The sequence below is a fragment of the Pongo pygmaeus genome, chromosome X, assembly GCF_028885625.2.
Source record: "Pongo pygmaeus isolate AG05252 chromosome X, NHGRI_mPonPyg2-v2.0_pri, whole genome shotgun sequence".
NCBI lineage: Eukaryota > Metazoa > Chordata > Mammalia > Primates > Hominidae > Pongo > Pongo pygmaeus.
In genome coordinates, this window is record NC_072396.2 from 48191653 (window position 1) to 48327353 (window position 135701).

Below are 135701 nucleotides of genomic sequence, written 5' to 3' on the forward strand. Positions count from 1 at the left end.
GTTGTATAGGGTTGTGCTGGAGGGACTATGTGAGGAATGAGTTTGTGCTGCTGGGGCTTTGCACAGTGCAAGGTATTTGGGAACAGTTGTTGTGCCAGCAGCTTGTTTGTGATTAGTCGTCTCTCAGAACAATGGTTCTTCCCCACCTTCTTGCTTATTATCTTATCGGGACTCCACGCCTTTTTTTTTTTTACAAGTAAAAGTGAATCCTTTACCTTAAATATTTGGTAGCACTATGTCACAGTAAATTGATAAAAAATTAAGTACTTGACTGGGCACAGTGGCTCACACCTGTAATCCCAGCACTTTGGGAGGCCAAGACGGGTGGATCACTTGAGGTCAGGAGTTTGAGACCAGCCTGGCCACCATGGTAAAACCCCGTCTCTAGTAAAAATTAGCTGGGTTTGGTGGTGCGTGCCTGTAATCCCAGCTACTCGGGAGGCTGAGGCAGGAGAATCACTTGAACCTGGGAGGCGGAGGTTGCAGTGAGCTGAGATGGTGCCATTGCACTCCAACCTGGGTGACAGAGCAAGACTCCATCTCAAAAAAAATTTAAAAATTAAGTACTTTTTAACTTTTTTCCTGAGTGTCCTTCAATGATTATTGTGATCCAAGGTATTTGAATTACTCATCAGCTACCCCACAATACAGCATATATTTGAATATATATAAAATACACTTTTTGTGTTTTCTGTGCAGTATGCCCTCACTCTATTAAGTATTAATTATGTATATCAAGATGCCATTTCATCAATACTTCCGATCTGTAGCTCACCACCCCCCCTTTTTTTTTTCTTTTTGAGATGGAGTTTTGCTCTTGTTGCCCTGGTTGGAGTGCAATGGCACGATCCCTGCTCACTGCAACCTCTGCCTCTCAGGTTCAGGTGATTCTCCTGTCTCAGCCTCCTGAGTAGCTGGGATTACAGGCGTGTGCTGCCACACCCAGCTAATGTTTTGTCTTTTAAGTAGAGACAGAGTTTCACCATGTTGGTCAGGCTGGTCTCGAACTCCTGACCTCAGATGATCCGCCTGCGTCAGCCTCCCAAAGTGCCGGGATCACAGGCGTGAGCCACCGCGCCCGGCTGATGTTTTTAAATTTTTATTATGGAATATGCCAAACATAAATAAGATAATTTATAGTGACACAAAACAGAATAGTTGTTGCCTCTGGGGTGAAAATTGACTTGTAAGGGGTAGGAGGGAACTTACTGGGGCGATGGAAATACTCCATATCTTCATTGGAGTGTGACTACAATAGTCATCAAGTGGGTAAACTTAAGGTTTATTTGTTTTGTTGTATATAAATTATATCTCAATTGAAATGTGAAAACAAAGCAATAAAACATCCCCTGTTCCCATTTCAGGAGTCATGTCTGGGCTGCCTGGGAGGAAAACAGGAATACTGATCACTAGAGCAAATAACAGACCCTTGGCAGTGGGCAACTTGGTCCTCCTAAGGCTTTAGAAATTGTCTTGCCCCATGAAAATGACATGTTCTAAGGCCCCAGTCTGGGGTATACTGACTTTCATTAGCTACCGTCACCATCCGTGGTGCTCCCTCACTTGCCAACACTGCACTGTAGATTTGACTCCCAAGAGCCTAAGGATAGTCTCTGCCAATCCTCCAGTAGCCACCATCATAGTAGTTTTTACCCCCATGAGTCAGCAGTCCAGTGTCTACTAACCCCTCCATTAATTCACAGCAGTTCTTACCACCCCTTTAAGCCAGAGCACAATGTGTGATCACCCATTAGCTCACATCATGTCTTATCACCCACCTTCAACCCCAGCTTAGTGTCTGATGATCTTCCATTAAGTCAGTATCATGTCTTACTTCCCTCCTTTAGACTTCGCATGGTGACAGCTGACTCCATTAGCTCACAGCCCTGTGTTTTGTCTTCCTGTTAACCTAATGTAGTGTCTGTTGACTCCATGTTAGCTTCACCATTTTGTTTGCTAATTCCCCATTGGCTACCGCCTCCCAAGTAGCTGGGACTACAGGCATGCGCCACCATGCCTGGCTAATTTTTAAGTTTCTTTGTGGAGACAGGATCTTGCTGTGTTGCCCAGGCTGGTCTCAAACTCCTGGACTCGAGATCCTCCTGCCTCAGCCACCCAAAGTGTTGGGATTACAAGTGTGAACCACCATGCTGGGCCTGTCTGCTGATTTTTTATTAGCTGTGGGTACAGTGTCTTTGCCACATGAGCCCACAGCACAGTGGGCTCAGCACAGCACAATGGCACCCAATGGCTGTTCCCCAATTAGCTACCAATATGATGACTTTGGTCCTCTTGGGCCTCAGCACAATGTCTCCAGAACTCACATGACCATGTCACTGTCTTTTGATCCCCCCTTACCAGGTTGCAAGATTTTTAAGCTTGAGGACCCAGTGGTGTCTGCTTCCCCTAAAATAGCCCCTAATGGTGTGTCAACTGCCCATGTATTACAGCCCATGAGTATATCTGCTGACCATACATGAATGTCTTCTGATTTACTTGCCACCAGCACAGAGAATGTCTTCTGATTTACTTGCCACCAGCACAGATGCCCTGCTTTTGGGCCCATCACCATATTTTTGTCCTTACCATAGTTCAATCATTGTGTCTGCTGAATCCCCCCATTAGCCACTAGTATTGTGTCATTGGCCCATCGAGGCCTCAGTGGAGTCTGCTGACCCCAGATTAGCCCTTATCACTGTTTGTTGCTCCTCCATTAGCCAACAGTACAGTTTCCTCAGCACCCATGAGGCCCCAGCAATGTCTTTGCTGACCCAACTTTGGCAACTATCACTCTGCTGATCCCCACTTAGTCACAAGAACAGAGACTTTAACCTCCGTGAACTCCCAGTACAGTATCTGCCGATTCCACATTAGCTTTGGCTTTCTGGTCACCCATTGGCCATGAATACAGTGGTTTTGGCTCTCATAAGACCCAATCCCAGTGTTTGCTGACCCTGTATTGACTGCCATCACTGCCTGGTGATCCTCCATCAACCATGCATAGAATGTCTTTGAATGCAATGATGCCCCATCACAGCACACGCTGCCCTGCATTGGAGCCCATCACTATGTCTGCTAATCTGATTATATGAGCCTCAACACTGTGTCTGCCAACTACTAGACACCACTATGGAGTGTGCCTCATGTTTCTCAATCACAGTATCTGCCAACCCTATATTAGTGTCACCACTGTGTCTGCTAATCTTTTTTTTTTTTTAGATGGAATTTCGCTCTTGTTGCCCAGGCTAGAGTGCAATGGTGCAATCTCGGCTCACTCCAACCTCCACCTCCCGGATTCAAGCAGTTTTCCTGCCTCAGCCTCCCCAGTAGCTGGGACTACAGGCACCTGCCATCATGCCCAGCTATGTGTCTGCTAATCTTGGTCACAAGTATAGTGTCTTCAATCTTCATAAAAAATCAGCCTGTCTGCTCTCCCCACATTAGCCCTTAGTCACTCTTTGCTAATTAGCCACCACTAAAGTGGTTTTGTCTCCATTACAGTATCAGCCCCATCCCTTCCACACTGATGTGTCATTGTCCCTTAGTACAGTGTGCTGACCTCATGAGCCCTGGCATAATGCCTGGGGTTCATTAGAGCCTACCCTTCATGAAAGTACATCATGGTTTCAGATGATCCTGTATTAGCTACCGGTACAGTGTCTTTAACCTTCTTGAGTTCCCACAGCCATGTCTGCTGATGCTATAGTAGCTCCCAACACTGTGTCTGTTGAATCCTCGTTGGTCATCAGTATAGTGGCTTTGATCTCTCTGATGACACCGTACAGTTTCTGATGACCCTCTATGAGGTGCAGTTATCGTTCCCTGATCTCTGTACACTGGTTTGTTGACTGTTCTTTCAATCTCAGCAATGTTTCCTTCAACTCTGGCAGTTCCCCAGGTCTTCAGGCTGTTTTCTTATATTTCTGACTGTTTATTGAGTGTCAGGGATTGTCCCTTGGTCTTTTTGGCTGTGGAGTCTTATCCCCTTTTCCTCTGTCTTCCAAATGCAAGGACTGTTTGTGGTCTCCAGATGTTCAACAATCCTGCTGTTCCTCAAGGCCAGACACTTTTCCTTTAAGCCTCCGGCTGTTTGTTTGTTTCTCTGGCTGTTTCCAAGGTAGTTCTCACTGTTGCATGACATGTGGTGACAATTTCCTCTTCTGTTTGACTATTGTAGAGTCTTTGCCTGTCCCAACTACAAGGACTGTACTCTGGCTGTTCATGTCACTGCAGGACTCTGTCTCAGTCCCTGTGGCTGTTTTCTAGTGTCCTAGCATGTTCGCTCAGCCCTTGGCTATTGTCTGGAACCAGACTGTTCGAGCTGCTTCTAGTGACTCCCCAATGCCTGGAATAGGCTACCTTACCCTCCCTCTTGCTACCTCAATCCTGAGTATGTTCGGGCTTCCTCTTGCCTCTTTTCTGGTCTCCTACTGTTTCTCCATCCCAAGGACTGTTGCATACCCTGGATGCAGCTGGGGGGCATTAAACAGCAAGTGGGAATGGCAGGCTGCAGGGGGAGCACCTTCCTTCCAGGTAGACCTCTAGCTGTGGCTGCCCTGGGGAAACAGTCCCTGCAGAGACGCTGCCTGCTTCAGAGCCCTGGTGTGGCCTCCTGGCAGGATATCTATAGCCCTAGAGTCACTAGATTTGCTTCCATCACCCTGCTAGAAAGTTCATTAAAGTGAACACCTCCCAGCATTAGGGGTGTCTGTGTGTGAATCTCTGTTTGGGAGAGACCGTGATGGCCGAGAGGAAGCACATGGAGATCACAGTGGTGTGTGGTGTGCAGCATGGGGACCAGTCCTGCTCTTGCCCGAGCCTCATTCCTTCTCCCTAATACATGGCATCACAGTTCCAGCCCAGAATCCTTCAGAAGTCCGTGCTGATGTTGGAGGATGAATATAGGGTGTCTGCCCCATGGGTGTTTTTTAGCTCACAACATGAAACCCTTATAATAACTTAATGTGCAATATTACTAACAGCCATTTAGTTTCTAGACAGGCAGTGTAGTGTAATGGCTAAGAACATGAATGCTGGAGCCAGATATGCATTCAAGTCCTGCACCTTAATGGTTTCTTAGATATGGGACAAAAAGCACACATAAAGAACACTTAAACTTTGCTAAAAAAAAAAAAAACATAAATAACCCAACTAAAAAATGGGCAAAGGCTGGGCGGAGTGGTTTATGCCTGTAATCCCAGCACTTTGGGAGGCCAAGGTGGGTGGATCACTTGAGGTCAGGAGTTCGAGACCAGACTGGCCAACATGGTGAAACCCCGTCTCTATTAAAAATACAAAAATTAGACAGGCGTGATGGCGTGGACCTATAATCCCAGCTACTCGGGAGGCTGAGGCAGGAGAATCTATTGAACCCAGGAGACAGAGGTTGCAGTGAGCTGAGATCATGCCACTGCACTCCAGCCTGGCTGACAGAGCGAGACTCCATCTCGAATAAATAAATAAAAAATGGACAAAGGACTCGAATAGACATTTCTCCACGGATGATAAACAAATGCCCAATAAGCATATGAAAAACTGCTCAATGTAATTAGCTATCAGGGAAATGGAAATCGAAACCACAATAACACTACACACCATAGGATGGTTAGAATCTGAAAGACAGATAACAACAAGTGTTGGAGAGGATGTGGACAAATTGGAACTTCTACATTGCTGGTAGGATGTAAAATAGTGCAGCTGTTTTGTAAAATAGCTTGACAATTTCTGAAAATGTTAAAAATAAATGTACCATGTGATCCAGCAATTCCATTCTTAGGTATCTATGTGGGAGAAACGCCAACATATGTCCACACAAAAACCTGAACACAGATGTTCACAGCAGTGCTATTCCTACTTGCCAAAAAGTGGAAACAACCCAAATGTCCATCAACTGATGAAATGATACACAAAATGTGGTATGTTCATAAAATGAAATATTAATCAGTAATAAAAAGAAACGAGGTGCTGATACATTCTGCCAATGTGGGTGAATTTTGAAAACATGCTAAATGAAGAAGTCAGTTGGGAAAGACCACATAGTGTATAATTCCATTTATATGAAATGTCCAGAGTAGGCAAAACTGGGGAAACAAAAAATAGATTAGTGGTTGTCTAGAACTCGGGTAGGGGTAGGTGGTAGAAATGTAGTGACTACTCACAGGTACTGGGTTTCTCTTGGGGGTGATGAAAATATTCTAAAATTCTGTTGTGATGGTTGCACAACTCTGAATGTACTAAAGCTAATTTAATTGTGATGTTAAATGGATGAATTGTATTGTACGTGTGTGAATTACATCTCAATAAAGTTTAAAAAATAGGAAATTATAAAAATAAAGATTTGAACTAGGTCAGTATTTTTTAAAGTTGAGTCTTTGTAATATTATCTTTAAAAAAATTTATTTATTTGTTTACTTTTATTTTTAATTTTTGGGATGAAGTCTTGCTCTGTCGCTGAGGCTGGAGTGCAGTGGCGCGATCTCGGCCCACTGCAACCTCCTCCTCCTGGGTTCAAGTGATTCTGTCTCAGCCTCCCTAGTACCTGGGATTACAGGCACGCACCACCACTCCTTGCTAATTTTTGTATTTTTTTAGTAGAGACGGGGTTTCGCCATGTTGGCTAGGCTGGTCTCCAACTCCTGACCTCAGTTGATCCATCTGCCTCGGCCTCCCAAAGTGCTGGGATTACAGGTGTGAGCCACCACACCCCACCTCATTAAGAAAAAAATTTAGGGCGTGGTGGCTCATGCCTGTAATCCCAGCACTTTGGGAGGCCAAGGTGGGCGGATCACGAGGTCAAGAGATCGAGACCATCCTGGCTAACATGGTGCAACCCCGTCTCTACTAAAAGTACATAATTAGCCGGGTGAAACTCCATCTCAAAAAAAAAAAAAAAAACAATAATTAGCCGGGCATGGTGGTGGCATATGCCTGTAATCCCAGGTACTCAAGAGGCTGAGGCAGGAGAATTGCTTGAACCTGGGAGGCGGAGGTTGCAGTGAGCCGAGATCGCACCACTGTACTCCAGCCTGGTGACAGAGCAAGACTCCGTCTCAAAAAAAAAAAAAAAAGAAAAGAAAAAATTTAATTAGTGCCTGCATAAAACTTTAGGGAAAAACATTTCTGTTTCTGCCTTGTCTTAGCTATGTGTCCCTGGGGAAATCGTATTTACCTCTCTATGCCTCAGTTTCTGCATCTGTAAAATGGGGATAAAAATAATGCCTAAATCTGAGGGACAATGAAGTCATAAATGTACAGTGCTTAGAATAATGCTAGGCACATATCCAGCTCTCTGTAAGTATTAGTTATATTGTAGTAGCAATGGCAAATATAATTTAATTTATAACTTAGTGATACATTTTAGTAATGGCAACTTACGATATTTGTAGCAATAATTTTATTCACACTGACAACTTTAACTCAATGATTTTGACAATCTCTCCCAAAGATGTCACAAATATAATATGTTCATTTGTAATGTTTGCTTTTTTTAAATTTTTTTTATTATTTTTATTTATTTATTTTAATTTTATTATTATTATACTTTAAGTTTTAGGGTACATGTGCACAATGTGCAGGTTTGTTACATATGTATACATGTGCCATGTTGGTGTGCTGCACCCATTAACTCTTCATTTAGCATTAGATGTATCTCCTAATGCTATCCCTCCCCCCCTCCCACCCCACAACAGTCCCCGGAGTGTGATGTTCCCCTTTCTGTGTCCATGTGTTCTCATTGTTCAATTCCCACCTATGAGTGAGAACGTGCAGTGTTTGGTTTTTTGTCCTTGTGATAGTTTGCTGAGAATGATGGTTTCCAGTTTTATCCATGTCCCTACAAAGGACATGAACTCATCATTTTTTTTTGAGACAGAGTCTGGCTCTGTCGTCCAGGCTGGAGTGCAGTAGCGCGATCTTGGCTCACTGCAACCTTCACCTCCTGAGTAGCTGGGATTACAGGCATACACCACCATGCCCGGCTAATTATTGTATTTTTTTTTTTTATTTTTTGAGATGGAGTTTTGCTCTTGTTGCCTAGGCTGGAGTGCAATGGCGCAATCTCGGCTCACCGCAACTCAGCCTCCTGGGTTCAAGTGATTCTCCTGCCTCAGCCTCCCGAATAGCTGGGATTACAGGCATGCACCACCATGCCTGGCTAATTTTGTATTTTTAGTAGAGACGGGGTTTCTCCATGTTGGTCAGGCTGGTCTCGAACTCCTGACCTCAGGTGACCCGCCCACCTCAGCCTCCCAAAGTGTTGGGATTACAGGCGTGAGCCACCACGCCTGGCCTAATTTTTGTATTTTTAGTAGAGATGGGGTTTTGCCATGTTGTCCAGGTTGGTGTCGGACTCCTGGCCTCAAGTGATCTGCCCGCCTTGGCCTCCCAAAATTCTGGGATTACAGGCGTGAGCCACCGGGCCCGGCCTGTAATGTTTTCATTCTTATTATGATGCTTGTACACTAATTTTTAGTATGAACATCTCCCCACTGACAAGTGGTGACATTTCAAAGACTTCTGAGCACAGTTATTCTCCCGATGATAATGTGCCTGTTTTCACATTCTAAAGTATTGGGGGTTAGGACTTCAATGCATCTTTTGGGGAGACACAATTCAACCCGTAACAGTTCCTCACTATGCAGTCCTCACTTGATAAATCTCCAGGTTTAAAAATCTCTACTGGGCTGGGCACAGTCTAATCCCACCACTTTGGGAGGCTAAGGTGGGAGGATTGCTTGAGGTGAGGAGTTGGAAACCAGCCTGGGCAATAGGGAGATCCCCATCTCTACAAAAAGTAAATAAATAAAGATCTGTACTATTGCCAACTATTGCCAAGACGATAACTTGCAAATCCCTAAGCCCTTGGTAAACAATTCTCTTAAAGAGCCCCCTCTCCTCAGTGTGACATATGTCCTCTTTTACAAATACCCAACTGGCAAATACTAACTGTATTAGTTTTCTTTATCTTTTCTTCTTCTTTTCTTTTCTTCCTTTCTTTATCTCTTTCTTTCTTTCTCTCTTTCCTTCTTTCTTTCTTTCTCTTTCTTTCTTTCCCTTTCTTTCTTTCCTTCCTTCTTTTCTTTTTTTTTTTTTTGAGACAGAGTCTCATTCTGTCACCCAGGCTGGAGTGCGGTGGCACAATCTCAGCTCACTGCCACCTCTGCCTCCCAGGTTCAAGCGATTCTCATGTCTCAGCCTCCCGAGTAGCTGGGATTACAGGTGCACGCCACCACTCCTGGCTAATTTTTGTATTTTTAGTGGATACGGGGTTTTGCCATGTTGACCAGGCTGGTCTCAAACTCCTGGCCTCAAGTGATCTGCCCTCCTTGGCCTCCCAAAGTGCTAGGATTACAGGCATAAGCCACCTTGCCTGACCAACTGTATTAGTTTTCTATTGATGTATAACAAATTACCACAAATTTAGCAGCTTAAAACAATACCCATTTATTATCTCACAGTTCTGTAGGTCAGAAGTCCTGGCAGGTTGTATTGGGTTCTCTCCCTCATGGTCTCACAAGGCCAAGGTCAAAGTATTTGCTATGCTGGACTCTTATCTGGAGGTTCTCAGAAAGGACCCACTTTTAACCTTGTTCAGGTTATTGGCAGACTTCAGCTCCTTGCAGTATGTAGGACTGATGTCCCCATTTCCTCGCTGGCTGTTTTCTGCTCCTACAGGCTGACTGAATTTCTCACCATGTGGGCGTCTTCATCTTCAAAGCCAGCTAGGACATGTCAAATGTTTCTCATGTTTCCAGTCTCTCTGATTTCCTCTTCTGCCACCAGCAGGAGAAAATTCTGCTTTTATGATGGGCTAATGTGCTTAGATTAGGCTCATCTGAATAATCTCCCTATTTTAAGGTCAACTGATCAACAACCTTAGTTATATCTGCAAGATCCCTTTTTTATATAATGTAATATAACCACAAGTGAGATCTCATCATATTCACAGATTCTACCTACAATCAAGGAGTTTATACAGGGGTGAAGGATATGGGGGCACATTCTTAGAATTCTGCCTACTGTGGCCACTTCTGAGCCTTTCCTTTTCATGAATATCCCACCGACATATCCCCATTGATGACCCCCTGACTGGCAAATCTCCCCTTTCAGAGATATCTACCCATTGGCAAATCTTTCATTCATGAACCTGTTGCGGAAAAAAAATCACCCCATTCAAAAACATCTATCAAAATATCCCATTCATGATCCCTCCTAACAAATCTCCCCATTTAGAAATAAACACATTGACATATTGCTCATAGATGACTTCCACTGAAAACTGTTGTTAATAAACGCCCATTGGCATATTTCTTATTTGTAATTTCTTTTTCTTTCTCTCTCTCTCTCTCTACCCCCCCTCCCCCTCCCTCCCCCCCCTCCCCTTCTTCCCTTCCTTTGAGATGCAGTCTCAGTCTGTCACACAGGCTGGAGTGCAGAGGTGTAATCACAGCTCACTGCAGCCTTGACCTCCCGAACTCAAGTGATCCTCCCGCCTCAGCCTCCCAAGTAGAAAACAGGACACAATTGAGAATAACCTATCAATCAATAAACTGACCCAGAGCTGACACAAATGTTAAAATTAGCAGACAAGGATATTAAAAGTTATTGTAACTATTGCATATGCTCACAAAGTTAGTAGAGACATGGGAAATGTTTGTAAAAGACCCAAATCAACTTTATAAGACTTCTACTTCTGGGAAAATGAGGTAGATGCATTTTTCCCCATTCCTCCCACTAACTACAACTAAAAATCCTGGATTGATGTTTCTAAAACAAACATAAGAAGATTCTGGGCTGAGCGCAGTGGCTCATGCCTGTAATCCCTGCACTTTGGGAGGCTGAGGCAGGTGGATCACCTGGGGTCAGGAGTTCGAGACCAGCCTGGCCAACATGGCAAAACCCCGTCTCTACTAAATATACAAAAATTAGCCAGGCGTGGTGGCAGGTGCCTGTAATCCCAGATACTTAGCAGGTTGAGACAGGGAGAATCGCTTGAACCCAGGTGGTGGAGGTTGCAGTGAGCCAAGATCATACCACTGCACTCCAGCTTGGGCAATGGAGCGAGACTCCATCTCAAAAAGAATAAAGTAAAATAAAAATAAAAGTGTGGCATTTCCCCCTACCTGGCTCCTGCTCTGCCTCTGTGTTGCACCTGCTCCCCCTTCACCTTCCGGCATGATTGTAAGTTTCCTGAGGCCTCCCCAGAAGCTGAGCAGATGCCAGCACCATGCTTCCTGTACAGCTTGCAGAACTGTGAGCCAATTAAACTTCTTTTCTTTTTTTTTTAGACAGGGTCTTGCTCTGTCACCCAGGCTGGAGTGCTGTGGTATGGGCACAGCTTACTCCAGCCTCAATCTCTTGGGCTCAAGGAATCCTCCTGCCTCAGCCTCTCAAGTAGCTGGGATTACAGGCATGCACCAGCACGACCTGGCTAATGTTTGTGTTTTTTTGTAGAGACAGGGTTTTGTCATGTTGCCCAGGCTTGTCTCGAACTCCTGAGCTCAAGCAATCTGCCAGCCTTGGCCTCCCAAAGTGCTGGGATTACAGGCATGAGCCACCATGCCCAGCTTAAACTTCTTTTCTTTATAAATTACCCAGTCTCAGGTGTTTCCTTATAGCGATGCAAGAATGGCCTAACACACAGACTCTTGGGGGTGGTCTCTTCCTCTTCTTTTTTTTTTTTTGAGACGGAGTTTCGCTCTTGTTGCCCAGGCTGGAGTGCAATGGCACAATCTCGGCTCACTGCAACCTCCACTCCCTAGGTTCAAGCGATTCTCCTGCGTCAGCCTCCTGAGTAGCTGGGACTACAGGTATGTGCCACCACATCCAGCTAATTCTGTATTATTATTATTATTATTATTATTATTATTATTTTTGAGATGGAGTCTTGCTCTCTTGCCCAGGCTGGAGTGCAGTGGCATGACCTCAGCTCACTGCAACCTCTGCTTCCTGGGTTCAAGCAATTCTCTGCCTCAGCCTCCCGAGTAGCTGGGATTACAGGCACCTGCCACCATGCCCAGCTAATTTTTGTGGTTTTAGTACAGACGGGGTTTCACCATCTTGGCCAGGCTGGTCTTAAACTCCTGACCTCATGATCCACCCACCTCGGCCTCCCAAAGTGCTGGGATTACAGGCATGAGCCACCGCACCTGGTGCTAATTTTGTATTTTTAGTGGAGACTGGGTTTCACCATGTTTGTCAGGCTGGTCTCGAACTCCTGACCTCAAGTGATCCACCCACCTTGGTCTCCCAAAGTGTTGGGATTACAGGCGTGAGACACTGCACCTGGCCTTCCTCTTCTATCTTTTAAAAAAAAATATATATGTGTATGTATATATGCATGTATATGTATATGTATATATGCATGCATATGTATATATGTATATAGACATGCATATATGTATATATGTATATAGACATGCATATATGTATATATGCATATATGTATATACGTATATAGACATGCATATGTATATACGTATATAGACATGCATATGTATATACCTATATAGACATGCATATGTATATACGTATATAGACATGCATATGTATATACGTATATAGACATACATATATGTATATACGTATATAGACATACATATATGTATATACGTATATAGACATGCATATGTATATATGTATATATACATGCATATAGGTATATATACATGCATATAGATATATACATGCATATATGTATATATGTATGTAGACATGCATATATGTACATAGACATGCATATGTATATATGTACATAGACATGCATATGTATATATGTATATAGACATGCATATGTATATATGTGTATATATACGTATATGTGTATACGTATATATATACACATATATACGTATATACATATATGTGTATATACGTATATATGTATATATGTATGTACGTATATACGTATATATACCTATATGTATATACGTAGATACGTATATATACGTATAGATGTACATATACATCTATACGTATATAGGTATATATGTATATATGTATGTATACACATATATATATGTTTAATTAACTGAATGCTTGCCACAATCTTCCTCTTATAAGGACATCAGTCCTATTGGATTAGGGCCCCACCCTTTTAACCTAATTTAACCCTAATTATCTCCTTAAAGACCCTATCTATTTCAGTCACATTGAGGGTTAGGGCTTCAACATATGAATTTGGGAGGGCACAATTCAGTCTGTATCAACAACCCTCGGCTGGGTGTGATGGCTCACGCCTGTAATCGCAGAACTTTGGGAGGCCAAGGCAGGTGGATTGCTTGATGTCAGGAGCTGAAGACTAGCATGGCCAACAGGGTGAAACCCCATCTCTACTAAAAATACAAAAATTAGCCAATCGTGGTGGCACATGCCTGTACCCCCAGCTACTTGGGAGGCTGAGAAGGGAGAATCGCTTGAACCTGGGAGGCAGAGTTTGCAGTAAGCCAGTATCATGCTGTTGCACTCCAGCCTGGGTGACAGAGCCAAACTCCGTCTCAAAAACAAAACAAAACAAAACAAAACAACACAAAACAAAACAACAACAAAAAAAACAAAGGAAAAACACAAACAAAAAAACTGGGGGCAATAAAGGTATGAAGGGCTAACATACACGCCTTCACAATTGTGTGCTCACCATCAAAATGAGGAGGGCTAAGGGAGGGTCTCCACCAGATGGATTCATTCACTTTATAGAAGGATCTGGGGAAGAGGAAGTCAGAGTGGATGCTGGTACAACATACAGTTTCCTCCCACACCACCTCATCTTTCTGTTTTTCCCTACCTGACGCAGTAGTCTCAGGACCAGAACTGCAACTGTAGCTTCCAGAAGCAGGGATGAGCCCTAAGCAAGAAACTTTAACTGTACTTTTACATGTTTATGTCAGAATTCCTAAGGGCTTGATATAGTTTGAATATTTGTCCCTGCCCAAATCTGTTTTTTGTTTTGTTTTGTTTTGTTTTTCAGTAGAGACGGGGTTTCGCTATGTTGGCCAGGCTGGTCTGGAACTCTTGGGCTTCAGTGATCCACCCGCCTCGGCCTCCCAAAGTGCTGGGATTACAGGCATGAGCCACCACACCAGGCCTCAAATCTCATGTTGAAATGTAATTGCCGGTATTGGAGGTGGGGCCTGGTGGGGGGTGTTTGGACCATGGAGGTGGATTCCTTGTGGCTTGGTGCTGTCCTCACCATAGTGAGTGAGTTCCCCTGAGACTTGGTTGGTAAGTGTGTGGCACCTCCCCCTGCCATGCTGTCTCTTGCTCTCCTGCTCCCACCAGATGAGACACCTGCTCCCGCTTTGCCTTCCGCCATGATTGGAAGCTTCCTGAGGCCTCCCCAGAAGCTGAGCAGACATCAACACCATGCTTCCTGTAAAGCCTGTAGAACTAGACCGGGCGCGGTGGCACACATCTGTAATTCCAGTACTTTGGGAAGCCAAGGTTGGGCAGATTCCCTGAGCTCAGGAGTTCGCAACCAGCCTGGACAACATGGTGAGATCCCATCTGTATTAAAAATACAAAAGAATAGCCAGGTGTGGTGGTGTGCGTCTGGGTCCCAGGTATTTGAGAAGCTGAGGTGGGAGGATCGCTTGAACCCAGGGATTGGAGGTTGCAGTGAGCCGAGATTTCACCACTGCCCTCCAGCCTGGGTGACAGAGTGAGACCTTGTGTCAAAACAAAACAAAAGCCCGCAGAATTGTGAGCCAATTAAACCTCCCTTCTTTATAAATTACCCAGTCTCATGTATTTCTTTATAGCAATGCAAGAGCAGCCTAACACAGGGCCTAACATGATAGACTACGCCTTCACCTCATCTGGCAAATTAGGGTCGACAGTGAATGCATGCAGCTGTGTTACCTAGTGATTGAGGTAGCCCACTGGTTCCACATCTATGTAACTATACCCTGCATGGATGGGGGTAGACCAAGGCGGAAGCATTTGCTAGACTGGTATTGCTATTGATAATCTAGACTAGCACAGAGGCTGAACCTAATGTCCCTTCCAAAGGTGGAAAAGTTGGGTCAAATTCAACCATAAATGGAGAGAAAGAGGAATGATACCTGAGAGTAAAAGAATGAAGAAATGTGTTGTGCAATAAGGAAAAGTCATTACACTGATGCCCTGAAAGAGGCCGAGAACAAGAGGTGACTTTATTTATTGGCTCAATTATATCAGATATCTGAAAGAATGAAGTGGCCAGGCATGGTGGCTCAAGCCTGTACTCCCAGCACTTTGGGAGGCTGAGGCGGGAGGATCACTTGAGGTCAGGAGTTCAAGACCAGCCTGGGAAACCTGGCAAAACCCCATCACTTACAAAAATTACGAAAATTAGCCAAGCATGGTGGTGCATGCCTGTAGTCCCAGTTACTCAGGAGGCTGAGGTGGGAGGATTGCTTGAGCCCAGAAGGTCGAGGCTGCAGTGAGCTGAGATTGAGTCCACTGCACTCCAGCCTGGGCAACAGAGCAAAACTCCATCTCAAAAAAGAAAAAAAAAAAGGCCTGGTGCGGTGGCTTACGCCTGTAATCCCAGCACTTTGGGAGGCCGAGGTGGGCGGATCACGAGGTCAGGAGATCAAGATCATCCTGGTTAACACAGTGAAACCCCGTCTCTACTAAAAATACAAAAAATTAGCTGGGCGTGGTGGTGGACACCTGCAGTCCCAGCTACTTGGGAGGCTGAGGCAGGAGAATGGCGTGAACCCAGGAGGCGGAGCTTGCAGTGAGCCGAGATTGAGCCACTGCACTCCAGCCTGGGCGACAGAGCAAGACTCCGTCTCAAAAAAAAAAAAAAAAGAAAAGAAAAGAAAGAAAAAAGAATGAAACCATAATGAAACCGTATGTTGCGAAAACTAACCTCAACATTTAGAACCTAACAAGGTTGATGCCTGTAAACCTCAGTGGCATTGCTCTGGGAGATGAACTGGACCAATTGTTAACAGAACTCCAGTAATGTGCCAGTATCTTTTGACTCTTACTCTGCAGGTTACATTTACTACCATAGCATGATATAATGTAACACTGGCATTGTTGCTAAGATTATAATATCTATATTGATGGTCAAACATATTGGTAAATTGAGTTAAAGCCTTTTCAAGATATAATACTAATAGAAAATGACTGCCTTGTGGAAAAACTGGTTTTGGCTAACCATCAGCTAATTTCTATGCTAAATAGTTTTTTTTTTTTTTTTTTTTTCAAAGAGAGTCTTGCTCTGTCGCACAGCCTGGAGTGCAACGGCATGATCTCGGCTCACTGTAACCTCCACCTTCCAGGTTCAAGCGATTCTCAAACCTCAGGCTCCCAAGTAGCTGGGATTACAGGCGCATGCCACCATGCCCGGCTAATTTTGTGTTTTAGTAGAATTTCACCATGTTGGCCAGGCTGGTCTCAAACTCCTGATCTCGGGTAATCTGCCCGCCTCGGCCTCCCAAAGTGCTGAGATTACAGGCGTGAGCCACCACACGCAGCCTGCTAAATAGTTTTGTGCAAGTTTACGTAAGATACAAATGGAGATCAAAGAGGAAGAATAATCAAATTAGTTCAAAAAGCCGGGCTTGGTGGCTCACACCTGTAATCCCAGCACTTTGGAAGGCTGAGGTGGGCAGATTGCTTGAATCCAAGAGTTTGAGGCCAGCCTGGGCAACATGGCACAACCCTGTCTCTACTAAAAATACAAAGAATTAGCTGGGTGTGGTAGCATGCACCTGTAGTCCCAGCTACTCTGGAGGCTGAAATGGGAGGATTACTTGAGCCCAGGAGACGGAGGTTGCAGTGAGCCATGGCTGCACCACTGCACTCCAGCCTGGGTGACAGAGACTCTGTCTCAAAAAAAAAAAAAAAGAAATTAAAAAAAAACAAAAACAAAAAATAAAATTAGTACAAAAATATGAAGATGTATATAATGGCTTGATAGGATGAATTAGTTTTTTACTATTATTATATGTCATATAAATGCTATACTAAAAGTAGATGCCCAGACAAATACGATCATTTTGCTGTGAATGAGTCTTGGCCAAAGGCCAGGGGTCACCTGTGTATTAAGGAATTTAACTTTATCCGAAGAGAGGTCTGGCTTTTGCCATCAGATTCCAGTTGGTAATCTCTAAGCCCCTGGACTGTTGTGTTTGATAGGAGTCTGTCTCTTTGTTTGCTTGGGGGTCTTGGGCCAGATTGAAGCAATGTGATTTAGGGTAGGGGATTTAGCCCAGCCAGATAATAGCTATGTGATTTAGGGTAGGGGCTTGATCTTCTGAGGGCTGGAAACTGAAATCAACCATGTGGACAGTCAATTTTTCCTACATGATTGAGCCATGGACACCAAGGCTTGGGTGAGTTTCCCTGATTGGTAACACTCCATGCTATTGTCACACAACAATGCTGGGACGGTATTGCTGTTCTGATTCTGTGGAAGAGGACAGCCGGAGGCTCTGCATTTATTACCTTCTTGGACTCTGCCCTGTGTGTTTCACCACTTGGCTGATTTTAATCTGTATCTTTTCACTGTAATAAAATGAAACCATGGGTATAATGGCTTTCAGTGAGTTCTGTGAGTCCTTCTAGTGAATCATTTTTTTTTGTTTTAGAGAGAGAGTCTCCCCTCTGTCGCTCAGGCGGGAGTGCAGTGGCACAATCTCAGCTCATCGCACCTCTGCCTCCTGGGCTCAAGCAATTCTTGTGCCCCAGCCTCCCGAGTAGCTGGGATTACAGGCGCCTGCCACCACGCCAGCTAATTTTTGTATTTTTAGTAGAGATGGAGTTTTACCATGTTGGCCAGGCTGGTCTCGAACTCCTGACCTCAGGTGATTCACCTGCCTCGGCCTCCCAAAGTGCTGGGATTACAGGCATGAGCCACCGGCCTAGCCTCTATTGAACTGTTGAATCTGAGGGTCTTGTAGACCTTTGAGTTTGCAACTGGTGTCAGAAGTGGATACAGTCTGGTATGGTGATTATTCCCTCTAACTTTTGCACAAGATAAACATACAAACATCCATTTATTGTCCATAGACTAGCAATTAACAATAAGAAATTGAACTTAAAAATGAATACCACACAATAAAGTGGAAATAGAACAATACCAAGTAAAACAGCATAAAAAATATGAAATATTTAGGGGATAATTTGTCAAAATATGTGAAAGATCTGTACACTGAAAAATACAAAATATTACTGAGAGAAATTAAAGAAATGGAGAGGGGGCTGGGCACAGTGGCTCTCACCTGTAAGCCCAGTGCTTTGGAAGGCTGAGGTGGGAGGATTGCTTGAGGCCAGGATTTTGAGACCAGCCTGGGCAATATAGCGAGATGTCTGTCTCCACAAAAAATAATTTTTAAAAAATTAGCCAGGTGTAGTGGCACACGCCTGTAGTCCCAGCTACTCTCAAGGCTGAGGCAGGAGAATTGCTTGAGCCCAGGAGTTGGAGGCTGCAGTGAGCTATGATCATGCCACTGTACTCCAGCCTGAATGACAGAGTGAAACTGTCTCAAAAACAAACAAACAAACAAACCAAAAAACCAAAAAACCAAAAACCAGAAAGAGAAAAGAAAGACATGGAGAGGTATCCTGATTTATGAGTCAGAAAACTCAATATTGGCCAGGTGCAGTAGCTCACGCCTGTAATCCCAGCACTTTGGGAGGCCGAGGTGGGTGGATCACCTGAGGTCAGGAGTTCGAAACCAGCCTGGCCAACGTAGTGAAACCCCATCTCTACTAAAAATTAAAAAAAAAATTAGCTGGATATGGTCATGCGCGCCTGTAATCCCAGCTACTCGGGAGGCCGAGGCATGAGAATTGCTCCATCCCGGGAGGCAGAGGTTGCAGTGAGCCGAGATCGCACCATTGCACTCCAGGCTGGGCAACAAGAGTGAAACTCCGTCTCAAAAAAATAAAACAAGCAAACAAAAGAACAAAATAAAAAAAAGAAAACTCAATATTGTTAAGATTTCAATTCTGGTCAGGTGCGGTGGCCTGTAATCCTAGCATTTTGGAAGGCCGAGGTGGGTGAATCACTTGAACCCAGGAGTTTGAGACCAACCTGGGCAACATGGCGAAACCCCATCTCTACAAAAAATACAAAAGTTAGCTGGGCATGGTGGTTCACGCCTATAATCCCAGCTACTCAGGAGGCTGCGGTGGGAAGATCCTCTGAGCACGGGGAGGTTGAGGCTGCAGTGAGCTGAGATCAAGTCACTGCACTCCAGCCTGGGCGACAGAGCGAGACCCTGTCTCAAAAACAAAAAAAGATTTCAAATCTCTCCAATTGATCTATGGATTCAAACCAATCCCAATAAAAATCACAACAGTCTTTTTTTTTTTTTTTTTTTTTTTTTTTTTTGCAGAATTGGATAAACTTATTTTACAATTCATATGGAAATGTAAAGGACCTACAACAGCCAACACAGCTGCCAACACAGCTCTGACTATTAAATTTACCTACTTGTGCAACCGTCACTACATTCAAGTTCTAAAACGTTTATATAGTCCCAATAAGATCCCTTGTGTTATTATTATTATTATTTTTTTGAGACAGGGTCTTGGTCTCTCACCCAGGCTGGAGTGCAGTGGCACAATCATGATTCACTGCAGCCTCAACCTCCTGGGCTCCAGCAATCCTCCCACCTCAGCCTCCCGAGTAGCCGGGACAGCAGCCGTGTATGTATCACTATGCCCAGCTAATTAAAAAAAATTTTTTTTTTTATAGAGACAGGGTCTTGCTTTGTTCCCAGTCTGGTCTTGAAGACCTGGGCTCCAGTAATCCTCCCACCTCAGCCTCCCAAAACGCTGAGATTTTAGGCGTTAACTACTGTGCCTGGCACCTTGTGCTAATTTACAGTTAATATCCATTAATTGTAATTCCTACCTTCAGACAACCAGTAATCTATAGCTCTCTATAGATTTTTTTTTCTTAGACAGTCTTGCTCTGTCACCCAGGCTGGAGTGCAGTGGCACGATCTCGGCTCACTGCAATCTCCACTTCCCGGGTTGAAGCAATTCTCCTGCCTCAGCCTCCTGAGTAGCTGGGATTACAGGCACACACCACCATGCCCGGCTAATTTTTGTATTTTTAGTTGCTTAGTATGTTTTTGAGGATCATCCCTGTTGTATTTCTCAACATTTTATTCCTTTTTCTTGGTAAATGTACCACATTTTGTTTATCCATTTGCCAGTTGACAGGCTTTTGGATTGTCTCCTTTTAGCTAGTTTGAATAATGCTGTTCCGAAGATTCAAGTGCAAGTGTTTGTGTGAACATTTGTCACATTTCCTTTGGATAGATACCTCGGAGTAGCACTGCTGGGTTGTATATATGGTAAATTTTTGATCAACTTTCTTTGCTTTTTGAGACAGAGTCTCGCTCTGTCACCCAGGCTGGAGTGCAGTGGCATGATCTTGGCTCACTGCAACCTCTGCCTCCTGGGCTCAAGCAATTCTCATGCCTCAGCCTCCCAAGTAGCTGGGATTACAGGCACCTGCCACCACGCTCAGCTAATTTTTGTATTTTTTAGTAGAGATAGGGTTTCAGCATGTTGGTCAGGCTGGTGTTGAACTCCTGACCTCAGGTGATCCACCCGCCTTGGCCTCCCAAAGTGCTGGGATTACAGGTGTGAGCCACTGGGCCCGGTCAAATTTTCGATCAATTTTCTAAGAAGCTGCCAAACTTTTCCAAAGTGGCTATTACATTTTACATTCACAGCAGAAATGTATGAAGATTTCTTATTCTCCACATCCTTGCCAACATTTCTTATAACTGACTTTTTAATTAAAGCTACTTTAGTGTATGTCAAGTGGTACCTCATTGTGGTTTTAATTGGCATTTCCCTAATGACTTATGATGGTATGCATCTTTTCATGTGTTACAGGTTGTTTTTGTTGTTTTGAAACGAGGCCTTGCTCTGTCACCCGGGCTGGAGTGCGGTGGCTCCATCACAGCTCACTGAAGCCTCGATCTGGGCTCAGGGGATCCTTTTGCCTCAGCCTTCCAAGTAGCTGGGACTACAGGCTTGTGCCATCGAGCTCAGCTAATTTTTAAATTAGTTTGTGTAGAGCCAGGGTCTTGCTTTGTTGCCCAGACTGGTCTCGAACTCCTGGGCTTGAGCAATCCTCCTGTGTCAGCCTCCCAAAGTATCATGTGTTTATTTGCATATTTTCTTTGGTGAAATGTCTTTTCAATATTTTTGTCCATTTAAAAACATTTTGGAATTTTCTTAATTTTTTTTTGTTTTAACAATAAAAGTAATACAAACCATTGTAACAAAAAGGGGGATTTAAATAGTATAGAAATTGGCCAAGCGCAGTGGCTCACGTCTGTAATTCCGGCACTTTGGGAGGCTGAGGCAGATGGATCATCTGAGGTCAGGAGTTTGAGACCAGCCTGGCCAACATGGTGAAACCCCGTCTCTACTAAAAATACCAAAATTAGCTGGGCCTTGTCATGCATGCCTGTAATCCCAGCTACTTGGGAGGCTGAAGCAGGAGAATCGCTTGAACCCAGGAGGCGGAGGTTGCAATAAGCCGAGATAACACCACTGCACTCCAACCTGGGTGACAGAGCGAGACTCCGTCTCAAAATAAATAAATAAATAAATAAATAAAAATAAAACAGTATAAAAATATATAAAGAGAAGCACTTCCTTCCTCAGTGCACTTGCATACTCTTCCCATTAACAGTCTGCCATGACCTTCCAGACCTTTCACTGTGCATTTATAGAAACAAACATCAAAAACTGTGTTTGCTGTGTGTTTTTACATAAATGAGGTCTTGCTGTGCATACTATTTTGTAATTTGGTTTTTCCTCCTGGCAATGTTTCTTCATTAGTGTTACCGTGCGCCCCTGCCGTATGGATGTTCCCCAGTTTTTCAACCAATACCCAAATTATGCATTCAGGATGTTTCCGGTTCTTTTCTACTACACACTAAACACTTTATTTTCGTATTCTTCTGGTATAAGGTATGCCACGCCATTCTCATCTTCTAGTGACCAAGGAGGAGTCTCGGCTCAGAGAGGACTAGGACAGACCAGGGTCGCTCAGCAGGACCCTAGCAGGCAGGAACCTGACCCAGCCAGAGACATGCCTGCTTGGAACTGAGCGGGTGGCGAGGCAGGCAGGGGCCCGCAGGAGCATCTGCCTGGGACTGAGTGGGCGTGAGGGGTGCGGGGGCAACCTGGCACTTCCCTACCCTATGCAATCCCTTTGGCTTTAGCATGGGGACACCGACACCTACACCCAAGCTTTTTTGCCCATTTTTAAACTGGGTTGTTTGTCTTCTTTTTGAATTCTTTTAATTAGAGATGAGGTCTCCCTAATGTTGCCCAGGCTGGTCTCGATCTCCTGGGCTCAAGTGATTCTCCTGCCTTGGCCTCCCAAAGTGCTGGGATTACAGCGTGAGCCACGGTGCCCAGGCTGAGTTGTGTTCTTTATAGATTCTGGATACAAGTCCTTTATCAGATACATGATTTGCCAGTGTTTTCTCCCAGTCTCCATTTTTTTTTTTTTTTTTTGAGACAAGGTCTCACTCTGTCATCCAGGCTGGAGTGCACTGGTGTGATCATAGCTCAATGCAGCCTTGAACTCCTGGGCTCGAGCGATCCTCCCGTCTTGGCTTCCCAGAGTGCTGGGATTACAGGTGTGAGCCACCGCACCTGGCCACATTTTTGCTTTAATGTCTTCTATAGAACTAGGTCCTTTCAATGTTGTAGGAGGTTTTTTCCTGTTTTTGAAAGGATTCTTGACTTCTGATCTTGGTGTTGATGATAGTGAGTCATTTTCATCTCGTTTGATTTTTGTGTATTTTTGGCTGGAGTGCCTCGTATAGATTTCTCCACTGGGGCTTTTTCTTCAGTTTCCTCATTATATTCACCATCTTCATCATCTCCCTCATCATATTCATCTTCATCAGTAGCAAGTTTTGGTTTTTTTATGTGGAAACTTGCTGCTGCTTCCAGGGGCAGATTGCTTTCCAGATAGACTTAGGGATTTGGCATCCTCCTCTTCATCTGACTCCTCCACAGCTGCCAAGTGCTACTAATATGCATAGGCCCTAAACCACACTTCAATTGTAAGACAATAGCCAGTGTTATTTCCAAGCCCCCAAGAGAAGCTTTTGGCTGTACAAACATTTGCAAAGTTGCCAGTGTTACTTTTTTGTTTTTTTTTTAGAGACAGTCTTGCTCTGCCGCTCAGACTGGAGTGCAGTGGCGCGACCTTGGCTCACTGCAGTGGCGTGACCTTGGCTGTCTATAACCTCTGACTCCCAGGTTCAAGCGATTCTCCCGCCTCAGCCTCCCGAGTAGCTGGGATTACAGTCACCCGCCACTACGCCTGGCTAATTTTTGTATTATTAGTAGAGATGGGTTTCACTATGTTGGCCAGGCTGGTCTCGAACTCCTCACCTCAGGTGATCCATCCGCCTCGGCCTTCCAAAGTGCTGGGATTACAGGCGTGAGCCATTGCGCCTGGTCAACCGGTGTTACTTTTAACTGGACTGCTTTCATATCCATTGCCTCTGCTTCAGCAACGTGCAATTCACCCTTTGCACCCGCCCCTAAACTGTCGTTTCTGAAAGATAACTGGTGCTCATTTTCATCATTATCCACTTTAAAGTGATCAATCTTTGTCTGCCTTTAGTTTGCAACCAAAAAGATACTTCTGGGAGCTCAGGGGGCTCATATCCATGTCCACTGAATCTTCCATGGGGTGGTGGCATGCACTTAGATGGGAGGAAAGGTGGATGGAGCTAAATGACTACTGTTCCAGAGAACAGCTACACAGAATCACATTGGTGCAAGCTACTTTGATTCAATTTTGAAGGCTGGCCGGGTGCACACACCTGTAATCCCAGCACTTTGGGAGGCTGAGGCAGGTGGATTGCTTGAGCTCAGGAATTCAGACCAGCCTGGACAACATGGTGAAACCCTGTCTCTACAAAACATACAAAAATCAGCTGAGTGTGGTTGCATGTGCCTGTGGTCCCAGCTACTTGGGAGGCTGAGGTGGATTACTTGAACCCAGGAGGTTGAGGCTGCAGTAAGCCTAGTGATCATCCCACTGCACTCCAGCCTGAGTGACAGGAGGAGATCCTGTCTCAAAAAAAAAAAAAAAAAAAAAAAAAAATTCAAACAGCCTTGAATCACTGGAGTAAACCCCACTTGGTCACGATGTATAATTCTTGATAGGTTGCTAAATTTAATTTGCTATATAGTTTTCTCGTGATGTGTTTGTTTGGCTTACATCTCAGAGGTTTCTTAGGTTTCAATACTGGCTTCATAGGGTTGGAGAGTGTTCATGCCTCCTCTATCTTCTGAAAGATTTTGTAGAGTGTTGGTATTATTTCTCCTGTAAATGTTTAATAAAATTAATCAGTTAAACTATCTGGCTTTGGGTTTTTCTTGTGTGAACAGATTTTAACTTACTTATTACAACTCTTTTCATATTTTCTTTCTTTCTGTCTTTTTTTTAATTTTCAGAGATGGAGTCTCGCTCTGTTGCTAGGCTGGTGTGCAGTGGCGAGATCTCGGCTCACTGCAACCTCCGCCTCCCGGGTTCAAGCAATTCTCCTGCCTCAACCTCCCGAGTAGTGGGGATTACAGGCACCCGCCGCCATGCCCAGCTAATTTTTGTATTTTTAGTAGAGACGGGGTTTCACCATGTTGGCCAGGATGGTTTCAATCTCCTGTCCTCGTGATCTGCCCACTTCAGCCTCCCGAAGTACTGGGATTACAGGCATGAGCCACCGTGCCTGGCTCTATTCATATTTTCTATGACTTCTTGAGTCAGTTTGGATAATTGGTGCACTTTTACAAATTTGTCCATTTTGTCCAAGTTGTCTAATTTATTAGCATAAAGTTTTTATAGAAGTATCTTGTCATCCTTTTCCTTTCTGTGGGGTCAGTGGTCTTGCCTCCTAATTTTGGTGATATGTCTTCTCTCTTCTTGGTCCATCTAAATATTTGTCAATTGTGTTGATCTTTTCAAAGAATCAACTTTTGGTTTCACAAATTTTCTTTATTGTTTTTTAAATTTATCCATTGCAATGATTTCCATCCAAATCTTTATCATTTTCTTACCTCTGCTTGCTTTAAGTGTAGATTGCTACATTTCTACATTTTTAAGGTGGGAGCTTAGATTATTGGTTTGAAATCTTTCTCCATTTTTCTTTTCTTTCTATTTGAGATGGAGTTTCGCTCTGTCACCCAGGCTGGAGTGCAGTGGCATAATCTCAGCTCACTGCAACTTCCGCCTCCCGGGCTCTAGCGATCCTCCCGCTTCAGCATCCCAAGTAGCTGGGACTACAGGCACGTGCCACCACACCTGGCTAATTTTTGTAGAGACGGGGTTTTGCCATTCTTGCCAGGCTTATCTCGAACTCCTGAGCAATCTGCCCGCCTTGACCTCCCAAAGTCCTGGGATTACAGGCATGAGCTACCGTGCCACCCTCTCCTTTTCTAATACAGGCATTTAAAGCTATACATTTCCCTTTAAGCACTGCTTTAGTCGCATCCCATAAATTGTGGTATGTTGTGTTTTCATTTTCATGCAGTACTTTCTAATTTCCCATTCATGGCTTATTTAGAAATGTGTTAATTTCTGGCCAGGCCCGGTGGTTGCCTGTAATCCCAGCTACTTGGGAGGCCAAGGCAGGTGGATCACCTGAGATCAGGAGTTTGAGACCAGCCTGGCCAACATGGTGAAACCTCGTCTCTAATAAAAATACAAAAATAAGCTAGGTGTGGTGGCAGGTGCCTGTAATCCCAGTCACTCAGGAGGCTGGGCAGGAGAATTGCTTGAGCCCAGGTGGCGGAGGTTGCAGTGAGCCGGGATCATGCCACTGCACTCCAGCCTCACCAACAGAGCAACACTCTGTCTCAAAAACAAAACACAAAACAAAACAAAACAAAACAAAAAAGAAATGTGTTAATTTCTAAATATTTGTGGGTTTCTCCAATTTCCTTCTCTTATGGATTTCTAGTTGTTATAGTCAGAAAACATATTTCGTAGAATTTAAGCCCTTTAAAATGTTTTGAAACATGTTTTATGGTCTAGCATAGATCTATCCTGGAGTGTGTTCCATATGTATTTGAAAATAATGTGTATTCTGCTGTTGTTGAGTGCAGTGCTCTATTGATGTCAATTAGGTCACATCAGGTTTATAGTGTTGTTCAAGTCTTCCATATCCTTGATGATTTTATTTCTAGTTGTTCTATTAATTCCTGAGAATGGGTTATTGAATTCTCCAACTGCTATGTCTGAATTGTCTATTTTTCCCTTTGTTTCTGTCAGTTTTTTGCTCCGTGTGTTTCGAGGCTCCTTTGTTAGATATATATATATATAGTTTTATAAATATATATTATTAAATATATATTTTTAATAAAATATACATTGATATACAATTTTATAAATGTATATAAAATTAAAAAAATATTTTTCTGATGAATTGACCATAGTATCATTATAAAATGACCCTTTCGTGTTTAGTAACATTTTCCAACTAAATTTCTATTTTGCCAGAAATCAGTATAGCCACTCCAGCTCATTTATGTTACTCTTTGCATGTTAGATATTTTTCCATCATTTTACTTTTAGTGTATTTGTAACTTTGAATCTAAAGTGTGGCTTTTATAGGTAGCATATGGTTGGATCCTGTCTTCATCCTAATCTGACAGTCTCTGCCTTTTGATTGGGGAATTTAGTCCATTTATTTCTAATATAATTATTGATATGGATAGATTTACATCTGCCATTTTGAGATTTGTTTTCCTCAGCTCTCATATCTTTTTTGTTCTTTCTCTCTCTCTCTTTTTTTTTGGTTAACTAGATATTTTATTTTTTTTTATTTTTTATTTTTGAGACAGTGTCTTGCTCTGTAGCCCAGGCTAGAGTGCAGTGACACTATCATGGCTTACTGCAGTCTCCAATTCCTGGGCTCAAGTGATCCTTTTGCTTCAGCCTCCTGATTAGCTGGGACCACAGGCATGTACCACCACACGTGGCTATTTAATATATAAAGACATCAAGTCTTTAACTATTAAATGCAACATGTGGACATCCTCAGAGACAGTTTCTAGTAGACTGGTATTTTTTTTTTTCCCGTGTATGGACCAGAATTCTCCGTGTGTGCAGTTTGTTTGTTTTGCATGTCTCATAATTGTTAAAAAGTTGACACTGTAGATAATATATATTTTAGTAATTCTGGATTATGACCCCACCCTCCACAGTTATTATTGTTGCTGTTGTTTTTTGTTTGTTTAGGGACTCGTGGGGACTAATTCTGTACAGTTTTTCATCCCTCAGTGTGCAGTTACTGATGTTTCTGCTTAGTTTTTTTTTTTTTGAGATGGAGTTTCACTCTTGTTGCCCAGGCTGGAGTGCAGTGGTGTGATTTCAGCTCACTGCAATCTCCACCTCCCAAGTTCAGGCGATTCTCCTGCCTCAGCCTCCCAAGTAGCTAGAATTACAGGCATGCGCCACCACACCTGGCTAATTTTGTATTTTTAGTAGAGATGGGGTTTTACCATGTTGGCCAGGCTGGTCTTGAACTCCTGACCTCAGGTGATCCACCTGCCTCAGCCTCCCAAAGTGCTGGGATTACAGGTGTGAGCTGCCACACCTGGCTGTTTAGTTTTTAAATAATTCTTTCCGTTTTTATACCTGGTTTCCTTGGGGTCACCTGTGGGTCTGCATAGCTTATTTTTATCCAATGATTGCTTAGAAGTTGTGATTATACACCTCAAACCAGTATGGCTTCCGCTAAGGGGATAAATGTGTGAGTTTGAGTACACATATTAAGTTCGGTCTGCTTGTAAGTCTGTGCTGGCATTCATTTAGGCTTGTATAGGGTCTCACATTTATCCAGGTACCTGATATTTTGTGGTCATGTACACAGCCTTCCACATCCTCATGCATATGTGTGGGCTTATCAATTCCCACTACTGCTGTCTTATTTTCCATATCCCTTTAATTTTTTGTCTGGTCTGCTGTTCACTCAAACAATGTTGCAGCCTCAGGCAGCTGTGAGGTTGGCCTTCCCCAATTACTTGCTACCAACATTGCTGTTGTTTTTGACAATACCCCTAGGCATGGAGCTTTTCTCTGGAGCTCAGAGTCAGGTCAGCTCCCTCCATTTACAGTGAGGCTTCCATTCCTCATGGCTACCATGCCCACAGAGCTGTGGATGGGAGCAGCTCCAAGTCTAAATGCCATAGATCCCAGTATTCTTATCAAGGTTTGGTAGTTTTTGACCATTTAAAAAAAGATTTTGGGGGAGGGGTTTTGATGAGCTTCTCACCCTACCATTCCAGAAGCTCCACCTCTGGACAAGTGATTGTTTTTTCTTTTTTAAGAGACTGGGTCTCACTCTGTCACCCAGGCTGGAGTGCAGTGGTGTGGATCATAGCTCCCTGCAGCCTCTAGCTCCTGGGCTCAAGCAATCCTCCCACCCCAGCCTTCTGAGTAACTGGGACTATAGGCATGCACCACTACACCTGGCTAATGTAAAAAAAAATTTTTTTAGAGACAGGATCTTGCCATGTTGCCCAAGCTGGTCTTGAACTCCTGGCCTCAAGTGATCCCCCCACATCAGCCTTGCAAAACACTGGGATTACAGGGCATGAGCCACCATGTCTGGCCTGGACAAGTGACTTTTGACAAAAGTCAAAATATTGAGAAAGGGTAGTATTTTTAAACAAATGGTGTGGAAACATTTGAATATCCATAAGCAAAAACAAAACAAAACAAAACAAAACAAAAACACAAAAGAACTTGGATCCACATTTCACACCATATAACTCAAAATACATGCTAGATCTAGATGTAAAACTTAAACCTTTAGAAGAAAACACAGGAAAAAATCATTGTAATCTTTGGTTAGGCAAGGATTTCTTAGATACAGCACTCAAAGCACAATCCAGAAGTGAATAAATGGAAAGAACGGACTTCATCAAAATAAGCAGTTCTGTTCTTCAAAAGACACTCTTAAGACAATGAAAAGACAATCCAGAGACTGGGAGAAAACCTTTGCAAGGATAATGGACTGATAGTGAAGTTACACCCAGAATATATTTTTAAAAACTCTCAGTGCTCAACAATAAAAAAAAAACAAATAACCCAACTGATAATGGGCAAAAGATTTAAACAGACACTTCATCAAAGATTCTCAATAAAAGATGATCAATATTATTAATCATTAGGGCAATGTAAATTAATATCACAATATCACTTCACATGTACTAGGATAGCTATAATAAAAAAGACTGATAATAATAAGAGTTGGTAAGGATGTGGAGAAACCAGAACCCTCATACACTGATAGAATGTAAAATGGTGCAGTCATGTGAGGAACAGGCCTAGGTCTCAGGTCTCAGCCATCACTCATCTATCCTGGGGAGATACTACAATGGTTTGAAGGACAAGAAAATAAAACCGAAAACTAAAACTGACATATCACTATATGCCCACCACTAATGGCTATAGTAAAAAAGATGGAAAATGCCAAATGTTGGCAAGCATGTAGAGCACTAGAACTCGCATACTGGGTTGGTGGGAGTGTACACTGGTACAACCACTTGAAAACTGGTTTTATAACATATAGCTGAACATATGGATACACTTAGGTACATACCTAACAGGAATACATACAGATGTTCACCAATACACAGCAGCACAATTCCTAATAGCCCAAGCTGCAAACAACCCAAATGTCTACAAACAGTAGAATGGATAAATTATATTGCAGCATATTCACAGAATGGGATACAACATGACAATGAGAATGAATTATCTACAACTATATGCAACATATGGATGACCCTCACATACATAATGTGAATGACAGAAGACAGATGCTAAAGAGTATATGGCTCAATTATATGATATATAATTGACTCAATTTATATAAAATACAAAACAGGCAAAATGAATCTATGCTGTGAGAAGCCAGGATAGTGTATACCCTTGGGGGCTTGCCTGGAAGGGAAAGTGGGGAAGGCTTCTGGGGTGCTGGTCATGTTCTGTTTCTTGATCTGAGTATGTTCAGTTTTTGAGAATGCACTGAGCTGTATGTTTATGATATATGCATTTTCTGTATACATTATAGTTTAATAAAAAGATTTTAAAATAAAATAAAAATACGATTACATCCTAGAAAGAAAGTTCCTTTTTATGAGTATTGTAAAAAATGTTTAAGGGAAAATGAGAACGTGTTTATATATCAGTGTTAAAAAAGAGCAGTGCTCTTTCTTGAGAAGTCTTCCAGTTATTCAACTATGATAAACTGTAATTATGTCTTAGAATAATTGCAATGCAACATGACTTTATCACATAGCAGTCTACACAAAACTACCCTTAAAGTGCATGTAGGAAATGAATATACCTTAACCAAATAGGAAGAAAAACAAAATATTAGGAAGTGAAACTCAATTTTTCAACCATTCTTTTTCAGGAAATCCCAAGGAAAGCAGGGGTGTTGGTGGGTTAGCCTGAAAATCTAGAGTGCCGTGGATCAGTTCCATTGTCGTAGGGTCAGTTACTGAGGGGATCAGGAATCTATGGCCTGCAGCTTATGCAAATGGCAGCTTTGGGGACATAGGTTAGAAGGCATGCATACTTCTTATAGGGTATGACTCACCTGCTCTCCCAGCAGAGAATTAATAATGAGACCACTACTACCTTTATATGTTTGTATCATTCAATGACTATATTTCTGTAACATAGGCTAGAGCTAGGCCTAATTTCTCAATTCATAAAGTTATACCTTTAAATTTAAAAATTCTGTTGCACTTAAAATAGATATACCATGAGGACTTCCTAAGGGAAGAGGAAAGAAAAAACAGTTTTTCATGGGAATCTTTTCTGTGTCTTAAGTGCCAATGATCACAAAAACAGATATCTGCATTCTCAAGTAGGTTTTCTGCCTTGATGTCAGTGCCCTGCCAGTGTTTGGACAATGAAAACTCTTCTCCTCAACCCAGAAATTTGAAAAAGTTTTTCCCAGTAGTGAGTACTTTTATGTCCCAGGATACGCTGAACTAATCAGTACTGAATTTAAAAAGTTCTTTATCCAAAAAGTGAAGCATAAGAGATGACAATCATCTCCTCAGGTCTTAATTCTACTATTTCCAGGAGCTCAAGAGGTCTGTATGAATCATGTCACCAAACATGACTTTCGCTCAAATGCTTTCTCTAAAGGCTCTTCCTATGCATAGAATTGCATATACACTGTGGTGATGCAGGAACTTGTCTTTCCAGTGGACTGAAGGATACTTGGCTCTGTTTGCCTTCAGTTCACTCAAGCCTCAGTCTCTCATACCCATTTGCCCCTGCACAACGATTGCAGCAACAGGCCTTCCTCCTCCCTACTATTAGATACCTGATGCATACCCAGTTGTGATTTCCAGGTGAAGACTTTCTCAGTCACTGGCTTTATAGCATTTTTCTCCACTATGCGTTTTCTGGTGTTTAATGAGATTCGATCTGTCAGTAAAGGCCTTCTGACATTCTGTACAAGCATAAGGTTTCTTTCCTGTATGAATTATCTGATGCATACTTAGTGTGGCTTTCTGGATGAAAGCTTTCCCACATTTACTACATTCATAGTGTCTTTCTCCAGTATGAGACTTCTGATGTATATTAAGGCGTGACTTCCAGGTGAAGGTTTTCCCGCAGTCACCGCATTCATAGGGTTTCTCCCTAGTGTGGATTTTCTGATGCGTTATGAGATTTGATCGGTCAGTGAAGGCCTTTCCACATTCAGCACATATATTGGGCTTCTCACCTGTGTGGATTTTCTGATGCACACGGAGTTGTGACTTCTTAGTGAAGCATTTCCCACAGTCGCTGCATTCATAGGGCTTCTCTCCAGTATGGATTCTATGATGTGCAATGAAGTGCGATTTCTGGATAAAGGCCTTCCCGCATTCAGGACAAACATAGGGTTTCTCTCCTGTATGGATTCTCTGATGCACGCTTAGTGTTGATTTCTGGATGAAGGCTTTCCCGCAATCCTTGCATTCATAGTGTCTCTCTCCAATATGAGATTTCTGATGTATTTTGAGGCGTGACTTCCATATGAAGGCTTTTCCACAGCCGTTGCACTTATAGGGTTTCTCTCCAGTGTGAGTTTTCTGGTGTTTAATGAGATTTGACTGGTCAGTAAAAGCCTTTCCACATTCAGCACACATATAGGGTTTTTCCCCAGTATGAGTTTTCTGATGTGTGGTGAGGTTTGTCCTGTGAGTGAAGACCTTTCCACATTCTGTACATATATAGGGTTTCTCTCCGGTGTGAATTCTTTGATGCACATGGAGTTGTGACTTCTTAGTGAAGGATTTCCCGCAGTCACTGCATTCATACGGCTTTTCTCCAGTATGAATTCTCTGATGTGTGTTGAAATGTGATTTCTGGACGAAGGCCTTCCCACAGTCAGTGCATACATAAGGTTTCTCTCCCGTGTGGATTCTCTGATGCATCCTGAGTGCTGATTTTCTTGTGAAAGCCTTCCCACATTCATTGCATTCATAGTGTTTCTCTCCGGTATGAGTTTTTTGATGTATACTGAGGTCTGAGTTCTGGGAGAAGCCTTTTCCACATTCACTGCATTCATAAGGTTTTTCTCCTGTATGAATTCTCAGATGTCTAAAGAGGTCTGATCTCTGGAAAAAGGCTTTTCCACATTCACTGCATTTGTAGGGTTTCTGCCCGGTATGAATTTTTTGATGTGTAATGAGGTTTGATTTGAGGGTAAAGACTTTCCCACATTGAGTACACAGATAGGGTTTTTCTCCTGTATAAACACTCAGATGTACATCAACCTGGGGTTTCTGGGGGAAGAGTTTGTTGCTTTTGTCACATTCACGGGACTTTTCTCCAACATGAATTCTCTGATGCTCAAACAGATGTGACTTCTGAGTGAAGCCCATTACACATTCAGTACACACATAAAGCTTCTTCTCAGGATGAATTTTCTGATGGTGGGTGGGAGCTTGTTTGTGGCTGAGATGTTTTTCATAGTGATCACGTTCACAGGAATTTGCTCCTGTCTTAGCATTCTCATTCTTAGTAGAGGAAGGGCTATGGGGGAAATTGTTACCATTTCCAAAAATCTTGCCAAGGTTCTTTGTTGCACTGTTTCTATTATGACTATGTGAGTTTAAAGTATGCTTCAAAATTGTGTCACAGTTATGGAGTCTTTTAATTGAAGGAACAAGCTTGGTAGTCACATGAATTATTTTTTCAATGTTTTTATGTTCATAGCCCCTCTCCTTAATCAATACTTTCACATGACTTAAAAGGTTATTCTGGTTTTCCTGACATTGCTCTGGCTGGTCATTATCTTGCCACAGTTCTTCTAAAATAGAACACAATGAATCTTCTCCTATGGGTTGATCAAATCTCTCACACTGGAAGAAAATTCCTCCAGGAATTCCCTGTTGCTGCATTTTCCCAATAGCCTCACCTAAAAAGAAAAAGAAAGAAATGAAAACGACACAAAGAACAATTAGCAGAGGCTAGAGGGGACATGTAGCTCAGACAGGATGAACACAGATAAATGGAAGAGCCCATAGGACAATACAGTAGTAATAATGTAGCAACACAACATTCTTATAGAACACTTAATAAATGCAAAACAACTGTATACCATTTATGATGCACAGAGACTGTTACAAGTGCTTTACATGAAACAGCTCATTTAATCCTCACTAAACCCTATGAGGTAGCTACGATTATCATTTGTTTTACAATTGAGAAAACAGAGGCACAGAGAAGTCATGCAACTTGCTGAATATCAAATAGCTAAATAAGTGGGAGAGATGGGATTTGAACCCTGGGAGTCCAGCTCCACTATGTAAGAGGCCTGGATTGTGAGTAGAGTAACCAGAAGAAACTGCAGCCTGTGAGGGGGAAGCCTGGCATGGAAGAAATATTTCAGAATTTATGTTCTTAATACATATCAGCTCCACCACTTTACTAAGCTCTCTGCTTCTTCTTGCTTTTCCCTCTATACCATTATGAGTGGAGCCCTTCAAATTTAATATTAATTTGCACATTAAATCTATATGCCTCAAACACCAATTCCTTTATATCTATAGGAAAACTAGTTGCAACATGCATCCTGACATAGACAAACAGTAAATAGACATCTGCACTCCAACTTTATAACCAGCTACAAGTTTCTTTCTTTCTTTTTTTTTTTGAAATGGAGTCTTGCTCTGTCACCCAGGCTGGAGTGCGGTGGTGCGATCTCGGCTCACTGCAACCTCTGCCTCCCGGGTTCAAGCGGTTCTCCTGCTTCAGCCTCCCGAGTAGCTGGGATTACAGGCATCACCACCATGCCCAGCTAATTTTTGTATTTTTACTAGAGACGGGGTTTCACCATGTTGACCAGGCTGGTCTTGAACTCCTGACCTCAAGTGATCTGCCCACCTCGGGCTCCCAAAGTGCTGGGATTACAGGTGTGAGCCACTGTGCCGGCCCCACCTGCAGTTTCTATTGGTTCCAGGAATACATGCTTATAACAAGGTGTGTAAAAGAGGAAAGGGAAAGCTATCTGTGGCAGAATCTGCAGGCCCTCCCCTGAGATCTATTCTCCCCTTCTTTCACAGGAATAGAACGTAGCTGGGCCTTACATCCACTGGCCTCACTGTGTTCTCACCAGTGGAATATGAGCAGAAGTGATATATGCTACTTGCAGGCCAGCTTTAAGACAGTGGGCAAATGTCCTCTATTTCCTCTTCCCTCTTCCCACTGGACTCCACAGTGACCCATCATTAACTAGGCAGGTGACAACAATGCCCCAGGAGATGCCAGAGGAGTGACTTAGAACATGGTCCCTGAATGACCCGTCAGGATTAGAGTTGACTTGTTGAACTGGACCCATTCACCTCAGAATTATCATGTAGGGGAAGACATACATCTATATTTAGCCTCTTGTTTTGTTCCTCTGTGCATATCCAAAATGTATTGTCTTTCTAAATATTAGCTCTAATTTTGGTATACCTCTAGGGAGCTTATGTTTGCTATGAATTTGTAAAGCAGACACTGTACCATTCATATTGATACTCAGTTTGGCACAGTTTTATAACAGAAAGGACAAATACACAAAGGGTGAAAGTGTTAACATTTCATGCAGTCATCTTCCCTTTCCAAATATAATGTATGTTCCTTTCAATTCCTCTGAGCAGACACTTGAAAATTTCATCTGAAAGAGGAAAAATCTCCTCCTCTGCCTATATCCCCAAATTCAATAAATTCATTTACTAAATATTTTCTACATGCTCCACTTCAGAAAACTAAAGAATAAATGTGCTGGTTATCAACGTTTTGCCTCTCAGTTCCAAATTCACCCTTCCTTGCCTGCTCAACAAAAACGGATCTGGCCCCAGTTACCCTGATGTGATTATTACACATTATATGCTGTATCAAAATATCCCATGCAGGCTGGGTGCGGTGGCTCATGTCTGTAATCCTAGCACTTTGGGAGGCCGCGGTGGGTGGATCACTTGAGGCCAGGAGTTTGAGACATGGCAAAACCCTGTCTCTACTAAAGATACAAAAATTAGCTGGGCATGGTGGCATGTGCCTGTAATCCCAGCACTTTGGGAGGCCAAGGCAGGCGGATCACCTGAGGTCAGGAGTTAGAGACCAGCCTGGCCAACATGGCAAAACCCCGTCTCTACTAAAAATACAAAAATTAGCCAGGCATGGTGGCATGCACCTGTAATCCCAGCCACTCGGGAGGCTGAGGCAGGAGAATCGCTTGAATCCGGGAGGTGGAGGTTGCAGTGAGCCGAGATTGCACCACTGCACTCCAGCCTAGGTGACAGAGCGAGACTTTGTCTCAAAAATAAAAAACTCTAAAACTCCCAAATATCCCATGTACCCTATAAATATATATACCTATGTACCCATAAAAATTAAAAATTTAAAAAGTGGATCTCGATCTCTTTAAATATTTTTTTCTTCTGCCAGCTGGCACGATGTTAAACTTTGTCAGTGTAAGATGCTAGAGAGACACTGCAGGATGAGGAGGGTTTGCTTCCTGGTTCTAGGGGGCTCACTCAGCAGGCTCATCCAGCAGGGGCAAGCTGTCTAGCACCAGGCTCATGTAGTGTGGGAATCTTTGCCAACATCTGGCTCCTGACGCACATGTAGTGTCCCCAGTACCCAGGTCTCGCGGTCTTCTCTAGAGCTCGGCTCCTGCAGTGTGGGTGACTTCTCCAGCATCCAGCTCCTGCATCTCATATGGCTTCCCAAGCACCTAGTTCCTGCAGGCCCCCACAGTGCTGTACAGTCAGCAGCACCCAACAACCCCCAGTTTACTCTCAGACGATTTGTAGTGGAATAGCTCCAGTGAGTCACCTCCACATCAACAGCTTTCCCTGGAATCCTAGAGGGCAGGTTTCCAGCAAGTTCCACCAGTAAAGGCACCACAGCAAGTATTCTACCTGCCTCGAGCCATGGTTGTGCCCTCCCTACAAGGTCTGAATTTCATCCCTGGGAAGTAGGGAGCCTCTTCCTTGGATGCTCGCTCACAACCCTAGAAGAACCTGCTGTGCTTTCTATCTGCTATTCCTTTATTCTTCAGAGTTTCTTTTTTTGCTAGCAAATCCCTCATTATTCCAGTCCCATGGCTCACTGCAACCTCCTCCTCCTGGGTTCAAGTGATTCTCCTGCTTCAGCCACCCGAGTAACTGGGATTACAGGTGTGGGCCACCACGCCCAGCTAATTTTTGTATTTTTAGTAGAGATGGGGTTTCACCATGTTGGCCAGGCTGGTCTTGAACTCTTGATCTCAGGTGATCCACCTGTCTTGTCCTCCCAAAGTGCTGGGATTATAGGTGTGAGCCACCATGCCCGGCTGCAAAGAATCTTTATGTTAACCATTCTCTGTTCACATTAGTCTGTGGTTTCTCCCTCGGTAAGACTCTGAGTTATACTATAAGAAATAGGCTCTTCATGTATACATATTTCAAAACATCATGTTGTACATGATAAATACATACAATTCTTATTTGTCAAATTAATAGATTTTTCTATAAAAAGAAAGAGGCTCTTTTTTCTTAAATTCTTTTTTTGAAATAGAGATGGAATCTTGTTGTGTTGCCCAGGCTGGTCTTGAACTCCTGGCCTCAAGTGATCCTCCCACCTCGGCCTCCCAAAGTTTACAGACATGAGCTACCACATTCAGCCTGAAACAGGCTCTTAATTCTGGAGACTTTCTAAAAACATAGAGGTAAAAGCCTCAGTTACCCTATATGCTAAAATCCTGTGATTTTCTCAGAATTCTTGTGGGATGGAGGACGAGAAAAAGGAAAGAGCCACACAGGCTGGAATAATTAAGAGCCATTTTGTGAGACAGGTGAGAACTGATCACAAGCTGGAAAATGTCTCATCTGAATAGACAGAGCACAGAATAAACAGTCAGATTCAGGGAGGACTATCAGATATGGTCAACATTAAGAAAATATTAAAAATGGAGTTGAGCAGAGGTTACAGAAAATATACAGATACGAGTTGAATTGGAAATATGTGACCATGTTGTTTATCTCTTTGAAAGAAGAGTTTAATTGTCATATACTAGGTAATGGAGAACAATTGTAGGTTTGTTTCATAATGCTCATGACAAGAGAAATAGAATGTTTTAGGTAAAGATATCTGTCATTAGCATTTAATATGAACTAGTAAAAACAATGGAATCAGCAAATCAAATCAGGAATAGAATAATTACAATTCAGGCAGCAGAAAATATGGAGCTGGCTGGGTGCGGTGGGTCACACCTATAATCCCAGCACTTTGGGAGGCTGAGGCAGGCAGATCACTTGAGGTCAGGAGATCGAGACCAGCCTGGCCAACGTGGCAAAACCCCATCTCTACTAAATATACAAGAATTAGCAGGGTATGGTGGTGCACATCTGTAATCCCAGCTACTCAGGAGACTGAGGCAGGAGAATCGCTTGAACCCAGGAGGCATAGGCTGCAGTAAGCCGATATGGCACCACTGCATTCCAGCCTGGGTGGCAGAGTGAGACTCTGTCTCAAAAAACAAAAAAGGAAAAGAAAAAGGCTGAACAGGAGAAAAGGTCCCTAGGGAAACCTTGCTTATAGGGAAAATGAGGAAGAGAAGGCTGAAAAAGGGGCAAATAATAAATGGGATGCAGATCAGTAAGAAACAGACAATTGAGGAGGCACAATTGAAACCAGGGCAATGTTATGAACAAGGTAATTCATAGGAGGGAAGCTCAAAGAGGTATCAGGTAAATCATGAAATGTCCAAATTAAAAATGAGATACCCTACTGTTGCATCACAAGGTTAAAAAAAAAAAAAAGAGAGAGATACCCCTTTATACCCACTATTGACCAAAAAATGAGAAATACTGGTACTACTAATTGTTAGCAGAAACACTGGGGAAGCCAGAACACTTGTACAGTGCAGCTAATCTGAGAATAATATGGTGGTACTCAGTCCTATTCTGGATGAGATACTCCATGATTAGGCGCAAATCCTCTCTTCTCTACACATCCCTGAGAAATTCTCATACCCTGTAAGGAAACATTTATGTAGAAGTTGATTGCAGAATTGTTTGTATTAGATGGGACTTGGACACAATGCTCAGCGTCCATGACTAGGTGAGTGGTTAAGTATGATGTGGTGCTGGGGACATTGTGAAATACTATGTAGCAATTTGAAGAACAAAGCCAGACAAACACACTAAAATATGGAGAGACCATAGGAATGAGTGAAAAAAAGGAACAGAATTGAGAAACATAGTACGATATGTTTTATATATAATAAAAATACATACTCATAAATCAATACTTCAGGCTTTAAGAGAATATCACACAATTTCAAGGTTCAAACACATTAGATCAGCTGCCCATGGGAGGAGGCATAAAGAATGGATATGGAGAATTGGAATAAAAGAAAAGACCTGGCCAGGCGCGGTGGCTCATGCCTGTAATCCCAGCACTTTGGGAGGCTGAGGCGGGCAGATCACCTGAGGTTGGGAGTTCGAGACCAGCCTGACCAACATGGAGAAACCCCATCTCTACTAAAAATACAAAATTAGCTGGGTGTGGTGGCGCATGCCTGTAATCCCAGCTTCTAGGGAGGCTGAGGCAGGAGAATCGCTTGAACCTGGGAGGCGGAAGTTGCGGTGAAACGAGATCGCACCATTGCACTCCAGCCTGGGCAACAAGAGCGAAACTCCGTCTCAAAAAAAAAAAAATAAGTAAAAATAAAAATAAAATAAAAATAAAAATTAAAATAAAAAAAAAAACACCTGTAATCCCAGCAAAGGCCTGTAATCCCAGCATTCTGGGAGGCCGAGTCAGGCAGATCAGTTGAGCCCAGGAGTTCGAGTCCAGCCTGGCCAACATGGTGAAATCACGTCTCTACAAAAAATACAAAAATTAGCTGGGCATGGTAGCGTGTGCATGTAGTCTCCACTACTTGGGAGGCTGAGGTGGGAGGATCGCTTGAACCTGGGAAGTGGAGGTTGCATTGAGCCAAGATCATGTCACTGCACTCCAGCCTGGGCCACAGAAATTTTAAAACACTTGGATGTACAAGAAAAGACTAAGATCGGGGGCAGGGGTAGAGTAGGAAGAATAAAAAGGTCCTAGATAAGACAGAGTGGTATGTGACACAGAGTACAGAGACTAGAGACAGCTCTCTTGCCAAAAGGCCAATCAAAGAAGACAATAATGTGGCAAGGGTCACACATGGAAATGGCATTTAGGTATTTGAGGGCTATTGTCAACTATCTCCAATTGACTCCAAAAGTTTAGAACTTTCAAGATGGGTTATCTTCAGAGTGTTTCAAAGGCATCAGGCTTTCCTAGGGAAAGTGACACTGACTTCCATGTCCCCATCTGCCTGGATCACGCTCACTCACCTGAACAGCTCTGATGTGGGGCTTCCCCCTCCAGCGTCCATGGCCCCTCTCTTTGCTCCAACTTGAAGGCGGCCTCTGACTTGGGAACTTGGTACCCTGTTAACAGGACATGATACACGATTGGGTCCAGCTGATTGGGTTTCAGGGGCCTTTCAGTGACACTTTCTCTTAGCTTTTCAGAAAAGTAAACATATTTCATTGGGAACAGAGTAATAATCACAGAGGTGAAAAGGAACTGAATCCCAGACAAATCCAGGATGACACCATCACATAGGTTAGGTGTTGGGCAGCACTCAGCAGCCGAGAATGGAAATACCCTCATTAGCAGATGCATAGGGAGGCCGTGCTTACCCACTGAGAGCAGGTGGCTGTAGTTCTCTAGTGTCACATCCCAGTACAGGCGTCTCTGGGCAGGGTCCAAGTGCTGCCACTCCTCCCTGCTGAAGTCCACAGTCACGTCCTCAAATGACACTGAAGCCTGTAACGACACAATCCTGTTCAAGGCAGCATGGTCAGCACTGGGGGATGGAAGAAGGTAGATAGCAAGTTGTTTTTAATGCTTTTTACCATAATGTATCATGTAGGGTTTTCACTAAGTACTTAGTTTTGTATTTTATTTTGTGAGAGCAAAAAAACTTATTAAAGTATCTTGACATTTGTTGTGTACTACATTAATTCATTTATTCATTCATTCTCTTTTCAAAATGAGGATTTTAAATGGGCTCTCTGTAAGTCTTCCAGCTAACTTAAAAACAAGATACTGGCTGATTATGTGTCAGATGATGTGCTAGGCAATGGTGATAAATAAAGAGTTGAGTAAAATATAAGGCAACTTAAAGACTTGGATAAGCAACAGAAGACACAAAGGGAGCTTTAGGAATTTGGAAGAAAAGTATAGGAGGTATAAGGTTAGATTTCATAGAGACAGTGGGGCGAGAGTTATCTAGAAGGGAGAAGCATGAGCAACAGTGTGGAGAAAGGAAAATAGAAAAATACATGGTGGATTCTGGGAACTGCAAGTAGTACCATATAAAGGAAAGGAGTCTGTGTAGTATATTGAGAAGGTGGCTATGAGGAAAATCCAGTAGAGATATACTAGCATCAGAAAAAGGAACAAGCCTTTTTTTCTAACAGAGAATGGACTGCAATTTATATGCAGGAAAAGACATGATTGTAATTGCGTGATTTCAAACAGTATTCAACATACATCAGGCTAGGCATGGTGGCTCACTCCTGTAATCTCAGCCTTTTGGGAGGCTGAGGTGGGTGGATCACCTGAGGTCAGGAGTTCGAGACCAGCCTGACCAATATGGTAAAGCCCTGTCTCTACTAAAAATACAAAAGTTAGCTGGGCGTTGTAGCGCACGCCCGTAATCCCAGCTACTTGAGAGGCTGAGACAGGAGAATTGCTTGAACCCAGGAGGCGGAGGTTGCAGTGAGTCGAGATTGTATCACTGCACTTCAGCCTGGGTGATACAGAGTGAGACTCCGTCTAAAAAAAAAAAAGGATTGATCATGAGGAATGTTTGAAATGGGTGAGTCCAGATCAGTCTGGAGATACACTACAGAGTTTATGTGAGAGAATAAGACAATCTGGACTTAAGGCAGTGGTTGTCATGGGCAAGTAAAAGAAGGTGTGGGCCAGGCGCGGTGGCTCACGCCTGTAATCCCAGCACTTTGGGAGGCTGAGGAAGGCAGATCACCTGAGGTCAGGAGTTTGAGACAAGCCTGGCCAACATGGCAAAAACCCCGTCTCTACCAAAAATACAAAAATTAGCTGGGCATGGCGGGCGTCTGTAATCCCAGCTACTCGGGAGGCTGAGGCAGGAGAATTGCTTGAACTCAGGAGGTGGAGGTTGCAGTGAGCTGAGATCACGCCACTGCACTCCAGCCTGGGCGACAGAATGAGACTCCATCTCAAAAACAAACAAACAAAAAAAAAACATGCTGTGTTTTAAAGAGTCTGAATTATGGGAGTGAGAAAAAGAAAGAATTCTAGGGCAATTCTCAGTTATCGGTTTTGTACAACCATGCAGACTGTGGTGTTATATACTGAGAGGGGCTAGTAGATTAGGAAGGGAGTGGGGAAGAGAATGAAACATAATGTTACATTTTGTCCATGTTGAAATAAAGGTGGTAAAACATTCAAGGAGTTACACAATAAGTTTTTGGGCTATTATAGAGGTAAGATTTGGGAGTTCTCATATAGAGCTGGGAAACGGATGAGACGAACCAGAAAGGGTACACAGATAGAGACGATACAGAAACCATCTCTTACAGACCATCTCTAAACCAAGTGTATTTAAGTCAGAAATCAGTAAGAAGACGAAACTTTTCAGAAATCATCATTTTAAAGTTTAAAAATACAGTTCAAGATAACTGATCGTCTAAGAAGATACACTAAATATCAATGTAATCAGTACATGTAAGAATTTATTGGATTAAGAAATGGTAACTAAAGTGGAAATTAGGGTCTTCAGTGCTCATATTACAAAAGAATAAAGTCCAAAATTCCATGCATTAAGCATCGAAATAAAGACATTATAAAAATAACAATAGAGTAAAGCCCAAGAGAAAAAATCCTTAAAAAGCAGAAATCAATACATTCAATGCCATCCCAATTGAAATCACAACAGGATTTTTGTAAAATCTGACAAACCAATTCTAAAATTTCTGTGGAAGTGCAAATGGCCAGGAATAGCCAAGGCATTTAAAAAAATTATTTTGTATCTTGTTTTCAGAGACATGGTCTCGCTTTGTCACCCAGGCTAGGGTGCAGTGGCGCAACCACAGCCCACTGCAGCCTCAACCACAGGCATACGTCACCACTCGCTGCTTCGTTTTTGTTGTGTTTTTTTTTTGTATTTTGTAGAGACAGGGGTCTCCCTATGTTGCCTAGGCTGGTCTAGAACTCCTGGCCTCGAGTGATCCACCTGCCTCAGCCTCCTAAAGCACTGGGATTGCAGGTGTGAGCCACTGTGCCTGGCCTGCCAAGATGCTCTTGAATAGTTAAAGCAATGTGGGAGGACATGCTTTACAAGACCTCAAGACTTACAAAGCAATGGAAATTTAAGACATTGTTGTCCTGGTGCTAGGATAGACAAATAATCCATTGCAACAGAATGTAGAGTACAGGCCGGGTGCAGTGGATCACGCCTGTAATCCCAGCACTTTGGGAGGCTGAGGCAGGTGGATCACTTGAGGTCAGGAGTTCGTGACCAGCCTGGCCAACATGGAGAAATCTCATCTCTTCTAAAAATACAAAAATTACATGGGCATGGTGGCACGTGACTGTAGTCTCAGCTACTTGGGAGGCTGAAGCAGGAGGATCACTAGAACCCGGAAGGCGGAGGTTGCAGTGAGCCGAGACCAGGCCACTGCACTCCAGCTTGGACAACAGAGTGAGACTCAGTCTCAAAAAAAAAAAAAAATAGGGTACAGAAACAGACCCACATATACATTCACCTGATTTATGCCAAAGGTGTCCAGGCAGACAGTGAGGAAAAATATTTTCAACAAATGTTGCCAGGGCCTGGGCGTGGAGGCTCACACCTGTAACCCCAGCACTTTGGGAGGCTGAGGCAGGTGGATCACTTGAGCTCAGGAATTTGAGACCAGCCTGGACAACATGGCAAAACCCCATCTCTACAAAAAACGCAAAATATTAGCCAGGCATGGTTGCGTGTGCCTGTAGTCCCAGCTACTCAGGAGGCTGAGGTGGGAGAATCACCTGAACCCGGGAAGCTGAGGCTGCAGTGAGCCATGACTGTGCCACCGCACTCCAGCCTGGGTGACAGAGCAAGACCCTATCTAAAAAAAAAAAAAAAGAAAGAAAGAAAGAAAAGAAGACAAGGTTGTGTACAGAAAAAATAAAGTAAAATCTGAGCTCTATTTCACATCACATGCCAAAACAATAACAAATCGTTTGAACCTGGGAGGTGGAGGTTGCAGTAAGCTGAGATCACACCACTGCACTCCAGCCTGGGTGACAAAAGCGAGACTCCATCTCAAAAAAAAAAAAAAAAAAATTCAATTCCAAGGCCAGGTGCAGTGGCTCATGCCTGTAATCCCAGCACTTTGGGAGGCCAAGGCAGGAGGATTGCTTGAGTCCAGGTTTAAAACCAGCCTGGGCAATATGGTGAGATTCCGTCTCTACAAAAAAATAAAATATATAGCACACATATAAAAATTAGCTGAGTGGGGTGGCAAGCGCCTGCAGTCTCAGATACTCAGGAGGCTAGGCTGGAAGATCTCTTGAGCCTGGAAGGTGGAGGCTGCAGTGAACCATGTTTGTGTCACTGTACTCCAGTCTGGGTGACAGAGTGAGATCCCATTTCAAAAGTATATATAAATTCCAGATGTATTATAGACTTAAATGTGAAAGGCAAAAACTATAAAGCCTTTAGAAGATAATACAGATGGCTATCTTCATGACCTTGAATTAGGAAAATAGTTCTCAAACATGAACCATGAAAACTGATAAGTCTTTCTACAACAAAGCTTAGAACTACTATTCATTTAAAACACAGCATTAAAAGAGAACAAAGGGAAAGCCAGAGTAGAAGATATTGCCAACATACATTATCAACAAAGGCTCAGCTAGAAGATGTAGAGAACTTGTACAAACCAATAAGAAAAAAAGAGACCACCTAGTAGAAAAATGGGTAAAGCATTCATTTTACAAAAGAGGAAATCCAAGGCTTTAATAAACATAAAAAAAGGTTTAACCTTCTTAGTAGCCAGGGAATACAAATTAAAACCACAATGGATACCATTACACAACCCCTAGAAAGTCTTAAATGAAAAAGACTGATAATACCAAGTGTTGAAGAGAATATGGTGCAAGAACTCTCATACTGCTGATGGAGGAGGTGGGAATTGCTACAACTGTGCTGGAAAGTATTTTGGCCCTAACTGGTAATGTTGAAGACATGCAGGCAATATGACACAGTGAGTCCACTCATGGAAATATATATGCCCACGTGGACCATGTGCATATGTACAACAGGAGATGCATTCAATAATATTTATAGTGGCATTATTCAAAATATGTATAATATTTCATGATAAAAGGTTTAAAAACAGTGATTTAAAAACAGTGATTCAAAAAAATCAGTATTCAATATATGGACAGTATCAACTGTCTTCGTAAAAAAAATATTAAGGATATTTTCTTTTCTTTTTTTTTTTGAGACAGGATCTTAACTCTGTCGCCCAGGCTGGAGTGCAGTAGCTTGATCTTGGCTCACTGCAACCTCCACCTCCTGGGTTCAAGTGATCCTTCTGCCTCAGCCCCCCTAGTAGCTGGGATTACAGGCACCCACCATCGCGCTTAACCAATTTTTGTATTTTTAGTACAGACAGGGTTTCACCATGTTGGCCAGGCTGGTCTTGAACTCCTGACCTCAGGTGATCCACCCGGCTCGGCCTCCCAAAGCGCTGGGATTACAGGCATGAGCCACCGTGCCTGGCCAGGATATTTTCTTTTTTTCCTTTGTTTTTTTGAGACAGAATCTCACTCTGTCGTCCAGGCTGGAGTGCAGTGGTGCAATCTTGGCTCACTGCAACCTCTGTCTCTGGGGTTCAAGCAATTCTAGTGCCTCAGCCTCCTGAGTAGCTGGGATTATAGACGCCTGCCACAGTGCCTGGCTAATTTTGTATTTTTAGTAGAGATGGGGTTTCACCATGTTGGTCAGGCTCATCTAGAATTCCTGGCCTCAAGTGATCTGCCCACCCGGCCTCCCAAAGTTCTGGGATTACAGGTGTGAGCCACTGTGCCTGGCCTCTTTTTTTACTTTTTTGAGATAGGATCTTGCTCTGTTGCCCAGGCTGGAATGCAGTGGTGCAATCACGGCTCACTGCAGCCTCAAACTCCTGGACTCAAGGGATCCTTCACGCCTCAGCCTCCTTAGTAGCTGAGACTACAGGTGCACACCACCATGCCCAGCTAATTTTTAAATTTTATTTTTACTTTTTTGTAGAGATGGTGGTGCAGGAGGGTGTCTCACAGTGTTGCCCAGGCTGGCCTCAAATTCCTGGGCTCAAGCAACCCTTTCACCTCCTAAGTAGTTGGGATTACAGGCATGAGCCACAGCACCCAGCTGTAAAAACTTTTATTATATGCACTGGGAGCTGGTAGACAAAAAAACCACCCTCACTTGTCTCTCCCTCCCTGGAAGTCATGACGGTCACAATAACAATGCCACATTCACATGCACAAACACCATGCCAAACATTGCAAGCATTGACAGATGCAAGAGAAATACAGACAAGGTACACTGCCCAGAGATGTTCCTGTTTGGTCTCTTCCCCCACCAAAATAGAAGCTTTGGACTCCACCATGGCTGGGAAGGAATGTGTAGGGTGGTGAAAGAGGGCTCTGGAGAGATTTGGGTAGAAAGCTGATAACACAGACATGCCCAGATTCCAGCCTTACCTACCACATATGAAAAGGTGTCATTTTTCTGGGCAGTATCTACCATGGAGAATGGTGTGTGTCCCTACCACCACAAGGACTCCTACAAGGACTTCCTCATCCTAGGTAACGGCCCCCATCCCAGTCCCTCATGGCTCTCCAGCTAGTCACACAGCAATGTCTCCATTCAGGGTCATCTCAGTCCCAGCACATTCTGCACCCTCACCCCTGGGGGTATACTCTGCTGCCAGGACTGGCTGCCAACTGCCCGCCAACTGCCCATTCTGTCCCTGATCCCTTAGCCACCTGCTCTGTCCCGCCCTGCAGCTGGCTGGGGGCTCAGGCCTCCTGCTTCAGGGCTGCTCTTACTCCTGCCTCAGCACACTTCTGTCACCTCCTGGTGTGATCTTGCCCTTCCACTCTGCCCCAGGCCTAGCAGAAGGGCTTCCAGGGCACGTAGGAGCATGGCTGGAAGTGAGCCTGGGGCGAGGGACCCAGCTGCTCTGCAGGTTTCCCCTGGGCTGGAGGTGCCTTGGTCTTTGCAGGATAATTTTCTGGGTGGCCTTGGACCAACCCAGTTGTCCCCTCTTTCTTGCTTGCAGTTCTCAAGAATAACTGTAGAATGTGCTGGAAATGGAACATCCTGAGCTGTGGAGGGACTGGCCCAAACAGGGGAGAGAGCCGGGGGCTCTCCTGCGAACAGGATGTCCAGTGCTTTAGCCCCACATGTTGGGTGTGCATTGGGGTGTCCTAGGGTATAAAACCCAAGGCGGGCTGCTTTCTGGGATCCCTCAGCTGTGGTGCAAGTGGGGCATGCGCAGATGAGACTCCAGCTGCACCGAGCAGCTTTCCTAAGCCTTGGGGGACCAGCTTGCAATGAATCATAGGCTTCTGCTGTCCCTGGCTGCTTACCTGTAAGTAATAAGCCTGCTCCATGTAACTTGTATGCATAGGTGTTTCTGTCTCATGGGACGTAGACAAGCTGGTAGCTAGTACGCAGAGACCCTGCTTCGGTCTTTGTGAAAAAACATGAAGGATATTTTCTTTTTTTTACTTTTTTGAGACAGGGTCTTGCTCTGTTGCCCAGGCTGGAGGGCAGTGGTGCAATCATGGCTCACTGCAGCCTCAAACTCCCGGGCTCAAGGGATCCTTCCGGCCTCAGCCTCCAGAATAGCTGAGACTACAGGTGCACCCCACCATGCCCAGCTAATTTTTAAATTTTTAAATTGTATTTTTACTTTTATTCCTCCCTGTCCATCTGAGTGTTTCCTGTTCCCCGGGACTGTTCTCTGTGGCCCTGCAACTGCTCTTCCCTCCCTCTGGCTTTCCCCACTTCCCTTGCTGCTTCCTGTACAGCTGTTTGCTGCCTGCCCAGATCTGTCCCTGCTCCCTCTGCTGGTCCTTGTTCCCTCTGACTTTTCCTTGGTCCCTCTGTTTCCTATTCCCTCTAAATGTCTCTTGTTCCTTCCGAGTACCCCCGTTCTTTTATCGCTTTCTTTGACTCTACCTGGATCGCTCTAACTATTCATGCCTCCTGTTTCCTGTTCTGACTGCCCTGTGCTCCCTTTGTTGTCCCTCCAGCTGATCCTTGTTCTGTGGCACCATTCTGATTGTGTGCTAGTCTACCTGACTGTTCCCTGGTCCCTAAGGGCCTTTCTTGGCTCACACAGACTGACTGCTGTTGGATTCTGCTGACTAATCTCTAGTCTCCTGATTCTTCTCTGTCCTTGGACAGTTCCTTGAGTACATTTCTTTCTTTCCATTCTTTCCTTCCTTTTCTTCCTCCCTTCCTGTTTCTGAGACAGGGCGTCACTCTGCCACCCAGGCTGGAGTGCAGTGGCACAATCACGGCTCACTGCAGCCTCCACCTCCCAGGCTCAGATGATCCTCCCACCTCAGTACCACCCTACCCAGATGATTTTTTTTTGTATGTGTATATATATATATATATATATATATATATATATATATATATATCACACACATATATATACACACACACATATATGTGTATACACACACACACACACACACACATATATATATATTTATTTATTTTGTAGACATGGGGTTTCACCATGTTGCCCAGGCTGGTCTTGAACTCCTGGCCTCAAACAATCCTCCCGCTTTGGCCTCCCAAAGTGTTGGGATTACAGGTGCGAACCACCGTGCCTGGCCATTGAATACATTTCTACTATGCTCTCCCGTGATGTTCATGCATCTGGTCTGTGGACCACACTTTGAGTAGTACCTAACTAGCTAGCTTACGCCCTTACCCACTAAAGTGCACTATTGCGTGTTCTATGCCACAGCTGGATTCTGTACTTCCACTGCCTCCATTACTCACATTACATCTAACTATTGGCTAGTTCCTCTGATTGCTTCCTGGGTAGGGTGACCAAGTGTCCCAGTTTGCCCAGGAATGTTCCTGTTTTAGCACTGGAAGTCCCATGTCCCCTCAGTCACAGGCAAACCAGGATGGTCCTGGGAACTCTGGCTGTTTCCCAGACTCTCCAACTGTGCCTTCACCCCAGTAACTACTGCATGGGCCCTCGGGCTGTTAACTCGCTTCAGTTATACCATTCTTTCTGGCTCTCCTCTAGTCTCTCTAGCTGGCCACTGGTCAATCAGCCTGCTACCCCACACTGGATACATGTTTAATGCTCACTTGACCTGTTCCCTAGTTCCTCTGGTTACTTCCCGGGGCCTCTGGTGGACCCTCAGCCCCAAGCACATTTTGGCTGCTCCCTCTGGCTGCCCCCCAGCCTCAGTGACTGTTTCTTGCTCCAGGTGTTCCACAGTACTCTAGGCCATTCTGCAGCTTCAGAGGCTCTTCTCTCATCTTTCTACCTGTTCCATGGGCTCTGTCCCTTCCCTGATCCCTCTGCCCATTCTACAGCCTCAGCAATTGTCTCCTGGTTCCTCTGGCTGCAATCCATTCTCTGGGTCACAGTTCCCATTTCTTGTTCCCTGGTATCGCTGTCTTTTGCCTATGCCCTCAAGCTCTCTTCTAAACCAAGGAACTGCTTCCTGGTTCCTCGGGAAGTTGCTTGTCCCTCAGGCTCATACCCAGTTCCTTGGATATGTTTGCCTTTTCCATTTTATCTGATTCTTCTGCTTCCTCACCCTTCTGGATACTGACTGCTCCGTCTGGCTGCTATTTGGTTCCTCTATTTCCTGGTACCTCCTCCTATTTCATGATCCTTCTCACTGTTCTTTAACCCTCGGCTCTTCCCTGCTCCTCAGTGATCACCACTTCTCCAGCCTCAGAAACTGTTTCTTGGTCTCTGGCTCCAGTGTCTGACTCATGTCCTGTTTGTTTCATTATTCTTCCACCTATACCCTGGACCCCTTGGCTATTCTTCATCTCTAGTAAGTGCACCATGGTCCCTGTTCCTTATTCCCTTGTGGCTCCTCCCAGCCCTCTTTACCTTACTGATCCCTCTGCTTCTTCTCCATCTTCAGCCACTGTTTCTTGGTACAACTGGCTGCTCCTCAAACCCTGGGGATATTTTTATTGGTTCCTAGGTATCTCTGCCTATACTCTGCTCCCTGATGTTTAATGAAAAAACCAAGAACCTAACCAATAAATAAGTCAATAAATAATATTCCCCCCAGGGTCTCGGTCATTTCCATCTCTTGAGGTGGGTCAGAGATCTGTGGTTGGGAAAGAAGAGATGAATGGAGAAATGTGCCTTGCAGAGCCCAGAATCATTCGTCTAGAAATCCCCCCTATTGGCTGGGCAAGAGGCCATGTGCAGGAGTGGGGAGGACCACATTGTCATGGCCCTAACCTGTGGGTCCGTGACTGACATGATTGAGCAGAGCTTAGACAAGGTGGAAGTGTACTACTGTCAAGCATTGATTCCCTTGCTATTTAATGCCCCTATACCTTTGACTCAAAAACATAATTTCAATGACTTGGCAGAAAGATGTATTTATTTATTTACTTATTTATTTATTTTGAGACGGAGTCTCACTCTGTCACCCAGGCTGGAGTGCAGTGGTGTGATCTCGGCTCACTGTAGCCTCAACCTCCTGGGCTCAAATGATTCTCTGACCTCAGCCTCCCAGGTAGCTGCGACTACAGGTGCACACCACCACACCTGGCTAATTTTTGTATTTTTGTTGAGATAGGGTCTTACTATGTTGCCTAGGCTGGTCTCAAACTCCTGAGCTCAAGCGATCTGCCCGCCTTGGCCTCCCAAAGTGCTGGGATTACAGGCATGAGCCACCATGCCCAGCTGGCAGAAAGATTTAAATGTAGGAATTTTATCATAGCAGTTTTAATCACAATAGAAAACCTGAAATACCCTAAATGCACATTATTAGTGGACTGGTTGTGGGGGGATGGGGAGACATTGGTCAAAGTATACGAAGTTTTGTTAGAGGGAATAAGTTTTTGAGATCTATTGCAGTTTGGTGGCTATAGTTAATAATGATGTAATGTTATTTCAAAATTGCAAAGAGAGCAGATTTTAAATGTTCACATTACCAAAGAAATAAGTCTTTGAGGTAATGGATATGTTAATTAGGTTGATTTAAATATTCTACAATGTATACAAATATCAAAACATCACATTGTACCCCATAAATATACATAATTATTATTCGTCAATTAAAAATAAAATATGCAGGGCATGGTGGTGACTCACGCCTGTAATTCCAGCACTCGGGGAGGCCAAGGCAGGAAGATCACTTGACCCCAGGAGTTTGTGACCAGCTGGGTGTGGTCCCATGTGCCTGTAGTCCCAGCTACTTGGGAGGCTAAGGTGGGAGGATTGCCTGAGCCCAGGAGGTTGAGGCTGCAGTAAGCTGAGATTGCACCACTGCACTCTAGCCTGGGCAACAGAGGGAGACTGCCTCAGAGAAAAAACATTAAAATAAATAAGTAAAATTAAAAAAAATAGTGAACTGGCTAAATTATGGACATCATAAGTGTATGAAGAAAAATACTTGCTGCTTAGCAAATTATGTTAAACTGCCCAGTTAAAAATGAGGTAACCAAAGAGTATGATTCTGTTTTAAAACTTTAGCTATATATGTGTATGTGTATAGTATGTATGCCCACTCTGGCCCCACACATATACTCACACACATGCACACATGCACATACAAAGGAAAAAACAACTGAAAGGAAATACAGCTAAATGTTAACACTGGTTAACTTTGGGTAATGTTGGAACGACAAGTAATTTTTTAGTTTCTTCTATTTGCTAACCTATACTTTCTAATATTTTATTATGAAGTTATAAAATGACCAAAAAAATAATATTTAAAAGTTTAATATTATCCTAATGACTGCATGACCCTGAGTCCCTGAGATAATGAACCCTTCCAGAGCCAACAGCATCCACAGGTAGGTCTGAAAGGAGGGAGCTGTCGGGCAGGGTCTGGCTTGCTCGTGGTCCTCCTCGGCTTACAGAATCTCAATGGGAACTCTAATCTGAAAGGGAGCTCTGAGAGGGAAACCTGATCTCAGCTGTGGTGCGGTGAGGGTGGAAGACACAGTCAGGAGACCTGGCTCCAGTCTAGTGTTGTCACCGCCAACCTGAGAGGCCTGGGTGAGTCATGTGTCTTCTGGGGCATTTTATTCATCTTTTTTTTTTTGAGTCTCACTCAGGCTGGAACGCAGTGGCATGATCTCAGCTCACTGCAACCTCCACCTCCCAGGTTCAAGCGATTCTCCTCCTGCCTCAGCCTCCCAAGTAGCTGGGATTACAGGCATGCGCCACCACGCTCAGCTAACTTTGTATTTTTAGTAGAGACGGGGGTTCGCCATCTTGGTCAGGCTGGTCTTGAACTCCTGACCTCAAGCAATCCACCCACCTCAGCCTCCCAAAGGTGCTGGGATTACAGGCATGAGCCACTGTGCCAGGCCATTTTATTCATCTTTGAAAGAAGGGACAGCCAGGAGGGCCCCAGAGACTGTGGTGGCCCTACTACCCTACCAGTCTCTAAGTTCCAAAGAAAAAGGATTTTTCTTTACCTAAATCAGGATAGAGGAGAAATCACCAGATCCCCAGAGACCTGGGAGAAGGGGGCACTGGTGGGGATCAGCTGACATCTGTAAAGAGCCGATGGAGAGGGAAGGGTTGGTGCTGGGGTGGGGGATGGAGTCTCCCTGGCTATGGATAGTGGCTGCTTCTACCTGGACCTCACCCTCATTTGCCCTGCAGGGAGCTGCCCCCACTCCCTAGGCTGTAGGGCTCACCTTCCACATCCTCCCTCTCCTCTAGTGTAATCAGCCACATTACACTGTCCACTGAAACACACCGGGCTTTGGATGTGGCCGCATCAGCCAAGTGGTGCTCACTCTCAGCAAGAGGACCCTGATCTGTCTCCAGGGCGGCAGTCCGGAATCTGCCACTTCCTCTGACTCATCTCCTTCTGCCCCGAGGCCCTGGGGACAGGTCAGGGTATCTCCTCACTGAATGAATTCTTGCCTCTGGGGTCCTTTCCCTCCTCACCTCACATGAGCTGCCACGTCCCTCTGCAGCCAGGGCCGGGGACCATGGGGGAGAGTCCCCATTAGCTGCCATGTTCACGCTGGGCCTCAGCCCTCAGGCTCTCCTGCTGACAACCCCACTCTTCCCCAAGCTGGAAGCTGAGCTGGCATCTGTGGACTCAACCGGAGCTGCTGGGGCGAGGCAAGCAGGGGTCAGAAGGAAGATCCTGCAGTTTCCACTAAGAAGCCTGGCCCCCGGACTCTGCAGAGGCTCCAAGAAACCCTGGAAAGACAGTGTCCACATGGTCATCACTCCGCATTCATCCACAAATGTTTTCTGGTGGCGCCCAGGGGCCGCTCACTGTGCTGGATGCTGCGGAAGAGAAAAGTTTGGTAAAACCCACACCAAGCATTAAAGCAAAACATGGGGAAAATTCACAAGATCTGGTGTAAAATGAATGAGGGTTTGTATTTAAGCTCTTCTATGTTCTAGCTAGAATTTGGGGAAGTCATTTTATGTGAAGTTTCTTCATCTTATAACAGGATGAAAATACCTATCTCATAGGGTTGTTAGAATTAAATGAAATGATGCTTCTAGGCACACCTACTTGATACCTGGAACATGCTCAACTCATATTAAATAGTGCTATTATTACAAGATGCAAGGCATGTTTTATTAGGTGCCCCATTTAATTTTCACACTCATCCTGTGGACTAGGCATTACTATTATTACGAATCCCATTTACCATCAGATAGAGCTGTTCAGAAATATTAAGAAATTTGCCCCAGGATCACTCAGATGAGGGGGAAGGACAAGGATTCAAACCCAGGTATGCCTAGTTCCAAAGCATACTTTCTTAAATACTGAGCCATTTGGTACTCTATACATGGCAGAATCACAATAAACACTGTGGTTCCTGCTACCTTCAAAGTGCTCTGGCTGAGGGGTGACCATGCCACTTGAGCATAAACTGAGCTTCTGTGTAATTCAGTGTACATTCTATGCAAAGGATAGAGCCCATCCTCTTCTGTCAAAGATGAAAACTCATACTTATCCCTTTCCATCAGGCCCTGAAAACCTGCAGGTCTGCACAGGCTCCCAAATCCCTATAGCCCACACTGTTGACAAAAAACTGTGTCCCAAACGGTGTCATCAATTGGTTTCCACAGGCTCCTCAAATTATCACCAACCCAGGCAGCACACCATCAATAGGATCAATGACTCCCATAAAACCCTCAGTAATAGAAGTTCTAGTCCATGACAAAGCAACTCACACAGTACTATAATAACCAATGTCCATAGGTCCCAATCCAGGACTGCCACAGGACCCCCAAAACTGACTTGTAATCCCTGAGAATCCCAGACTTGCAATCATTCACCACCTTAGCACCCCAATCAATAAGCTCTCATGGACTGAATCGATGACCTCAGATACTGACATTTCCAACACTTCCAGGCAGAACCAACACGCCATTTACAAGGAAAAGGGATCACAATGGCACTAGATTTATTTGCAACAACAGAAGCCATGTTAGAAGAAAACTCTACAAATTATTGAGACAGGACTGAGATCCAAGAATTCTAAACCTGCCCTAGCTAGATACCATTCTTTTGTCAGAGCAAAAGAAAGACAATTTTAGATATAAAAGCATTTCTAGCATTTTATGCCAATATTCCAATCTCAGGAGAACACTCAAGGGAATAGTCTAAACAATGGTAAATGGAATAGAAACAGAAACGTCAAAATAGGAAAGCAGTTTTGAGAAAGGATTCTTGCAATTAATATATAATTATATCTGGATAAAGAAAAACAATGGGCATTTGTAGTAAATAAGGCTGTTACTATTAACTATGTGGAAATTTAAAAATTCCCTGGCCAGGTGCCGTGGCTCACGCCTGTAATTCCAGCACTTTGGGAGGCCAAGGAGAGCGGATCACCAAGTCAGGAGATCAAGACCATCCTGGCTAACACTGTGAAACACTAAAAATATAAAAAATTAGCCGGGCGTGGTGGCACGCACCTGTAGTCCCACCTACTCGGGAGGCTGAGGCAGGAGAATCGCTTGAACCCGGGAGGCGGAGGTTGCAGTGAGCCGAGATTGCGCCACTGCACTCCAGCCTGGGTGACAGAGAGAGACTGTCTCAAAAAAACACAAACAAACAAACAAACAAATTCCCTGGAAAATTTACTGAGTGAAATGAGGAGAAGGCAAATTACAAATTTCCATGGGCAGATATTGGTACCATATTATTTGGATTTAGTAATATAGAAAATATACACAATCATATTTGTAAGGAAGGTAAAGGCAACTACTAGCAGAAATTGATTAAAAAATAATTAAAATTCCAAACAATCAAAATTCAAAAGTAATAAAAACCTGAAAGGAGATTAAGAGAAACATGACCGAGGCCGGGCGCAGTGGCTCACACCCGTAATCCCGGCAGTTTGGGAGGCCGAGGCAGGCAAATCACGAGGTCAGGAGTTCAAGACCATCCTGGCCAACATGGTGAAACCCCGTCTCTACCAAAATTACAAAAATTAGCTGCGTGTGGTGGTGTGTGCCTGTAATCCCAGCTACTCAGGAGGTTGAGGCAGGGGAATTGCTTGAACCCGGGAGGTGGAGGTTGCAGTGAGCTGAGATTGTGCCACTGCACTCCAGCCTGGGTGACAGAGCGAGACTCCGTCTCAAAAAAAAAGAGAAACATGACCGGCCGGGCGCAGTGGCTCACACTTGTAATCCCAGCACTTTGGGAGGCTGAGGCAGGCAGATCACCTGAGGTCAGGAGTTTGACACCAGCCTGGTCAACATGGTGAAACCCTATCTCTACTAAAAATACAAAAATTAGCCAGGTGTGGTGGCAGGCGCCTGTAATCCCAGCTACTCGGGAGGCTAAGGCATGAGAATCGCTTGAACCCAGGAAGCGGAGGTTGCAGTGAGTTGAGATTGTGCCACTGCACTCCAGCCTGGGGGGACACAGTGAGACTCTGTTTCAAAAAAAAAAAAAAAAAAAATAGCAAACAAAAAATAACAGGAGAAAAAAAGGAAAAAAAATAATAGGAGGCATAAAATCAAGTATGTTATAATGCAAAGAAATTGAAATGAGTTGAATTCTGCTATAAAAGACAAAGATTTATGGGACTGGGCTAAAAAACAAAATATAGTTGCAACATGTCTAAAACAAAATGATGAAGATGTAAAATGAAGCATTTGATAGAAACACACCATATTGTTGATCATTCTTTCCTTTATGGTTGGCTTGTTAGGAAACCTTCACCTACCTCAGGGTCATGTAAAAGTTTTATCATTTTAGCTTTCACATTTAGGTCCACAGTCCATCTGGGAAGGATTTTAGCGTGTGGTATGTGTTAGAGTCAAGATTCATTTCTTTCATATGGAAGCAAGACGATCCAGCACCATTTATTGAAAAGCCTACCCATGGCCGGGCACAGTGGCTCATGTCTGTAATCCCAACACTTTGGGAGACTGAGGTGGGCAGATCACCTGAGCTCAGGAGTTCGAGGTCAGCCTGGCCAATATGGTAAAACCCTATCTCTACGGAAAATACAAAAATTAGCCAGGTGTAGTGGCAGACGCCTGTAATTGTAGCTACTCGGGAGGCTGAGGCAGGAGAATTGCTTGAACCCAGGAGGCGGGGGTTACAGTGAGCTGAGATCTCACCACTGCACTCCAGCCTGGGGGGATAGAGTGAGAATCTGTCTCCAAAAAAGAAAAAAAAAAAAAGAAAAGACTATCCTTTCTCCACTGCTCTGTAGTGTCTCCTTGTGATCATACATGTGGGGACCATTCCTGAACTCTGTATTTCCATTGGTTTATTTGTCTACTCTGGGACCAGTGTTATAGTCTTAATTAATATGCTTTATATTAAGTCCTGATAAAGGATACCTAAATTGGACTACATTAAAATTAAGGACTTCTGTTCATCAGAAGATAAAATTAAAAATGTAAAGGCAAATCCTACAGTGGCAGAAGGTAATTGTAATACCTATATTTGACAAATGATTAATATCTCAAATATATCAAGAATGTCTAGAAATCACTAAGAGCCACAGAAAAAGGGCAAAAGGAACAGGCATTTCACAAAGAAAATATCCAAACAGCAAATAAGTTTATAAAAAGATGCTCGACTTCACCAGTTGGCAAGGAAATAGAAGTTAAACTACAATAAGATAATCCTCCACATAATCCTCCATATCTACAATAAGATAATCCCACCAGAAATTGCCAAAATGAAAAAGATGGGAAATAAACAAGAGTGGGCAAGGATGTGGAGCAGCCAAAACTCATAGATTGCTTGTTAGGATCATAAACTAGTACATACACTTTGAAAAACTGTTTGGTAGTATCTATTAATGATGAATACATGCAACATCCTATGACCCTGCTATTTGACTCCAGTTCTCTCTCACTCAAGAGAAATGCAAATATTTGTTTACTAAAAGAGATGATAATGTTCATGGTAGCTTTATTCAAAACTAAAAATTATGTAAATGCCCATCAACATCAGAATGGGTAGACAAGTTGTGTTATATTTATACAAGGAAATACTACACAGCAATGAGAAAGAATAAATTGCCATACTCAACACGCATGAGTCTCATCCCATGAACACTCTGTTGAACTAAAGAAACCAGACTCAAAAGAGCAATGAAGCCATGCCATATGATTATGTTTATATACATTTCAAAGAAAACACGGCTTCTTTTTTTTTTTTTTTTTTTGAGACAGAATCTCGCTCTGTCTCCAGCCTGGTGTGCAGTGGTGAGATCTCGGCTCACTGCAACCTCTACCTCCAGGGTTCAAGCGATTCTCCTGCCTCAGCCTCCCAAGTAGCTGGGACTACAGGCGTGTGCCACCATGCCCAGCTAATGTTTGCATTTTTAGTAGAGATGGGGTTTCACCATGTTGGGCAGGATGGTCTCAATCTCCTGACCTCATGATCTGACTGCCTCAGCCTCCCAAAGAAACATGGCTTCTTTAAAACTTTTTTTTTTTTTTTTTGAGATGGCGTCTTGCTCTGTCGCCTAGGCTGGAGTGCAGTGGCACGATCTTGGCTCACTGCAACATCTGCCTCCCGAGTTCAAGCAATTCTCCTGTCTCAGCCTCCTGAGTAGCTGGGATTATAGGCGTCCGCCACCATGCCTGGCTAATTTTTACATTTTTAGTAGAGACGGGGTTTCATCATATTGGTCAGGCTGGTCTCGAACTCCTGACCTCGTGATCCATCTGCCTCAGCCCCCCAAAGTGCTGGGATTACAGGCATAAGCCACTGCGCCTGGCCTACAAAAAAAATTTTTTTTTAGAGACAGGGTCCTGCTCTGTCACCCAGCCGGGAGTGCAGTGGCATGATCATAGCTCACTGCAGCCTCAAACTCCTGAGCTCAAGTAATCATCCTGCCTCAGCCTCCTAAGTCGCTGGGACTACAGGTGCATGCCACCACACCCAGCTAAAAAACATGACTTATTGAGAGCTAGTAACATTTCTTCATCTAGGTGGTGGCTATGCAGGTTTGTCTGGTCTGTTAAAAAATCATCAAGCTAAATATGCACAATGTGTGTACTTTTCTGTATTATGTTATATTTCAATGAGGATTTAAAACTATACAATTTACTAGGCAAATACCAAGAAAATGAAAGGAGGTCTGAAAATAGAATTATCGTGGGGGAAATTAAGGTCCAAAGCATTCAACAGATTAACAAAAAAGGGGAATATCTTTTAATAATAAAAGAAACAATAAAGAAGTACTAACTGGCATAAACCTTCAGGATCATTCAACGCATACAAATAAAACCAGCACAAATGCATTAAACCACATGAAGTCTTAAAAATCATAATTGTTTTTGTATTATATTTAACAAGTGTTGCTATTAAGGTTATGCCAGTTTTTAAAAGGAACTCAGGAAATTTATTTTTATGTGTTAAAATGGCATAGATATTATCTTCTTTAAAGTTCAGCTACAAACACATTTAGAACTGGTGCCTTTTAAAAATGGTACATTTTAACTATTTTCCTTTCTTTGAATTTTGGTCTTTACCAAATGTTGGAGAGGATGCAGATAAACTAGATCTCTAACATATTGCCAGCAGGAGTGTAAAGTGGTACAGCCACTCTGGAAAATAGTTTGGCAGCTTCTTTAAAAACTAAAATACTTATCACTTGATCCAGCAATTGCACTTCTGGGCATTCATCCCAGAGAAAGGAAATCTTACGTGTATACAAAAACCTGTACAAGATTGTTCATTACAGCTTGATATGTAATAGCCTCAGACCGGAAACAAGCAAAATGGCCCTCAATAGGTGAATGGCTAAACAAACTGTAGTAAATCTATAATATGGAATACTACTCAGCAACAAAAAGAAGTGAATTATTGTTCTAGCAACAGTTTGGATGGTTTTCAAGGACATTATGCTGAGTGAAAAAACCAACCTCAAAAGATCACACACATTGGGCCAGGCGCGGTGGCTCACGCCTGTAATCCCAGCACTTTGGGAGGCCAAGGTGTGAGGATCACCTGAGATCAGGAGTTTGAGACCAGCCTGGCCAACATGGTGAAACCCCATCTCTACTAAAAATACAAAAATTAGCTGGGCATGGTGGCAGGCGCCTGTAATCCCAGCTACTCAGGACGCTGAGGCGGGAGAACCGCTTGAATCCAGGAGGAGGTTGCAGTGAGCCAAGATTGTGCCACTGCACTCCAGCCTGGGTGACAGAGTGAAACTCCATCTCAAAAAAAAAAAAAAAAAACAAAAATCACAGACTGTATGGTTCCATTTATATAACATTCTCAAAATGGCAAAACTAGAGAAATGAGAAACAGATGGTTGGTTGCCAGGGGTTAGGGATGGCGGTGGGAGTAAAGACTATAAAAGGTCTGGTTACAGTGGTTTGTGCCTGCAATCCCAGCACTTAGGGAGGCCAAGGTGGGTGGATCACTTGAGGCCAGGAGTTTGAGACCAGCCTGGTGGTCTCAAACATGGTGAAACCTCCATCTCTACAAAAAATTTAGAAAGTAGCCAGGCATGGTGGCATACGCCTGTAGTCTCAGCTACTCAGAAGGCCAAGGCGGGAGGATTACTTGAACCCAAGAGTCCGAGGCTGCAGTGAGTGATGATGGCCCTACTGTACTTCAGCCTGAGCAACACAGTGAGAACCTGTCTAAAAAAAAAAAAAAAGAGTAGGCCGGGCGCGGTGGCTCATGCCTGTAATCCCAGCACTTTGAGAGGTCAAGGCGGGTGGATCACGAGGTCAGGAGATTGAGACCATCCTGGCTAACACGGTGAAACCCTGTCTCTACTAAAAATACAAAAATTTAGCCGGGTGTGGTGGTGGCAGGTACCTGTAGTCCCAGCTACTCGGGAGGCTGAGGCAGGAGAACGGCGTGAACCCGGGAGGTGGAGCTTGCAGTGAGCCGAGATCGCGCCACTGCACTCCAGCCTGGGCGACAGAGCGAGACTCCGTCTCACAGAAAAAAAAAAAAAAAAAAAAAAAGACTATAAAGGAGTAGTAGTTCTGTATCTTGATTGTGGTGGCTGTTACATGAATCTATGCACACGACAAAACGACATAGAACTATGCACACCCTAGGCCGGGTGCAGTGACTCACACCTGTAATCCCAGCACTTTGGGAGGCCGAAGTAGGTGGATCATGAGGTCAGGAGTTCGAGACCAGCCTGGCCAACACGGTGAAACCCCGTCTCTACTAAAAATACAAAAATTAGCTGGGCGTGGTGGCACGTGCTTGTAATTCCAGCTATTTGGGAGGCCGAGGCAGGAGAATTGCTTGAATCCGGGAGGCAGAGGTTGCAGTGAGCGGAGGTTGCAGTGAGCAGAGATTGTGCCATTGCACAATGGGTAACAAAGCAAGACTCTGTCTCAAAAACAAACAAACAAAAAACCACAAAAAACAAAAAAGAACTACGCACACACCTTGTACCAATGTCAAATTCTACATTTTTATATTGTATTGTGATTTTATAAGATGTAATCATTGGAGAAAACTGGGTGAGTGTATACAGGGCTCTGTGCTATGTTTGCAACTTCCTATGAATTTATAACTATTTCAAAATAAAAAGTTCAAGAAAAATCATAATTATGCCAGGAGATTTTGTTGTATCTCTTCTATGATATAATGGATCAAGTAAACAAACAAAAAACAAGTAAAGCAGATTTGAGAAATATAATCAACAAGCTAGGCTTAAGACACATAACTTAACTTTACCCAATGAATATACTCTCTTCTCTTAGACCCATGGCATAGTTTACAGAAATTTTGAAAAATTATGTAACTTGGACTCAAAGAAAAAATCTTGATACATTTAAAAATTAGAGTTTTGGCAGGCTATATTGACTATAATCCTGTAAAATCATAAATAGATAATAAAAAGATAAACTACCAAATCCAGATTTCAATTAAGAAATATTCTCTAAACATATACGGATTGAAGATGGCATTTGATAACAAAATTTTAGACTTCATAACAAATTTGGAGACATAGCTAAAGCTATATTTAAAGAATATTTTATCTTTGGCTAGAGTTGCAGAGGAAAAAGAGAATATTTTGGCCTAATTATTTTTAATGTTTAAAAATAAAAGCTAAAGGTAAATGAACTAGCTGTTCAATCCAAGAAATTAAAAAAAAAAAAAAAAAAAAGGCCAGGTGCGGCAGCTCACGCCTGTAATCCCAGCACTTTGGGAGGCTGAGGTGGATGGATCACCTGAGGTCAGGAGTTCCAGACCAGCTTGGCCAACATGGTGAAATCCCATCTCTACTAAAAATACAAAAATTAGCCAGGTATGGTGGCACACACCTGTAATCTCAGTTACTCGGGCGGCTAAGGTGGAAGAATTGCCTGAAACTGGGAGGCAGAGGTTGAGGTGAGCCGAGATCGCACCACTGCATTCCAGCCTGGGCAACAGAGCGAGACTCCATCTCAAAAAACAAACAAACAAACAAACAAGCAAACAGACAACAACAACAAAAATTAGCTGGATTGCTTGAGCCCAGGAGGTGCAGGCTGCAGTGAGCCGAGATCGCACCACTGCACTCCAGCCTGGATGACAGAGGGAGACCTTGTCTCAAAAAAAGGAAAAAAAAAGTCAGGGCACAGTAGCTCACGCCTGTAATCCCAGCACTTTGGGAGGCCAAGGCGGGCGGATCACGACGTCAGAAGTTCGAGACCAGTCTGGCCAACATAGTGAAACCCCGTCTCTACTAAAAATACAAAAAATTAGCTGAGTGTGGTGGCGTGTACCTGTAATCCCAGCTACTCGGGAGGCTGAAAAAAAAAAAGAAATTAAAAGAAGACAACAAAATATTCATGAGAACCCTGATCAAGGTAAAAGAGAAAGGAAAAAAAAAATATATATATGTATATATACATCCACACACATCACAAGCATGCACACAGTTTTAGGAGTGAGAAAAGAAGCTATTGCCACAGGTATGGAAATGATCAAGGTAAATTAATGAAGCATTATGCACAGATGCACAAAAATATAACATCCCTAGCAAACATACACTACCAAAATTAATCCCCCCCACCAGAAATCTGTAGAGCAATAATCAGAGAAAATAAAAGTTAAAATTTGCCATTTTAGGCAATCATTAAAAAGTCAGGAAACAACAGGTGCTGGAGAGGATGTGGAGAAATAGGAACACTTTTACACTGTTGGTGGGACTGTAAACTAGTTCAACCCTTGTGGAAGTCAGTGTGGCGATTCCTCAGGGATCTAGAACTAGAAATTCCATTTGACCCAGCCATCCCATTACTGGGTATATACCCAAAGGACTATAAATCATGCTGCTATAAAGACACATGCACACGTATGTTTATTGCAGCATTATTCACAATAGCAAAGACTTGGAACCAACCCAAATGTCCAACAATGATAGACTGGATTAAGAAAATGTGGCACATATACACCATGGAATACTATGCAGCCATAAAAAATGATGAGTTCATGTCCTTTGTAGGGACATGAATGAAATTGGAAATCATCATTCTTAGTAAACTATCGCAAGAACAAAAAACCAAACACCGCATCTTCTCACTCATAGGTGGGAATTGAACAATGAGAACACATGGACACAGGAAGGGGAACATCACACTTCGGGGACTGTTGTGGGGTGGGGGGAGGGGGGAGGGATAGCATTGGGAGATATACCTAATGCTAGATGACGAGTTGGTGGGTGCAGCGCACCAGCATGGCACATGTATACATATGTAACTTACCTGCACGTTGCGCACATGTACCATAGAGCCTAAAGTATAATAATAATAATAGTAATAATAATAAAAAAAGAAAAAAAAATTTGCCATTTTAAAAAAGGTATCAATTCTAAATGTGTATATAGTTGAACTTAAGAGAATGTCTATGCTATTTTAACACATAAAAAATGGAAATCTCCTGATTTCCTTTTAATAACTGGCATAACCTTAATACCAACACTTGTTAAATATAGTAAAAACAAGAAAACTATAAGCAAATTTTTTATAGTGGCAAAAATTCTAAATAAAATATTACTAACTCAGGCCTCCTGGTGCTTACCACAGGCTATGTTCTTACACTGACTGTATAGAAAAAGAAGTGGGCCTGCCTTCTCTGTTCTTATACTAACTGTATAGAAAGAGAAGAGCTCCTACCCTGTATACACCTCTGCCCAGGCCCTAGTCCTGGTCTGAATTGTGAATGGGGGGGACATGGAGTTGAGGAAAAAGAAAAAAATACATTACTAACTCAAATCCGACAATGACTCATAAGAAAAATTGCCCTTGACCAACAGAATTATCCCAGGAAGGCAAGGATGGATCCACATTATATATCAATATCATTCATTACAACAACCAGTTTAGGAAAATAACACCATTAGGCTATTACATCAAAAAGGCATCTGACATAATTCAAGAGCCATTCCTAAGAAAAATACAAATCAAGATAGGAACATATGAAAACTATAAGGACACCATCAGGAAAGTGAAAAGACACAGAGGCTGGGCACGGTGGCTCACATCTGTAATACCAGTACTTTGGGAGGTTGAGGCAGGCGGATCACTTGAGGCCAGGAGTTCGAGACCAGCCTGGCTGAAATGGCGAAACCCTGTCTCTACTAAAAATACAAAAATTAGCTGGGTGTGGTGATGCGCACCCGTAATCCCAGCTACTTGGGAGACTGAGGCACGAGAACTGCTTGAACCCGGGAGGCAGAGATTGCAGTGAGCCGAGATGGCACCACTGTGCTCCAGCCTAGGCAACAGAGCGAGACTCTGTCTCAGAAAAAAAACAGAAAACAACAACAACAACAACAAAAAACACCCACAGAATGAGAGGAAATACATGCAAATCACATATGTGACAAGGGACTTCTATCAAGATTATCTAAAGAACTCTTACAACTTGATAATACAAAGACAATTCAATTTAAAAATAGGCCAAGGATTTGAATAGATATTTCTTCAAAGAAGATATACAGATGGGCAATAAGTACAGGAAAAGATGCTCAACATCAGTGGCCACTAGAGAAATGGAAATCAAAACCACAAGATACCACTTCACCCCTACTAGGAAGGCTAGAATTAAAAAGACAATAAGTATTAGCAAGGATGTGATAAACTGGAACCCTCATACATTGCTGCTGGGATATAAAGTGATGCAGCCGTTTTGGAAAATGGTTTGGCAATTCTTCAAAATGTTAAACATAGAAGGCTGGGCGCAGTGGCTCATGCCTGTAATCCTAGCACTTTGGGAGGCTGAGGCGGGTGGATCGCTTGAGGTCAGGAGTTCAAGACCAGCCTGGCCAACATGGTGAAACCTTGTCTCTAATAAAAGTACAAAAATTAGCTGGGCATGGTGGTGGGTGCCTGTAATCCTAGCTACTTGGGAGACTGAGGCAGAAGAATCGCTTGAACCCGAGAGGTGGAGCTTGCAGTAAGTGGAGTTAGCGCCACTGCACTCCAGCCTGGGTGACAGAGTGAGACTCCGTCTCAAAAAAAAAAAAAAAAAAAGTTAAACAAATGGGTATGCCATGTGATCCAGTGAAGGAGTTAAAAATATACCACTCTGGCTGGGTGTGGTGGCTCAAGCCTGTAATCCCAGCATTTTGGAAGGCCGAGGCGGGTGGATCACCTGAGGTCGGGAGTTCAAGACCAGCCTGACCAACATAGAGAAACCCCATCTCTACTAAAAATACAAAATTAGCCAGGCATAGTGGTGCATGCCTGTAATCCCAGCTACTCGGGAGGCTGAGGCAGGAGAATTGCTTGAATCCGGGAGGCAGAGGTTGTGGTGAGCCAAGATCGCACCATTGCACTCCAGCCTGGGCAATAAGAGCGAAACTCCACCTAAAAAAAAAAAAATACACACACACACACACACAACACACACACCACTCTGGAATACCGGCTATTTTGATTTACAGGCACTTGAAAAGCAGCAGGTGCAGAAAGATCATACTGACCTTCCCTCTGTTTCCTAAAAGTGGGAGATGAAATTCCCATGTGAAAGATGCCCTCCCTCTACCAGAAGGAATGCCACATTCTTTTTTTGTTTTTGTTTTTGAAACAAAGTCTTGCTCTGTTGCCCAGGCTGGAGTGCAGTGGCACAATCTCGGCTCACTGCAGCCTCCACTTCCCGGGTTCAAGTGATTCTCCTGCCTCAGCCTCCTGAGTAGCTGGGACTACAGGCGCACGCCACCATGCCCAGCTAATTTTTGTATTATTAGTAGAGATGGGGTTTCACCATGTTGGCCAGGCTGGTCTCGATCTCCTGACCTCACGATCCGCACGCCTTGGCCTCCCAAAGTGTTGGGATTACAGGCGTGAGCCACAGCACCCGGCTTTTTTTTGGAGACTGAGTCTCGCTCTGTCACCCAGGCTGGAGTGCAGTGGCACGATCTCTGCTCACTGCAACCTCTGCCTCCCGGGCTCAAGCGATTCTCCTGCCTCAGCCTCCCAAGTAGCTGGGATTACTGGCGCCCGCCGCCACACCCAGCTAGTTTTTGTATTTTTAATAGAGATGGTGTTTCACCACGATGGCCAGGCTGGTCTCAAACTCCTGACCTCAGGTGATCCACCCACCTCGGCCTCCCAAAGTGCTGGGATTATAGGTGTGAGCCACCGCGCCCAGCTGGAATGCCACATTCTTACTATCAAGGCCAGGAAATTGAGAGCAAGAGAATTGTGTACAGATCTTATGAAAAATAACTTTTTTTCTTGGAGAAATAAGCCAAAAAAAATTTTAAAAACTCTTATGTTTTAAGCCTCCCCACATAACTGAGTTGCTTTTTCACAACTTAAGTATTCTTTGTCCAATCCAGTATATGAGTGATTGACTCTAACTACTACTTTGGGTCTTCATTTCTTTATGAAGGCTCCTGTGCCACATAAAACTTGTATTAAATAAATCTGTACACTTTTCTCTGTTGATCTGTCGTATGTCAATTTAACTTTCAGACCCAGACAAAAAGAAATCCTAAAAGAGAAGAGGTAAATTTCTACCTCACTCCTTATACCAGTCATTCCACTCCTGGGTATCCACCCAAGAGAAATGAAAACATATGTCCATACAAAAACTTGTACGCAAATGCTCATAGCAGCATTATTCATAATAGCTAAAACGTGGAAACAACCCAAATGTCCATTGACTGATGAATGGATAAACAAAATGTGGTGTATCCATACAATGAAATATCCTTCAGGAATAAAAAGACATGAAGTACTTCTAAAATAAACTGATAGAAACAGATAGTAGAATGGTGGTTGCCAGGGGCTGAGAGGAGGGGGTAATAAGAAGTTGCTATTCAACGGGTATAAAATTTCAGGTATACAGGAGGGAAGTTCTAGAGATTGGCTGTACATTGCACCTATAGTTAACAGTACTGTATTGTGCACTTAAAAATTTAAGAGAACACGCCACATGCGGTGGCTCACACCTGTAATCCCAGCACTTTGGGAGGCCGAGGCAGGTAGATTACCTGAGGTCAGGAGTTCGAGACCAGCCTGACCAATATGTTGAAATCCTGTCTCTACTAAAAATACAAAAAATTAGCCAGGTGTGGTGGCACGCACCTATAGTCCCAGCTATGCGGGAGGCTGAGGCAGGAGAATTGCTTGAACCTGGGAGGTGGAGGTTGCAGTGAGCCGAGATCATGCCACTGCACTCCAGCCTGGGTGACAGAGCGAGACTCTGTCTCAAAAAAACAAAACAAAACAAAACAAACAAACAAACAAAATTTAAGAGGGTAGCTTTCATGTTAAGTGTTCATACCACAACAAACAAAATAATAAAAGGAATAAGGTCCTAATACATATTATAAGATGGATGAGCTTTGGAAACATTAGGCTAAGTTAAAGAAAACAATCATGGCCGGACACAGTGGATCATGCCTGTAGTCCCAGTACTTTGGGAGGCCGAGGTGGGTGGATCACCTGAGGTCAGGAGTTCAAGACCAGCCTGGCCAATGTCTCTACTAAAAATACAAAAGCTAGCCAGGCGTGGTGGCAGGCGCCTGTAATCCCAGCTACTTGGGAGGCTGAGGCAGGGAGAATTGCTTGAACCTGGGAGGCGGCAGCTGCAGTGAACTGAGATCCGGCCACTGCACTCCAGCCTGGGTGACAGACTGAGACTCTGTCTAAAATAAATAAATAAGACAATCATAAAAGACCACATGTTTTATGATTCCATTTATATAAAATGTCTAGAATAGACCAATCTATAGAGACAGGAAGTAAATTAGTGGTTGCCTGTGGCTAGGGTGAGGGTTGGGAATGAGGAATGATTGCTAATGGGTACGATGTTTCCTTTTGGGATGATAAAATACTCTAAAATTAGATTGTGATGATGGTTGCACAATTCAGTGAATATGCTAAGAACTGCTGAACTGTAAGCTTTAAATGGGTGAATTTTATGGTAGATGAATGATACAATAAAGCTGCTAGAAAAAAAAAATCATAGCTAGTAAGTGCCAAGCAGGGTTGCAAAGTCAATATCTGGCAAGGGGTAGGTATTCAATAAATGTTTATTGACTAGATTAATGAATAAACACCTTTCACATTCAAATAAAAAATGTCCAAGTTATTGTCATTAACATTAGCAACAAGATAGCAAATACCCTCTATTAAATGTCACTCAACATTGTTCTGAAAGCTCTAACTAGTGCAACAGAAGATGAGGTGATCAGAATAAATATTTGAAAGGAAGAGACAGTATCATTTTTAATTGGATGGAATATGACAGCTAGGAAAAGTAAGAGACTGTAAAAAGCAACTAGATTCATATGAGAATTTGGTAATTGGATTGAATACGAAATAAAATTATAAAAATAGATTTTCCCTATGGAAATAGAAAAAAATATGCTATTCACAATGATGATAAAAACAAAGGTAAAATATCCAAGAATGAACTGTTAAAAAAAAAAAAGGTGTTGGACCCATAAGAAAACTATCAAAAATTATAGTTTTAGTGGTTATTTTTGAAACTAGATAAAATAATTTTAACATTTACATGGAAGAATAACACTGGGTGCGGTGGCTCATGCCTGTAATCCCAGCACTTTGGGAGGCCGAGGCAGGCAGATCACGAGGTCAGGAGTTTGAGACCAGTCTGGCCAATATGGTAAAACCTCGTCTCTACTAAAAATACAAAAATTGGCTGGGCAGGGTGGCACGCGCCTATAGTCCCAGCTACTTGGGAGGCTGAGGCAGGAGAATTGCCTGAACCCGGGAGGTGGAGGTCGCAGTGAGCCAAGATTGCGCCACTGCACTCCAGCCTAGATGACAGCAGAGCAAGACTCCGTCTCAAAAAAAAAAAAAAAAAAGAATAGACGCACAAGAAAATTAATTAAAGCAACCAAAAAGAAAGCAAGGGGGACTAGTTCTACCTGATATTAAAACTATTTCTAAAGTCAATATGATTTTTTAAAAAGGAGTAATACATATATCAGAAGAACTAAACAGAGTTGAGAAATAAAACAATACACATTTGGGAACTTATGTGACAAAAGTGACATTTAATTGAATTAGAAAAGGGTATTCATTTAACGACTGGTGCTGGCAAATTAGCTATCCAAATGGAATATACGAACTGATTCCATCTCATACCATAAACCAAAATAAATTCCAGTTAGATTAAAATTTAACTTTAAAAAATTGAAACAATAAATATATTAAAAATAAATTTAAGGCGTATTTGTTTGAACATGAAATGAGGAAGTCACTAGGCAAGACAAGACACTCAGAACCTGTAAAGGAAAAAGGCAGATATATCTTAATAGATGATTTTTTAAAAATCAAATGTGAAGACATCTTTCAGAAGTCAAAATATAGAGATAGATGAAATATAGTTACAATACAGGTTAATATTCACAAATTAGTAAGAAAGACAAACCACCTAAAGGAAAAAAAGGGCAAAGGATATGAAAAAGTTTAAATATATATTTCAATGGCCAATAAGAATGAAATAATGTTCAGCCACTAGTTGTCAGGAAAATGCACATCAAGGCAAACTAGATATCCTTGTGTTTGGCCCTCAGAATGGGGTAAATTTAAAAAAAAAATCCAATGTGGAACAGGATTTTGGAAGAAGCCTTTTTATATGTTGCTGGTGGGAGTTTCAATTTTACAAAAGCTTTGGAAAGTAGTTTGGTGGTATGTATTGAACTTAAAAGCATCATTCCTGCACGTAATGATCACTCAGGTGACAGCCTCTAACCACAATTTAGAAATCAATAACAAAAAAGGGAAGATGAGGTGGGAGGACTACTTGAGGACTGCTTGAGGCCAAGGAGTTCAAGACCAGCCTGGGCAACATAGCAAGACCCCAATCTCTACAAAAAATTTAAAAATTAGCTGGGCAAACCTGCCTGTAGTCCTAGCAACTTGGGAGGCTGAGGTGGGAGGGTCACTTGAGCCTAGGAGGTTGAGGCTGCAATGAGCCATGATGGTTTCACTGCACTCCAGCCTAGGCAACAGAGAGAGATTCTTGTATCTTTAAAACAAAAATCAGCCTGGGCAACATAGTGAGACCCCGTGTCTACACAAAATAAAAAATTAGTGGATGTGGCAGCACATGCCTATAGTTCCAGCTACTTGGGAGGCTAAGTTGGGAGGATCGACTGAGCACAGGAGGTTGAGGCTGCAGTGAGCCATGATCGTGCCACTGCACTCCATCTCTGGGCGACAGAGTGAGACCCTGTCTCAAAACAAAATAAAACCGAACAGCAGCAACAACAACAAAACATGTGACACGGAGCTAAAGTGTTCTTAGAGAAAAATTTATAAACTGAATGTTTATATTATAAAATAAAATGACTGGATAGTAAGAGATAAGCATTAAATTCAGGACTTCAAAAATGAGAACAAAAGAAAAAAACAGAAAAGAAATAACGAAGTTAAGGGCAGATATTAATGACAGAGAAACAAAGATACAGGAGGACCAACAAAGTCAAAAGTAGGTTTTTGAAATAACCTCATCTCAGACCTAAAGACCACCTATCACTGACCCCAGGAAGCTGCATATCTGATTCCACGGCCCCCCATCATTAGTCCCAAATAAACGCATCACTCACCCAGCAGAAACCTTGGTCACTCACCCAATAAACCCCACCCCACACCTCACAGACCTCCAGTAGTCATCCTGCACAGCCCCTTCTCACCCCCACGGACTTCTCATCACTCATCTCACATATACCTTATCACTCACCCTAGAGACCCTGTATCACTCACTCCACAGACCCCCTTATCATTCACTCCGGTGTCCCCAACACTCATCCCACAGGCTACCCATCAACTTTCTCTAGTGATCCATCACTCACCCACAAACCCCAATCACTCATTCTGCACCTCCCTATAAATGACCCCAGAGAAGCCTCCTTACTCACCCTACTGAGCATCATCGAGTACAAAATCCATGTCATAACATCCCCATAATTATCTCAATGCTTGATCCATGTCATAACATCTTCACATTTATCTCAATGCTTAAGTGGCCCTAAGTCCGTCTGTTAAACTCACTCCCACAGCCTTAAGTCCCGAAAACTGCTTCGAGGAACCCCGGCGCTTCTGGGCTTGACCTGCACATGCTTAGTGTCAGCTCCGAAGCGGCCGCTCGCCCACAATTACACCTGGTGCCCTTACACCGCGCCGGTGCGTGCGTGCCCGTGCGCGTGCGCGTGCGCGTCGAAGGAGAGGCGGGTTTTCCAATTTCCTTCAGTGACTGTCAGGCAAGGAACATGGCTGTCCCCTGGGAGTGTCTCTACGGGAGCCGCCATCTTGGAAGGGCGGTCATTTCTGCCGCGGAGCCCGCGGTCCCCTACTCGATATACCCCTGTGGGATTTTCCAGTGGCCGAGGCACTGGGCCATGGAATGTACCACCAGGCTTCTCCCCTCCGCCGCAGCCTCTAGGAATCAGTCACCTCCGACGCCCCGGCGGGCGAGGCGCTTTGCCTCTTCCGCCCTCAGGGTGCCCTCGGCCTCAGGCCGTCCCCACCGGGGAGCCTCCGTCTCTTTAAATATCGCCCAGCCCCCACCTCCAGGAGCAGGTCGCGAGACGCCCCCGCCCCCGCCCCCGCCCCCGCCGCCGCACTGCTCTGTGGGAGGCGGCGACCCCTCTCCTGCGGCGGCCGGGACCCCGCGCCCGCCCCGTCTGGAGCCCACCTGGCGGCCCCACTGGCTACAGCTCCGACCTGGGCCCCGGCCGGCTGCGGGAAACGCTGGCGTCTCGGCTGTCACCGAACCTGTGCAGTTGCCGCGGGGGGAGTCGTGCGTGTCAGATTTAGGCCAGGAAGCGGAAGTCACCGGCAGCGAGAGTTTAACCTCTGTGGGCGCAGAGAGTTGCGGGGATTCAGCGCCCGGGACCGTGGATCTGTGCAGGGAGTCATAGGTGTGTGTGACATCAGTGGTGGAGCATTTTGGCTCGTTTTCACAATTCAGTCATTATCCTTTCTGCTTTCCTCCTGGAAGCATTAAGGTTGAAGTTTTCTTCTAAAGATCCAAGTTTTGATTTGTTGTATTAGCTCGGATTTGTTTGATTTTTGTTTGTGTTCGGTTTCAAGTGCTGATTTGTAACTCTTCCCCCCCCCCACACACGCCTTTTGACCCCTGAATTATTTAAAAGTCCATTGTCGGAGTGGCAAACATCCTCCGAGACTCCAAGGGCAAGGCCATGGGCGCTTTATTCCGGCTGCTGCTCCAGGAACGTGGGAAAGCAGCGGAGTTTTATTCTAGGGGAAGGAAACAAAGGCGGCCGAGTGCCAGCTGCACGTTTGGTGGGATTTGGTCATCAGGGGTGGACATGCTGCCCAATGTAGCTGTGGGCAGTTTAACCCGGCTTGGTCCGTCGCGTCCTGTTCTAGGAATCGATTATTCAAAGAAGGAATTTAGAGGGACTGCAGAAAATGTTACAGGTCTTAACACCATTTTGCATTTCCGCAAACGAACAAGAAGTTAATCCCTGTGTTAGCGATTTCTAAGCCCATTTGCCTTGTGGCCCAAGAACGTTGAGCTTGAAATTTGATGAAACTTGCCTTAAGGCTCAAGTACGAGGCCAGCTTTCAAAAATGGTTTTGTGCCTTGATTGGATTTATCGTACTCTACGGCTCTATTGGTTCAAGCTTATGCGTTGGGCCTTTTAAAATGTGTGTTTCCTGATAATTCCTGCCTAGTTGTTGGATTTATCGTACTCTACGGCTCTGTTGGTTCAAGCTTATGCGTTGGGCCTTTTAAAATGTGTGTTTCCTGATAATTCCCTTCAGCTTGTCAACTGGGGGTGATGTGGGGGGGAGAAAGAGAGAGAGGAGAGAGAGAGACTGTACTTGCAGGTTTTCCTTGTGCTATTCAATGTTTTGCTTCCTATGTTTTGAAGTTTTATTATTAACTGCAGGTATCGGTGTTTCATTACTGAATAGATATAGCCAAATTCCTTCCCCCAAAAGATTATAAAGTTTCCTAGTCCTACCAGCAAAATCATTAAGTTCATTAAGGCAAATCCCCTCTAGCGCTGGATGTTGATGCTGTCTTTAATTTTGTGTTTTTCTGACTATTTGTGCAATTGAGGATTGTTTTGGTCTATTGGCCATTTGGCTTTTCTCTTTTGCAAATGTTCATATCCTTTGTCCAGTTTTCTTTGGGATGATTTTTCCTTTTCTTATCAATTTGTAAACAGTGTACAAATTGCATTGTACATTAGGGATATTAACAGTCTGTCAGTTACACTGTACATTAGGGATATTACATTAGAGATATTAACATCTTTGTCCATTAAGGGTATTAACCATCTGTCAGTTACATTGCAGTATTTTTTCCCAAACTCTTTTTGTCTTTTGCATTTTATGTTTTTTTAAATGTGCAATTAGAAAAATTTTATGTGGGCTGGGCACAGTAATCCCAGCACCCATCTCTACTAAAAAAAAAAAAAAAAAAAAAAAAAAATAGCCAGGCTTGGTGTTGGGCGCTTGTAATCCCAGCTACTCGGGAGGTTGAGGCAGGAGAATCGCTTGAACTTGGGAAGTGGAGATTGCAGTGAGCTGAGCTTGGGCCACTGCACTCTAGCCTGGGTGATAGAGCAAGACTTCATCTCAAAAAAAAAGAAAGAAAAATTTTATGTGTAATATGTAACTAGTGAAACGTAGCCTCTGATCAGATATGTCTAAACTTTCTTTTATGGCTTTTGTATATCCCATCTTGCCTAGTTTCCATTCCCTATTCCAGATAGAAAGATAATCTTAACATGTATTTCAGTGTTTTTATTGCTTTAATTTTTTCTACTTTAATCTAGTTGGAATTTACTCTGGTATATGGTATGAAATCAAGATCAAGCTTGAACAAGAAGCCTGTGTCACACTTTTTTCTGTGTCAAATAAAAAGAGACTTTAATTAGAAAGACAGACTATTGCAAAAGGGAGAATGCTCCCATCTCAGAAACCTGAGAGCATTTTGAAACCAAACAGAAAAAGGCTTTTCTTGTAGAGAGTAAGGAGGCAGGCAGAGATAAGCAGAATCTGTGGAAAGGAAGCTGCACAAACAAGGGGGAATGGCCAGTGGGGTCTGCCAGGAAATTGTCCCACAATGATGCGCCCATTCCCAGGAGAAGCTGAGAAGCAGGGTCCGTTGGGAGGGGAGGAATTTCGACTTTTTTTGATGCTTGCCCAGGCTTCGGGGCAAGCAGAGTTAGGAGCTTGTAGGAAAGAAGCCTGGTTCAAGTTTGGCTAAAGAGCATTTTATTCCGATTGATCAGTGGAGACAAGCAGTTAGGCTTGTCATCTATGAGGCAAAGAATGGGAATTTGGAGAGTGGGTGTCTGGCCTTCTCATAGGTAAACAGGGGACATCCGTGACTTCTAAGTCATATGGGGAAGGATGGTTCTTTGCAGTAAGCCATTTTCCCTTTAGAGTAAGGGGATTTCTTGACCTGCACTGCTCACTAGGAGAGGTAAAATTCAGTATTGCCAGTTGGCACCATTTATGAAACACACCACCTTGTAACCACTGAATTAAATATTGCTTCTGTCATATAAGGTCACAAATATACTTAGCTTGACCTGAACTCTATTTTGTGTCTGTAATCTATTTGATTTCAAGGGATTTTTGTTCTTGCAAATTTATTTTCTAGGAATTCTCTGAAGTTTAAAATCATTTAATCAAGTTTCAAAATGAATGCTACCAACCCGTCCCCCAGCCCCTGCAAAAAAAACAAAAACACAACAAAACTAAATTGTTGTGACTGGGCGAGGTGGCTCATGCCTATAATCCCAGCATTTTGGGAGCCCAAGGTGGGCAAATAACTTGAGGCCAGGAGTTGGAGACCAGCCTGGCCAACATGGCGAAACCCTGTCTTTACTAAAAAATAAAAAAATTAGCCACCTGTGGTGGCAGGCACCTGTAATCCCAGCTACTTGGGAGGCTGAGGCAGGAGAATTGCTTGAACCCAGGAGGTGGAGGTTGCAATGAGTAGAGATCACGCCACTGCACTCCAGCCTGGGCAACAGAGTGAGACTGTCTCAAAAAAAAAAAAAAACAAAAACAAAAAACAAAACCCTCAACTATTGCTGGGTGAGGTGGCTCACACCTGTAATCCCAGCACTTTAGGAGGCCCAGGCAGGCAGATCACTTGAGGTCAGGAGTTTAAGACCAGCCTGGCCAACATGGTGAAACCCCATCTCTAATAATAATACAAAAATTGGCACAGTGATGCACGCCTGTAATCCCAGCTACTCGGGAGGCTAAGGCAGGAGAATTGCTTGAACCCGGGAGGCAGAGGTTGCAATGAGCTAAGATCGTGCCACTGCACTCCAGCCTGGGTGACAGAGCAAGACTCTGTCTCAAAAAAAAAAAAAAAAAAAACTATTATGATTTTGATTGGAATTATATTTACATTAATATAATAGTTGGGGAGATTTAACGTTTTTATTACATTAAGCCTTTCTTTGTATCTAGGGATTTTATGTGTCTGATTACGTCTTATATGCTGCAATGATATTTATAATTTTTCTTCTTATAAATCCATCATCTTTTTATCTTTTTTGGTTAAATTTATTTTTCGCATATTTATATTTTTGTTGTCGTTAAGACTTATTTTTGCTAGTCCCATCTGCTTACTGCTAGTATAGGAATAACATATTTTTATAATTTTCTCTTTTATTTTTATTTTTTGAGACAGGATCTTGCCTTGAAGTTCACTGGCATGATCACAGCTCACTGTAGCCTCAACCTTCCAGGCTCAAATGATCCTCCTTCCTCAGCCTCCCAAGTAGCTGGGACTACAGGTGTGCACTACCAGACCCAGCTAATTTTAAAATTTTTCTGTAGAGATAGGTTCTCCCTATGTTGCCCAGGCTGGTGTCAAACTCCTGGACTCAAGTGATCCTCCCACATCAGCCTCCCAAATGGCTGGGACTACAGGTGATAATTTTATCTTGTATCCAACTCCTTATCAAGACTATCTACCTATTCTGGTAGCTTCTTATTACAGTTTTTTCCTAGGTTTTCTAATTGTACAGTCGTATCAGATATAGATAATATTTCCTATCTGACATTTGATATGATTATTTCTTCTTTTTTCTCTGTATTAGCTGTCTAATAAGGTAGCCTCTAAGCTCATTGGCTATTTATTTATTTTTTTATTATTATTTTTTGAGACAAGGTCTCACTCTGTCACCTAGGCTGGAGTGTAGTGGCACGATCTCTACTCACTGCAGCCTCTACGTCCCAGGCTCAGGTGATCCCCTCACCTCAGCCCCCCAAGTAGCTGGGACTATAGGCGTGTACCACCACGTCCAGCTAATTTTTGTATTTGTAGAGACTCGATTTCACCATGTTGCCCAGACTGATCTCAGACTCTTGACCTCAATGGATCCACCTGCCTTGGCCTCCCAAAGCGCTGGGATTACAGGCATGAGCCACCACACCTGGCCTGCTGTTTAAATTTAAGTTAAATAAAACTTAAAATTCGGTTTCTCGGTTGTCTGGCCACATTTCAAGTGCTCAGTACCCACATATGGCTAGTGGCTACTGTATTGGATGATGCTAAATATAAAAACATTTCCATCATTGCAGAATGATGGACAATGCTGTATTGGACAGTGCTGAAATAGAGCCTTAGTTGTATTGGACAATGCTGAGATAAAGCCTTCAAAATAATGTTGAGTAATAGATGTGATAGAAAACACCCCTATCTTGTTGCTGGTGTTCATGGAAATGATTTAACCATTTTACCATTTAGTATAAAGTTTTCTGGCAAATTTTGGAAAATAGTGTTGTCCATTTTAAGTAGTTTTCTTTTTTTTTTTTTTTTTTTTGAGACAGAGTCTCGCTCTGTTGCCCAGGCTGGAGTACAGTGGTGCCATCTCAGCTCACTGCAGCCTCCACCTCCTGGGTTCAAGTGATTCTCATGCCTCAGCCTCCTGAGTAGCTGGGACTACAGATATACATCACCATGCCAGGCTAATTTTTATTTTTATAGAGATGAGGTCCCAGTCTGGTCTCAAACTCCTGGCTTCAAATGATCTTCCCACCTTGGCCTCTCAAAGTCCTGGGATTACAGGCGTGAGCCACCCTGCCCCTCCAGTCTCTTTATTTTATTATTATTGTTATTTTTAGACTGAGTCTCACTCTATTGCCCAGGCTAGAGTGCAGTGGCGTGATCTCAGCTCACTACAACCTCCGCCTCCTGGGTTCAAGTGATTCTCCTGCCTCCGCCTCCTGAGTAGCTGGGATTACACGTGCCTGCCACCATGCCCGGCTTATTTTTGTATTTTTAATAGAGACAGGGTTTCACCATGTTGGCCAGGCTAGTCTCGAACTCCTGACCTCAGGTGATTCACCTGCCTCGGCCTCCCAGAATGCTGGGATTACAGGCATGAGCCACCACACCCCACCCCAGTCTCTTTATTTTAAATGTGCTTCTAGGCTGGGCATGGTGGCTCATGCCTGTAATCCCAGCACTTTGGGAGGCCGAGGTGGGCGGATCACCTGAGGTCGGGAGTTCGAGACCAGCCTGACCAACATAGAGAAACCCTGTCTCTACTAAAAATACAAAATTAGCTGGGCGTGGTGGCAGATGCCTGTAATCCCAGCTATTTGGGAGGCTGAGGCAGGAGAATTGCTTGAACCCAGGAGGCGGAGGTTGCAGTGAGTCGAGATCACGCCATTGCACTCCAGCCCGGGCAACAAGAACAAAACTCAATCTCAAAAAAAAAAAAAAAAGTGCTTCTAGTAAATAACACATAACTTTTGTTTTATAACCCAATGTTACAGTCCCTCTCTTTTATGGGAGAACCCAGTCCATTCAGTTTATCAGTGATATGCCTGTTTTTGTGTGTTCCATCGGACTTTGTTTCCTTTTTTCGATTTTGTTACTGTTTCCACCTTTTCAATTTCCTTACATTTGTTGGCTCTCTCAAGCTTCCGTTTATTCCCCTTCTCCCTCCCTTAGTAATTTGGAAGTTCTACTCTGCTTGTCAATTCTTCTGATGATTATCTTTCCATTCCTTATAAGCATAATTCACATTTTCTCTATTGGTAGATTAAGCACACACATGGGCGCACATACACACACACACACACACGCACACACACACACAGATGTGTTACTGGCCTTTACTCCTAATTTCTCAGGAGAATGAACCATTTAGAATGTTTTTACCTCTTCATTCTGCCCTCACCCAAAATTTCTGTTCTTTTCTGAGATCTTTTTTTTTTTTTTTTTTTTTTAATTAGAAGAGACGCTGGAAGCCTGATGGCAGCAGCGTAGTTTTCACTCTCTTGTTATGCCAGCATACAGACAGAGCAACCAGATGACAAAATCAAAACCCATGGATAATATTTACGGTGAGGCCAGTAGACACAGTGTCCCTAGTGTGGCAGATTTTCTGCAGATAGGGCTGCCAGCTGTATTTCCAACCCTGTATGTGTTTGCCACCCACCCATCAAGACATGGAGCCTATTTTTTCATCCTTTGTGTCTGGGCTGGCCTTGTGTTCCATTTGACCAATAAGGTATGGTAGAAATGGCATTCTGGGACTTCTGAGCCCAGCCTTAAAAGACATTGAACTTTTGCTTTAGTGAGAGGGGAATCTAGATACCCTGTAAAGAGGTCTGTGCTGTCCTTCTGAAGACAGAGGTCCTGGAAGATGAGACACTTTTTAAAAATAGGTCATGCAGCGTTGTGACAGCCATCCGGCTAGCTCAGTCGGTAGAGCATGAGACTCTTAAATATAGGCCATGTACATAACTGAGGCCCCAGCTGGCAGCTAGCACTGAGGTCCCAGTCATATGATGAAATTATCTTGCATCCTCCAGTACCATTCCAGCTTCTCCAGGCATCATATAGAGAAGAAACAAGTCTGGGCGTGGTGGTTCACACCTGTAATCCCAGCACTTTGGTAGGCTGAAGTGGGCAGATCATCTGAAGCAGTGAAGCAAGGAGTTGAGACCAGCCTGGGTAGCAAAGCAAGACCTCATCTCTACTAAAATATATTAGTCAGGCACAGTGGCACATGCTGGTAGTCCCAGCTACTCGGGAGGCTGAGGCGGAAGGATTGCTGTGCCCAGGATTTTGAGGCTACAGCGAGCTGTGATTACACTACTACACTCCAATGGTCAACAGAACAAGATCCCACCTCTTAAAAAAAAAGAAGAAGAAGAAGAAACGAGCCATCCCCACTGAGCCATGCCCAGATTCGTGAGCAATAAAATAGTTATTAACCCACTAAGTTTTGGTGTGGTTTATTTACACAGCAATAGATAGCTGAAATATCCATGAATATCAAAATACACATGAGTAAGGACAAGTCACCAACAGCCACAACAACTTCATGGTACAATTATCTGTATAGGAAAAAGCAGGGGGAAGTAAGCAGCATTTGCCAGACCTGAGAACACAATACCAAAACAGCCAATGGGCATGGCAGACCAACTTGAATTCAGCAGCTGAAACTGGGAGGAATTTTGCAAAATTCAGCAACGAGTGTGAGGGATCTGCAGAAAGGCTGGAAGGGGTTGGAGCAGACTATAATAATTCCTAGGAACTCTTTTTTCTTTTCTTTCCTTCTTTTCTTTTTTTTTGGGACTGGGTCTTGCTCTGTCACCCAGGCTGGAGTGCAGTGCCATGATCTTGGCTCACCTAAGCCTCAACCTCCCAGGCTCAAGCAATCCTCTCCCTGCAGCCTCCCGAATAGCTGAGACTACAGGCACATGCCATCACACTGAGCTCATTTCTTAAATTTTTAGTGGAGACAAGGTCTAGCTATGTTGCCCAGGCTGGTCTTGAACTCCTGAGCTCAAGTGGTCCTCCTGCCTCAGCTTCCCAAAATGCCAGGATTACAGGTGTGAGCCACCATGCCCAGCCTTCTATGAACTTTTAAGACGGACTGTGCTTGGGGGTTCCCAGGACCAATCTCAGGTTCACTGATTGACTATGAAGGACTCAGAATTCAGCAATGGAAAAGGGTACATAGGGCAGAGTCCAGGGGAAACAAGGATCAAGCTTTGGGTTCTCCCTTCTTGGTGGAGTCATAGGGCCACTGCTTAATTCTCCTAGCCAGATGTGGGGTAACATACATGAAGTATTACCAACCGTGGACTCTCACTTGAGCCTCGGTGTCTGTGATTTTTATTTGGAGTCAGTTTCAGGCATGGCCAACTACCTGTGTGGTTGACCTTACTCAGTCCTTCCAAGGTTCACGCTGATACTGCACAGCTCAAGACTCACCAAAAATCACAGCTATCTGGCATGGCTCATGCACTCAAGTAAACAAAGATTTCTTAACAGGCAGTATATTCCAAGGGTTTAGAGCAGTGGTCCCCAACCTTTTTGGCACCAGGGACCAGTTTTGTGGAAGACAATCTTTCCATGGACATGGAGCGTGGGGGGATGGTTTCGGGATGAAACTGTTCCATCTCAGATCACCAGGCATTAGATTCTCATAAGGAGTGTGCAACCTAGATCCCTTGCATGCGCAGTTCACAATAGTTTGTGTTCCTATGAGAATCTAATGCTGCCACTGATCTGACAGGAGGTGGAGCTCAAGCAGTATCACTCCCTTGCCTGCTGCTCACCTCCTGCTGTGTGGCCCAGTTCCTAACAGGCCTTGGACTCATACTGGTCTGTGGACTGGCAGTTGGGGACCCCTGACTTACAGGTTATATCCCAGGAGCTGGGGCAAGGGCCAAACCTTTCCTTGGAGTGCACAAGGTTTAAACAACCCAGACCTCCTAAGTTAATTCTTTACTGTATGATGATATACCAGGGCTCTCTTCTAGGACAGCAGAGCACACTAAGATACTGCTGGGAGTGAAACAAAAATTGAGTAGGATAGAGAAATAGTAAATGTAATTTTTTTTGTTTTGTTTTTTTCTGAGATGGTCTTGCTCTGTTGTCCAGGCTGGAGTGCAGTGGTGTGATCATAGCTCACTGCAGCCTCATCCTCCCCAGGCTCAAGTGATACTCCCACCTCAGCTTCCTGAGTAGCTGAGACTACGGGTGCATGCCATCACAGCTGGCTAATTTTCTGTATTTTTTTGTAGAGATGGGGTTTCACTGTGTTGCCCAGGCTGGTCTCAAACTCCTGGGCTCAAACAGTCCACCCACCTCGGCCTTTGAAATTGCTGGGATTATAGACATTTGCCACTGTACCCAGCCTCTCATGTTTGTTTTGTTTTGTTTTTATTATTATTTAATTGACAAAGAAAAATTGTATATATTTATGGTATTAATAGAAGTAGAGGGAAAAAAACAGTCTTTCTTTCTTTCTTTTTTTTTTTTTTTTTTTTTTTTGAGATGGGGTCTTGCTCTGTCTCCCAGGCTGGAGTGCAGTGGCGTGATCTTGGCTCACTACAACCTCCACCTCCCGGGTTCAAGTGATTCTCCTGCCTCAGCCTCCTGAGTAGCTGGGATTACAGGCATCTGCCATCATGCTCGGCTAATTTTTGTATTTTTGTAGAGATGGGGTTTTACCATGTTGGCCAGACTGGTCTTGAACTCTTGACCTTGGGTGATCTGCCCACCTCGGCCTCCCAAAGTGCTGGGATTACAGGCACGAACCACCACGCCTGGCCAAAACAGTGTTTCTCTTACCCTAACACAGCCAACACAACACTTCTGACATTAGATTCTCCAGTGGATGCCACCTGGGTATCCTCCAATTCAATTCTGACGCTACCTGAAAATACTGCCATTAGAGGGCTCAATACCACAAGACTGCCCCCACTGCAGATGCCAATTGTAAGTCCCAGGTTGTGACCTACACGTCTGACCAACCAGCTATAAATCAATGACCCCCTCTTTAGGTTCAATTAATTTGCTAGAGCAGCTCCTAGAATTTAGGGAAATATTACTTACATTTACCTATTTATTATCAAGGATATTACAAAGGATGCAGATGAATAGCAGATGGAAGAGATGCATAGAGTGAGGAATGGGGAAAGGGGTGCAGAGCTTCCATGCCCTCTCTAGTCATGCCACCCTCTAGGAATCTCACTGTGTTCAACTATCTGGAAGCTCATCCAAAGCCAGTTCTTTTGGGCTTTTATGGAAACTTCATTATGTAGGCATGATTGGTTATATAATTGGCCATTGGTGATCAAGTCAACATTTTGCCCTTCTCCCCTCCCCAGAGTTTATGGTGAGTCTGCAAGTCTCAATCCTATAATCATGCCTTGGTCTTTCTGGTGACCATCCACCATCCTGAGGCTATCTGGGGGCCACCAGTCATCATCATCTCATTAGTGTAAAAAGTCACTCATCACTCTGGAGATTCCAAGGCTTTTAGGAACTCTGTGCCAGGAAATGGGGAATGTATTAGACTGTTCTTGTACTGCTATAAATAAATACCTGAGACTGGGTGATTTATAAAGAAAAGAGGTTTAATTGGCTCACAGTTCCACAGGCTGTACAGGAAGCATAGCGGCTTCTGCTTCTGGGGAGGCCTCAGGAAACTTACAACCATGTCAGAAGGCAAAGGGGAAGCAGGCATGTCTTACATGGCCAGCGCATGAGGGAGAGAGGGTGGAGGTTCCACACACTTTTAAACAACCAGATCTTTTGAGAACTTAGCACCAAGGGGATGGTGCTAAGCCATTCATAAGAAACTGTCTCCATGATCCAGTCACCTTCCACCAGGGCCCTCTTCCAATATTGAGGATTACAATTCAACATGATATCTGGGCAGGGACACAGATCCAAACCATATCAGGTGATGAAGACCAAATATATATATATCTTATTATAAATCATAATATCATGGGTGCACAACATGATGTTATGAAATATGTATACATTGTAGAATGGCCAAATCAAGCTGATTAACATATATATAACCTCAAATATTTATTTGTTGTGAGAGCACTTAAAATCTACTGTCAGCAGTTTTCATGTATACAATACATTGTATATTAGTCTGTTTTCATGCTGCTATAAAGAACTGCCTGAGACTGGGTAGTTTATAAAGGAAAGAGGTTTAATTGACTCACAGTTCTGCATGGCTGGGGAGGCCTCAGGAAACTTACAATCATGGCAGAAGGTGAAGGGGAAGCAAGGCACCTTCTTCACAAGGCGGTAGAGAGAAGAAGTGCTGAGCAAAGGGGGAAGAACCCATAATAAAACCATCAGCTCTTGTGAGAACTCACTCACTATCATGAGAACAGCATGGAGGAAACTGCATGTGATTCAATTACTTCCACTTGGTCTCTCCCTTGACACACAGGGATTATGGGGATTACAATTCAAGATGAGATTTATGTGGGAGCACAAAGCTTAACCATATCAATTGTTATTAACTATAGTCACCATGTTGTACAATAGATCTCTTGAACTTGTGTATTCATTTCCTTTGGCTACTGTAACAAAATACCTTAAACTTGGTGGCTTGAAACAACAGAAGTTTATTTTCTCACAGTTATAAAGGCCAGAAGTCTGAAATCAATATCACTGGGCCAAAATCAAGTATCAGCAGGGCTCTGCTCCCACCAGAGGCTGCCAGGATTCCTTGGCTTATGGCCACATCACTCCAGCCTCCGCTTCTGTAGTCACATTGTCTTCTCTTTTGTGCCATCTCCTTCTACCTCTCTCTAATAGGAACACTTATGATTGCATTTAGGGCTCATCTAGATAATTCAGGTGATCTCCTCATGGCAAGTTCCTTAACTTAATCACATCTGCAAAGTCCTTTTTTTGGCCAAATAATATAGCCAAATATGCCAAATTATGGCCAAATAATATATCTTTTAGGGAGTCATTATTCAACCTACACAATCCACTCTGTGGTTCCCAAACATTGATGTTCATCCCACATACAAAATACATTCACCCTATCCCAACACCCTCAAAAGTGTCAACTCATTACAGCATCAGCTCAAGTTCAAAATCTTAGCTAAATATCATCAGCTCAGAAGTCTCAAATCTCATCATGTAAATCAGGTTTCAGTGAGACTCTATGGCAACCCAGGGGACTATTCCCCTTCATTTGTGGACCTTGTGAAACAAGAAAATGAGTTATCTATTCCCAAAATACAAGCATGGGACAGGCATCGGATAACAGTTACAGACATTCTCATTCTAAAAGGGAGAAAAATTGAAGGAATTAAGAAGTCATAGTTACCAAGCCACTTTGAAACCCAGCAGGGGAGATTCCATTAGGGTTCAAGGCCTTGAAATAATCCTCTGTAGTTCATGAATTGACACTATGGGCCCAAAACTCCATCCTTTTTATTGAAGGGTAGCTCAGCTTTGAAGCTTAGTAGTTTTATTGCCTGCAGAATTTTTGGAATCTGGAAGCCTTCCTTCATTTCATTCCATCTCTGTCTCTCAGTATAAGCTGGCAATGTTTCTGCTAGCATAACATTCTTTGAAAACCTTGTGGATCTCCTGTATATATCACAGGGATTCACACCATCAGGCAAGAGGGCCACAGGCTTTTCCTCGTTAATCTCATTTCTACTCCTGGCTTCTGCTGTGAAGATTGAGGGGATCCATGAATTACATGCCTAATCTCTGTGGTAGTAGCAAAAGGTTACCCAGCCATACCTTTGTTCTCTCCAGAGCATGCTTTCCTAAAAGCAAATGTCCTAATTTTAGTAGCTTTGGCAACGTGGATAGGCTAAGAATTTCCCATATTATCAACTCCTGATTCTTTCTTCTTTTCGTTTTTCTTTTTCTTTTTCTTTTTTTTTTTTTTTGAGACGGAGTCTCGCTCTGTCACCCAGGCTGGAGTGCAGTGGCGCAATCTTGGCTCACTGCAATCTCTGCCTCCAGGGTTCACGCAATTCTCAGCCTCCCGAGTAACTGGAATTACAGGTGCGTGCCACCACACCTGGCTAATTTTTATATCTTTATTAGAAATGGGGTTTTGCCATGATGGCCAGGCTGGTCTTGAACTCCTGACCTCAAGTGATTCTCCCTCCTTGGCCACCCAAAGTGTCGGGATTACAGGCGGGAGCCACCGTGCCTGGCCCTGATTCATTTTTGCTTAGCAGTTCTTCCCTCAGTTTATCACTTTCCTCTCATCACATTTTACCATAAGCAGCAAGAAAAAATCAGGCTGCACTTCAACACTTTGCTTGGAAATCCCCTTAGCTAAATATGCAAGTTCACTGCTTATAAGTCTGCTTTTAACATAACTGTAGGACACAATTAACTTAATTGCTAAGTTTTCTGTCACTTTATAATGAGGATCACCTTTCCTATAGTTTCCAATAAGATTTTCCTTCTTAGCCCTCACCAGCAGCACTTTTAATGGTCATATTTATACTAACATGCTTATGATGATACATGTCTTCTCTAAGATGATATAGACTTTCTCTACCATCTTCTTTACTTCTTCTGAGTCCTCAACCAGCAGTGCTTTCAACATCCATATTTCTACCAACAGGGTGTTTTGGGTAATCTAGGAGTTTTCTATAATGTTTCTCAACATTCTTCCAGCCTCTACCTATTATCTAATTACTCTATTCCAAAGCCACTTCCACATTTTTGGGTATTTTTTACAGCAACACCCCACTTTTGCTACCAAACGTTTCCTATTGCTAGTGTAACAAATTACCACAAACTTGGTGACTTAAAACAACAGAAATTTATTTGTTCACAATTCTAGAGGCTAGAAATCTAAAATCAGTATGGCTGGGCCAAGATCAAAGTGTTGGCAAGGTCGTACTCTCTTCATTCCTTGGCTCTTCCAGCTGCTGGTGGCCGCTGGCATTCCTTGGCTTGTGACCACAACACTCGAATCTATGCCTCTGTATTCATATTTTCTTCTCCTATTTGTGTCATCTTCCTCTGCCTCCCTCTTATAATGACACCTGTGATTGCATTTAGGGCCTATGTTAATAATCTAGAATAATCTCTCCATCTCAAAATCTTCAACTTAATCACACCCCAAAAGTCCTTTTATCATATAGTAACATACACAGGTTCCAGAGATTTCTCTTGGGGAGTCATTATTCGGCCTACCTCAATAAGGGAAGAGACTGTCTAAATAAAAGTGGGGAAACAGAGCCAAGAATCTCAGAAACAAGCTTCCATAATTTTTAGCACTATGCAAAAACAACAGAAGAGGGAGCTCTGACATTTGAAAAGCTACCCTGAACCCCCACCTCCTTCTGAAAGTTCAGGAAATTCGATATAAAGAAGAGCAATGGAAATATACAGAGGACAAATCCCATACAATATTGCTGTAAGAATAAAAGAATAAGGGGTAGAATACCATTCTTGGACACAATGAAAGAATGCCAAAAACACATGCTCACAGAACGGATCAAAATTATAGCCAACTATTTTGAACAAGCTAAACAACATTAAGAAAATGATGCAAGACAATGAAAGAATAACATAAATAAGAACTAGAAAAACTCATGATAGATCTCAGAAAATATTTGGAAATAAAAGAAAAAATCTTTCAGAATAGAAAATTAAACTGCAAGGAACACAGAGCAAATAAACATAACACGTGATGGCTTAAAAGAAATAGAAGGTGGAAAGGATGAATATATTTTTTAAAAAGCAAAAGAATAGTATTTGAGGACAAATGGCAAATATCAAAGTTATAAAAAGAAGATCCAATTCATATACCCTAGGAGTTCTTGAAGAAAACAAGGGCAAAAGGATGAAAACAAATACTAAAAACTATAATTCAAGAAAACTTCCTGGAATTAAAAAAGAATTGAAACTACATACTGAAAGAGCACATCAGACTTCCTTTTGCTTCTGGCCAAGATGGAGTTACAGAAACCAGATTTACTCTTCCACTTGAAACAACTACAAAAATGATAAAATATATGAAACAATGGGGCTGGCCGTGGTGGCACATGCCTGTAATCTCAGCACTTTGGGAGGCCAAGGCGGGCAGATCACTTGAGGCCAGAAGTTTGAGACCAGCCTGGCACATGGCAAAACCCCATCTCCGCTAAAAATACAAAAAATAGCCGGGCAAGGTGGTACACACCTGTAGTCCCAGCTACTCGGGAGGCTGAGGCATAAGAACTCCTTGAACCCAGGAAGCGGAGGTTGCAGTGAGCCGAGGTTGCAGTGAGCCGAGATTGCACCACTGCATTCCAGCCTGGGTGACAGAGTGAGAGCCTGTCTCGAAAAAAAGAATTAAAAAAGAAAAGAAAAGAATGCAGGTCTGAAAAATATCTCAAGCACCAATCTTAGGTTTTACAATAGTGATGTTATCAAAAGGAGCAATTGCAGAGGTTAGGAATTTTGTGACCTCCGGCCACATGACTTCTAAACCAGAATTTCTACTCTTGTGGCTAATTTGTTGGTTTTACAAAGGGTGTTTGGTCCCCAGGCAAAAAGGGGGTTTGTTTTGGGAAAGGGCTGTTACCATCTTTGTTTCGAAGTTGAACTATAAACTAAGGCTGGGCACAGTGGCTCATGTCTGTAATCCCAGCACTTTAGGGGTTGAGGTGGGTGGATCACTTGAGGTCAGGGGTTTGAGACCAGCCTGGCCAACATGGTGAAACCCCGTCTCTACCAAAAAATTAAAAAATTAGACAGGCATGTTGGCACACGCCTGTAATCCCAACTACTCGGGAGGCTGAGGCGGGAGAATTGCTTGAACCCGGGAGGCAGAGGTTGCAGTGAGCCAAGATCGCACCATTGCACTCCAGCCTGGGTGACAGAGTGAGACCCTGTCTCAAAAAAAAAAAAAATATATATATATATATATATATATACAAACTAAATTTTTCCTATAGTTAGCTTGGCCTATGCCCGGGAATGAACAAGGGCAGTTTGGAGGTTAAGGGCAAGATGGGGTCGGTTAGGTCAGATCTCTTTCACTGTCATATTTTTTTCAGTTATAATTTTTGCAAGGGCATTTCAGTATTGTTATTCAGAGACTGGATAACGTGGGTGCCTAGAAAGGGATTAACAGAGCAGGCCTGAGACTGTTATGCTGAGAAAAGCTTGTTCTCAAGGTTTGCCCTTGGCTGGTGTCTGGGAACTTGGATTTCTGGAGGGTTCCCACTTTTCCCTAACTGATAAGGGTGTCTCACTGTGTCTGTGTTGTGCTGACAGTCTGGTTTATGCTGGCCATCTGCCTCTCTTCTAGGAGTCTGAAATATTAGTGCGTGCTAGGCAGAGGGCACCTAGTGCCTAACTCCCAATAAAAACTTTTGACACTGAGTCTCTAATGGGCTTTTCTGGGCAGAAACATGACACGCTTGTTGCTGCATTTTTGATGCTGGGGGAGGGTGCACTATGTGGGAGCCTTCCTGGGAGGGAAGAAGAGGGAAGAGGGATGAGTAAATCATGCCTGGGTCGCTATGGAGTTACCTATGGTGTAAAACAGCAGCTGACCTGCTTGCTATCTCTTATGAGAGGTAGAAGTTACCCGTGGCATTTGAAAATGATAAATCCAGTCATAAACAGTTGGCTTGCTGGATCTCCTGGCTGCTTTTGGCCATGCTGGCTAAAGATAGGAAGAAGTGCAGCTCAAAGGATGACTTTGGTTTTTGTTCTCTCCTCCAACTGGGAGGAAAAAGGACCCAGACATTCCCCCCAGTGAGCTTCCTATGCACTAAAGACAGGCCGGGTGCAGTGGCTCACGCCTGTAATCCCAGCATTTTGGGAGGCCAAGGTGGGCAGATTGCTTGAGGTCACAAGTTTGAGAACAGCTTGGCCACCATGGTGAAATCCCGTCTCTACTAAAAATACAAAAATTAGCTGGGTGCGGTGGCATGCACCTGTAGTCTCAGCTACTCAGGAGGCTGAGGCAGGATAATGGCTTGAACCCAGGAGGTGGAGGTTGCAGTGAGCTGAGATCATGCCACTGCACTCCAGCCTGGGCGACAGAGCGAGATTCTGTCTCAACAAAACAAAACAAAATAAAACCAACGAAAAGACAATAACAGTTCATTGGAGTTGCTCTCTCTTCTAGGTGGGAGGGGGAAGGGTCAGAAAATTTCTGAAGGCAGGTTTTGGGTGAATCAAGAATGTTCAAAGTTTGCATTGCTCGCTCCTCCAAGTGGAAGAAAAATAGTTAAATCAGTTCCCAGGGCTGGAGCAAGGCTTTAGATAAACCAGAAGGGGAGAAACAGTAAAAAACATTCCCCCCAAACAAGAAAACCACTCTAGCCTTTTCTACAGCTTAGTAGCTGCCTCTGCAACTCAAAGCCCTCCTTACACTGCAACCTTCATCTCCCAGCTGTAATGTTAACCTTGTAAATGCTGTGTGGAAACTAAAGCAACTCCATCTTGGATGCTAATCCATGATGTTGACTTCAGATTAACTCCAGTGCCAGGAAGGCTTCTCAGATTTCCAGTCTAGCTATCTTTCCTTGTGTAAGAGCACATACTTACCATAAATCCTGCCCGTAGGTCAAAATAACCTCAATGTGATCGTTCTTCAATTCTACACATCACTTCTGAATCACCCCTTCCCTATGGTATATAAGCCCTGAGTCTGGGGGGTGATGGCACAGGGATCCACTTTGTCCTCTTACCGCTGCCTGAGACGCAGACATGGCTTCTGTTTGCAAGTCCCTATTAAATGTTTCCTTCTAAGAAATTGGATATGTCAGCCTCTTTCTTTGGCCTCTCAGCTTCCTGGGACTTTGGGGGTAGTTTTGTATAGACCTGCTCACTGTGGAACATGCTGATTTTACAGCTAGGGGTTTGGGGAAAACAGAGGGGAATGTTTATTCAAAGGCTTTGTATTTTGTGGCTGTCGCATCTGGGTGTATGATAAAATTTGATGTAAAATGTTATCTGCTTTATTTGATCAACGTTAGACAGATCATCCTAATAGGGAAAGCTGCAAAGAAAAAAAAAACAGTGTTCGTGGAATCAGAGCTCCCTTGCTTTTTGCTGCCTGTGGGTGGATTGCAATTTAAACTCTTTGAGGATTGGAAACAGAACAAGTCTCCATAACCACTGATTTTTGCCCACTGGAGCCTCTGGAAAAAGGGAGAGAACATAAAAAGAGAGGCAATCTCCGAGTAGAAACATGCTTTGGGAGTTTTCAAAAACAGCTTTTAGTTTGCTAATGTGCTCTTGCTGCCATGAACTGCCTGACCCATAGAGGCTAATGGTTTTCAGCTTGCTGTGCATATATTTGAGTAGGTCTATTTGGCCTCTAAAATGAACAAGATAAAAAGGAGTTTTAGAAAAGTCTTGTTTGTCACTTGGGCTTGGTACACAGCTGTCTGGCTCTTCCTTGTATCAGCTTTGCTGCTACTGAAGGAAAGCCAGGGGCTTTTTAAAAATCCCAGATTCATAGATCCTAATTGCCTGTGCCTGCCTCTGAGCTGAAACTTGATGCTGTCTTCTGCAGCTGTTTCAGCCTTGCGGTGAGCTGTGCAGAACTGAAGGCTCATCTCAAAGAACAGGACTCAGATTCTGAATTGTTGCCCATTTAAGACAGCCTCTGTGGGGCTATAAATGACAAAAATACAGACGCTGACCGGACTGTCTGGGTCACATAAAAATGCCAACAGGAAAGAGTGTGTTCTCATGAGACCATCTAAAATTGGGTGGCTGAGTGGCTCTAGATTTCTGATACAGAGACTAATCGCATTCCTAACTTGTGATTTCTCTTGAAAGCTTCAGGTCGGGGAAGGACACATAACAGAGAATGTGACCCCTTCACCTACTTCACAGATTGGACTGGTGCCCCTCTTTGAGATGTCTCATTGCTGTTGACTTGTTGCATCATTCAGCTTTCAGGATTAGATGCAGTTTGTGCCAATGGACTGATAGCCTGACTCTATTTCCCTCACCTTTCTTTTCTTTCTTTCTTTTTTTTAGACAGGGTCTCACTCTGTCACCCAGGATGGAGTGCAGTGGCACGATCATGGCTCACTGCAGCCTCGACCTCCCGGGCTCAGGTGATCCTCCTACCTCAGCCTCCCGAGTAGCTGGGACTACAGGCTCGTGCCACCCAGATAATTTTTTTTTTTTTAAGAGATGGGGTTTCGCCATGTTTCCCAGGCTGGTCTCTAACTCCTGAGCTCAAGCAGTCCGCCCACCTTGGCCTCCCAAAGTGCTGGAATTACAGGCGTGAGCCACTGAGCCCAGCCTACTACCCTCACCTTTCTCCTAGTGCACACATCTTAGTAAAACAGTTTGATTATTCAGTGTAGCTGTCCCCAGCAAGAGATTGATTTTTTTTTCCTAGGCTGCTCACTGGGTAAATGATGAGGAGGAAAGGAATGGGAAGTTAATGGAAACCTATTTTGAAAAAATTGGAAAGTTCAGGATTCTTCCTGACCAATTTCTGGACATGATATGTCTTTCTGGTTAAATTGCATAAAAATATTTTCCTGGAAAAATGTTTCTTTCCTTCTAGCATATAACCCTTCCAGACAAATGGTCTGGATGAGAGTAAAATGATTGGGAAATATGAAGTCATGATTACTGAATGAGACTCACTGATTTTTTAACAATGGAGAAAAAAGAAAAGCCCATGGAGGTGCCAGGGTATAGAGAGTGTATTAATGATCTTTGTTTTTTCAGAACTGCTCCTGGCAGCTTTCCCCTCTTTCTGTAGAAGAATGCCCCATGTTTCATTTCCAAGCTGCTGTGAGTGCTTTGAATGTAAATTGGCTGCTGAGCCTCTGATCACCCCTGACAGCACTGACTATGACACAGCAGGGGTGGCACCTGCTCCTGTGCTTTGCCGGCGGAACACCTGCAGATGCCATCCACACGCATGAGAGGGATGAACTGATGTCATGGATAAGCAAAACTGAGGGAACCTGACTACCTCTGGGCAGTCCCGCTGAAACCAAGGACCAAACTGAATTATTTGGATTAGACTCAGTGGGAGTTTTCCCCATGGGAGGCCACACTGGGAACCCTGTTAACCTGCCCTGGCTGGCTAATGTATGCCCTGCTTGGGGTACCTGAACAATTGTAAACTCTTGGTTTCCAGGGCTATCACCTGTTCCCTCTGGGATTGTACTTGCATGTGCACCCTAACTGTCCTGACTCTGCCTCAGCCTGGAAGACGTTGACATCAGCTTCAGTTTACTGGCCAGAGTGGTGCTGAGTCTGAATTGATGTGGCAGGCTGGGCAAAAAGGGGTTAATACAGAAATTTAAGGAAGAAGCCCCCTGACTTTCAAAGATGAACTTTTGTGGTTAATGGATGTTTTTTTTGCTTTGTGTGTGTATTTTGAGACAGTGTCTCACTCTGTTGCCCAGGCTTTAGTGTAGTGGTGTGATCAGCTCACTGCAGCTTCAAACTCCTGGGCTCAAGTGATCCTCCCACCTCAGCCTCCCAAGTAGCTGGGACTACAGGCGCATGCCACCATGCCCAGCTAAATTAAAAAAAAATTTTTTTTGTGTAGAGATGGGGGGTGTATTAGGGTTCCCTTAGAGGGACGGAACTAATAGGATATATGTATATATTTATAGGCTGTCTTCAAGCTGAGGAACAAGGAAAGCCAGTCTCAATCCCAAAACTGAAGAACTTGGAGTCCGATGTTCAAGGGAAGGAAGCATCCAGCACAGGAGAAAGATGGAGGCTAGGAGGCTAGGCCCATGTTGTTCTTTTCTCATTTTTCTGCCTGCTTCATATTCGATGGAAGCTGATTAGATTGTGCCCACCAGATTAAGGGTGGATCTGCCTTTTCCAGCCCACTGACTCAAATGTTAATCTGTTTTGGGCAACACCCACACAGACACACCCAGGATTAATATTTTGTATCCCTCAATCCAATCAAGTTGACAACTCAGTATTAACCATCACAGGGGGTCTCACTATGTTGGCCAGGCTGCCCTGCAACCCCTGGGCTCAAGCAATACTGCTGCCTTGGCCTCCCAGAATGCTGGGATTACAGGTGTGAGCCATTGTGCCCCACCTGGAATTTGTTTTAACTGGCTAAATCCAGGACCCCTGGAGGGTATAAGTGAGGTTAAATCTGCAGGGTGGTCTCACCTGGCTGCATGGGGTCCTACTGATAATTTTGCTGTGAAGATGCCAGGGCCAAGGGGTGGACTAAGCAGAAGGGGGTTAACATAGCAGTCCTGCAACTACTATCCTTTGAAAGTCCTGCTTACAAGCTTGGCCCTTGGCTGGCAACTGGCAACTTGGATTTCGGGAGTATTCCCAGAATTCCTTAACAGATAAGGATGGCTTACTGTTCCCAACCTGTTCATGCAAACAGTGGTTTCTGCTGATCACTGGCTTTCATTCTGGGAGCCTGGAATTTTCGTAAGCACTAGGTAGAGGGTGCCTAGTGACCAGCCGCCAATGAAACCTTTGGGCACCAAACCTCTAATGGGCTTCCCTGGGGAGAAACATTATACATGTGTTCCTGGATTTTTGTTGCTAGAAGGATAGCTCTGTGCAAGCCTCCTGGGAGGGGGAGACAGCATGAGGAGGCCTGTGTACAGCATCCTTCACACTCTGCCTCTGTCTTTTTACCTTGATGATTCTGTTACATATCCTTTTGCTGTCATAAACCTTAGCTGTGAGGACAATTATATGCTATGCTCAGTGCTATGAGTTCTTCCAGCAAGTCACTGAACGTGGGGGTTGGCCCTGGGACCCCCCAACAGAATGGGATAAAGTAAATTAATAATTATGAGATATTCCAATTCTATCATCCCTGCGTCTTTGAGAACCTGTAATTTTGTTGTGAGAGAAATGGAATGCAGGCCAGGTGTGGTGGCTCATGCCTATAATCCCTGTACTTTAGGAGGCTGAGGCGGGTGGATCACCTGAGGTCAGGAGTTTGAGACCAGCCGGGCCAACATGATGAAACCCCGTCTCTACTAAAAATACAAAAAATTAGTCAGGCATGGTGGCGGCCGCCTGTGATCCCAGCTACTCAGGAGGCTGAGGCAGGAGAATTGCTTGAGCCTGGGAGGCGGAGGTTACAGTTAGCTGAGATTACGCCACTGCACTCCAGCCTGAATGACAGAGTGAGACTCCGTCTCAAAAAAAAAAAAAAAAAAAAAGAAAGAAAGAAATGGAATACAGATACAATATAAAAGAGAGCTTAAGGAAAAAAAACCCCTATATTCCTGAATTTGAGTTGGACATATCAATATGATCTCACAAGAGTTTATTTTTAAAAAGAATGTGACACACACACACACACACACACTTCATAGCTCTGTCTGCTGAAGAGGCCTACAAACAACAACCAACACAGCAGTAATGAGCAACTCTGGAACCCAAATTGTGGCCTTGACATTCCATTTCCCATGAAAAGGAATCAGTACCAGATCTGGCACTGGAAATGTACAAGATAATCCTGGAATCTTGTCATAAGAGCAGATAGTGAGAAAGCTGTTAATATCTATTAGGGTCAAGTCAAAAGGATGTGGGAGCCAACTCCAGGAGTCTCTCACGGGCCGCAGATGAGATAATTTGAGCTTCAAGAAGTTAATAAATGCAATTTGACTGAAACCTGCCTAATATGCTTAAATTCGTGAGTTCACAATGATCTTTTTAAAAATAGTTACCTTTGGGGAATGATAGGGAACCAAATCATTTTCTTGAAAACTGATAAACGGACAAAGAATAAAGCATTTATGTTGCCTTTCCTAAATAAGCTGTAGTATCAGTAACCAAATGATAAATGAACAAAAGCATCTCTATAAAATTGTTGCAATTAATAAATGAAAAAGAATTGTTGGTTGGAATTTGTATATCACCATTTTGCAACCACCAATAAATTTCATGGATCTTCTAGGCATTGAAGCATCTCAGCTGCTAACATCATAAGAGTGACAACCAGACATTCTGTGCCCCCTGATGAGAGCACATGTAGTCTTGCTAAAGGAATTAAGCTTGAACCAGATCTGGTCCCTGCATTGACCTGCCAATTTGCAGGAAACATGGAGTACAGAGAAATATATTGCCATGCGCATGCAATCACCCAAATCCAGGCTGTGAAAAATCCAGATTTGAGTGAGGACCTTGAAAGTAAAGGAGACTTAAAAAATGAATCATTTTTTTTTTCATGAGCAAGACTAACATATAATGTTTGAGGATGTACACTTGGGTGATATAATTATAAAGAAATGCAAGGAAGTAATTACTATAAAGTCAAGGTCAAGGTTGGTGAGTTGAAATTGGATGGGGCTTCTGGGTTGGCTGGCAAAGTTCTTTCTTGAATTTGGTGGTTGTTACAAAGCTGTTTGCCTTGTAAGAACCAGTTAAGCTACACTTTGATGTTACACGGCTATATGTAGCTATATTTTATTTTACTTTAATAAAAATAAAGTCCTGAGCTGTTACTGTTTTTTTCCTTATGGTAGAAAATATTTATTTCAAATGCCCAGTCATGGCTGGGCGCGGTGGCTCACGCCTGTAATCCCAGCACTTTGGGAGGCCGAGGCGGGAGGATCATTTGAGGTCAGGAGTCTGAGACCAGCCTGGTCAACATGGTGAAAGCCTGTCTCTACTAAAAATACAAAAATTGGCTGGGCGTGGTGGTGGGTGCCTGTAATCCCAGCTACTCAGGAGACTGAGGCAGGAGAATTGCTTGAGCCTGGGAGGCAGAGGTTGTGGTGAGCAGAGATCGCACCATTGCGCTCCAGCCTGGGCAACAAAGCAAGACTCCGTCTCAAAAAACAACAACAACGACAAACCCAAATGCCCAGTCATCATCCATTTAGATTCAATTTTATGCATATGTTGCAAGAGTCACTGTTTGATATTATTTTATTACTAGTTTGAGATTTCTCTTCTAAAGTGAGAGAACTTTGTTGATTATTTGCCTTAAGTCTAGAACATTACTGGTAACTTCTCTATACAGTATTCTTTGTCGAAAAATATCTTTGCATTGACTGATAAGAATTTTCATACTTATTTTTAAGACGAAGTGAAAATGAAGCAACTTTTTAATATTCTCATGCCTAAAAAGAGTAAGAGCTGGAGTTGAAACTGTCATTAATTCTACCCAGAATGTCATTTGTATTTCCAGTATTCCATCATGACTAAAATCTAGAGCTAATTCTCACTGAACTTTGTATACTGTATTGTATGTAGCATAGTGGCCTATATCAAATTTACCAGGCAAATATATCTTTTAAACATTTTAATTGTGGTAAAATATACACAACATAGAATTTACCATCTTAACCATTTTTAAGTATACAGTTAAGTAGTATTAAGTATGTTCACATTGTTGTGCAACCAATCTCCAGAACTTTTTCATCTTGCAAAACTGAAACTCTGTACCCCTTAAACAACAACTATTCATTTCCCCTCCCCAGCCCCTGGTAACCACCATTCTACTTTCTGTCTCCATAAATTTGACTACTTTAGGTACTTCGTATAAGCAGAATCATACAGTAGTTGTCTTTCTGTGACTGGCTTATTTCTTTTAGCATAATGTCCTAAAGGTTCATCCCAGTACAATTTTTATTTTATTTATTTATTTTATTTTTTTGAAACGCAGTCTCACTCTGTCACCCAGGCTGGAGTGCAATGGCAGGATCTTGGCTCACTGCAACCTCTGCCTCCCCGGTTCAAGCCATTCTGCCTCAGCCTCCCAAGTAGTTAGGATTACAGGCATCCGCCACCATACCCGGCTAATTTTTGTATTTTTAGTAGAGATGGGGTTTCACCATGTTGGCCAGGCTAGTCTCGAACTCTTGACCTCAAGTGATCCGCCTGCCTTGGCTTCCCAAAGTGCTGGGATTACTGGTGTAAGCCACCTCGCCTGGTCACAATTTTCTTTTTTTTAGAGATAGTCTCACTATGTTTCCCAGGCTAGTCTCCAACTCCTGGCCTCAAGTGATCCTCCTGCCTCAGTCTCCCAAGTCATCGGAATTACAGGCATGAGCCACCATGCTTGGCCACAAATAATTTTATGGGGCCACTTTACCAAGTTCTTCCCTTCTGGGAGGGAAAGAGGCCCCACCTTCCTGGAACCACAGCTCCACAGACGGCAGAGGAGGGTTCCCCTCCCTCAGAGTTGTGGCTCCTATGAGGTGCCATTTGGCCACTGCCACGGCTACCATGAGATTGCTTAGGCGCCTGGACACAGGAGACAAGAGAAAATAAAATAGTGGAGGATTTTCATACTGTCTCTGAGCCCTAGGAGTTCTGTTTCCTATTTCTCAAGCCAGAGCTATAGGGCTTCCCTAGATCTCTGTCTGCACCATAGTGCTCACTTCTGGGCTTCAATCTGCCTTAAGTTCAGGCTGGAGAATACTGGAGGGGGAAAAAAGATGAATACTACATTTCAGTGCTACTGCAAATGTTGATCTTCCTCAGTCCTCCTGCTATTTACTTTTCTGAGCCCTGAAATAGCTGGTTCTGGTATTTTGTCCAGATTCTACAGCTGAATGAAATCTGTGAAGTCTGTCTGCCCTGCAAGGTACAGTTGCTGATGTCTCTGCTCAGTTATTTTTTCTTGTTTTGTATCCTTAAGGCTGGCTTTCTAGGGGTTATCCCCTGTCTTTACAGCTTGGTGTTCAACCGAAGATTGATCAGAAGTTGTGTTCAATCATGTCAAGCCATCTTTGACTTGCTTTGCCCCTGGGGAGCACATTCAAACCTCAGGCCTTTTACAAGCCCAACCTGGCTTTTACTTTCTGACAGGCTTGCTCATGTCTCCTCTGTGCATCCACAGGCTCAGTTGGTCACGGATATGGGGGTGGTTTGGGTCTGCTCTGATCCCTGCTACCCATGTGCATGGTCTCCAGTCTGCCCAAGATAGAGGGAGACTTTGTCAAGTCCCCCATGGATTGCTTACATTCCAGATCTCCATGTTCAGTTCCCAGCAGATCAGTCCATTGCTTGCCCCAAAAAGGCTGTAAGGTGAATCTAAGGGTGCTGCTGGCCCTCTCCATTTTCTTGCTGTGGAGACAGTTACTTAAAATGACCATGCTCCAAATCCTGTTAGCCATCTCCAGCAGCGGCAGTGAAGCCTGTTGTTTTCATGGCCTCCCTTGTCCTGGTTGAACCATGGCACTGACAAAGCTGGAGGAAGTATAGGAGCCACACTGGGAAAAAGCCCACCATAGACTGCACTGTTCTGAGCCAAAGTTGAGTCGTTTTGATGAATAAAACACCTCTCAGCTTGTACTTATGTGTTCAGCTGAATTCCAGAATACTGAAAGGGTTACTTTTGACACTTTTCCCCAGCTTTTAGAGTTGCTTTCCAGGGAGAGGACTTGCCAACCTCCTTACTCCCTCATGCCAGGAGCACAATCTGCCTTATGTTTTTTCTTTTCTTTTTATTAAAAAAAATTTGGTTTGGGGTGGGGTCTCACTATGTTGCCCAGGCTGGACTGGGCTCAAGCGATCCACCTGCCTCAGCCTCCTAAAGTGCTGGGATTACAGGCATGAGCCACCGCACCCGGCCATGCCTTCTATTTTATACAAGCAAAAAGAATAGAAGAAAGCAGCTTACCTGCCACCAGCCCCAAACCTCACTTTAAAATCAAGTCAGTCCACATAGCCAAGGATGCTTGTCTTTTCACAGACATCCTCAAAATGAAACATCTGCTGCCTGCTAACAGCATGATGAAGACTCCAAACTTTCCCATCAAACACACGCTCTCCTGGAATACACCACTCCACCGTTATCTTCCTCTATATTCCAGAACTGAATTCTCATGACCTTTAACCTCCAGTCACTTCCCCAAATTGGAATGTGTAGGGCAGCAGTGAACTGCATACCCAGACCTAACCTGCTTACGAAAACGTCTCCCACTTTTTCATTTTCAACCTCTCCATTACAAGTATTCCCATCCTGAAGCTTGGATATAGCTCTATTTCATTCATATATCCAATCTGAGATCCTCTTTCATTATTAGGTGAGTTAAATCATTTATATTCAGTGTGAGCTTTTGGCCTTCTCTCTAAAGCAGTGAGTCTTTTTTTTTTTTATGGGACGAAGTCTCGCTCTGTTGCTCAGGCTGGAGTACAGTGGGGCGCGGTCTTGGCTCACTGCAACCTCCACCTCCTGGGTTCAAGTGATTCTCCTGCAGCAGCCTCCCAAGTAGCTGGGATTACAGGCATGCACCGCCACACCTGGCTAATTTTTGTATTTTTAGTAGAGACGGGGTTTCACCATGTTGGCCAGGCTGGTCTCCAACTCCTTACCTCAGGTGATCTGCCCGCCTCAGTCTCCCAAAGTGCTGAGATTACAGGTGTGAGCCACCATGCCAGGTTGAGCCGTGAATCAGTGAGTCTTAACAGGGGCGGTCTTGCCCCCCAAGGGACATTCAGGAATATCTGCAGACGTTTGTTTTGATTTTCCCAATGAGGGAGTGGTGGTGCTACCAGCATCTAGTTCGTAGAAGCCAGAGATGCTGCTAAACATCCTACAATGCACAGTCTGCTCCACCCACCATGAAGGAGTTGTTATAGATGTTCAAGAGTCATATATTCTATTTCTTAATAATTATCTCCTAGAGATGCAATCGTTGACATTTCTGGGCTGTGAATCACTGGTCCAGTACACACACTATAAATCACCTCCATAGAACACTCTGTTTTCTGACTTCCAAAAGTTCCTAATCACTGCTTCACATGCTCAGCAACACTGACCCCAGGATCTGGTGTTGATTAACAACACTGATCCATAATCACTTCCATCTACTGTCCCCCAGAAACTCACTTGCTTCGTCCCCAAACCCCTTAATTACAAACACTTAATCACTAAAAGGCATAGATTTCATAAGACTAAGGCCCCACCCAGACCACATGGAACAAAAGCTACCCCACAGGCACTAGTCATATGGCCTCTAACCACTGACCCCTAGAGCACCCATATCCCAGAAGCCCACCAGTCACTATCCTGTAGCTTGGAAATTGTCACTCCCATTCTCACAAGAAAAAGAGCTGAACAAACGGAAACACAACAACTCTTCCCAGATTTGTCAGAGAATTGAGGGCACAAGGCAAACTGATGCCCTGAAAAAGTGGAAAGACAGCAATACAGAGAATCACAGCTTACCAGGAGCAGGCATGAGTAGGAAAAGGTAAACCAAGAGATCAACTGTTGGAGTCTGAGCTGCTCTCAACTACTGGACATGAAGTTCCTCTGACCCCTCATCCCTGCCAAAACATGGCATGATCAGCTCTCCAATTTATGGCAGGTGTAATCTGGCAGGTGTAAATAAGTTGATTACATCATGTTTCCTTTTTTTTTTTTTTTTTTGAGACGGAGTCTTGCTCTGTTGCCCAGGCTGCAGTGCAATGGCGTGATCTTGGCTCACTGCAACCTCCACCTCCCGGGTTCAAGGGATTCTTCTGCCTCAGTCTCCCAAGTAGCTGGGATTACAGGCACCCACCACCATGCCCGGCTAATTTTTATATTTTTAGTAGAGACAGGGTTTCACCATGTTGGCCAGGCTGGTCTCAAACTCCTGACCTCAGGTGATCTGCCCACCTCTGCCTCCCAAAGTCCTGGGATTACAGGCATGAGCCACTGCACCCGGCCACTAAGATGTTTCTTAGCATCTCTCTGTGAACTGCATGTCACATGCTTTGCCTATTTTTCTATTGAAGTTCCTAGCTTTTTGCTGTGGCAGCTGATTTGCAGGAGTTCCTTGTATATACTAGATATTGTTCTTGGTTGGTATTAGACACTTAAAAGATCTCCTAATTTTTCGTATATCAATTAACTTTATCATTTCCTTAACTGAGCAGAAATCCTACTGTGATGTAGTGATCTGTATCATATTTTTGCCTTATACATTGTGTATTTGTAATTTTCTTTAAGAAGTCCTTCTTCGCCACACCTAAGCAGGGCTTTAAAAAATATAAGTTTGGTTTGAATGTGTGCAGTATACATTAAAGACATGTATAGGAGCTCAACACCCTATAGTGCAACCCTATAGGGTGACCCCAATAAAGTCACTTTCGTTTGATGACAACAGTAAATTCCTCCCTTGTGGAGAGACTGTTAGGCTTGTAGAATGGCATATGCTCACAGTAGAGGCACAGTGGAGGTTGGTTCTGCTGTGAGAAAAGAGACATCATCACCCCTCTAGACCCATCCTCAGGTTGGATGATACACTCAGGAATGGGGGTTCATCTAGGAGCTACTCAGTTTCCCCAGATCCTTACCTAAATTGCAATGAGTCTGATTTCCTGTGGCCCTGAAGACAGGACCAGAGCAACTTCTCTGTACTGAGCTCCCCAGACCTAAGACCACACCATTCCCTGCCCCACAAACACCAGCAGTCTCTTTGCTCAACCTGCTGTAGGGCTATCTTCCCCACCTGATATCATGCTCACGCTCAATAACGATTCCTTTAAATATCCTATATAGAAGACAAAAGTGTATTTTTTCCCCATTAGGACAGATCAATAATATACAACATTGACAAGGGTGTCAGAAAATACTCCCTCTCACTCTTGCAAGAAATGAGATTGGTAAAAATATTCAGGAGGGAAATGTATCAAGAACCATCCTCCATCCTTTTTTTTTTTTTTTTCAGGAATGTGGCTGGTCTCGAACTCCCAGGCTCAAGCCTACCAAAGTGCTAGGATTATAGGCCTGAGCCACTGCACCCAGCCAAGACCCACCCATTTAAATAGCTGCATATTATCCCATCATGGCACATGAAGTCTGCACCATGATTCACTGAATCATTCCCCTATTGAATTTTCCCCCTATTTACTATTTCAAAGAGCTGCACTAAATATCCTTGGACATATATCTTCATTTACTTTCTCCAATAATTCTAATGATAAAACGTAATATCCAGTCATTGCAAATAATTAGAATACAAAAACATAATTTATAATTCAACCTCCCAGACTTCATCATTGTTAATGTTTTTGTGTGTATCTTTCCAGTGATGCCTAAACTCGCCAACATTATTCTAAAAATCTCTGGTATTATTTTGAAACCTACCCTAAAAAGTGTTTATTATTTTTATTATAAATATTTTCAAACTTATATAAAAGAAGAAATATTAGTAAAATAGGCTCTCATGTATTTATCGCTTAGCTTCAATAAAAAAAGAATATAAAAAAATAATAATTATCAATATATATCTAAAATAGTTTTATCCGTACTTCAATTCCCCCAATGAAATATTCAAAAGTAAGACCCAGATATCATATCATTTTTTCTTTTTTCTTTTTTACTGTGCTCAAAACTACATAAGATAAAATTTACTATCTTAGCCATTTTTAAGTGTACAGTTCAGTAATGTTTATCATGTTCACACTGTTGTGTGACAGATCTGTATTTTTTTCTTCTTGCAAATCTAAAACTACACCCATTAAACAACTCTCCTTTCCCCTCCTCTCAGCCCCTGGTAATCACCATTCTACTTTCTGCTTCTATGAGTTTGACTACTTTAGATACCTTATATAGGTGACATCATAATCATACAGTGTTTAGCTTTTTTTTTTTTTGAGATGGAATTTTGCTCTTGTCGCCCAGGTTGGAGTGCAATGGTGTGATCTCGGCTCACTGCAACCTCTGCCTCCTGGGTTCAAGTGATTCTCCTGCCTCAGCCTCCCAAGTAGCAGAGACTACAGGCACACGCCACCAGCCTGGCTAATTTTTGTATTTTTTTAGAGACGGAGTTTCACCATGTTGGCCAGGCTGGTCTCGAACTCCTGACCTTAGGTGATCCGCCTGCCTCCCGCGCCCAGTCCAGTGTTTATCTTTTTGTGACTGATTTATTTCACTTAGCATAATGTCCTCAAGGTTGATCCATGTTGTAGCATGCATCAGAATAGCTTCCTTTTTAAGGCTGAAGAATATTCCATTGTATGGATAAACCATTTTTTATTGATCTATTCATCCATTGATGGACATTGCTTCCATCTCATGGCTATTGTCGATAATGCTGCTAGAAGGCTGGGTGCAGTGGCTCATGCCTGTAATCCTAGCAGTTTGGGAGACCAAGGCGGGAGGATTGCTTGAGGCCAGGACTTTGAGACCTGCCTGGGCAACATAGCGAGACTCAGTCTCTATGAAAAATGAAAGAATTAGTCAAGCGCAGTGGTGCATGCCTGTGGTCCCAGCTACTAGGGAAGCTGAGGTTGGAGGATTGCTTGAGCCTGTGAGTTTGAGACTGCAATGAGCCATGATCACGCTATTGTACTTCAGCCTGGGAAAAAAAAAACTGCGGCTATGAACATGGGTGTGCAAATATCTCTTCAAGACTCGGCTTTCAATTTTTTTGATATATGCTCAGAGGTGAAATTGATGAATTATATTGTAGCTCTATTTTTATTTTTTTGAGGAAGCTCCAAACTGTTTCCTATCAGTTGCACAATTTTACAGTCCCACCAAAAGTGCACCAGAGTTCCAATTTCTCCAGATTCTCACCAACACTTGTTATTTTCTGTGCCTTGTCTCCTGCCCCTCTGCAAGTAACAGGAAGTACTAGAGACAGAGGCCCAGCCATTGACTAGCACCTTAGTCAATGCCAGGCCCTGACTCATGCCTCCATTTATTCCAGTCACAGTGACAAGAAAGGAGAAAGGACACATCAGGTGTGGAGAACCCAGGAAGAGAGGTCCTGACTGGGGAGGACAGTGAGGGGAATGGAATTGGGGGAGCTTCCGTTTCTCACCTCCACTCTCTCAGTTTCACTGTGAGACAGAATAAAACCCTGTCTTAAAAACAAAACAAAACAAAACAAAAACAAACAAACAAACAAACAAAAAACAGGGGGGGACGGGCATGATGGCTCATGCCTGTAATCCCAGAACTTTGGGAGGCCTAGCTGGAAGGATCACTTGAGCCTAGGAGTTCAAAGCCAGCCTGGGTAACATAATGAGACCCTGTCTCTACAAAGAATTAAAAAAATTATCTGAGTGTGGTAGCGTGCACCTGTGGTCCCAGCTACTCAGGAGGCTGAGGTGAGAGGATCGCTTGAGCCCAGGAGGTCAATGCTGCAGTGAGCTGTGATTGCGCCACTGCACTCCATCCTGAGCAACAGAGCAAGGCCTTGTCTCAAATAAATAAATAAATAAATAAAAATTAAAACAGCTCAAATAAACTGAGACAGAGGTTGAAAAAGGTTACAATGGGTAGGGGTTGGAGGGGAGATGAAGGTCTGAGGATACAAAATAGCAGATACCTACCATGAACAAGTCCGGAGGCTAATGTACAACATGAGGACTAAAGTTGATACAATTGTATTAGGGATTTTTGCTAAATAAGTGGATTTCAGCTGCTCTCCTCACAGAAAGTAACTGTGAGATGATAGATACTACGCTAATCTGCTTCGCTATAGTAATCATTGTACTATCTACATGTATCTAGTCATGTATGTATCCCATGACATTATGTTGCAAACCTCAATTATACACAATAGCGTTTATTTAAAAATAAAATAAAAATAGGCTGGGCGCTGTGGCTCATGCCTGTAATCCCACCACTTTGGGAGGTTGAGGTGGGCAGAGCACTTGAGGCCAGGAGTTCGAGACCAGCCTGGCCAACATGGTGAAACCCCGTCTCTACTAAAAATACAAAAATTAGCTGGGCGTGGTGGCGGGCGCCTGTAATCCCAGCTACTCGGGAGGCTGAGGCAGGAGAATCGCTTGAGCCCGGAAAGCAGAGGTTACAGTGAACCAAGATGGTGCCACTGCACTCCAGCCTGGGTGACAAAGTGAGACTCTGTTTCAAAAATAAATAAATAAAAATAAAAATAAAATATACACTTAATTTCAAAGTGTGTAATATACTTTGTAGTCACTTCCAGGCACTACCTAGGCTAAAAGTCACTTCCACTTGGTTATATTGGACCCAGGATGGTGAGGAATTTGCATTCAGCCCTGACCACGTGCTCCCCACATGGGTGCAGGAGGACAAATTTGTCAGGCAGCACCACTGGATGAAGACTTGGCATCTTCCGGCCCAATGTGGAGACAACTTTGTCTTCATCCTTCTAACTGACTAGGGTAGGAAGAGTGATTTACAGCTCTGGCTACCATAGGCCTGAGACATATCTCATAACAGAGGTTCTGGGAGAGCCGCCTTTTCCCCCCAGAACCCACCTCCCTGCCTGGCCTGGGGACTGTGGGGACCTGGGCTCCCTGGGGGATGGGGCAGAAATGGCAGTAAAATAAACGGAGGGAGTAGAGGTGAGAAATAGAAGCTCCCCCCATTTGATTCCCCTCACTGTCCTCCCCAGTCAGGACCTCTCTTCCTGTGTTCTCTGCACCTGATGTGTCCCTTCTCTTCCAGCTTGTCAATGCGACCGGAATAAATGGAGGGATGAGTCAGGGCCTGGCATTGATCAAGGAGCTGGGAGGGAGGGTCTGGGCCTCTGTCTCTAGTACTTCCTGTTATTGGCAGCAAGGCGGGAGATAAGTCAGACCCCTGCATTCAGCTGCTAGACAGGTGGCTGAGAGGAAGTCACTGAAGGGACCAAGAGGTGACATTTGTCATTTTCTCTCCTGCCTCCAAGCTTTCTTTGGCTCACATTTCCACCCTATGTCCTAGGCTGCCCTGACATTCAGCCTTGCTGCCCCAGTCCCCTCCAGGACTTGTATCCCCACCCATCCATTGTACAGCAAATTCTGCTGCAGAATATATTAGGATGTGAAACCCCATGTGTTCTTGATCTTCGATCTCTAATTGCCATGGTTAAGATAGAAATGACATTCTTGAGGCTCATCTATTTGAGAGAAAGAATCTAATCTACAGCTGACTGTGGCTCTGCCCTTCCCCATCTCTATTTCTTGATCATTGTTAAGATAATGTAGAATTTGGGATTCATATAGTTATCAATATACTGTTTTATATAATAATCTTTTGGTTCAGCCTGGGCAACATGGTGAAACTCCATCTCCACGAACAAATATAAAAATTAGCTGGGTGCAGTGGTGTCTGTCTATAGTCCCAGCTACTCAAGAGGCTGAGGTGGGAGGATCACTTGAGCCCCGGAGGCAGAGGTTGTGGTGAGCCAAGCTCACACCACTGCACCCTAGCCTGGGTGACAGAGGGAGAGACCCTGTCTAAAAATAACAACAACAGCAACAATAATCCTTTGGTCATATGTTGACCTAAGGTTACAGTTTTATAACTGGATGGATATATATATATATATATATATATATATAGAGAGAGAGAGAGAGAGAGAGAGAGAGAGAGAGAGAGAGACAGGGTCTCACTCTTTTGCCCAGGTTGGAGTGCAGTGGCGAGATCTCGGCTCACTGCAACATCCGCCTCCTGGGTTCAAGCGATTCTCCTGCCTCAACCTACCGAGTAGCTGGGACTACAGGCCTGCGCCACCACGCCCAGCTAATTTTTGTATTTTTAGTAGAGATGGGGTTTCCTCATGTTGGCCAGGCTGGTTTCGAACTCCTGGCCTCAAGTGATCTGCCCGCCTTGGCCTCCTGAAGTGCTGGGATTACAGGCATGAGCCACTGCTCCTGGCCTCATAATTATGTTTAACCTGCTTCATTTTTCACTGCCAGGCTCAGCAGTGTCCAATAGAAATATAACGTGAGCCACCTATGTAATTTTAAATTTTCCTGAAACCACTTTATAAAAAGTAAAAAGAAACAAGTGAAATTAATTTTAATCATATATTTTATTTAACTCAATAGATCCTAAATTGCATCATTTCAGCATGTAATCAATATAAAAATATTAATGAAATATTTTACAATCTGACCCAACAAGCTGGTAGATCTGACATGAAAACGTGTCTACCCATTAGGATGGCTATAATTAAAAAAAAAAACAAAAACAAAAACAAAATAAAATAACAAGTGTTGGTGAGAACATAGAGAAATTGGAACCCTGGTGCACTGCACTGTTGGTGTGATTGTAAAATGGTGCAACTGATATGAAATAGTTTAGAGGTTCCTCAAAAATTTAAAACTAGAGCCACCATATAATCCAACAATTTCATTTCTGAGTATACATCAAAAGAATTGTGCCTGGCATGGTGGCTCATGCCTGTAATCCCAGTGCCCTGAAAGGCTGAGGCGGTGGGTGGATCGCTTGAGCCCAGGAATTCAAGACCAGCCTAGGCAACATGGTGAAACCCTGTCTCTACCAAAAAAAAATTAAAAAGTTTGGCAGGAGTGGTGGTATGTGCCTGTAGTCCCAGCTACTTGAGAGGCTAAAGCAGGAGGATCTCTCTTTTTTTTTTTTTTTTTTGAGACAGTCTCACTGTTGCCCAGGCTGGAGTGAAGTGGCACGCTCTCGGCTCACTGCAACCTCCGCCTCTTGAGTTGAAGTGATTCTTGTGCCTCAGCCTCCCTAGTAGCTGGGATTACAGGCGTGCGCCACACACCTGGCTAATTTTTATATTTTTAGTAGAGACGGGGTTTTACCATGTTGGCCAGGCTGGTCTCAAACTCCCAACCTGAGGTGATCCGCCCACCTCAGCCTCCCAAAGTGCTAGGATTATAGGCATGAGCCACCGTGCCCTGCCTTGGGAGGATCTCTTGAGCTCAGGAGATTGAGGTTGCAGTGAGCCAAGATTTTGTTATTGCACTCCAGCCTGGGCAACAGTAAAACCCTGTCTCAAAAAAAAAAAAAAAAAAAAAAAAAAAGAAGAAGAAGAAAAAGAATTGAAAGCAGGGTCTTGAAGAGATATTTGCACACCCGTGCTCATAGCGTTATTTTTATTTGAGACAGGGTCTTGTTCTATTGCCCAGGCTGGAGTGCAGCAGCGCAATCTTGGCTCACTGCTACCTTGGCCTTCTGGGCTTAAGGGATCCTTCCACCTCAGCCTCTTGAGTAGCTGGGACCACAGCCACACACCACCACATCAGACTAATTTTTAAATTTTTTGTAGAGACAAAAAGTCTTACTATGTTGCCCAGGCTGGTCTCGAACTCCTGGGTTCAAGTGATCCTCCCACCTAGACCTCCCAAAGTGTTGGGATTACTGGTACGAGCCACTGTGCCTGGCCCTCCCCCACTTTTTTACGAGACAGTGTCTCATTCTGTCTCAAAGTGAGACTGAGGGAATAGAGGTGAGAAATGGAAGCTCCCCCCATTTGATTCCCCTCACTCTTCTCCCCAGTTAGGACCTCTTTTCCTGTATTTTCTGCACCTGACGTGTCCTTTCTCTTTCATCTTGTCACTGTGACTGGAATAAATGGAGGGATGAGTCAGGGCCTGGCATTGATCAAGGAGCTAGAAGAGAGAGCAGGGCCTCTGTCTCTAGAACTTCCTGTTACTGGCAGAGGGGCAGGAGACAAGTCATAGAAAACAACTTTCCCAAAATAAAGTGTTGACGAGAATATGGAGAAATTGGAACTCTGGTGCACTGTTGGTGGGATTGTAAAATGGTGCAACCAGGCTGGCGCAGTGGGTCATGCCTGTAATCCCAGTACTTTGGGAGGCTGAGGTGGGTGGATCATTTGAGGTTAGGAGCTTGAGACCAGCCTGATCAACATGGTGAAACCCCATCTCTACTAAAAATACAAAAAACTAGCCAGGCATGGTGATGGGTGCCTGTAATCCCAACTACTCGGGAGGCTGAGGCAGGAGAATCACTTGAACCTGGGAGGCAGAGGTTGCAGTGAGCGAAGATTGTGCTACTGCACTCCAGCCTGGGCGACAGAGCCAGACTCCATCTCAAAAAAAAAAAAATAAATAAAAAATAAAATAAAATGTGCAACCAATAGGAAATAGTTTAGAGTTTCCTCAAAAAATTAAAAATAGAACTACCATATAACTCAGCCATTTTACTTCTGAGTATATATAAAAAAGAATTGAAAGCAGGGCCTTGAAGTGATATTTGCACACCCACGTTCAGAGCAGCATTATTTTTTTCTCAAGCTGGAATGCAATGGTGTGATCATAGCTCACTGCAGCCTCAAACTCTCAGGCTCAAGTGATCTTCTTGCCTTGGCCTCCCAAGGTGTGGGGATTACAGGTGTGAGCCACTGTACCCAGCCTGAGCTCTTTTAAAAATATTCTACATATAAGTGAAGTCATGAAATATTTTTCTGCCTGTGTCTTAAGCAAAGCTATCCTTCAAAAATGAAGGAGAAATTAAAGTTTTTCCCCAACAAGAAAAAGCTGACGGAATTTATCTCCACTAGACCAGACTTAAATGTGGATTTCTAAACCTTGCTAGTCAGTTTGCCAATATTTTAACTTATACCTGTAGCATTTTAATGTCTATTTTATTCCATAAAGATGTATTGGGTACCAGATGTGTGCTTGACACATGGTTACCTGTGGGTCTTTTTATTTCAATTCCATGTTTTACACCAAAAGCTTCTAGGCCTGCCTCCACTATCCAGGTGCCCTGCACTCTCCATTAGGGTGCTGGGGCCAGGGCTCAGATGCCTAGATTCTCCTGAGAACCATCAGCCAGGGAAGAGGAGTTGGGAATGGAAAGCTGCCTTGTTTGTCCGGTACATATGCATATGTAGTTACTGGGTAATTGTAGTTACTGGGAAATTAAATCAGGCCAACATGTGCATGTTTCTAATGTGGGGATAGATTTCTTCAATTCATTAGATCAATTGAGAGATTCTTAACTGTTTTGAACAGACAAATGTTGACAGGAGTTTATTTCCAGAGGCATATGGAGTAAGATTTTAGGTCTGTGGTGTATATCAGGGTGGGGATTGTTAAGGAAAAGGGATATCTGGGTATTAGGGGAAGGGGAGCACAGATATGTAGGACAGACCCACAGGCCTGGGTGACATCTGGACACCGCCTTACCAAGGAGCCCCCGTGCCCTCCTCAAGCCCTGCCCAGCTCCTTTTCCTGCCTGGCCACAGCCTGGGATGTACCTGGCTTCCCTTTATCTATAAAAAGGAAAGGCTTCAATTGATTTTAATATGAATTTATGCACATTCTACAAAGGCATTACCACACCTGCAGAAAACCATTGTTCATACTTGGAGGGAGTTTTGATGATCATTCCTGTTCTGTGTATAGTTCACATTTTTACATGGAGATTTCTGTGTGTGTATCCTGCATTTTTCGCTTTAATAGTGTATGAAAATAATTTCCCATGATGTTACATAGTATTGATAAACAATTTTTCAAATGGTTCCATAATATTTTTAAAGAGACTGTCTACCTGGGTTTCTTTAATTTCATATTCCCTGCGGCTTCAGATGTTTCCTTTTTTAAGGATAATGCTTGGTAAGTATCTTTACACGCGTACGCGCACACACACATCCATCTCTCATCCATCAATCTGTTAAGAGAAGAGGAGGATGGAGAAGTTGGAGGAGGTGAGGGAAGAGGAAAGGAGGAGGGCTGCTCCTTCATGTCGTGAGCGCTGCGGGTGGTTGCGGAGCCTGGGTGAACACGACCGTGACCGCGGCTGCGAAGGCGGGCCCCGCCCTCTGACTGCGGACTACGCGGCGGCGCCTGTGCCGCAGTGGCTCTGGGCCTTGGCCTCTGGCGGTCTCTGGCGCCCCCTCCCGTTCGCATCGTGAACTGGGCCGAGCCCGCTGCCCGCCGTTCCTCGCTCCTGTCTGTGCCTCCTCCTCCGTTTTGCTTCCCTGCAGCTTTTGCCCCGCCCCCCTTCCCCTGCCTCCCCCGGCCCTCCGCGTGTTAATTTAGGGGCCCCAACCCGGGGAACCCCTCGCAGAGCCAGCTGCTGTCGTTAGGCCCGGGTAAGTGAGCAGGACGAGAGGGCACGCCTGGCGACGGAGCCCCTCCCAGCGCTGCGGCGGGAGAGGGGGCTCAGCTCGAGTCGCCACCCGGACTCGCCGGACCCAGAGCTCCTCTTTGGGGTTCCCGGTCTCCCGCTCCCCGTGCTCCTGGGAAGAGGTGCTGGAAACGACCGAATCTGGGTGCAATCGGGGTGGCGCACAACCGCGCCCCTCCAGTCCCCTCCTGCGGGCAGAGGAAGTGGGACTCGAGGGCCAGAGGTCTCGGACCTCCTGATCCAGGGACCTGCCATTCCCTGGCCCAGGATCCCGGGAATGCCCGAGCATGGCACCTCGACGTGGCAGGAAAACTGTTCAGGAGGCGGCAGAGGAGCTTGTGGGGGACGGGAGGCAGCCACCTCCGCGCGTCCTTCGAACCCTTTGCTTGGGCTGCCGGGCATCAATACCCCAACACACCCAGCACCCCCTCTTCAGAATAACCTCAAAACCCAACCGGGCTCCTGGCCACAGGGCCTTCTCTTAGTCCAACCACCAGGCTGAGTGAATCCTCGTGGGGCCAGGAGGGTCCTCAGTGACCCTCCACAAACCCAGTATCAAGTCACCCCAAGTGGGATCCAATTAGCATCCTGTCTCACCCAGAATCGCCACTTACCACACCTCTACCTGCCTCTGTTTGCTTGGACCCCGCCGTTTCTCCTGCAGTCCCAGACTAAGGAAGGACTGGACGGCCCGACCCAAGCCTCCCACGAATGATTTTAAGGAAGGAGATGCCCCTCAGCAGCCAGACATGAGGATTGATTCCAGGACTCACCCAGCTGCTGCCCCAGAGACCCCACAGAATTCCCAAGCAGAGCCAGTTCCCTGGGAGGGCTGCATGGAGGAGGAGGAGACCTGCAAACACTGGAGCCCAGGGGTTTCTACTGATTCATTCACAAAGCTTAGATCTCAGATCTTGGACATATGACTGAACTTCACAAAGTCTCAGGATCCACACACATTTTCCATTTATTCTTCTTATTTTATTTTATTTTCTAGACGGAGTCTTGCTCTGTCACCCAGGTTGGAGTGCAGTGGTGTGATCTCGGCTCACTGCAACCTCCACCTCCCAGGTTCCAGCAATTATTCTGCCTCAGCCTCCTGAGTAGCTGAGTAGCCAGGCGCCTGCCGCCACACCTGGCTAATTTTTTGTATTTTAGTAGAGACGGAGTTTCACCGTGTTGCCCAGGCTGGTCTCAAACTCCTGAGCTCAGGCAATCCACCTGCCTCAGCCTCCCAAAATGCTAGGATTACAGACGTGAGCCACCGGCCCAGCCTCCATTTATTCTTCTATCCACACATCCGCCAAGTACAGTCATCCCTCAGTATCCAGGAGGAATTGGTTCCAGGACCCCCACGGATACCAAAACCCACGGATACTCACGCCCCAGATATTAAATGGTGTAGTGGTTGCATGTAATGTACACACATCCTTTTGTACACTTTAAACCATCTCTAGATAACTCATAATACCTCATACTATGTAAATAGTTGTTATACTGTATTATTTTATTTGTATTATTTTTATTTTATTTTTTTCTGAATATTTTCTATCTTTGGTTGGTTGAATCTGAGGATGCAAAACCAGGCATAGGGTGGACTGGATGTTGGACCTGGTATTTGGGATGAAAGGGGAGTGAGAGGGTGTTCAGGGCAGGAAAGAAAGAAGCTAGCATTACAGCCAAGTGCAGTCAGGGACCTTCGGAGGCCTGCCAACAGCAGATGCGGAAAAGCTGGGAGCGCTGGGGTGAGTTGCTCAACTCCACCTGAGGGGCAGAAGGGGGCCAGGAACTCTGCTGCCAATAAGTCACCTTAGAATTAGGCTGTGGGGCTGGGTGCTGTGGTTCACACCTGTAATCCCAGCACTTTGGGAGGCTGAGGCGGGCAGATCACTTGAGTTCAGGAGTTCGAGACCAGCCTGGTCAACATGGTGAAACCCCGTGTCCACTAAAAATACAAAATTAGCTGGGTGTGGTAGTGGGCACCTGTAATCCCAGCTACTAGGGAGACTGAGGCAGGAGAATTGCTTGAACCAAGGAGGCGGAGGTTGCAGTGAGCTGAGATTGTGCCACTGCACTCCAGCCTGGGTGACAGACTGATACTCTATCTCAAAAAAAAAAAAAAAAAAGAAAAAAAAAAAGAAAAAAGAAAAAAGAATTAAGCTGTGGGAGGTGAGAAGGGAGTTGCCAAGTAGACGAAGAAGGCTGCCTGGGAGCAGGGGAGGTGGGTGGGGGGCAGTAGCTGGATCACAGAGGACAACAGGAGGAGCGGAGGAAATGTTTGGTCAGACTGGTGTTTGGGAAGGTTGGCCACTGGCAGTGTGTGTGCAAGGGGGGACCTCAGGGAGCGAAGGTGGGTTAAGGGGGAGCTCAGACTGGTGTGGAGCCCTAACATGGACATCTATGATCTTTCTGCCTTTAGAGGGCTGGTTTTCACCAAGTTTCCACACTCACTGCAACCCAATGACAATGTTTAAATATTCTGGGTGAGTCATTTGTTAGGATTTCTGCAAAAGTATTTGATTCGATCCATTTGTGGATCAAGTTGGTCCTTCCTCCCTCCCCCCTCCCTCCCTCCTTCCCTTCCTCCCTCCCTCCTTCCTTCCTTCCTTTTCCTTCCTTCCTTCCTTCCTTCCTTCCTTCCTTCCTTCCTTCCTTCCTTCCTTCCTTCCTTCCTTCTTCTGTCTTGATTTGTTGCTCAGGCTGGAGTGCAGTGATACAATCAGAGCTCACTGCAGCCTGGAACTCTTGGACTCAAGCAATCCTCCTAGCTCAGCATCCTGAATAGCTAGGATTACAGGTGTGTGCCACCATGCCCGGCTAATTTTTTTATTTTTTGTAGAGATGGGATCTTGCTATGCTGCTCAGGATGGTCTTTTTTTTTGAGACAGTCTTGCTCTGTTGCCCAGGCTGGAGTGCAGTGGCACAACCATGGTTCACGGCAGCCTGAACTTCCTAGGCTTAAGTGATCCTCCCATCTCAGCCTCTTGAGTAGCTGAGACTACAGGCATTCACCACCATGCCTGACTAATTTTTTATTTTTTGTAAAATAAAAAATAAGATGGGGTCTCGCCATGTTGCCCAGGCTAGTCTCGAACTCCTGGACTCAAGCAATCCTCCTGCCTCAGCCTCCCAAAGTGTTGGGATTGCAGGCATGAGCCACCGTGCTTGGCCACCAGACTGGTCTTGAACTCCTGACTTCAAGTAGTCCTCCTGCCTCGGGATTGCAGGTGCAAGCCCCTGTGCCAGGCTAAGTTGGTGCTCTTTCTTTATGGATTGTTATTCCCCCAGGAGAGGCTGATAGCTACCCAGAGTTTTGCCTGTCAGTTTCGAGGTCTCATCTCAGTGACCCACAATCTCTCCAGCTTCCCAGCACTGCTGAGTGGAAAGTGTCTTCCTGTCTTTTCCCCTGCCCTGGGCCCAGGCAGCATCCAGGTAACTGTGGGGCTGAGGCTGGAGCAGGCCAGGCCCATGGAGCAGGTTGGCACCTCGAGAGTTTCTGCTTTTCCTCAGAATCTGAGGTACTTCTTGGTAATGAGGTAGAGCCCAACCTCCTTAAAAGTGACATTGTTCCCACACATGTTTAACTGATCTTGAAGGTGGCAACAAGGGGCAGAGGAGGAAGGACTAGCAGCACCAAAGGCCCTCAAAGCTTCCCTCATGGCCTTTGGTCCAACTGTCAGGTGCCATGCTTGCCAGTGCAGTTTGCTACCATTTGTGTGTTTGAATACAGTTAAAAATGCTGTAACTTTGTCTATAAAGACAAATAGACAAAACCAAGATCTGGAAGCAAGGAAAACAGTTAGGAAATGAAAATTATAATCCAGGTGAGAGGGGATGAAGACTTGAAGCAAGGCAGGAAGCGTGGGGAGGCAGATGCCACATACTCTTTTGCAAGCTTCTTGTGAACATCGAATTCAATAAGCTGCGGAAAAGCAGCTGGCATGGTGCCTAGCATACAGTAGGCATCAAATAAGTGCTGGGTTGCCACCTACCCCTTCCTTGAGGCAAGTTCTGTCAGAAAGCAGGCCCAGGGGTGTTCTCTGCAGAGAGAAGCCAGGATGAAGGCCTCGTTCCAGCTCCTTGGAGACCTGTGGGTCTGACCCCACACACCTGGCAGAAGTGCCTCCATTTTAACTGCCTTGGGCCTTCTTGACCACAGTGTGAGCGACATAAGTGCTCCATCCTTGTCTTCTCTCCTTGGTTCTTCCCTACTCACCACCACCCCAACCAACAAGAAAGGAAGAGAAAGGTCCCACCCCACATATATTGCCTGTCCCAGTGTTTGATAGGGAAGGAGGCGGTAACACTCAGTGTGACCCCCGCGCAAAGACGGTCCCCCCACACCCTGAGTTGGTGCCACACCATCAGCTCTGCAGCGGGCACTTTCAGCTCCTGCTGCTCCTTTGCCACCAGGTCTGGGGTTTCACTGTTCTGGGACTCAGTCCCCATGCCTGTCTTGTGAGGCTCTGGAATCACAGGAAAGAAACAGCGGGCTTCTCTGTGCTGGAGGTCCCCATGTCACAGTGGCCCAAGGCCAGGCCACGACATGAACACTCATGCTGCAGCTAAGAGTAAAGGCTCATCATTTCATCTGGAAACATTGACCTGTTTCTCCATTTTCCCCTTTAACTATATGGCCACAGCAGGATTCCTGGGCATAAGGGCATAACCCTCCTTGAGGTTTTGCTTTCCAAGTGAGTTGTTTTATTCTAAAAATCCTACATTATACTCTATTTTAGCATTGAGTATCATTATTTCCTTTCTTTTTATTGAGACAGGGTCTCAGCCTGTCACCCAGGCTAGAGCACAGTGGTGCAATCTTGGCTCACTGCAGCCTCAGCCTCCCCCAGCTCAAGTGATCCTCCTACCTCAGCCTCCTGAGTAGCTGGGAATAGAAGCGCCACCATGCCTGGCTAATTTTTTGTTTTTTGTTTGTTGGTTGGTTTTTGGTAGAGATGGGGCTTCGCCATATTGCTCAGGCTGGTCTCAAACTCCTGGGCTCAAGCGATCCTCCCACCTCAGCCTCCCAAAGTATTGGGATTATAGGCATGAGCCACCACACCTGGCCAAGTATCATTATTTCTAAAAGAGACTAGCATTGAGGCCAGATTCAGTGGCTCATACCTGTAATCCCATCACTCTGAGAGGCTGAGGTGGGAGGATTGCTTGAGCCTGGCATTCAAGACTGGCCTGGGCAACATAGGGAGACTTCATATCTAGAAAAAAAATTATATATATAATCTTAGCTGGGCATGATGGTGCATGCCTATGGGCCCAGCTACTGGGGAGGCTGAGGGCTGAGGTGGGAGGATAGCTTTAGCCCAGGAGTTTGAGGCTTCAGTGAACTATGATTGCACCACTGCACTCCAGCCTGGGCTACAGAGCAACCTGTCTCTACAACAAATAAATTTTCAAAAAGTTGCATTGAAGGAATAAGAATGAACCAATTGAAGGAAACACAGAGGAATTTTACAAACAGAGAGACCAGCAGGAATCAAGACCCAGGGACATGAACCAGCACCGGGTGGTGAAGAGACCATAAGCAGACCAGTGAAAAGGCTGAAATGGGAGGGGGCTTGAAAGATGGGACAGTTAGGACGGACCAGGAAAGGAACAACTTTGACTCCACTTGAAGGTGCATGGGCCACTTTTTGGAGGTGAGGAAGAACCACTGAGTGGGTTTTAGCAGGAGAACAGGGGAATATTTCTCTTTGGATCTGATTTCCCTGGCTGCAGTGTTGAGTGAGTGGGAGACAAGCCAGCAGAGAAGGATGGATTAATCTGCTCAGGCTGCCATAACAACCTACCACAAACTGGGGCTTCCATGACAAAAATGTACTGTCTCACAGTTCTAGAGGCTGCAAGTCTGAGATCAAGGTGTTGGCAGGGTTGGTTCCTTCTGGGGACTGTGAGGGAGAAGCTGTTCCAGGCCTCTCCTCCAGCTGCTGGTGGTTGCTGTCGATCTTCGGCCTTCTGTGGCCTATAAAAGCATCACCCCATCTCTGCCTTCATCTTCGCATGGCATTCTCCCTGTGTCTGTGTCTCTGAGTCCAGAGTTCCCCTTTTTATGGCCAGGTGTGGTGGCTCACACCTGTAATCCCAGCACTTTGGGAGGCTGAGGTGGGCAGATCACTCAAGGTCAGGAGTTTGAGAGCAGCCTGGCCAATATGGAGAAACCCCATCTCTACTAAAAATACAAAAAGTAGCCGGGCATGGTGGCACATGCCTGTAATCCCAGCTACTCAGGAGGCTGAGGCAGGAGAATCGCTTGAACCCAGGAGGCAGAGGTTGCAGTGAGCTGAGATCATGCCACTGCACTCCAGCCTGGATGACAGAGCCAGACTGTCACCAAACAAAAAGGCAAAAAACAAAAAAACAAAGTTCCCCTTTTTACAAGGACACCACTCAGATTGGTTTAGGGCCCACACACCACTGACCTCATTTTAACTTGATTACCTCTGTAAAGACCTTATCTCCAAATAAGGTCACATTCTGAGGCACTGGGTATTAGGACTTCAGCATGTGAATTTGGCGGGGGGAGGGACACAATTCAACCCACAACAAAGGGGGAGAATAGATTAGGAGCGTATGACTTGAACTACAGCCACAAAAGACAGACAAAATAGAGGGCCTAGGCCAGGCGCGGTGGCTCACGTCTGTACTCCCAGCACTTTGGGAGGCCTAGGTGGGCGGATCACTTGAGCCCAGGAGTTCCAGACCAGCTAGGCCAACATGGTGAAACCCTGTCTCTACTTAAAATATAAAAATTAGTCAGGCGTGGTGGCATGTGCCTGTAATCCCAGCTACTTGGGAGGCTGAGGTGGAAGAATCACTTGAACCTGGGAGGCGGAGGTTGCAGTGAGCCAAGATCTTGCCACTGCACTCCAGCCTAGGCAACAGAGTGAGACTCTGTCCAAAAAAAAAAAAAAAAAAAAAAAAAAAGAGGGACTAGAACAGAATCATTTGAGGATGTAAAATCCACAAGTCTTGATATTTCATGAAATGTAGGGGAAGGAGAGTTCAACTTCTAGGTTTGGAGTACTTGCATTTCAGAGTTATTTAAGTGTTAGGACCAGAGGAGGAAAATGAGAGAGGAAGGTAGAGGGGACTGGACTATAAGGTGACAGATCATTCTAGATATATCGAGCTTGAAATATCTGTGGGACATTCCTATAGGTGAAACAGGAGAGAGATCAGAACCCTAAGACATGTTCGGTAGTGAGAAGCGTGTAGATAGAAGTTTAAAATAATGAGCAAGCACCGGACACAGTGGCTCACACCTCTAATTCCAGCACTTTGGGAGGCCAAGGCAGGTGGATCGCTTGAGCCTAGGAGTTTGAGACCAGCCTGGGCAACATGGTAAAACCCTGTCTCTACAAAAATAACAAAAATTTAGCTGGGCATGGTGGTGCATGCCTGTGGTCCCAGCTACTTGGAAGGCTGAGGTGAGAGGATCACCTGAGCCCGGGAGGTCAAGGCTGCAGTGAGCCAAGATCATGCCACTGCACTTCAGCCTGGGTGACAGAGTGAGACCCTGTCTCATAAATAAAATAAAATAAAATAAGGTAATGAGCAAGGAGGTAATTGCCCAATGAAAGCACGCAGAGAGAAGGCAGAGGGTCAAGAACCAAAGGCCAGGGAACCCTCAGGTATCAGGGCTGTGCTTAGTATCAGAAGTTTACTTAAAAATTCCAAGCCAGGCACAGTGGCTCATGCCTGTAATCCCAGCACTTTGGGAGGCTGAGGTGGGCGGGTCATTTGAGGTCAGGAGTTCGAGACTAGCCTGGCCAACATGGTGAAACCCCATCTCTGCTAGAAATACAAAAATTAGTTGGGCATGGTGGGATGTGCCTGTAATCCCAGCTACTTGGGAGGCTGAGGTGGGAGAATTGCTTGAACCCAGGAGGTGGAGGTTGCAGTGAGCTGAGATTTCGCCATTGCACTTCAGCCTGGGCAACAAGAGTGAAACTCCATCTCAAAAAAAAAAAAAAAAAAAAAAAAGGCCGGGCACGGCAGTGGCTCATGCCTGTAATCTCAGCACTTTGGGAGGCCAAGGTGAGTGGATCATGAGGTCAGGAGTTCAAGACCAGCCTGGCCAAGATGGTGAAACCCGTCTCTACTAAAACTACAAAAATTAGCCAGGCATGGTGGCAGGCGCCTATAATCCCAGCTACTTGGGAGGCTGAGGCAGGAGAGTCGCTTGAACCCAGGCGGCAGAGGTTGCAGTGAGCCAAGATGATGCCACTGCATTCCAACCTGGGTGGCAGAGTAAGACTCTATCTTAAAAAAAAAAAATTCTAAAGAGGAGCCAACTTTCCATAGGAATGTTAGATCTGTGAGAACACGAATGCTGTCTGATTTGTTCACTGCTAAGTACTCAACTACCTAGAATAGTGCCTGGCACAGAGTAATAGTTCTATGATAATAATAATTGTAATTATTATTATTATTTAAGAGGGCGGTCTCGCTGTCACCCACGCTGGAATGCAGTGATGCAATCACGGCTCACTGCAGCCTCCAACTCCTAGGTTCAAGCAATCCTCCAGCCTCAGTCTCCCAAGTAGCTAGGACTACAAGTATGCACCACCACGCCAGGCTAATTTTTAAATTTTTTGTAGAAATGGGGTTCCGCCATGTTGCCCAGGCTGGTCTTGAACTCTTGAGTTCAAGTGATCCTCCCACCTTGGCCTCCTAAAGTGCTGGGATTACAGGCCTGAGCCACTGCACCTGGCCAATTCCATAATTATTTGATGAATAAAATGAATTATTTGATCAATAATTATGATCAAATAATTCCATAATTATTTGATGAATAAAATGAATAAAACTACTGAGAGAGAGGTGTATGAAAAATCAGGAGTTCAGTGTCCTAGGAGCCATGAAAGTGATATCACCTCTATCATGCCTCACTTCAAAAATATCATTTTATGTTACTGATTTTAGTGACTTTAAAATTAGCTACTCCTAAAAGTTTTTTTTTAAACTTGCTTTGTAACATCATCATAAAAACTTCAGCAAAAAGCCCGGGCAACATAGTTAAACCCTGTCTCCACAAAAAGTTTTGAAAAATTAGCTGGGCATGGTGGTGTGCACCTATAGTCCCAGCTACTTGGGAGGCCAAGATGGGAGGATCACTTGAACCCAGGAGTTTGAGGCTGCAGTGAGCTATGATTGCACCATTGTGCTCCAGCCAGGATGACAGAATTAGACTCTGTCTCTACTAAAGAAAAAATAAAATAAAAGCCGGACATGGTGGCATGTGCCTGTAGTCCCAGCTAGGCAGGAGGATTGCTTGAACCTAGGAGTTGGAGGCTGCAGTGAGCAATGATCCCACCACTGCACTCCAGCCTAGGCAACAGGGAGAGACCCTGTTTCAAAAAAAAGACAAAAAAAATTCAACAAAAAATATTTGTGCATGGTGTTGGAATAGATATTATTAACATATTAGATACTGTTCTTCAAATGCAGTCTTACATGTTAATCCACAAAAATGATCAGATAAATAAAATTACTATATACTGCTTTACATGAATTGTTCATAGCAGCTTTATTTGTAATAGATGAAAACGGGAAATGATCCAAATGTCCATCAACAAGTGGATGGATAAACTGTGGAACAGCCATACAATGAAATACTACTAAGCAATAAAAAAGAATGAATATTGACACACACAATGACATTGATGAATCTCAAAATAGTAATGCTGCATGAAAGAAACCACACAAGAAAGTGCACATACTGTATGATTCCATTGATACAGAATTCTAGAAAGCGCCAGTGAATCTATGGTGACAGAAAGCAGATTGGTGGCTGCCTGGCAGACGGCGGGGACAGAAAGGGGCAGAATGGATTACACAGAAGCAAGGAAACTTTTGGAGGTGAAGGATATGCTCGGTATCTTTTCTTTTTTTCTTTTTGAGATGGAGTTTTGTTCTTGTTGTCCAGGCTGGAGTGCATTGGCGCGATCTTGGCTCACTGCAACCTCCGCCTCCCAGGTTCAAGCAATTCTCCTGCCTCAGCCTCCCAAGTAGCTGGGATTACAGGCATGTGCCACCACACCCGGCTAATTTTGTATTTTTAGTAGAGATGGGGTTTCACCATGTTGGCCAGGCTGGTCTTGAACTCCCGACCTCAGGTTATCCGCCCGCTTTGGCCTCCCAAAGTGCTAGGATTACAGGCATGAGCCACCGCGCCCGGCCATGTTCACTATCTTGACTATGGTGATGGTTTCACTGATGTGTACATCAAACTTATCAAACAGTAACCTTTAAATATATATAGTTTATCATATGTCAAGTATACCCCAATAAAGATGATTTTTAAAATGCATTTACCCAGCAAAAGATGCAGGCAAAATACATTTCAGAAAATATAGTCAGAGCAAGCTTATTACCAACAGACTATCACTAAACTAACTTCTAAATGGTGTACTTGAGGCAGAGTGATAGTAATACCACAAGAAAGGTTGGAGACGAAAGGAAGATGAAGACCAAGAAATTGACAAGCATGTGGGTAACCATTATCACCTATTCTGTCCAATATTTTACTGGAGGTCTTAACCAGGGCAGGAAGAAAAAAGGGGGATATAATAGGTGTAAGGATAGGAAAAAAGGAAAAAATACTGTGATTTTCAGAAGTTATGATTGTCTATACAGAAAACCGAAGACTCTACAGAGAAAGTTTCAGAAATAAGAGACTTCAGCAAAGTTGCTGTAATACAGACTAGATATCTCAAAATCCATTGCATTCCTATACACTAGAAATAAACATTTAGAAAATATAGTTGAGGTTGGGAACAGTGGCACACGCCTGTAATCCTAGCAGTTTGGGAGGCCAAGGCAGGAGGATTGCTTGAGCACAGGAGTTCCAGACCAGCCTGGGCAACATGGTGAAACCCCATCTCTACAAAAAGATACAAAAATTAGCTGGGTATGGTGGCACACACCTGTGGTCCCAGCTTTGGAGGTCAAAGCAGGAGAATTGCCTGCACCCAGGAGTTGGAGGCTGCAGTGAGCTGTGATCATGCCACTGTGCTCCAGCCTGGGCGACAGAGTCAGACCCTGCCTCAAAAAGAAAAAAAAGATCAGTGGTTGTTAGGGGCTGGCGGGAGGGAGGGATTAATAAACAGAGCATGGAGGATTTCTAGGGCAGTGGAACTCTTCTGTATGATACTATAATGGTGGAAACATGCATTATACATTTGTCCAAACCAAACCCAAACCACAGTAATCAAGACAGTGTGGTATTGGAGAAGGGATAGACACATAGACCAATGGAACAGAATAGAGAACCCAGAAATAGACCCATACCAATGTGCCCAACTGATTTTTTAATTTTTATTTTTAATTAATTTATTTTTTGTTAGACACAGGGTCTCACTCTGTCACCTAGGCTGGAGTGCAGTGGCATGATCACAACTCACTGTAGCCTTGACCTCCTGGACTCAGATGATCCTCCCACCTCACCCTCCCAAGTAGCTGGGACTACAGGCGTTCAGCAGCACACCTGGCTATTTTTTTAAAATTTTTGGTAGAGATGGGGTCTTGCTATGTTGTCCAGGTTACCAACTGAGTCTCACTCTGTCGCCCAGCCTGGAGTGCAGTGACATGATCACGGCTCACTGCAGCCTCGACCTCCAGGACTCAGGTGATCCTCCCACCTCAGCCTCCCAAGTTGCTGGTACTACATTCACACACCACCGTGCCTGGCTAATTTTTGTATTTATTGTAGAGACAGAGTTTTGCCATGTTGCCCGGGCTGGGCTGCCAGCTGATTCTTGACAAAGGTGCAAAAGCGATTCAGTGGAACAAATAATGCTGGAGCCATAGGACATCCAATAGCAAAAACAAACAAACAAACAAAAACCAAAAAAGGAACCTGGACCTAAATCATACTTAGTACAAAAATTAACTCCAAATGGATGGATCATTGACTTAAATGTGAAGTGTAAAACTATAATGCTTCTAGGGAAAAACCTAGGATTATATATTTGGGATTAAGGCTAGGCAAAAAGAATTTAGAAGACAAAAACCAGAATTCATAAACGGGAAATTTGATCATTAGAAACTTTTGCTCTATGAAAAGACAAGCTATAGGCTGAGAGAAAATATTTGTAAATGACATATTCGACAAAAGGCTAGTATCTACAATATAAAAAGAACTCTCAAAAATCAACAGTAAAGAAGCAAACAATCCCTTTAGAAAATTGGCAAAAGATGTGAAGAGACATTTCACTGAACGGGATGTACAGATGGCAAATATCCACATGAAAAGATGTTCAATATCACTCGCCATTAAGAAAATGCAAATTAGGCCAGGTGTGGTGGCTCACGCCTTTAATCCCAGCACTTTGGGAGGCTGACGTGGGCAGATCACCTGAGCTCAGGAGTTCGAGACCAGCCTGGCCAACATAGTGAAACCCTGTTTTTTTCCTACTAAAAATAGAAAAATTAGCCTGGCGTGGTGGTGCACACCTGTAGTCCCAGCTACTGGGGAAGCTGGGGCAGGAGAATTGCTTGAGCCCAACAGGCAGAGGTTGTAGTGAGCCGAGTTCGCGCCACTGCACTCCAGCCTGGGCAAAAAAGTGAGACCCCATCTCAAAAAAAAAAAAAAAAAGAAAAAGAAAAAGAAAAAGAAAAGAAAATGCAAATTAAAACCACAATCAGCTATCAGTCATGAATATCAGAATGGCTAAAATTAAAAAAAAAAAAACTGACAATACGAGATGGTGGCCAGGATGCAGAGAAACCGGATCACTCATGCATGGCAGGTGGGAATGTAAAATGATCCAGACAGTCTGGTAGTTTCTTACAAACTAAACATGCAATTACCATATAGCCTAGCAATTGCACTCTTGGGCAGTTATCCTAGAGAAATGAAAACCCATATTCACATAAAAACCTGTACATTAATGTTCATAGCAGCTATGTTAGAAATAATGAAAGACTGGAAACAACTCAGACATTCTTCAATAGGTGGATGGTTAAACAAACCATGGTACATCCATACTGTGGAATACTATTCAGCAAGAAAAAGGAATAAGATGGGCTGGGCGCAGTGGCTCATGCCTGTTATCTCAGCACTTTGGGAGGCTGAGGTGGGTGGATCACTTGAGCCCAGGAGTTCGAGACCAGCCTGGGCAACATGGCAAAACCCCATCTCTACAAAAAATACAAAAATTACCCTGGTGTGGTGGTTTGCACCTGTAGTCCCAGCTATCTGGGAGGTTGATTGAGGTGGGAGGATCACTTGAGCCCGGGAGGGGGAGGTTGCAGTGAGCTGTGATCGCGCCACTACACTCCAACCTGAGTGACAGAGTGAGACCCTGTTTCAAAAAAAGAAAAAAAAAGGTACAAGATGTTGATACATGCAGCAACTTGGATGAATCTCTAGGGAACTATGCTGAGTGAAAAAAGTCAAATCCAACAGGTCACATATTGTATAATTCAAGTTCTATAACAGTCGTGAAATGACAACATTCTAGAGATAGAGAACAGATTAGTGTCAGGGATTAGGAACCTGGAGGGGATACACGGCAGGCACAAGTGTAGCAGGCGTGGTTGTGAAAGGGCAGCAGGAGACATCCCGGGGTTGTGTCAATGGCTACATCCTGGTTGTGATATTGTGCTGTTGTTCTGGAAGGTGTCACCATTGGAGGAAACTGGGTGAAGGGCACATAGGATCTCTGTATTATTCTTGCAATTGCATGGGAACTGACACTGATCTCAAAATCAAAGTTTAATTTTTAAAAATGTGCAGCTCACCTAGGATGATTGTATAACTGGTTTAGACCATGGCTACATAGAATTAACCAGAGAGTGGTGAGAACAAGGTGGGGCAGGAAGGAATCTTCTGGACACAGAAGAGAACAACAAGCAAGAACGTGGTGGTGGGAGCCACGCTGCCTGGGTTAGAATCTTGGCTCTGGCCCACACTCGTGCTGTGTCTCTGGCTAAGTTACTGCCTTCCTCCAAGCCTCAGTCTCCTTATCTGTGAAATGTAGGTGAGTTCATATGTGGAATCGCTTAGGGCAGCATCTGATACAGAGCTAGCACTCAAGGGTTTGTTATTCTTTCTATCATTTCACCTAGGAAGGGTGTGCTCAACTGGAAATGCTAGGTGGACTTACAGTAACACCGTAAAATCCATTGTGTGAATGTTTAGCTCATGAGAATTTCACTCTTCATGCTCTGGGGTAACTAACATATATTCTACATACTCACTTGTATGACTATTCAGATCTGCTGCAGTACTTCATTCTTCTCCATTGCTATCCCAATTTATGTGATGAAAAGAATATAAATTTTTTAAAATAAAAAATAACCTATAACTCATAGAATAAAATAGGGAACCATGAGTCCATACTGATATAAATAAATGAATACATTGAAAATTTGATGAGGAACAGAATGTTTACAAGATCTCAAAGTGCCTTTCCGCAAACTACTGATTTTTTAAAATAATTTATTTTATTTAATCCATTATATCCAAAATGTTATCATTTCAACATGTAATCAATATAAAAAGTTGAGATAAGGCTGGGCGCAGTGGCTCACATGTGTAATCCCAGCACTTTGGGAGGCCGAGGCGGGCGGATCACCTGAGGTCAGGAGTTCGAGACCGGCCTGACCAACATGGTGAAATCCTGTCTCTACTAAAACTACAATAAAAAACCGGCCAGGCGCTGTGGCTCATGCCTGTAATCCCAGCACTTTGGGAGGCCAAGGCGGGCGGATCATGAGGTTAAGAGATCAAGACCATCCTGGCCAACATGGTGAAACCCCGTCTCTATTAAAAGTATAAAAATTAGCTGGGCGTGGTGGCGGGCACCTGTAGTCTCAGCTATTCGGGAGGCTGAGGCAGGAGAATCGCTTGAACCCGGGAGGCGGAGGTTGCAGTGAGCTGAGATCACGCCATTGCACTCCAGCCTGGGCATCTTAAAAAAAAAGGGCAAATATTTATTTTTACTTATTTACTTACAAATTTTTCTTCAGAGATGGGGTGATATAGTTTGAATATATGTCCTTGCCAAAGCTATGTTGAATTGTAATCCCCAATGTTTGAGGTGGGGCCTGGTGGGAGGTGATTGGGTCATGGGGGCGGATCCTTCATGGCTTGGTGCTGTCCTCATGATAGTGAGTGGGTTCACTTCACAAGATATTTGGTTGTTTAAAGTGTGTGGCACCTCCCCACCCTTTGCTCTCGCTCTGCCATGTGAGATACCTGTTCCCACTTCGGCTTCCGCCATGAGTAAAAGCTCCTTGAGGCCTCCCCAGGCTCCTTCCTGTACAGTCCTGTGCAAAACTGTGAGCCAATTAAGCCTCTTTTCTTTATAAATTACTCAGTCTCAGGTATTTCTTTATAGCAATGCAAGACTGACCTAATTCACGGACAGGGTCTCCCTCTGTCGCCCCGGCTGGCGTAGTGGCTCGATCTCGGCTCATTGCAACCTCTGCCTCCCAGGTTCAAGCAATCCTCCTACCTCAGCCTCTGGAGTAGCTGAGATTACAGGTGCTAGCCACCATGCCCAGTTAAGTGCAATATTTAAAGGGTTCTGAAATTTTTCTTCCTTTGAAAGCTTTCACTAACTGAGAACTTCAAAGTGCTATTTTCCTGAGAAATTCAAATAACTTTCAATTATTTCTAGGGTACCCTAGCAGTTACTTGGGGAAATAAAAAAGAAAATTCAATATCTATCTTACTCCTCATGCCAAAATAAATTTCATCTGGATAGAAGCTTTAAATGTAAAACAAAAATAAAAAATAAAAAATAAAACCAATCAACAAACTAGGGAGTATTACGTTAAAACAAGGGGAAATATATATATATATATATATTTGGAAACGGAGTCTCGCTCTGTCACCCAGGCTGGAGTGCAGTGGCTCAAGCTCGGCTCACTGCAACTTTGGCCTCTTGAGTTCAAGCAATTCTCCTGCCTCAGCCTCCCAAGTAGCTGGGACTACAGGTGCCCACCACCACGCCTGGCTAATTTTTTTTTTTTTTTTTGTATTTTTAGTAGAGATGGGGTTTCACCATATTGCCCAGGATGGTCTCAAACTCCTGAGCTCAGGCAATCCACCTGCCTCGGCCTCCCAAAGTGCCAAGATTACAGGCATGAGCCACCGCGCCTGGCCAGGGAAAATATTTTTATAATTGACAAATTAGAAGTCATGAAAAAAAATGAATGAATTAGGCCCCCCAAAATTTTAATTCTTTGCATGTGCTTTGGAACATTTTGCTGATCTTATACCAAGATAATTTTTTTAAGGAAAATGAGATCAGTGAGTACTTATTGCTCTGCAAGCTATTTTTATTCACTTGGCAGTAAAATGATGGCATCTTTCCAAGTGAGTGCATTTGTTTTAATGGATGTATTAGTATCTCATTATATAAAAGTCTATATTTAGATATTACCCTCTTCTCTTTTGTTAATATCTTAACTAACTAGGTTATATGAGGAGCAAAGAATGAGCCTACACCCAGCACCTAAACCAATGGTTTCATGACATTTTCTGCTCCAACATGTGGCTAGAGACAAGTGATTCTGAGAAGAAAACTGCCGAATCACAGAACAATTTTACACTACTCCAGGTGGATAGGAAGTTTAATATTTTTTTTAAAAAAAACAGGCTGGGTGTGGTGGCTCATGCCTGTATCCCAGCACTTTGGGAGACCGAGGACAGAAGATGACTTGAGCCCAGGAGTTTGGGACCAGCCTGGGCAACATAGGGAGATCCTTGTCTTTACAAAGATAATAAAAAATATTAGCCAGGCGTGGTGGTGCACGCCTGTAGTCCCAGCTACTGGTGGGGGAGCTGAGGTGGTGGTGGGGCTGCAGTTGGTGGGGGGGATGTTGAGGTGAGAGGATGGCTTGAGCCCATGAGTTCAAGGCTGCAGTGAGCTATGATAGCGCCTCTGCACTAGGTGACAGAGCGAGATCTTGTCCCAAAATAATAATAATAATAATAAAAACAAATAAAAAACAAAAGTTCATTTAGATTTTGAAGATAATAAACTTTTGAATATTTAAAATTACACAGTTTTGCTTTCCAGAGTGATGATAAAAGTGTACCATTTGAGTCATTAACTCTTTTTTTTTTTTTTTAAGAGGGTCTCACTCTGTCTAGCAGGATGCAGTGCAGTGGCACGATCTCAGCTCACTGAAACCTCCGCCTCCAGGGTTCAAGCGATTCTCTTACCTCTCAACCTCCCGAGTAGCTGGTATGACTGGTGTGCACCACCACCCACCTCAGCCTCACAGAGTGCTGGGATTACAGGCATGAGCCACTGCGCCCGGCCCATTTTAGTCATTAACTTTTAAAAATTAACTTCACACATCAGTACATCTCAGATGTTTATAATGAAAAGGAGGGTGGACGTGTGTGTGGGGGGGTGAGCTTTCTAATTTGACCACCTCAATATTGTATCTGCCAAGCAGTTTCCAACTTATATCAAGTCAAATGAGTACTTAGTTGTTTTCTTTAGTTCTTAGAATATTTCCCCTACATTCTCCATGGCTCGGTTCTTTCTAGAAAATTCCCTGGATGGAATTTTCCACATAGCCCAGCAGAGGGCCCTGTATTCTGAGCCACAGTCAGGCATACACAGAAGACACTGCAGACACCAATCAGCAAATCAGGAACGAGAATTCCTCTCCTCCCACACTCCAGCCAAAGGGCTCTCAGGTTCCAATTGCAGCCGGTCAGCTAACAACTGACGGTGTCTGCACTTCCTTTTAGTCTAGGCGGCGGCAGAAATGGTTTCTAAGAATACCCAGTGGCTCTGGAAAACATTTCCATCATGTGAATGAGCCTGCACGTATTTTATATTACAGCTATTATTCCCCTCAGATTCCTATTCTCATTTTAAAATGTATTTAAAATATATAGAGACATAAAGGCTTCAGAAGAAAATGCATTAAAAAGGAATATATCACAATGGTAAACTATGATTATTACTAAAGAGATTATGGCTTATTTCACTCCATTCTTTAATTTCCCAGATTTTACACCATTATCGTGTTTCTTTTATTTTGAATATTCTCTTTTCAGAAAAAGAAAATATAGTTTGAAAAAGCGGCTGGGTGCGGTGGCTCATGCCTTTAATCCCAGCACTTTGGGAGGCCGAGGTGGTTGGATTATTTGAGGTCAGGAGTTCGGGACCAGCCTGGCCAACATGGTGAAACCCTCTCTCTATAAAAATACAAAACTTAGCTGGGCGTGGTGTCGGGCGCCTGTAATCCCAGCTACTTGGGAGGCTGAGGAACGAAAATTGCTTGAACCCAGGAGGCGGTGGTTGCAGTGAGCCGAGATCGCGCCACTGCACTCCAGCCTGGGCGATAGAGGGAGACTCTGTCTCAAAACAAACAAACAAACAACAACAAAAAAGCAAGCGACAGGAAGTAAATATATGTCTATCAAAAAGATTAACAACACTTGGAGCAATTTTTTTAAATCTGTATTAAAAGAATTTTTAGAACATAAGTGGATGCTTATGTGTAAAATAATATACAAGAAAGTAATTTATTTAGCCTATATATAACTGATCATTTTAACCCTTGTAGCCAAAAAGTAGAAGCACCCACTTATGTGCAGAGGGTACAGATATCTTTTCCAGAAAGAAATGAAAAACACTGCACCATGAAGTGCTGTTATTTTTATCTTGATTTCAAGGAACAGGAGAAGACCCTGTCTGATGACTTTCTGTCATTAAAGTATATTTTGAATGAAAGGATCATTTACCCATTTATACCACAAATATTTAGAGATTCAGATACTTTTCATACCATGAACTCCCCAACCCTCCGAAGAAAAAGGGACCTCATCTAGATCACAAGCCCCTCTTCTTAGGAAACTGGAACTGTTACTATCACTCCAACCCCAGCTGTCACTTGGCTAAGCCCCACTCATTCTTTAGTCCTCCAACTATTCTTCAGGGAGACCTCATCTCCTTGGACCTTAACTGGCCTCTGCCCTCTGGGCATTGCCTTCCTCAGTACCCGTGGATGGGCCCAGTCATCAAACCCATTGCAGACACAGAGGGCTTCTCTAAACTGTGAGTACAAAGAAGGGCCAGGAAACCCTTGAGCCAAACCTGCTGACATGGAAGTCCTATGTACATATATGTAGACATACAGAATAAGTATGTTTGTAGGCATTCTTTAGTTCCAAGATAGGGGATTTCTTCTCTTTTCCACCATATTTTATTTTGCATTTTAAAATGCTTATTTTGTGCCGGGTGCTGTGGCTCACGCCTGTAATCCCAGCACTTTGGGAGGCTGAGGCGGGTGGATCACTTGAGGTCAGGAGTTTGAGACCAGCCTGGCCAACATGGTGAAACCCCGTCTCTACTAAAAATACAAAAATTAGCCAGGCGTGGTGGCAGGCGCCTGTAGTCCCAGCTACTCGGGAGGCTGAGGCACAAGGATCTCTTAAACCCAGATGGCGGAGGTTGCAGTGAGCCAAGATCGCACCACTGCACTCCAGCCTGAGCGACAGAGTGAGACTTTGTCTCAAAAAAAAAAATAAATAAATAAAATAAAATAACACTGGGCGCGGTGGCTCACGCCTATAATCCCAGCACTTTGGGAGGCTGAGGTGGGTGGATCACGAGGTCAGGAGGTCAAGACCACCCTGGCTAATATGGTGAAACCCCATCTCTACTAAAAATACAAAAATTAGCCAGGCGTGGTGGTGTGTGCCTGTAATCCTAGCTACTTTGGAAGCTGAGACAGGAGAATTGCTTGAACCCAGGAGGTGGAGGTTGCGGTGAGCCAAGATTGAGCCATTGCACTCCAGCCTGGGTGACAAAGCAAGACTCTGCCTCTAAATAAATAAATAAATAAATAATAAAATAAAATAAAATGCTTATTTTGAAATAATTTCAAACAGAAAACTTGTAAGAATAGAACAAAGAACCGTATATCCTCTATCCAGATTCCTCACTTGCTAAAATTTTACCCTGTATGCTTTTGTTTAGAGATAGTCTCCCCGTGTCATCCAGACTGGGGTGCAGGGGTGTGATCACAGCTCACCGCGCCTCAACCTCCTGGGCTCAAGAGATCTCACCTCAGGTTCTCAAGTAGCTGGGACCACAGGCGGGCAACCACCACACCCAGCTAATTTTTAATTTTTTTGTAGAGACGGGATCTCGCTCTGTTGTGCAGGCTGGTCTTGAACTCCTGGGCTCAAGCAATCCTTCCATCTTGGCCTCCCAAATTGCTGGGATTACGGGTGTGAGCCATTGCACTTGGCTGCTAGTTTTCTCAATCAAAAGTGGTCTAGGTAACCTGTAAATAAAGGATTAAAAATTTAAGATGTTCTAAAATAAAAAGAAGAAATTAGCTATTAAGCCATGAAAAGACTCAGGTGATATTTAAATGAATATTGTTAAGTGAAAGAAGCCAGTTTAAAAGGTTACATACTGTGATTCCAAGTATATGACATTTCTGGAAAAGGTGAAACTAATGAGGGAATAAAAGATCAGTGGTTGGCTGGGCATGATGGCTCATGCCTGTAATCCCAGCATTTTGGGAAGCTGAGGCGAGAGGATCACTTGAGGCCAAGACTTCAAGACCAGCCTGGGCAACATAGTGAGACTCCATCTCTATAATAAATAAATAAATAAATAAATAAATAAATAAACAAATAATTGGTGGTTGCTTGGGGTTCCAGGGAAGGGATGGAAATTTTTAGTTTTATTAATAATTTGTAAATATTAATATATGTGGTGTGTGGCTTCTATTTGGATTCTTACTTCAGGACCTGCTAGGTGTGGGCTTAGAATATTGCATAGATGGGCCGGGCGCTGTGGTTCACGCCTGTAATTCCAGCACTTTGGGAGGCCGAGGTGGACAGATCATGAGGTCAGGAGTTCAAGACCAGCCTGGCCAACATAGTGAAACCCCATCTCTACAAATACAAAATAATACAAATATAAAAATACAAAAAAAATTAGCTGGGCATGGTGCTGGGCGCCTGTAGTCCCAGCTACTTGGGAGGCTGAGGCAGGAGAATCACTTGAACCCAGGAGTCGGAGGCTGCAGTGAGCCAAGATCACGCTACTGCACTCCAGCCTGGGCAACAGAGCGAGACTCTGTCTCAAAAAAAAAAAAAACATTGTATAGATGTTCTTCTTAAAGAAAAGCAAATTTGGAAGAACTTGTTCCACCAGATGTCAGAGCACATATAACTTAACACAGCGTGGTACTGCTGCAGGGATAGACAAGCAGATAAATGAAGCTGGATGGAAAGCACAGCAGCATGCCCAGCATGGACCCTTGGTCTATGATCAAGGTGTTATTACAGAGCAATGGGGAAGGGCAGACCTTTCAAAACAGTGGTTCTGAGCTGGGTGAGGTGGCTCATGCCTGGAATCCCAGTGCTTTGGGAGGCTGGGGCGGGAGGATTGTTTGAGGCCAGGAGCTCAAGACCAGCCTTGGCAACATGGTGAAACCCTGTCTCTACAAACAATAAGAAAATTACCTGGATGTGGTGGCGTGTACCTGTAGTCCCAGCTACTCAGGATGCTGAGGTGGGAGGGTCACTTGAGCCCAGTTGTTCAAGGTTATAGTGAGCTATGACCGCACTACTGCACTCCAGCCTGGGTGACAGAGTGAGACCCTGTCTAAAAAAAAAAAAAAAAAAAAAAATCTGAGCCCAATTGCATATCTATAGGGAAAAATAAATAAATAAAATTGGTTCCCTATTGCACACTATCCACCAAACATCAACTCACAGGATATTATAGATCTGAACATGAAAGGCAGAACTAGGCCCAGTATGGTGGCTCATGCCTGTAATCCCGGCACTTAGGGAGGCTGAGATGGGGGGATCATTTGAGCTTAGGAGTTCAAGACCAGCCTGGGCAACATAGTGAGACCTCATCTCTACTGAAAATTTAAAAATCAGCTGGGCCTAGTGGCATGCACCTGTAGTCCCAGCTACTCGGGAGGCTGAGGCACCAGAATCACTTGAACCTGTAAGGCAGAGGTTGCAGTGAACCATAGCCGCACCACTGCACTCCAGCCTGGATGACAGAGTGAGACAGTGTCTCAAAAAAAAAAAAAAAAGAGAAAGAAAGAAAGGCAGAACTAACTGTAAAGCCTTTAGTAAATAATGGAGTTTTGTAAATCAATATAAAAAGAAGAAACGAAATGGAAAAGAATAACTATCAGCAACTCACAATGAAGGAAGTTCAGATGACATCTAAACGTGTGAAAAAGGGCACTGTCTCACTAGAAACAAGGAAATTGCACATTAAAACCACAATAAGATTGTCAAACATGGCCAGGCACAGTGGCTCACGCCCGTAATCCTAGCACTTTGGGAGGCTGAGGCCGGCGGATCACGAGGTCAGGAGATTGAGACCATCCTGGCCAACATGGTAAAACCCTGTCTCTACTAAAAATACAAAAATTAGCTGGGCGTGGTGGTGGGTGCCTGTAATCCCAGCTACTCGGGAGGCTGAGGCAGGAGAATAGCTTGAACCAGGGAGTAAGAGGTTGCAGTGAGCCAAGATTGCACCACTGCACTCCAGCTTGGTGACAGAGCCAGACTCCGTCTCAAAAAAAAAAAAAGATTGTCAAACATGTAAAAGTCTAATGGAACTGTCAGTACGTGTATTGTCATTGGAAACAGCTTGGCGATATCTATTAACTTTGAGGATACACACTCTCTATCAGCCAGAGATGCAAACACATGTCCACAGAGCCTAAGGAGGCATCTCTTTACTATGTGGGTCATGCCAGTGCAGGATTTCTCTAAATATTTTAATTGGTGCACAGATCTTAAACCCCAGTCATTTGACCCATGGGAACCCATTTCTAACATCCACAAGCTAATAACAAGCAGTAATGTTGCAAATGAAAAGACATTTAAAATGCTCATTTTACAAATTATCAAAGCCTCCAGTGTTGCATGGTAGATAAACAACTATTAGTAGCCTTCCACAGTGAGATCTTTCTTTTTTTATTTTTTGAGACTGAGTCTCACTCTGTCACCCAGGCTGGAGTGCAGTGGCACGATCTCGGCTCACTGCAACCTCCGCCTCCCGGGTTCAAGTTATTCTCTGCCTCAGCCTCCCGAGTAGCTGGGATTACAAGCATGGGACACCACACCCGGCTAATTTTTGTATTTTTAGTAGAGACAGGGTTTCACCACGTTGGCCAGGCTGGTCTCGAACTCCTGGCTTCAAGTGATCCACCCGCCTGGGCCTCCAAAAGTGCTGGGATTACAGGCATGAGCCACTGCGCCCAGCCCACAGTGAGACCTTTCTAATCAAATGTCAGCTCACTGTCCATGGTTAGGAACTCCCAATTAGAATGACTTGTTGTCCTCAGGTGTCAATTAAGACCAACCTACCTGAGGTAGACACTCTGATGTGCCTCCTGGATCCCACTTCAAGCAGGGGCTTGTTTTCCCAGCACTGGTAGTGCTGTGAGCAGATAGCTCTCAACTGCCAGCCCCTTCAGGAGTGGCCTCCGCTGCGGAAAGCCTCCTTGTGCAAGGGCATACCCTTCCCAGGGCAGTCCACATCCATAATTGATCAATGAAGGGAAACGAAGTCCTGGTTATCTTCAGCCAGCTCGATAAATCTCTGATGGACCAACCTAGCTCCAGAACTTTCCTGCAGGATCATCCAAGGCTGTGCTAGGGACTGTATCATAGCTGTTTGGTCCCTCTGTCCAATCCTACCTCTTCCACTTTCCTTCACATGCATTGATAGCAAATAAACAGTCTGTGCGCTCAACTCCATCTCAGAGCTGGCTGGTTAGAAAAACCAACCTCCCAGCACTTTGGAAGGCCAAGGCGGGCGGATCACTTGAGATCAGGAGTTCGAGACCAGCCTGGCCAACAGGGTGAAACCCCGTCTCTACTAAAAATACAAAAATTAGCCACGTGTGGTGTTGAGTGCCTGTAATCTCAGCTACTCAGGAGGCTGAGGCAGGAGAATCACTTGAACCCAGGAAGCAGAGGTTGCAGTGAGCTGAGATCATGCCACTGCACTCCAGGCTGGGTGACAGAGCGAGACTCCGTCTCAAAAAAAAAAAAAAAAAAAAAAAAAGAGAAACCAACCTGCAATATCTCCTTTTTATCTTGCTGCCTATGCTGTAAGGTTTTAAAGGAAATGATAAACATTGTGACTACCTGATTAGATGGATGAGTCTTTGGCTTCAAGGTACATGGTTTCAGAGCTGGGCGTGATGGCTCATGCCTGAAATCCCAGCGCTTGGGGAAGCTGAGTCGGGAGGATCACTTGAGCCCAGGAATTTGAGACCAGCCTGAGTAACATAGTGAGACCCCGTCGGTACAGAAAATTAAAAAATTAGCTGGGCCTGGTTGTGCACGCCTGTAGTCCCAGCTACTGAGACTCCAGAGGCTGAGTTGGGAGGATCCCTTGAGCCCAGCAGTTTGAGGCTTCAGTGAACCGTGATCATGCCACTACACTCCAGCCTGGGTGACAGAGCAAGATCTTGTCTCAAAAAGCACATGGTTTCAACAAACTTATGTGTATAATATAAAGTTAATATTATATATCTAGATTACACCTCAAGTTGCAAACTTTCAGCCTACTGTGAAATGTGTGCATTTTGAATGAAGATACAAATGGAAAAAATTATTTAACTCAGCTTGGTTTTCTATTAGTTTGTACAAATACAAAGTCACTCAGACTGTTGGATAAAACATGAAAACCTGCCCTATAGTTGTAAATATATATATATATTGCTCTAGAAATTGAGAATTGTATCTGAATTAGAACCTCATATTAAGAGCCAGGCATGGGCCGGGCACGGTGGCTCACGCCTGTAATCCCAGCACTTTGGGAGGCCAAGGCAGGTGGATCACCTGACGTCAGGAGTTCGAGACCAGCCTGGCCAATATGGTGAAACCCTGTCTCTACTAAAATATGAAAAAATTAGCCTGGCATGGTGGTGCATGCCTGCAGTCCCAGCTACTTGGGAGGCTAAGGCATGAGAATCGCTTGAGCCTGGGAGGTGGAGGTTGCAGTGAGCCGAGATTGTGCCACTGCACTCCAGCCTGGGTGACAGAGTGAGACTCCGTCTCAAAAAAAAAAGAAAAAAGAAAAAAAAAAGAGCCAGGCACAGTGGCACACTCCTATAATCCCAGCTACGTGGGAGGCTGAAACAGGAGGATCCCTTGAGTTCAAGAGTTAGGGACCAGCCTGGGCAACATAATGAGACCCTTTTCTCAATTAAAAAAAGAATAATAATAATAAGAAAAATCCCAAACCTCATATTGAGGATAAAAATGGTTTTCATCATCTTAGCCTTTCTTGTTTCTTACAGTTTTGTATAACATAAATTTTAAATTAATCTGAACAGAAACATTCGATATCAGAGTAAAATATTTGCATCTTTTGAAACAGAAGATTTTAGTGCAATATAAATGACTAAATCTCATGGCCAGGCATGGTGGCTCAAGCCTGTAATCCCAGCACTTTGGAGATGCTG

The 135701-nt window shown here is 44.0% G+C and overlaps 1 protein-coding gene and 2 pseudogenes across 16 annotated transcripts; 1 reads left to right on the forward strand and 2 right to left on the reverse strand.

The window, feature by feature from the left end:
* Positions 1-3662: 3662 nt before the first annotated feature.
* Positions 3663-23683, reverse strand: LOC134739009 (nucleophosmin-like; annotated as a pseudogene).
* Positions 23684-29103: 5420 nt separating this feature from the next.
* ZNF41 (zinc finger protein 41) lies at positions 29104-73328 on the reverse strand. 16 transcript variants are annotated; one of them, XM_063660875.1, is made up of 5 exons: positions 71443-73328; positions 52762-53022; positions 40228-40354; positions 39877-39972; positions 29104-33437 (listed from the first exon to the last, which is right to left on the reverse strand). In XM_063660875.1, exons 2-5 carry the CDS (start codon positions 52831-52833, stop codon positions 31393-31395), a joined length of 2340 nt encoding a protein of 779 aa, XP_063516945.1. In that variant the 5' UTR covers positions 52834-53022; positions 71443-73328; the 3' UTR covers positions 29104-31392. The 16 variants fall into 16 exon arrangements, with proteins under 16 accessions (XP_063516945.1, XP_063516943.1, XP_063516941.1 ...); XM_063660873.1 differs by having other exon boundaries at positions 40228-40370; XM_063660871.1 differs by having other exon boundaries at positions 40228-40394.
* LOC129025556 (small nucleolar RNA SNORA51) lies at positions 63297-63469 on the forward strand (annotated as a pseudogene).
* Positions 73329-135701: the final 62373 nt, after the last annotated feature.

Coding starts and splice junctions, on each gene's coding strand:
- ZNF41 (XM_063660871.1), bottom strand. CDS start 52,823: ATGGGGACTCTCCCCCATGGTCCCCGGCCCTGGCTGCAGAGGGACGTG. Junction 39,973..40,227: donor CAGCCACCTGCTCTCAGTGG/GTAAGCACGGCC, acceptor TCCTGTTAACAG/GGTACCAAGTTCCCAAGTCA. Junction 33,438..39,876: donor CCCACATCAGAGCTGTTCAG/GTGAGTGAGCGT, acceptor TTTTCTTTTTAG/GTGAGGCTATTGGGAAAATG.